We start from the raw sequence: 144,179 nt of genomic DNA on the forward strand, positions 1-144,179 counted from the left end.
ACAAGATGAAGTAAAAAGAACAATATAAATCGAATAAACAAGATGCAAAAACTCAAAAGTTAGGAAAGTATTTACACGAATAACATGGATAATAGCACAATGTGATACATTGCATGTTATGATAATAAAATTGCATGTTGTGCTAATGAATTTGCACACGTTTTAAGTCCTTTATAGAAGTTAAAGACGTTATATAATATTCCAGACAGCCATTCCAGCCCCAAGTGTTCTGATAATGGTCATAAGTCAGACACCACAGTGAGGTCAATTGGACTGGTGCTCAGTCTTCCACTCAGTAAAACTGCCCAACTTGCTTGTTGAGCAAAACCAAAATAACCAGTTAGGAACTTATGACACATTGAACAGTAATACCTCTGACAAAAGAGAGTGAGGCTGGGCTGGAGTAGAGGGGTGAGGAGGGGTCAGGTAATAAATAGAGGAATTTTAATAGAGCATATATCGCTCTTATGTACTCTAAAACAGCAGGAATCCACAACAAGCACCTTATCACACACACTTCACCAGGAGAGTCAATGTGTGTGCGCGAGAAAGAAGAAATAGTGGAGAGTATGATCATGTGAGCATATGAGAAGGCACAGAAAACCTGTGTGTGTGTGTGTGTATTGCTCCTCCACAGGCAGCCAGGCAACTCTCTTCGATGAATGTTGCCTGAGGTTTGCCGGGCCTCCCACTGCTCCCCGGCACTCCAGGCGTCAGTGAGCAGGGAGGTAATTCGCTGACACTGTGTCACTTGTGATAATTGGGGAACGTCAGTGCGCTCGCTCGCTCACCTGTCTCTGCGCAGGTGCTGGGATGTCATCGCCCACCGGAGAGGAACAGCTCCGCTTCCTCATCTTCCTCCTCCTCTTTTTCTTCCCACCACCCAAACAGCTGCTGCTGATGTGATTGAGAGAGGGACAGGCTAGGGGGGGAAAAAAGCTAATTTAAGGCATTGTTGAGTCATTTATTATCTTTACCATCCTCTACCTGTGACCGCTGGGAAGTGCAACAATGCAGTTTAAGGCTGATTTATAGCTGTGCTTGACACTCCCCAAAAAATGACCGCACACGCTGTTTGTACAAGCATCTCATTACAACATATTTGCACTTATTGTCAATCAGCGATCTCTAGTGGCCATAGTAATTATGACGGGAACAAAGAAGGAAGTCGGGTGGCATAGTTTAAAGAGTATGCCCCCAGGAAGGGTGCCAGGCTTTGACTACTCAAGCTGAAGAATGACAGAATCCCCGCCGGAACCATGCCCATTCCATCGCAACCACGCCCACTACAGGAAGAGAGCAATTGCAAAATTTCATAGTGGCCAAACTGTGTGATCACACTGTCACGTGATCCCCTGCGGCTCAAGACTTTTCCATTCAAAGTCAAAGGTTGGAATTTCTCGATTCTTCTCATTTCTTCTCCAACTTCCGAGCGTTCTAGGTGCACAACACCAAACATAAAGAAAAATCATGACAGACAGTGAGGATCTGGTGTTTCTGTGGCTAGTCCATGAACAACTGCACCATCAGCATGGCCGCCTCCTTATGTTTTAATAAAATTTTAATATTTAATACTAATAATATAAATAAATACTAATATTAGAATACTAAATTCAAATATTTTTACATGCAGAACAGGTTTTACCATATGATAATAAATGTATTGTTTTAATTAGATTCATGCAAATATACTTTACATTGCCTTTTAGTTGATTTCTCACCATTTACAGTGTGTGCCTCCATGACCTCCATGGATGCTGCCATTGTTGTGTGACGTCAGACCATTGTACTTTTTCTAGTAGGGGGTCAGAATAGCTCAACTTCTGACTTTCGAATGAAACGCAGCATTTGAACTACATGGCAAAGGAGACGTCTATAAATCAGTGGATACATTTTATGAGCGTCACAACTCCTCCAAGATAAGTTGTTGCATCCTTGTCATTTGATCCATTTGGTGCAATAACATTTTGAAAATCTCAAAGAATGATTGAATGATTTTATCCTTAAACAGGAAGTAGCCAGCTGAAATCTGTAGTGATGCAGAAGCAGTGTTGATCATTCGGGTAATTTTATAAATAGCAAAAACTTTTTGGCATCATGCAACACCTAGCAACTTTTATAGGAATGATCAAAAATGAAAATATGGGTACCCATGAGTCTCCTCTTTAAAGACATGCCCACTTTATGCTAGTCCCATGCAGTTTTTTCTGTCATTTGATTTCTTATCAAGACAATCTGGTATGATTTGCTTCACCTTGTACAATATGGACTTCAAAACAGTTTTCAATGCAAAATAATAGAATTAAAAACATGTGATTAAAAAAATGCAACTACTCATGATTAACTATTGACATTCTGTAATGAATTGCGATTTTTAAAAATAATTGTTTAAAAGCCCAAGTAAGGATGGATGGATTGGTTAAAAAAAACACAGGACTTTGACCCAAGAGACTGCTGCTCGTGCATGAAAAAAAAAGAACAAACAAGATAAACAAGACTTGGAAAATGTGCTCAGAAATTATAATAATTCTGTGACATAATTTTAAATATGTAATAATGATAATTATAAAAACAGATTTTTTTTCTTGCTTTTAAAAAAAGAATTTTCTAAATCTGTTAATTTGTTGTAATTTGTGGGACATTTCTTACCAAGTTTCTCACTGCCTTTTGCCCCCAAGTTTTTGAAAGAAACCATACCAATTTGCTCAGCGTTCAAAGGGTTAAATACTTGTGAAAGGCACCTGAGATCAGTGCAAGAAAAGCGATGTCGCTCAAGGTGTCAAAGGGTTAGTTAAAGGTCAGAAACTGATCTGCGCCTTCACAAGCTAAACAGATGTGTGCCATGTCATAACCAGTCCGGAGCTACAGGGGTTAATCTCATCTGTCAGGAAAAAGAAAAAAGTTTGGACAAAAAAAAAGTCAGATTCGGGGAAAAGTGAAACAGAAGGCAAGAGGGCCACCCACAGAACGAGGCAAGAAGGAGCAACAGCCAAACCACTTGGGAGTAATGGTCTGTGAGGCTAATATTTCCTCTGTCTCTGCTGAACCCTGAAGGAGAGGGGTTGGGGGCGGGGGTGGTGGGGGCGCTCACTTGTTGTCGGTGTGATGCTGGAGGGGAAGGAGGGGGGCAGGAGTGGGTCACCTGTAATGGCGGAGCGCTAGATTGTGGCCATTCCACACTCATTACACCATTTACAATTACTGCTACCTATCACCCCCCCACCCCCCTCCCCAACTCCCCAAGAGGCCAGTCTCAACCATTAGCACCACGACTCAAATGAAGTGGATAATTGTGTCTCTCTGTGGCATATCATGGGACAAGAGAGTCAGACAAGAGAGGAGGAGGGAGGAGAGAGAGGGACTAAATGAGTGAGAGGGGGAGAAACGTTGAGACAAAGAGATATAGAAAATTAAAAAAGGGATTTGTGTTGTAAACACAGCCTGTAGGCTTTTACACAGCACTGTACAGTGGAATGTAGGTGCCGTGCTTTGAGATAGGCCTTGTTGTTGCGACTGATTTTGTGTTAAATCATACTGCAAAGGTAACAGCTGTAACTCTTTGAAAATCAATGATAATCATCTCGCATCTTCAGTCAAGTGCAAAATGAAAAAAAAGCTGGCTTTATGATTAATGATATCCCCAAATAACAATTTTCCATTAATGTGTTAAGGAAGTAAGACAACTTGAACTTCTCTTTCTCACACACCTACACTTTTTTTGTATTGGCTACCACTAACTTTTAGGAAAGAATGTCAGAAAGAAGGCCCTGTTTTCCCATTTTAACCCTTTGAAACCTGGAGCACTTTTGTTGTGCTGCTTTCAGATGCCTTCCACTATTTAAACCTTTGGACACTGAGCAAATTGGTGCAATAACTTTCGAAAACATTAGAAAAAGACAACTTTGAAATGCCATCATTTTCATGTTTGTTTGCTTAGTAACTTTTTAAAATTTATTTATTAATTTTTTTTATTTAATTATATTTTTTTATGAATTTTCAGATAATTTCCTTGAGTTTTAATACATGTTTTGCATTTTTTTTGGGGTCATTTCTTCTTCTTCCCACATTTTTGAAAGAAATCAATCCAATTTGGAATTTAAAGGGTTAACAATTTGTTGCTCCTTTCTATGACAGCTCTGCCCTTTACAACAGGTATTAACCCTTTGAAACCTGTACAGACATCACCTTTCATTTTTGAACCCTGAACAGATTGGTTTGACTCCTCTCAAAAAAGGGATGAGCACCATGAAATAAATGAATAGATTTAGAAAATTATTTTTTAAAAAGCTATAGAAAAATAAATCTGCCTCTAATATATGATATATATATATATGAGTATCATGATTTTAATTTTACAATTATTTTTATATAATTATTTTAATTTGAATATAGTTTTTCAAATCATTTCCTTGTCTTTGTTTTTTTTTATTTCCATTTTTTTGTTTGTTGTGTTGTTGTTTTTTTTTTGGGGGGGGGGGGCATTTTCATGTTATTTTCTTTTACTTTTTAATAATTTCTTGCTCATTTCTGCATTATTTCTTTTTAGGTTGCACAGCCACCTTTCGGTTAGATGCAGAAAGTGGCTTTTGGCGTCACACTTGCACACTGAAAGCACTAACAGCGCGCCACAATTTGACGAGTTCACATTGAGATCTCGTTTATCGCTTTCACTTTTTGCTGGTGATCGTGTTTGCAAACAGTAACCCACAACTTCCTTTCAAGTATACCTTTTACACTTTTGTTTGCAGACTTGGTCTGACAACTCATCGAACAATCTAGTTCCTTTTGAGCATACTTAGACCTTAAAAGCAATAGTCAACTAATTAGGGGCAGAACTATGATCAGGTTATTTCAATACAGGTAACATGACTGGTAAGATTATTGGAGAGCAACCATCTTTGATGCAAAACCCATTTGCTTACAAGTACAAGTTGATTGTGACCTGCAAAGAAACAAATGCAGTCAAACAGAAGAAATTGAATCATCATTTGTCCTCACACATTGTTGCCTTATATTCAGATACAAAGATTAGGAAATGCTGCATACCAGATTTGCTAATAGTCGCCTGATATTCGTTGCAAAAGCACAATAGACACAGAAGGCCCAGACACGATGGGCTGGCAGAGCATCTCTTGAGTGCAACAGAGGAGCGGTGGGGTGCTTGCCATCGACCTGATGCACCTTGTCTCTGGAGATCCCCAAGTGGTTTCAGGGTCTAAGTGTTAAGGACTGATGTGGATCACAAGAGCAGCCTCTAGACCCTGATAGGCTAATGACAGCCACCATCTCCAAAGAGGAAGCCTACCACTGTGCGTCTTTATTCAAAATGGAACACTTCTTTATATTTTGCACATAGGGTGGGAAACTCATGAATAGGAAAGTGAACAAAAATAGAGATTCATCTCTTGGCATCTCTTGAATGCTAAATATAAGATGAAGGCCAATGAGCGAGCCCAGACAGACTTGTCAAACTTTGTGCCATTACTATCCTTTGTCTTAGCACAGTTGTCATGTACAGCCTGTACCCGTATGAAATATTAATTTTGCATAATAACTTTCAAAGGGGAATAAAGCACAGAGTTAATTATTAATAGCATGTGTATTCAAGGCATCTCTCTTTTTTTTCAGACGCACCAAAATATTGCGACAGTTGCCACTCGAAGGAAGAGAATCCCCATAATGCCGCGCCGGAGCAGAAATGACAATCATTAAACACTGATGCAAGTTCCACGAAACATCTAACCTACATTTCACAGGTGTCAGTGGGAAATTCACCACCAGCGCTCTGCACTTTGTTGTCCTCTCCTCGGCTGAGAAGTTTCTCCCACTCTTCAAATTTTCACCATGTGTTAAACTGATACACGTGTAACCACAGTTCTGGCAAAGGCCAGACTCCAGGACACTTATAAAATTAGCATGAAAATGGTCTGATGGATATCACTTTGACAGCCTGTAGCTTTGTATGAGTCAGTTCATATTATAGGGGGGATTTTCATACTCCGTTTGCATTTTGAACTTGTCACATGGTGCCGCTCTGTCAGGGCCTTCTGCGTCCACCTATGATTTTTTAGGTATCTTTGTGAGTCAGCTGTTCACGCTCCAGGATGCCGTTACTGTGATGTCAGCAAATGCACGTGGTGGGATGAAGCAGCATGGTCCCTTAGTCAACAGTGTTACGGTGGTTAGGATTTGGTAACAAGGTCACAGATGGTTCGTTTTAGGCAAAAGTGGCATATGGTAAGGTGTAGAAAACACACACACACACACACCCACACACACACACACATAGATCCACACAGGAAGTAAACTCTGAACTCCCACGCAAAAGTTGGTTGTTTGTGGGACCTATCTGCTGTATAAGCACACTCAGGCTACTTATATTATGTGGTTACCGGCAACGTTATTACCTGACACTGTCCCTCAGCATTTTAGGTGCATGTGACCAGTTTCATCCAGCCATCTTGTCGAGATAGCCGGACAGTTGCCGCTGTCTGGCTGTCCATGCACGTTGCATGTTGATGTGGCCGATGGCTTTTGGTGTCACACTTGTATACCGAAAGCACTGACAAGTGGTGCTATTTAAAAAGTTCGGAATGAGAACAGGTTGCTCCTGATTGGCTGATCCTGTTTCTTTGTTTAGGTGGAAACTCAATACCACAGAGATTACAACCCCAGAGACTCTGAGTGACATCACAAAAGCAAGACGTCAGCTGCTGAAATCAGGATATTTTGGCTGCATTTTTTCGCAGTGGGCGGAAGTGGAGCCACGTTGTCCAACTTTAAATAAAGTCATTCTGTGGAACTTTCTCCTGAAAGTTTCAAATTCAGATGGCAAAAACAACAACACTCGCTCACAGACATATTGATGCTAGCACCATCACAGCTGCACACTGTCTGGTTACATTTGTCTTTCGCTCAGTGATAAGTCATGTTTTTTTGCTCTGATTGGTTGTAGGTCCGTCCAAATGTGTCAAGAGGTACTCTGATCTACGCCCAATGATAACGCCCCTTGGAATTCGAAAATTAATTGAGAATTCTCCATGGGTTCCTCACTATTAGCGACCCTCTTTACATTACACATGGTCAATGATCCATTTACAAAATGAAAATATGAATTATTGCAATTTTAAGCACCTGTCACTCAGAACAGATTTTATGATCCATTGCTTTCTTGTCATACAGCTATACAATGAAACAAACACCTAGATTGTACAGATACAGTGTCTCTGTGTGTGTGTGTGCGTGTGTGTGTGTGTGTGTGTGTGTGTGTGTGTGTGTGTGTGAGTGTGTGTGCAGACAGCAAGGCCAAGGTCAGTTAATTTGAAGTGGCTACGTCATAAACCCATCAGGCGTCAGTAGGGGAGGAAATCAAGCAAGCCGCTCTGATGAGGGGAAATGCTATCTGCTAGACAATGGATATCTCATTTACTGCATTTCTGTCCCATTTCAACACACTTTGCCCAGAGCCCGTTAATATGCACGTTATCCGACTGCGCTGAGGGGGCGCATGGAGCCAGCGAGGGGGGGTGGGGTGGGAGGTTTAAAGGGAGGGCGGCTGAGGCGAGACGGACCATTTCAGTGTCAATTTACAGCAATTCCCGCCGTCAAAAATGAGAGGGAAAAAGTGAGAGTACTTCCCATTTTCTTCCCAGATCTTTTAGTTTAATTCAATTGGACCTTTCAATACCTTATTTATGACACACAGGAAGCATTCGCCCTATTGCATTATGGGGAGTGGGGGAGAGATAAAGACGTTGATTCTTTAAAGCTCTTCAGCACAAAAGGAGATAAAAGCAGATAAAAAGAGGAGTGTGTTTTTCATTGTATTCTGTTCTGTCAGGGAGGAGAGGATTAAGTCGCTTTATAATGCTGCCTGTCTGTGTTCAGGAGACAAAACACAAGCTAACACATTTAACTAAGCTCAGACAGGGGCTATTTTTGACTTTTCTGCGTACTGTCAAAGTGACGACACACCAAACTTACTCCTAGAAGTTGACCATCATAGTGTTTAACTCTTTATTAGCAGAGGATATACAAAAAAAATAAATAAAGGTCCATATGTGGCTGCTCCCACAAAGTAGGGGCTTGCCACATATAAGGAACTTGCCTTTCCATTATCGGTCACGTAACACGCATACGTCGCATTCGATTGGAAATGATGACGGCTAGTGCGGTGGCTGCTGATGTTTTTAACATCCATCGCCATGCTTCCTGGCATGTTATCACCAGAGGAGAAGTCGCATAACATCACTCAATGGAAACACAGTCATCGTTTTATTGACATTTTGAAAATAACACTCAAGTTTTGTGCAAGTCTGTAATGGGACCCCACCTATTTACATGCTAGGCTATTGTTATTGTTCAGAAAACGCTGTCAACATATATGTTATATGTCACACTAGAAACAGACGCTGTTGTGTTAAACGTCACACCAGTCAAACCTCTTTTGATTCTACAACGCTGGCATGCTGTCTAAACTCACAAGGAGCGGGCGCCCCTTGTACAAAGGCCCATGTTTTGTGCTGCAGTGGCTGTGGGTTCAATTGCAGTTCCTGCTTCCCTTTGCTTTATGTCATCCCCTCTCTCCCCATTTCACGTGAACAGCTGTCCTGTCAAATAAAGGCAAAAATCCCCAAAATTATATCCTTAAAAAATAAAAAGGGAAAACAAATTTGGTCCTGACTGCTTGTCTAAAGACTAAGCTTTCTGTATACGAGCTGTATGCATTGCTCTGTGGATTGAGCATTTTGATACTTTCAAAGTATTTATGTAGCACCTTTCCTGCTTTATAACGACTTTTTACGATATGGGACCTTTAATGCCTTCTCTTTAGCTCATTCTTTAGTATTAGTGTATGTAATGTACATGTTTTCATGATCAAGAAAGTGATCGTTTCAGTATGTTGATGAGGGTGAATCTGTTAAAACACAGAGGGGACTCATGCTAAGACAAAAGCAACACCGGCAGCCCGCCACACATGAATAATAGGTCAGATGTGATCGAACAGCTCCATCTCCAGCGATGGCGAGCCGGCATATCTCTTCTTTTCCAGGAATTGTAATCAATAAGCAGTCACTAATGTGTTTGACTGAGTGAGATGCCTGAATCCATATTTAAATCATTGTTGCACACATCATCTCCCTCAAGTTATATGTGATTAGGCACGACTGCATTCGCATTTGAACATAGTTGCTGTTAATTATTGACTTTTTCGTCACAGATTCGTAACGATTGCAAGCGTCTCGAACCCCCAAGTCCTCCAGGATCGTAACCCCTGAGCTCTCCCTGCCTGTGCAGGGCCTTCCACACAGCAAAGCACAGAGGGAGGTTGCCAGATAGCACATAATAAAATGACACATTCCCTCACTGAGTAGCACCACCATGATGGCTCCAGGCACTACCTTTGTCTCCATCATAGCGATGACGAAAATCAAGCATTGTAACGCAACACCCCTGATTTCATGCAATGTGGTGGATTATGGATATGAATTGAACGCTCAGCTCTTTTTTTTTGTGTTCCAATTTCCAAATTAGGATTTTCTGCCTTCATAATGACACAAAGCATTCTCTTAGTCAAATCAATGGCAGCTATTTATATGAGCGGTAATCCCTCACCCAGCACTGAACTGCCAGAAAAGAGGGATGGCTTTTAAAGTAATGCTGCAAAACAAAAGGAGACACTAAATGAATGCAAATTGGCTTCTCTGTCTTTCTGAATGTCCATCTCTGAGAACACGGTTCAGCCGGCCAGGAAGAGGAAACAAAACAGCTGTTTAAGACAGCTCATTTGGTAAATAACCCATAACGCCATGTTCACTACCAGTTAAGCTTAGAATAAAATGTTCAAATAAGCAGCCCTCCCCTCCAGTAGCAGCAGCAGCAGCGGCGGCGGCGGCGGCTCATTCCTCTCTGTCTTGCATTTCAACAGAACAGGGCATGAATGCCTGACAAGTAGGCTATCATCCAAGAGATCATTAAGCACAAGGGTTGAAGTGCCATCTTCAGTGCCATGGCAACAGGGTTGAGAGATGAGATAAAAACAATGCGAGGCAGGAGGCAGGAGGCGGGGCGGGCGCTCAACGATCGCCACTGATCGATGGATCTCTCTCTTTCTCTCCCTTCAGAGGCCACGCACAGGAAGGGGAGGCTGGAACAGGAGGACAGAGAGAGAGAGGAGGGGAGGGGGGGAAAGGCCAAGCAGCTTTGGGGCTTCATAGGTGCACTAACAGTGGGAACTGTCTCTCTTCAAAGCGCCAATCGTTTCCCTCACAAGGGTCTAATTGAACATGTCAAACAGTGCATTTGCATGGGGAATGATTATTTTTACTTTGTGAGCCAGAGGCTTCACATCTGTACCCAAGAACAGCAACTCAGCACATGCAGGGCAGAGATAGGGTAACTACGGCTACATGCACACCAATATTCCCTTAAATATGACAGTATTCTAACTATGATGCTGGTCATATTAACTACAAATTCTTCTAAATATTCTGAATAAGGCTATTTCCGAATTTGGCATTTTCTGATAAAGACACGTGGGATATGCAGGAGTTATGCAACATGTTCTCATCCCAATTCCTCACATGTTGCCGCTTTGTCAGTGGACTTTAACATCTACATATTACGCTTCAGGTGTTCTTCTGCATTTGCTATTGACGTTCTGGGATGCCGCTACCTTCATGTCAACAAAAGCACATGGTGGGATGGCGCTGCACATGGTTAGGTTTAGGCAACAACAGCACATGGCAACCAACGCGGGACGTCAACAAATGCATATACCAGCACAGATGGTTAGGATTAGGGGAAAGAGGCACATAGTAAGGTGTAGAAAGAAAACATCACATTCAGATGGAGAGTGAATACTGGACTCCTGCACCTCCTCTAGAGAAGCCTTCGTACTCCTTATATCACATTGTCACCGGCAGTGTTTCAACCTGATATTGTCCTGCTGTGTGTCATGCGCACACGACAGGTTCTGTCTGGCCATGTTAACTTTATATCTAATTATTAAGTTTCTTCAAAAGCCTGCTGTTAGCTGTATTTACTTAATTTTGTGAAGTTGTTGCAACTTAAAAATGTTACTTAGAATTACCTTGTTCTATCTACGTGTTTTCAACTTTAGTAAACCCAGTTAGTCTGACTTAACTTGATCATGATAGAGAGGATTTTGCCGATGATGAATTTAGGAGACCAGTTAGTTCTGTTTTGTTATCATGTTTAAGAAAATACAGATATGACTGACTAGTTTGCAACCAGCAGAATACAGATCTATAACACAGTAAACTCAGTTTATTGAAGTTGCTACAACTTGGAAAGAATGATTTAATTGCAACAACTTCACATAATTGAATAAATACAACAAAACTTTGAGTAAACTTAACAATTAGACATAAAGTAAACTTAAATTAAGACTAATAGCTATATATGCTGACATTATTCAAGGCAATCAGTTTCCGAGATTTTTAAAAGTAAAATCATCACATTTTACAGTGCAGCGGTATATGAGAATATGCACAGCTGCATGAAAAAAGGGATGTTAGTGGAATATTCATTTTCATTAGCTATGTAAACAGTGTGGTTGGAATATCATCTTTTCAGAATAAGGGCATAAACGGGGCTATTTTGTAAATGTACTCAGTGTGAACGCTCCTGAACTAAGTCACAAATTCCAAACCAATATGGCCGATTACTTTACAGCTGTTCCTAAAAACGCTCCGTGACCTCACAAATCTGGCTGCATCAGACAGTCTTTTGTGCTGCAATCCAAACAGATCAGCCCCACTGTACCGTTGCTTTGTGAAGCATAAGCACTTTTCTTCGTGAGTGTGTGCATGCATACAGTATCTATTTACCTCTTCTCTTCCTACATAACAGGCGTTTGGAGTATGATAGAGGTGAGCCGAGAGGAGAGGCTGTATTATCTTTTGCAGCTGTCAGCACTGTTTGCAGTTTTGTGCCGAAGCTCCACGGGGCTCCCACTAAATGCCATCAGGTTACGACTGTGGTTGTTTGCTTTTTTAATTATAGCAGGAATGCTTTTTGAAGCGTGCGATAAGCACTCCACGACTCCCCCCACCCTTACCCACCACCCTTTACTCCGAGGCTGCATGCACACAGTGCCACCGTGCACCCAAAGACACACACGTGCAGATGCGCAAAACAGTTTGGGTAGTTGTCTGTCTCACAACATGTGCTAATCAATCTGTTGAGAGCAATCTGTCAGGAAATCTTTAGCTTTAAACAACCCAGTGTGAATAGGGATGAGGCCCTTTCCATGGGGCAGGGCACTGCAGGGACTTAGCAATAGCTGTCTTTACGCATCCCGGAGTGTCAATAAGGATTAGGAGCGAGCTTTTATCTCTTCAAACACACAGACCAGTCACTCATTTAAATGGATGAACAATTCAGGTCTGCTCAATAAATAAAAAAAAAGAAAAAAGAATATACTTCCATAAATACATTCAAATCCCAACTCCATTCAAATTCCGCCACCATATGCTTAATTTAAGATCTAATCTCCCTTTTTCTATTTCCACCAATTCACGGAAGGCAAATCTTTGTACACATAGTTGTTTAAGACCTCAAAGGATAAACACAGACTACCTATTGTTGATGGCAATGCACCTTTATCCTCAACTTAAGACCCACAGTTCCTTTGAGAGTGCTCCTGGCAGATGCCGTATGCAAAGCAGGTGCACTGAGGGAAACATGCCCGACAAAAGAGACATTATTGCGTTTCGCAACCTCCCCAAAAAGACGAGCGGAATATTAAAGGTGACACAACTGTATTTACACATCATTTCAATAGACCTAAAATAACCTCATTTTCTATCTTGCTCTATCAAATAAAAGGAGGCAATAAAATCTGCCAAGAGAAGAACAAATAAAAGCAAATTTTGACATTTTGCTTTTTGACGCCTTCCATTTATAGGTCAGAGGAAACACCAGCCGACCTCTCATTGTTTTTAAATGCCATTTTGTAAGGCTGGGAAGCGGGAATTAATTAATGCGTGGGTAGCTGCCACTGTCAAGAGGCAGCACATTAAAATCAATGATTAATAAATTCAAAACACACAACAAACTCAGCTGGGAGATGAAAATAGTATTGTGCGCTCCATAGGAAGCGGCCCCAGTGCGGGTCCTCCCACTGAACGAGGCGTCCACTCAGATGGCTAATGGAAAGTAGCCGGTGCCAGCTGTGTGCCTGTGAATAAAATCACTTTAATTAAAGGAATTACAATGGAAAAGGAACTGGGGATGTGTGGAGTAGTATCGACAGGAAACGGCCTCTCATGTGTGACACACACACATATACACATTATGAAATCCCATAAAGACTTAAAAGAACAGAGTGCCTTTGTGCTCGCATTATTAAATAGGCCTAATCCACACATGCTCTATTGTAGCATCCAGCTCTAAGATTTACTCCAAATATGTCCCCCTCAGTCTAAATTGTAGGGGAAGATACAGATACTTTCGTCATGTCTGGGAGTGTGACACCCACTGAAGAACACAATTGTGTCTCCAGCAAATAACAAATCCCTAAATACGATTTAATAAGGTATTTGTTTGCTTAAGCAAGGACAACAAAATTAATGACAGGCAAATACTAGATCCTGCTGTCTCATCTGTGGGGAAATGGTAATAAGGATGGTTTTATTTAACCTTTTATCAAGCATGACATGAGAGTGGAGCACTTTGCCAGGGATTTTGAAGAAGTTCTGGGTCTGAGGGCAGCAGAGGGGGTTAATACTGTTTTAAAAGCAAACTGAACATCCCCCTTTCAAACTTTATATATATATCTATATCTATCTATCTATCTATATATATATATTATATATATATATATATATATATATTTCTTCTACTGTCTTATTTTTAATTTATTTTCTTTATTTATTTCTTTGTCTCTTCTTCCTTTATTTATTTCTTATTTTACTTATTTGTTTTTCTTTGCTTGTTTGTCTGTTTGTTGGGATTTTTTTTTATTTTAACAAATATGTGTAGGTGAACATGCTATTTCCACTTAAGATTATACGTGCATGTTTATTCAGGGGAAAAAAGTATGGATATTCAGGAAAAATCCCAATAAATAAAAAAAAAATAGCCAACTCAAGACCTAACTTTTAGTTGGGCTTTTAATTGAACTTTATCTATTTATATATTCACTAATTATTTATACATTTTAGTTTGTCTCACACTTTTACTACTATATATATATTATTTTATTATTTATTTATTATCTTAATTTGTGCTGTTAACTTGTCATTTACCCTTTGTGTCATCATCTGTTTGTATGAAAATTGCCATAAAAAAAGATGGATTGATCAATTGCTGCAGACCAATATCCTGATGCAATTCCAAAGTGGCTCCTGGGTAAACATTACTGGTAAAGCAAAATGTTTGGCACCACTCAGTATGCGTTTGCATGTCTTTCCTTGCAGCAGTAACTGACGAGTACGTATATCAAAGCATGAGTTAGTTCAGTACTTTTTACGTCCCACCACTTTGGTTTGTGAATGTCGGCACATTTTTTTTATATCATCTCACTTTTCCAACATCAGACGGTTTTGTTATATGGTGCAATACACAGTTCTTACAAAAGAATGTTCTAAGAGCTTTTCATAATGCCTGTGTAATATACAATGTAGTATTTAGGCTCAATGACAGACTCTGAGTTTTTTTCTGACTGACCTTTCCTTCTCACAGAAATAATACAACTTTTAATGGGTAAGAAACACAAGCTTAAATGCATAAGTTTTAATGTGACCTGAGGAGGTCCACAGTTACGGAATGAAATTGAAAGCACTACAAAAATATCCACATCTCTGTCGGTCTTTAAAAAGAGCTTAAGACAACAGCGGCTACAAAAATATGTTAATTCCTAACAATCAGTCAATCAGACTTTATTTGTTTAGCACTTTTCATTCAAAAATAATCTAGCACAAAGTGCTTTACATACAAACAGATAAATAAAAAAGAATACATGAGCCCACCCCTCACACCACCACCATCCCACCAATCCATGCTCAAAGGCCAGAAAATGTGTCATAAAGAAGGACTTAGTAAAAAACAGGTACTGAGGAACTGAGGAAACACTGGAGGTAAGGTTAAAATAAAATCAAATAGAATAAAATAAAACAATAAAAGATAATTGTGTAAAATATGATAATAAAACACTACAAGATAAAACAGTAAAATACGATAAAATCAGATAATAAAACACTAAAAGATAAATCAGTAAAGTATGAGTTAAAAAAATATGAAAATATGAATTCCTAGAACCCTGTATAGCTGAGGACTTTTTTTTTTTGAAAATGACTGCTCTATATAAAATACATACGCCAAGTAAATTATATTGCTATTCTCCATGTGCCATTTGTTGACATATATTATATTAGTGTTGCTACACTTTTAGGATCTTAGATTGATTTTGAATGCTTTGAGTATTAGATTAGATTAGATTAGATTAGATTAGATTAGATTAGGTTGCAGGATGAAATTTGTATTTGTAAAATTTTTTATGTCATTTAATGTCTGGGCTCCTATTTACAAGCTTTGAATAGTTCATCAGGGTGTCCTGTTTCACACGTCTCATTTTACCTGAAATCATGTTTGTATCTGTATTTTTATGAGGAAAATTTAAGTACGTTTTCTGCCCAACTTCTAACAGAGTAAAACTCATTTGTAGAATACAAAAATGTCAGTGTTTGATATTAAAAATATGAAAGATATGTGAAGAATAATATAAAATTCTACTTCAAGACTGTGTTTACAGACAAGATGTGGTGTATGTGGTGTATGCTAAATATACAGGTGTGGTTGAGGGTGGAAGAATCTGTGTAAAATATAAACTGAACAAGGTGGAAAATGAAATTCATTTTATTCTGTCCTTCATGTCATTACTTGAAACAAGCTTTGCTTTAAAAAAGTAATTTTCCAGATTTAGATTTGATTATAATTGAGGTTGGAACTTGAATTTAATACCGTATGATAGGAAGAGAAAAATAAATTGCAATTGGTAATACCCTCATATGGATCATAGATTTTTTCTTTATGATCTGAATCCCATACAGCGTTTTAACTGACATGAACTGATGCATTAATGTTGTTGTTGTTTTGCTTTTGTTATGTGTGCTTTAATTATTATCTTCATAGTTGTGCAACTGAATGTTCAAATGTTGGGGATCTCCTGGGACATTAAAAGTCGGCTTTTTATATTTGTATGAGGTCAGAATATGATTCCCTTAGATGCTGCTTGGTTTACATATATAAACATACATATGCATACTATAAATATTAATATGTGAGATGGGTCATTTCAATAGTCAGACTTGGAAATAAAACAATATATTCAATAACAATAATAACAATATCGACAATGACAATAATAATAACAATAATGACAATAATTATATTTTTTTCATTATTATTATTAGTAGTAGTAGTCGTAGTTCTATTGTCATTATTAGTATTATCATTATGAATGAAGACAAAAAAATATTATAGAATTAGCAAAAAATTAGTGGAAAGTACAAGAAAAATATGTGAAAATTAATTAAAAACAAACAAAAAGAAAGTAAAAAAACAACAAAAAAAATTAACTTGGAAGCGTGACTAATAATTACATACAAACATAATTTTAAATATGCAATTCTGATAATAATAAATACAGTCTTTCCCTAGCTTTTGTCTTTTTTTTCCCTTGACATTTTTTTTTCTAGATTTTTAAAAATAATTTTCCAAATCTACTAATTTCTTACAGTTTGTGGAACATTTCTTACCAATTTGCTCAGGGTTCAAAGGTTTAAATTAATAATAATAATAATAATAATAATAATAATAATAATAATATAAAATGCAAAAAGAAAACAAATACAAATTCAAAACAAACTTAAAAAAATACTGAAAGACGGTACATAAAACACTAGAACAGATACAAATAGAAAAAACAGAATACAAACACAAAATATGGAGGATATGACAGTTCAGATTCGGGGAGGCGGCGGGAGACTGGTATTGTAGGCTTTTTTGAAAAGGTTGGTTTTGAGTAGATTTTTTTTTCTTTTTTTGAGCTGAAATATTTGTGAAAGGCATCTGAGAGCAGCAGAAAAGTAATGTCACTCCAGGTTTCAAAAAACAATAATTTCTTCACACACAAATTCCTGTTCTTTCAGTGTGTGAGGAGACAGACTCTGGGGGAACGTGTGGTTCAGCAAGTGGTCCTGCACTTAATTAGAGCAGCCACGAGAGGGAGGCAGACGCACATTTACAGCAGCAGGACCGCGAGACGGCATGGACGTCAAGAGTCCCTGAGCATGTCTACACAGACATGTTTCTCACAGTCTGAGGGCACTTCAGGGTTCCTGGAGGCCCCTAAACAATCAGCGGCCCTTCACGAACTCAAAGTGATCAACTGGAGATCACACAGGATTTTCACACAGTGTGTGCCGCTGTCGTGTTTGTGTTTACCACACAGCACCAGATCGACTGATCCCTCTGAGTTTTTGAAAAACAGCAGTCACAGCCCTTGATATCATCGATATCCCACTCGGCTGTTGTGAATTAGCCCTAGTCGATGAAATATTTAAGAGTAAGAGAAGAGAAACTAAGTCAGCTGGAGACATCAAAGTGTCTGCTGATGTACACTGTAGCAACTTGTTTACACGGGACGGTGGAGAGGCCCTCGGGGAGCTCTGGCCTCTTTCTAACTCTGCTCAGCGAGAGCAAACAACACCAGTGGCAGCGTCAACACACACAGAAGAAACTAACCACTGGAGACAAACAAAGTGGAGATCCATGATGGTGGTTAACAAGAACCTCAGCGTGGCTGCTGGTCCACTTCCTGTGAGTCTGCTCACGGTCTGCAGAGCTCACCTGTGGAGCTGGTTCTGCCGCGGCAGCCAGAGATCACAGGGGTGTTTCATAAAGATGGATCAGAAAAGCAGGGGCTATTGTGAAAAGTCTACTCTAACCCTTCTAAACCAGGGCAAAGTGGTTTGATTTCTTTTGAAACACATGGGAAGAAGGCAACGAACAACTTCACAGGACATGGCACAAAAATGAGCAAGAAACTAGTAAAATAAATGGTTGAAAGGAATTCCCTGAAAACAAGAAAAAACAACAAAAAAACAACAACCCCACCCCACCAAAAAAAACAAGAAAATGTCCCAAAACTGCTCTAAAAAATCCATATATTTATTTTATATGTTTTATTATTTTTTATAATAACAAATTAATACAATTATAAATATGGTTCTCTGGACATTTCAGTGGATAACTTTTCCAATCCTCCCCTCTTCTGAACATAGCTAGACTTAAAAAAATATAAAAGTTGGCCTTATTTTAAGTGAGAATTACCTGAATTTACCTCAAAAATCCAAACAAACAAATACAAAAAAAGAGAGAAATTAAAGCAAAAAAATCACAGGAAAAAAAGTTTAATGTTCTTTTAATGAATCTAATAATTCTGTAAAATAATTTTAAATATATAATTATGAATATATAATAATCATAAGACCACTTAATTTTTCCCTAGCTTAAAAAAAAAATAACTCTCTCTTCTTTTTTTTACTATGCTGATAATACTGCCTTTTAAACATTTTAACATTTTTTAAACATTTTTTACAGCTCCAGTTGCTCCCTCGCAACGGACCTTTGGAACTCTCAGAAAGAACAACTCTTAACACTTTGACACTCTTTCCAATTTAGGAACACAAGCAAAATTATATCAGTATCATCATTTTAATGCACTTTAGAGCCAAATTTAGTTGAGTTTTTTTTTTATACAGACCCAGAGAGAGAGGTCACTTGGACTGAAATGACAGGGTGTCTACATGTAGCACACACTTAAATTTAAGGATTTTTCAGACTATAAAGATGATTTTTTTAAAAAACAAACTTAGGAGAAATGATCTTTTTGCTATTCAATCAGTTCAGTGCAGTTTAGTATATAGGTATGTAGTGTATATTTTATCCTGTGCAGAGGGATGTTTTATGCAGAACTACAGTTAGTAGAGTGAGTTAGGTTTTATCTGCAGGTGTATGCACGTTTAAAATTAAGAATTGTAACGTCAGAAATGTAGAATTTTACCCAGAAGAGCTGTTTTGATGTGAAATTAGAAGATGGATAACTGAAAGTAGATAAAATGTGGCAATTACAAAATTCAAAACACAAATTTAAGACTAATGACTAATAATTCTAAATCAAATTTCAGACATATTAAGAAAACTGTCGACACCCTAATTGAGACTTGATCCTTTTTGTTTTTCTGATATCTCATCTTATTAATGTATTATGGGTCTAGTGTTTGTGTATTTGTGTTTCTCTTGCTAAGTGAGCACAGAAGACATTCAAACTGACAGCATCATACTGACATCTGGTGGAAGAAAGCCAAAGTGCATCTGTGACTTCATTCACCAGGAAGAGTGACTGTGTGCCAACAGACTCGTCTCTTACAGGCTAAGAGACGAGAATAGCTGTAGGATGGAAAGATGTGAAAAAAAAAATACGTATAAAGCAATATATTAGGGATTTATCAACATGTGTTGCTTTGGAAAAACTAGCATATATTACAAAAGGAAAGATGGCAGTTTTTCTGTACTTTGTAACCACTGTAACATCTGTTTTCTTAATGCTTCTTTCTTTCTTTTTTTCAAATAGCTGTTTTTTGTTGTTTGTTTCATTTGGTTTTTGGTTGCCTTTATAATTTTATGACATACCATATTTGCAGCCAAGACTATTTTATTTACATGTAATACCTATTATAATTGAACACCCTGATAAATATATTAAGATTAAAAAAGAAAAAAAACATTTGTAAGAATGTTTTGTGTACTAAAATTTCTAAAAGGCTTGTCACTGAACATCCACAACACAACAAAAGATTGTTCATTAAAAGAGGAAATATGTAGCAGCATTTTATTTCCAAAAGTCAAAATAGAAATCTTACATTTTGGTGGTGGAGTAAACGAACCGCAGGTTGGGATAAAAAATACAAGTTAAATACAATCAATATTTTAGCTTCTGAAGCCCGGCTGGTTCACGAGTCCATTTAGGTAGCCAAGCTACTGGTCCCTAAGCAAAACATGGCCATGTTCTATCCAATAAAATGGCGAAAGTAGAACCAAAAAACAAGAGCAACACACTTTTTCACTCACACTCTCTCACACACAGACACACACTCCTCCCATTCCATCATGCAAAGCCCACTTTTATAGCAGCAGAGAGCCAAAAATGACCCTAGGAATAGTTTTTGGGCAAATGAGGCCACTTATAGATTAAAAACAGCATTCCCCCCCAAACACAATCACACACACTCAGACACACGTTAAATCAAGTAGAGACTCTATAAAATGTCCATTCAATTTGGCCTCTGCATAGAAAATAAAAATGGCAACCACAAAAATGTAGGTGTGGTTGGTAATTAATGCAAGCATTCGGGTGCAATGCTATTCCAAAAAACAAAACAAAAAGAAATCCTCCAGCCGTCACATCCAAACACCGTTTCTTTTTGTGTTTTCATCAAACTGGAGGGTTAAATAGGTTCCTGTGTGAATAGAGGCCATGTGTCAGCATTTCCCCGATTTCATCAAAGTCACTGTGTGAACACACAACAGAGACATAAAAAAAAAAAAGCACCTGGATCCACATAACCAGTATAACTTTAAAGGTGAAAACTATTTCCATCGACCTTTCCCACTCAAAATCCATCCATTAATCCACGCGTGTGTACTGGTACTGCAGTGGCATTGCTGTTCAGAGTCAACACATCAAAGATGCTTTTTTCCCCTCTTACAGCTTAAAAAAATGGAATTAAGATTCGCTGTTGTCTTGTCAGCTTCAGCGTTTGCGTCACTACTTTGGAAGTTGCCGTTGTGGGGATGGAGTCTGAATCCTGGGCCTGATTTTCAGCACTGCCGTATCCAAGCGGACCAACTCTTCAGTTTTCTCACTGCTCTGAGGTGGAGTGAGGACGCCCGGAGGTACGGGACAGGTGCTGTGACGCTCCAGCTCCACATCCTGGTAGGAGTAGGCCTTATCCTGTACACAGGAGAAACACAAACCCAGATCTGAAGAAAAGCACAAAGAAACAGCCTTGGTGCTTCCTCATGGCAGCATAGTTAACGTGTAAGGAATGCTCATCAGTGCATGATTTTCTACCGTCACGAGTGGAAGCCAGTCAGGGCGAAGCTGCAAACTCTCCTAGCATAGTGTGGAAATTTGAAAGCTCCTGTGTACAGAACAAGCGCCCGAAGGAACAGAGCTGGCCTGTGAAGCCAATCTGAAGACATGGCCAAAACGTGTGATGTCAACTTCTTGGTGGGTCATGTAATGCCAGGAGGCACGAAAAGGCTTTTCCCATAGACTCGCATTGTTGCAATTGCGTCGTTGTGTGAGGGAAAAGCCAGAATGTGACAAAATTTTAACGTTTCATGAAAGAACCATTGCTGTGTCCCTGGTGGCGGGCATACCAAAATGCAGAGGTGAGATCTACGTATAGTTCACCCAACTGTCCCAGAGCCAGCAAAAATCCACACACTGACACATGTAGCTGGAGAATGAGCAGGGAGATCTTAGCGATAGTAAGATGGAGGGAAGTTAAAGGCCGTGACACACCAAGCTGACGGTCCGCTGTCGGCTCATGTTGGGCCAGCGGCCCTCATTGCCTGGGTGTGTCCAGAACCGTCGACCCCAGCTAGTTGATTTGCCGGCTGAGGCCATGGAGCCCGACAGCGAACGAAATCACTCAGATTGGCCGTTCAGCTCAGCGCTCAAAAGAAGAAACTTAAGTGTAAAATGTAAACAAAGTGCTAAAGTTAAGAGGGAGTGGGGTCAAAACAAACTTGTTATGAGGTAACTTGTTTCTTGACAGAAACGTTTCCTGATGGGTTGTGTTGATGTTCACTGTTGCACAGTAAATATGCTTTGTTCTTTCAGTATTGGCTTGTGTTATTGATGTGCTAACTGGCTGATTAGTATCAGTTGGCAAACTGGTGGTCTTCCGGTTTTTTCGTTTTTAAAAGACTATAACAGACGACCGTCCTCATGTTTTCCGTTGGTTTGGTGTGTTCCTGTGCAATGTTTTGGCAGGGACACAGTGATGCGAGGCTACGCAGCAGGGGGTTTTCATGGCCGCTAGTTCTCGGGTGTCTGCTTGTTGCATGACAACTCTAACACTAGTGCGCTTGCTTACATGGATGCAGAAGATCTGGGTAATTTTACACCCTGAAGCCAAACTTTTAGCATCATGTGTCACTAAGCAACCTTTATAGGAGTGAACGGGGTCCTGCCTCCAACACTGTATCCAGTTCTCAGTCAGTATACAGTGCAGACGCACGTGAGTCAGACAGTTTCTGCCTTCAGTTAAACTTACTTTAGTTAAGATGAACATATTAACATAATGTGGATTTTTTAACACAGAAAGAGAATATCTGTGTTTGAGGCTTTTTCACTAGTCTATGTATAAATAGTAGCTTAGTTTATGTTTTTTTTTTTTTTTTTTTTTTTTTTTTTACAAATGTTGTATTGACCTGATTGGAAGAAAGTCAGATGTGTTTGGATATTATATGCTCTCAAGCATTTAAGCTCATTCCTAAGTTTGAAGGAAAAATGAAAACTTGCAGTGATTTGTTACAGTTGCAATGGTTGTCAAAGGCAGCAGATATGACCAGAACTGAGAAACGTCAGTCAACCCTTTTACTTACCAGCCATGTCATGTAGGAGGCGTGTGTCTGGATGTTGTGCATGTCATCTGCAGGGATTCCTGGGAATATTTTCAAAGACGACCCACCAACTTCCCGCAGTGCCATGGCGAAGGGCACCATCCACCTCACACACTCCTCCACCTCCACCCTCTTCAGAGCTGCACCACAAGAGGGATGAACAAAGTTATAATTCAGGGCAACGACAGCATGGAAACAAAACTGTTGTGCAAAGGGAGTTAATTTCCAACTGAGGAGCTTTTTTTTCTTTCATTCTTTTTTTTACCTGAGACGTTTTCCACAAGCTCCAGAGAGGAGAAGTGAAACAGGGCTGAGGCAGCAAGGACGCCATTGGAAAACTCAAGGCAATGCACATCGAGCATACAAAGGTCCAACAACTAGAAAAAAGTCAAAACAAAAAAACAGAAAAGACTTTGAAAATACAGAACAGAAAAGCATCTCATCAGGCATTGTTCAGATACTTTTAATAAGTCATGACAGAATCCTCTGTGGTATTTTCCTTACCACTGTGTGTTCCATATTTCTTTAAAAAGATTAACATTTCTGAATAAAGACTATTGTTTTAGTCATATCTACTTTACTAATGATTATTGATCAACTATATACTTGTGTTAACTTTAACAACAGTCATTCCTATAGTATTGGTACAAAGAGGGACTTTGGTTAAAAAAAAAGACAGAAAAAAAGGTAATGTTTGATTCTGTCTCCCAGTTCTAGCATTAATGAAGTGCTTTTGAGGAGATTTAAAAATGTCGAGATATATATAACCTGTATAGAAATATTGCCCTGAAAATATCAAAATATCATTTTCAGCCGATATTGCCCAGCCCTACTGCCAAACAGGGTTAGAAATGGCCTTGCCTATCATTATTCAAATTGAGTCATATCGTGCTGGACATGGAAAAAAGAGACCCATCTAAGGTGAGAAAAATAAATGAATAAATAAAAGATTTCTCAAAGAAAGCAGGTACCCATGTCTTTGCTTTCCCTGTTGAAAAGTGAAGACATGGGTGCCTGGAGACAAACTTGTAGTGTATACAGTAAATGCAAGACAAACACACACTCATGTCACTCCTGACAACAACTTGATCAGATCAGTGCAAAACTACTTAAAGCCTCCTAGTTTTGCCACTGTTCTGTACGACTGAAGTACCTCACACATACATCAATTCATTGGTGAGGCAAAACCGCAAAAACACACAACATACCTCTGCTATCTGTATGAAGGTGGTCTGTGGGTATCTGGGGATGAGCAGCTCGTCCGTCTCTTTCAGGTAAGCCACCTGCATGTAAACATTGAGCCAGGAGATGGGAGTCTGTGGGCTGAGACTCCACTTCAGCTCCTGTGTTAGAAAAGAGAGAAAGATCAGACAAGCTGCAGTGTTGAAGTAAAACAATCACCAACGGTACCATGACCACGTGCAACTTAAATCTAAACTAATTTAGAATTTCCTACGATTCCAGTGGTGTGATAACCAAACAGCTACCTATTGGACAGACATACATTTTTAAATTACACAAGAAAAAGTGGAAAACACACGCTGTCTATCATTAGTGTTTTAAGTGACTAAAGCTGGCTTTATACTTCTGTGTTAAATCAGCACCGTACCTACTTTTATTTCACAGATAAAAAAAACAAATTGTGAAGACAATGAAGCCCCCACAAAGGAGTATTTTAAGGCCAGTGTGTGATTTATTCTTGCTTCATATGAGAAAAGGAAAGTACGGAAGCCACTAGGCTAATTTATGCTATTTAAAATGTCATAAGCTTGTGCTAGTAATGTTAGCATGGTGTGCATGTGGGGAAAATGTGTCCAGCAAAGGACGAGTGTTTTGTCTGTGAACCTTGCAAATTACTATGGAGCCTTGAAGTTTTATGTCTGTTAGTCGAATCAATCAAACTTCAGTGTATGTCACAGAAACTCAACACAGTGGCATAAAAACCCCAGCGCAAACTAATGTTTTTGGAGGTATAACTGCAGAGCAATACACCATAACACAAGCATAAAAGTTGACAACAGCATGTAAACACTGGCGTGCAGACATCGCAAGCTCTCGTTGGTCTTGCACAAGTGCAGCTCCCACATTGGGAGCTACAGGCTACAACAAGGCTAAAAAAAATGACACCAGTGATGTTTTTCTAAACAACGTGGCACGTTGGGGCTTCAGGACACTTGGATTACTTCAGACAAGCAGCATAGAGACATTTTGTGGTTTTGTTCTGTATTTTTTTTTTTTAAATATTTTAATCCTGGTTGCCATTTGCTTCAATTGTTTGGGAGATGACTACAATGCCATTTCCCCATGAAATTCTGGCAGTGTTTTGTGACAATAAAACTTCACCTAACTTTCCATTTTACATATACATACATACATACATACATACATACATACATACATACATACATACATATGGGTGAGTAGGTTATGACTGAATTTTCATTTTTGCGTGAACCATACCTTCAAGGGCCAAAAATGTATATTTGTATACATGCTGACCAGTTCATACTAGAGTGTCATGTATCAGTGAGGTATATGTGAGTATCCTTTACCTTCATTATAATGATTTCCATACTGAGAATCTCATCTTCAGTGCAGGCTTCATCTGTAACATAGGCAAATTGGTGGACCTTGGGAGGGTACATCTCCTGGGGGACACAAAAACACATGAGATGAGCATTTATACAATCAATAATACCAACTGACATATTACAAAAAGGGAGACAAAGGGGGAAATGCAACCGATACTGCTTTTCCACCAAAATTAGTACATGTATGCAGCTTTTTTCTTTTTTTTTTAAAAAAACAAGGTAAACCCGCTAAACATTGGCTATAGAATGCTTGTACACGGTTCTGCAGCAGATGAGCATGCTTTTCTGTATATGAGGGTTTTGTTGGTTTGTCACGTTAGATCTTACAGTCGGGCTGGAAAAAAGTTAACAGTAGAAAGCTGCATTGATAGAGGGCTGTGAAAACTTTCCTGTGATTACTTCTTTTTCTGTATCTCTTAATTATTTAGTCTCTCTTTCAAACTCAGTGCAGACATATTTGGACTGATGTTTGAGCACTGCTTAGGCAGAGACAGACGGTATGTAGTGGCAGCGCATCATTGCACCTCACCTGTTACGGGGTTGAAATTGTTTACCTTGGTGTTGTTTCCATCAATGCCGGAGGCACGATAAAAACTAATGCAGAGTCATTTCACCCAGATGTGAATGCTGAGTGTTGCTTTCCCCATTATATTATAAAGCCAGATGTTAGCTTTTCTGTGCACAGGAAAAGGGGCTTAAGATGATGAACCTAAAACAGGCCCAGAAGGCTTTTTAACAACTGGGGATTTTATTCAGCCCACTTTACATTCTGTACAGTTCAAGCCTTCTTACCTCTACTTTGGCAGCAATGAAGAGACAGGTGATGCCGATGAGCTGCAGCGTTGATTTGAAGACGTTCCTCTGGGTGGCCATGAAGCGATCAAAGTAGTCCTGAGCGAGGTGGTAGGACTCCCTGTGCAGTTTGTACACCTCACTCACCTAAAAAAATACACACAGGCAGAAAGCAAAGCACTTCTTATTAATTGGAACAGAGACACATTTGTAACTTTTCTGATTCTTGTCATTCCTCTTTAATATTTATTTTAAAAAAGTGCAAATGAAGGATTTTTCCATTACATGACTTCCACAGAGCTTTTTTGCAAGTGACAAATAAGCACATATATGTGCAGTACCACTTTCAAGCAGAGCTGGATTTAAAAAAACCCAAACTGAAGTGCTATAGATGTTGGAACACACATGTAACGTTTAACAGTTTGTTGCATCAGTAACTTGTCCCCCTCTCTCTGCTGCACCGGTACACACAGAGTGCATCACAGAGATTATTCTCTTTTGAAACAGACCTCAGATCTGTCTAATGAGGTCCCACATTACTTCAATGCCGCCCTTATCACCATTATTCAAAGCCATTTATGCTTTGAGTTGAAGAGGGACCAAAATCAAAAGGCTAAAGCAGATAGGGTCTTTATTGAATGTGATTAGACCAATCAGAACAGTTGATCTCTTTCAGAGACAGGAGACCCCTTAAGTCTTTGCAGCTTATTATTTACCTTAATTTCAGTTATGGGTTAAACTCAGTGTTTTTTTCCACCGTCACACAAGATACTGTTGAGTATTGCTTAACCATTTGGGCCACAAAATGCTGACTGGTAATCACCCACAAAACACATTTGCCTTTTCTCAACAACCAGTTAATGATTAGGAGTTTAAGAGAGCCATGTTGCCAGTGTCCTTCACTGTAGTTCCCTGTAGCATCAGTACGAGAGTTAGTTTTAAAGCCATGAAACTGCATTTAACTGTGTCTACAGTTGCTGTTAACAGATTGCATTAGCAACAATTTCATCACGATGTGCAAGCCCATAGTGCAGCCTTCACTTTTCCCACACAAATAGAGCTGAAATTATCGATACATAGTCATTGAATGCTTTGTAGGCCTAGCAAAGGGGTGTTAAAGTGGTCTCTTAAACTGAGCCTACACTGGACAGTAGGCAGGTTTCCATTACAGATTTGTGCAAAACTTAAGCAATATTTTAAAATTTCGATAAAACAAAATTACAAAATGACCGTGTTTCCACTGAATGATGTTCTGTGACTTCTTCTCTGGTGATAACATTCCAAGAAGCATGGCGATGGATGTTTAAAACATTAGCAGCTTTATTTCTATTGAAGCCACCACACTAGCCGTCATTATTTACAATCGAAGGTGCTGAGGCGTGTTATGCGAGCGACAATGGAAAGGCGAACCCCTTATCCCCTTAACATCAGTGCATTTTTTCTAACTGTACTTGCGCAGAGTGGCAAACGGTGTCTGAAAGGGTCATGGTGACACGAAATGTGATGTGGACGCAAAATATGTAGACCAGCTGTTGCAATAGCATACATACGTCTTTGATGTTTCCTCCTCCTCCTAGCACGACCACGATGAACGAAAGAAACATGCACTGGAGTAATGTTACAGACCTCTGCTAACAAACAAACGTCTACCTGCCTCAGAGATTTCAGACAAATCATTGATAATTCAGAACAGTCCACATGGGCCAAATGGATGTTTTCACTTTCCATTTTATTAAATTACTATTTTGTGTGAGCTTTGGCTTCACATTGGAAGACAATTTACTCATAAAGGATGAGTTGGATTTTAACAAATACATTTCTAAAACAGGATCAAATGGTAAAGTGTATGTCTAGCTCTAAACTAACACAGACCTCCATGAGCCAGTCCAGGAGAATTGCCCTCATCTTGGGCTGCAGATGAGGATGTTTATCCATCACCTTGACGTCCCTGGTGTAGGTCTTATCCTTCTCCAACATGTTGTTCCATACCACATCCTTACTGGCCCAGCTGATTAACAAAAAGAGAGATGGACACAATGGTAAAAAAAATGATTGAGGATTCAACTCTTGACTGTCTTCCTTGTTGTCCAACATGTGTAAAGCTGTACACTTGTTTTTGAGGTATGATTCCTTGGACAGATACATTAATCACAAGATCAAGAGAGTGAACAGGTTCTTAATGTAGTTCCTACAGGGCTGTGTTTTAGACCTAGGTACACGGGTAGCGATTAAAGGTTAAGGAGAAAAACTATTAGCCATTACCACAAAAAAGGGAATGCTGTGAGAGAAGACACACAGGTTAAGCCTCAACCACATGCCCAGGCCTTAACACATACAGATGGGTGACAAATTTAGCTTAGATATGGAGATAAAGTTGATGGCAGCATGAAATGGAGTTTCCGAGATAATCAACTAAGCAACAACAGTACTCACCACAGTGCAGGAAGCGGAGCACATCGCACAGGGGTTACGAAAACGTTGTTGAAGTTGTAGTGGGGGAAACCTGCGTTTATCAAGGCAACTGGTGGGTCTTCCTCCTGATCGGGTGTGGGGATCCATCTCTGTGGACTCGTGTAACAAGCATCAGGACTCCAGCCCGGCTTTTCAGGAAAAGATAAGAGAGCAGAGAGATGACACAAGGAAAATGCGAGGGTATGGTTACAAGCAATATCAACACATGTTGTGGTAGGGTCAACTCAATAAGCAAAGTGCAGACATTAAAGCTTGAAATGGGACTAAAGACACCCCTCCTTATCCAAAAAAACGGAATGAGAAAAGCTATTTAAGTTGGAATTAACGCGATCGGCCAGTATACCAATTTTTACAAAGACCAGGGTGAGGAACATGTTTAGAATGTTTGAAAAAATGACCCTTAAAAAAGAAAAAAAAGGGCTCACACACTGCAGGGCTCCAGTTATCACATATTTTTAAGACAGCTCTTCATCAGCTCTTGCACGAAAACATTGCTTTGGTGCATTAAAAAAAATCATAACTGGAGCCCTGCCCTGTGCAAGCTGTTTTTTTCCCCCGTTTACTATTTACTAATTTTTGGTTCAGCACCTGCTACAAGTTTGAACTGGACATGTGTGCATAAATTTGCTTCTGAAGAGATGACATGGCCTACCTCACATTCCCGCTGCTTCTTCTTTGTCATCTCTGCTACCTCCTCATCCAGATCTTGTAAATACTGATGAAAGAAAGAAAAGGATATTAATATTAAATTCAGTTCACAAACACAACAGCACATGAGAGGTTATGAAAGGCAGCAACTGAATCATTTTCTGGTTTTGTTTTGCTTGGTAAGCACCTATAAAATGCATTATTAAATGCAATTGTGCACTACAATATTAGCTGTATCGATCAGTAATACTTCAATGAAGCATAAGACACGGTTTCTTGCTAGCAATAATGAATTAATGTGACACCAGTTTTATATACTGTTTATTGAGTTAGGCCTAGCAACCTAACCACGGCTAAAAATGGGGTTTGGGCCAGTTACAGCTCTGCAATCCTTTCACACTACTTACAATGGCAACATCTGCCTTCCTCTTTCTCGGTCGTACTGTAGTTTCTTGGGGCGCCTCGGGAGCAACAGACTTGGGTTCTGTTTCTTCCCTATAACAACACAGAAGAGAAACATACAAGCATAAAGTCTCAAGAGTTAGCATAAAACATTTAACATTAGCTTAACATGCTAATGTGGCCAAATAAGGTCCTGTAGCAACGAGCTAACTAGCCGGATAGCTAAAGCTCAATCAACTTTCTTTCTGTCGTCACACACTTTGATTGACGCGCTTAAAAACAGCCATAAATTAAATAAGCATGAAACTCACCGTTTTCCTCGCATTATACTCAGAGGGGTATGCGTCACTTTCGGAGTAAACCTGTGAATGCGAAACATATTAAGTTGTTTTTTGGGGTTTAAACAGAACACACTCACACACTCCCAACCCCCACTCTCAACTCCCTCCTTCTGACAAAGCCCAACTCAGCCTGGCGCGGGGAAATGGAAACGGTACGTGATGTTAAAAGTCGCCAAAAAGTACTACAAAATGCACGTATGTTCATAAAACTGGTCCGTAACCAACATCAGACACTACACTACCTGCTTGAGGTTGTTATTTTGAGCATTTTTGAGGGGAAGTTGGATATTTTCCCCGTACTAACTATAGGTAGCTGGCTTGCCACATAATGGCCGAACTACAGGCACAGCTGAGACGCCTATTTTCTCAATTCATCATTTATCAGTAACATTAACAACACCAAACACATAACTAAACAGGCGACAGGAAAGTATAAGCATTCATTCAAACCTCTAATTCATTATTAAAGTTACTGAAGTTTAGTTAGCTTAGCTAACATAACAGTTACAACAGCTGCAGCTGAAACTAGCTTAACTAATAACTCGATGAAATGCTAACGTTTCGCTTCATCCACTCACCTCAAGATTCAGCCCTTGAAGTTCACTCGTATCTACCTCCAAAAAATAAATACGAATAATGTGTAATTTCACCGCCTGTTTTTCAGACTCAGACTGCTCCGTGTGTGTGTATCCAGGCCGGGCTAGTTCCACTGAGCTGGCGCCTTGTAGGGAACAGATGACTTGAAGCATCAACGTCAGAGAGGAGTGGATTTGTCTTGGCGCTAAACCCTCAGCTTCACCGCCTGTCTATAGTCGAATATCTGCTAAATCCACCACAGTTTTACATTTGCATTGTTTACAGAACACGTGTTTTTTTGATCAAGTCGACCTATACTGCAGTAAAGAAAAAGAAAAATGTATTTAGATGTTAGCCGGTGGAACAGGAGGCGTGCCCGCGGAGGTGACAGCTGCAGGGGCGGCGCTTCCGATGAGGAAGTGCCCGGGCACCGCGTGGCTAGTCTGTCAGATGTAAACAAAGCCGAAGTCCTTTGGATTAAACAGAAAATACAACTGAACACGACCAAAGTATTGTCTGGTAATTGTGCCGTTTCGTTCTGGGAACTCTACATGTGGTTGTCAATCGCTGTCACCGTAGGCGCGTCTGTTATTTAACAAAAAAATCAACATGTTAGCACGCGGATGCTTCTGACGACTACCGGGGCAGTTCGGTAAAGTTGGAAAGATATTCACAGATTCGGACTTCCGGCATCAATAACTCATTAGTGATACGTTGTCAAAACATAAACGAGGCCTCTTTCCCATCGTTGTAAGGTAGACAATGTGCTACAAGCCCAGTTTTATCAAAAGTAGCTGTCTTTCAAGCTGCAGAAATAACATTGGTGTCATGAGCAGCCGGCTGTGAGACGAGTGGATAGGGACCGTCTGCAAATTGCAAAAACCGCTACAGCAGCGAAGAGAAACACTACACAGATATTCAATAACTTCAGTCTTATACACTGTAGTGTCACCAAAATCACTGCAGCCTTCAACTGGCTCCTGTTGATCATACTACAACACTTGTTTTATATATTATATATATATTTATATATATATATATAAATTAAATATATATATATATATATATAATATATAATATATATATATATTATAATTAAATAATATAAATATATAATATATATCATATATATATATATAATTATATATATATATATATATATATATATATATAATTTTAAGAAACTTTATAATAAAATGCAATAACTTCACCTTTATGCACTGCAGAAGAATTAAACTCTGTCCACAACCATCATCTGGTTCCTGCTGATCATACTACAACACTTGGTTTGATTTTTTTTTTTACTTTTCATAATTTTATGGATTTTTTATTAGAAATAAAAATGTAATAACTTCTCTTTTATGCACTGTAGTGTCACCAAAATCATTGCAGCCATCAACTGGATGCTGCTGATCATACTACAACACTTGGTTTGATACTAAAAACATTTTTTCATAATTTTATGGAATTTTTATTAATAATAACATTTAATAACTCCACTTTTATGTACTGTAGTGTCACCAAAATTTACTGCAGCCATCAACTGGATGCTGCTGATCATACTACAACTCTTGGTTTGATATTTTTTTTAAAAATCATAATTTTATGGAATTTTTATTAATAAATAAAATTTAATAACTCCACTTTTATGCACCGTAGTGTCACCAAATTTACTGCAGCCATCAACTGGATGCTGCTGATCATACTACAACTCTTGGTTTGATATTTTTTTTAAAAATCATAACTTTATGGAATTTTTATTAATAATAAAATTTAATAACTCCACTTTTATGCACTGTAGTGTCACCAAAATTACTGCAGCCATCAACTGGATGCTGCTGATCATACTACAACTCTTGGTTTGATATTTTTTTTAAAAAAATCATCATAATTTTAAGAATTTTTATTAATAATAACATTTAATAACTTCTCTTTTATGCACCGTAGTGTCACCAAATTTACTGCAGCCATCAACTGGATGCTGCTGATCATACTACAACTCTTGGTTTGATATTTTTTTAAAAAAAATCATAATTTTAAGAATTTTTATTAATAATAAAATTTAATAACTTCTCTTTTATGCACCGTAGTGTCACCAAAATTTACTGCAGCCATCAACTGGATGCTGCTGATCATACTACAACACTTGGTTTGATATTTTTTTAAAAAAAAAAAATCATAATTTTAAGAATTTTTATTAATAATAAAATTTAATAACTTCTCTTTTATGCACTGTAGTGTCACCAAAATCATTGCAGCCATCAACTGGATGCTGCTGATCATACTACAACACTTGGTTTGATATTTTTTTTTTTTAAAAAACTCATAATTTTATGGAATTTTTATTAGAAATAAAAATTTAATAACTCCTCTTTTATGCACTGTAGTGTCACCAAAATCATTGCAGCCATCAACTGGATGCTGCTTTGATCATACTACTACAACACTTGGTTTGATTTTTTTTTTTTTTTTAAATCATAATTTTATGGAATTTTAATTTGTAATAAAAATGTAATAACTCCACTCTTATGTACTGTAGGATTTTTTATTAATAATAAATTCATATAACTTCACTTTTACATACTGTAGAAGAATTAAACTCTGTCCAATTATGAGTTTTTTAAAAAAAAAAAATCAAACAAGTGTTGTAGTATGATCAGCAGCAGCCAGTTGATGGCTGTAGTGATTTTGGTGACACTGCAGTACATAAAAGTGGAGTTATTAAATTTTATTTCTTAATAAAATTCCATTAAAATTATGAGTTTTTTAAAACTAAATCAAACCAAGAGTTTGTAGTATGATCAGCAGCATCCAGTTGATGGCTGCAGTAAAATTTGGTGACACTACAGTGCATAAAAGTGGAGTTATTAAATTTTGTTATTAATAAAAATTCCATAAAATTATGAAAAAAAATGTTTTTAATATCAAACCAAGAGTTGTAGTATGATCAGCAGCATCCAGTTGATGGCTGCAATGATTTTGGTGACACTACAGTGCATAAAAGTGGAGTTATTAAATTTTATTATTAATAAAAAATTCCATAAAATTATGATTTTTTAAAAAAAATATATCAAACCAAGAGTTGTAGTATGATCAGTAGCATCCAGTTGATGGCTGCAGTAAATTTGGTGACACTACGTGCATAAAAGTGGAGTTATTAAATTTTATTATTAATAAAAAATTCCATAAAATTATGATTTTTTAAAAAAATATGATCAAACCAAGAGTTGTAGTATGATCAGCAGCATCCAGTTGATGGCTGGCTTGCAGTAAATTTGGTGACACTACAGTGCATAAAAGTGGAGTTATTAAATTTTGTTATTAATAAAAATTCCATAAAATTATGAAAAAATGTTTTTAATATCAAACCAAGAGTTGTAGTATGATCAGCAGCATCCAGTTTTGATGGCTGCAATGATTTTGGTGACACTACAGTGCATAAAAGTGGAGTTATTAAATTTTAAATTATTAAATAAAAATTCCATAAAAATTATGATTTAAAAAAAAATATCAAACCAAGAGTTGTAGTATGATCAGCAGCATCCAGTTGATGGCTGCAGTAAATTTGGTGACACTACGGTGCATAAAAGTGGAGTTATTAAATCTTATTATTAATAAAAATTCCATAAAAAATTATGATTTTTTTAAAAAAAATATCAAACCAAGAGTTGTAGTATGATCAACAGCATCCAGTTGATGGCTGCAATGATTTTGGTGACACTACAGTGCATAAAAGAGAAGTTATTACATTTTATTTCTAATAAAAAATCCATAAAATTATGAAAAGAAAAAAAAAATCAAACCAAGTGTTGTAGTATGATCAGCAGGAACCAGATGATGGTTGGACAGAGTTTAATTCTTCTGCAGTGCATAAAGGTGAAGTTATTGCATTTTATTATAAAGTTTCTTAAAATTATATATTATATATATATATATATATATATATATATATATATATATATATATATATATATATATATAATTTATTTATTTATTGATATTATTATTTATTTTATTTATTATTTATATTTTATATATATATTATATTTATATATATATATATATATATATTATATATATATATATATATATATATATATATATAATTTTTTTATATATTTATTGATATATATATATATATTATATACACATATATATACACATATATTATATATATATATATATATAATAAAACAAGTGTTGTAGTATGATCAACAGGAGCCAGTTGAAGGCTGCAGTGATTTTGGTGACACTACAGTGTATAAGACTGAAGTTATTGAATATCTGTGTAGTGTTACTCTTCGCTGCTGTAGCGGTTTTGCAATTTGCAGACGGTCCCTATCCACTCGTCTCACAGCCGGCTGCTCATGGACACCAATGTTATTTCTGCAGCTTGAAAGACAGCTACTTTTGATAAAACTGGGCTTGTAGCACATTGTCTACCTTACAACGAGGGGAAAGAGGCCTCGTTTATGTTGACAACGTATCACTAATGAGTTATTGATGCCGGAAGTCCGAATCTGTGAATATCTTTCCAACTTTACCGAACTTACCGGGGCGCCCATTTCAGCACATTGCAACCACGCAGCTTTTTTCCATGAACAAACTTGTTGCACTTCTAAATGCGCTTTTTAATCCAAGTGTTCGGATAATAGTAGACAAATAGCTTTTTTAATGCACTTCCGGTTTGGTATAGATTTTTATGACAGTTTATTATTTCAAAATTAGTTTGATTTAACCAGATTGACCATTGGCCAGTCACGTGATCCCAGTGCTTGGACAGACAAAAAACAAGATTTTTTTCTCAGCTCCCTGGTTGCTCCACAAAAAAAACGGGAACATGAAGTTTTTGGATCTTTTTGGGCGTCTAAAATCAGTGGTTATTGGAATGATCCATGTTAAAGCCTTACCAGGTAAGTTAAGACTGCACCAACCAGCAGAGGGGGAATTTAACCATGATAACTTTTAAGTACATATACTCAAGTGCTGTACTTTACGTGAGTATGTTCCTTTAATGCCACTTAATACTTACTTACTCCACTACATTTCAGAGGGAAATATTGTACTTTTTACTTGACAGCATTTCTCTGCCAGCTTTGGTAACAAGTTACTGAAAAATTAAGATTTCTTTTTTGCATAAAAACATAATAGTTTGTAAAATATAGCTTTACATAGATAGATGGATAGATATATAAACTTTATTGTCCCAAATGGTGACAGAAATTCTCCTTTGATAGGCTCGATGCCATACACACAGTATGATATGGTATGATTAGCCAAATGACTGAAAAATTAATTGCCAACTTTTTTCGATAAACATATATGTCATTTATAATTTAGGGGGTATTTTTAGGGGTATTTTTTTCATAATTTTGAGGATTTTTTTGTTGGGTGATTCTTTCTTTCTGTGTCCTTCAAAGTTCAAATCTACATTTTGCTGTGGTAAATCAAGTATTTAGTCTCCTTGCTCAGGTAAAAGTAGCAATATTACAAAGTAAAAATACTCTATTACAGCTGTCCTGTAATTTTTTATAGAAAAATGTGTACATAGTACAGTACTTGAATTAATGCACATAATTACATTGCATCACTGCAAATTTGGAAGCTATAACTTTTTATATCTAGTACTGTTTTAACCAAATTCTCTGGTATATCTAAGGCACCCCCCTGGGCTGTATGAAAATCTCCCAAATCACTGAAGAAGCATGCAGGGAGGCAGAAATCTACCTTGATGCAGGGATTGTAAGTTATTGCACATTGTTTGAGTTACTGACACATTTGAAGTCTTCCAGGGCGAGCCAGTAACAAGTGCACGTAAACCTCTCTTTCAGGACGGTTTGATCATTGAGAACATGCATGATATCCCGTACTCGTTCTCCGCGGGCCCTGAGGTGTCTGCCTGCATGACTACAGTCTGCAGCGCTGTGAGACGCATCTGTCCATGCCTGCCGCTGGGGGTGCAGATACTGTCCTCTGCTAACCAGCAGGCCTTGGCTGTAGCTCTGGCTTCAGGTTCAGTCTTTAAGAAGTTTTTGTTGTGATGTGAACGAGGCTCTGATCAACTGCAGCAAAAGTTGTTAGAACAGAGACTTCAGGTGCTGTGCGTCAGACTACCATCATTCTAATGTTGTTGTTTGGTGACAGGTTTGGATTTCATCAGGGCTGAGGGTTTTGTCTTTTCTCACGTGGCTGATGAGGGTCTCCTGAATGCCTGCGCCGCGGACCTGCTGAGATTTCGCAAGCAGATTGGAGCTGAACATGTGCAGATCTTCACTGACATCAAAAAGAAGCACAGGTAAGATCAGTCACCAACTGCACAGTTTGATCACTAAGGAGAACCACGCAGGTAGTCACATTTACAGACAATGAAAAACATAAAGCTAAACATATTGTTAAACACATGATTAATTGGGTTAAATACTTGAAAAAGCAGTACGAAGAAACACAGACTTATTTAATCCCACCCTTTCTCCATAAGTCATTCAATTTTGATTCACAGCGTCCTTATTAATTGAAACCCATACTGTAATTAACTAAACGTATACATACACCCACATACCCAAAATCAGATAAACAATTTTACATTATTATTAACAGAAAAAAAGAGGAGAATAAACTAAGAAAAAATAAATTTTAAAGCATGATAAACGAAAAACCTAAAAAAGAAAAGAAAACAACAACAATAAAAAGAAATTTTACGCTTTGATAAATGGTTTGTAATGATTGTACAATATTTATGTTATCTGATGGGATATGGGTAATTCAGAGTTGAATAGAATTAGTAATTTTGGGGGTTCTAAGTATAAGAATGAAGCTGGCATTCATTTTTCAGTCACTTTTTTTTGGATCTTCAGTGTGTGCACTTGTCAGTTTGGCTTTACATTCCCTTTTTAAAGTATATTTCCTCTGAAGTGCAGCTGAATTTCCTTCTTGCGTCAGTTTGATTTTGTTTTCATTTCAGCCAGTGTCTTATTATTTATGCATTATAAATGTATGATTTTATGTTTTCATTGCCAATGGCAATATGAAGGATTCCAAGCAAATAAAATTAATGCTGTAAAAATTAATGCTGTAAAAATTACGATACGATATACTTTATTGTCCCCATAGGGGAAATTTGTCTTGGACTCAGTGCTGCACAGATAGTGCCGCCACACTTAAAATAAAAACAATCATTACACCACTGCATTAAAAACACATCGGTCTAAACAAAAACAACATCAGATGTACTATTGCACATAATCACACATGATTGAAATCATATAGGCTTGTGCAGGATAACAAAACACTCATTATAATGTAAGGACTTTTTTTGTAAAAGAATGCAGCAGAGAAGGTCAAATCCATGTTCCTGATGGGATATTCCCTTTCTGAGTATACATATGATTACTTTTGAGCTGTTACATTGGTTACTGCTTCACTTTGCTGTGAGTAAGAAAAAGATTCATGATAGAACTTCACTTTTTTGAAAATAAAAAAGAATATTTTTTATCAGTCAGACAGGCTCAGACCAGCATTCTGCCAGTGCTGATGGTTTAGTAACCTCTGTCTAAAAGCCCAATTCATTAGTAGGTTCTCCCATAGAACTAACTCTCACAAACAACTATTTTGAAATAGAATACACAGTGGGTTTGGAAGTTCTGATGGAATATCAAAATTGACACCCTGCTGTTGCTCTTGGTTGAAGTATGAAGCCCACTGTCCAGAATCAGTCTCAGTTTTATCCTCAATTAGTTTTACTCAGTCTGTGTGTGCTTGTGTATGTATACTGCATTTGTGTTTTTGTTCTTTTTTTTTTTTTAGCTCCCATGCCCTGACATCAGATGTGAGCATCGAAGAGACGGCTCGAGCAGCTGAGTTCTTTCTCTCAGATGGACTCATCATCACAGGAACGGCCACCGGAGTGCAGGCTGACCCGCAGGAGCTCAGAGGTGCTGCCACAAAAACTCATCAACACACCGATGTCTTTAAAGAATCCTTATGGTGTTAAAAATCTACAAGTATTCAATTAACTCTTTAATATTACACACACTTGTATCACTCTGCGCTCAAAATGAGCTTTTCAAAATCAAGCTTTAAAAAAATATTACACATTAATATTATGTTCTACTTTCATCAAGTTCACTTTTTAACCAACATCAGTCCTAATCATAAATATCAAATATTCATTAATTTTCAGAATTTTGACCCTTTAAATGCCAGATTTCTGTCATGATGACACTATGTTTTTAGATTTAAAAAAACAAACAAACACAAAAAAGGAAATATTTTCAAAATACTACATGCATAGTAGATTCTTATTATTTTGATTATCACAAATCGCCTGGGATGTGTTAAAGATTGGCAGCAACACTGATTTTTATCAATGTTATTTTTTTGTGCAGTGTCACACTCATACTGCTCTGCACACAGAATGCACGTTTTAAAATCAGACTATAAAAAATATACATAAATATGATTTTCTACTTTTCATTGAGTTATTTTTTACAGTCCTAATCTTAAATATAGAATATTATATATATACATTTTCAGAATTTTAACCTTTCAAATGCCAGGTTTTTGTCATGATGCTGCTGTTTTCACATGAAAAAACACAAGTAATTAATTATTTTCAATGTACTTCATGCAGAGTAGATTTTTTAAAATTATCCCAGTCTGGAATAAGTCAGTGATTTGCAGCAACATTGATTGTGACAGTTCACCTAGAGGAAATAGCATGCATTTTCTCCATATGCCAAATATGGTAAAAAATGATATTATCAGGTGGAAAATAGTAAAAATGACAAATTCTTAGGCAAAATCTCAGAATGACACCCACAAATAATACAATGCATGTTTTTATGCTTTGATGACTGTGGGATCAAATGTCAATTTGAATGGGTTTCAGGGGTGCATTTTTTTGCACTTTACACTATGAATGTAAAAAAATTGTTTCCACAGTGTATTTTAGACTTATTGTAGGAGCTGAGCTGGAAATTCCAAGATTAAAAAATACACAATCAATTTATGCCATATGCATGAACACAACCCAAATGATCAAAAAATGAAGAATGAAAAGCACATAAAATGCACCAAACAGTCCCTAGGGGTTAACAGTGACAAAATGAGAGAAAAGCAAGTGAGTCCCCAAGTCTGTCATTTGAAGTCACTGCACCATCCGTCCAGCAGATGGTGCAGTCACTCAGCTGTAATGATAGCCTGTAAAGACACTCATCTAAGCAGTTCATGTGTCCTGGAGTGAGGCTCATGTCAGACCTGGTGTTCATTACATTTGTATCAGTTTTCAGCAAGCAGCTGCCTTCAGAAAGCAGTGATTATTGTACACCACCTGCCCAACAGCAGACACACACTGCCAGCAGGTGAACGCAGTGGAACATTTAGGTGCTACACAGCCAAAGGTTATTTCTCAGAAGTTGATGGAGACCAAAACTGAGCTACAACAGAGTGATTATTGGACTCGTTTTCACAGGACAGACAAAAAACACATGACTCCAAAGGAATGCTGAAGTTATTCTGTACTTTTTATGCCATTTTGTCAGAGCGACATTCAGAGTAGCAAAACAGCTATTCTGTGTTAGAGAAATATTTATGTAAAGATGAAAAATATTCTTATTTTGACACATTATTCAACTTATGTGAATCAATAAGTAAGAAACCTCATTTTTCTAACTAAAATCCAATTCTTTATAAAACGTTTTTGTTGACGGATAGGATAAAATTTGGTGTTTGTGATGATGTTGGCAAAGTATAAAGAAGTAGAATCAAAAGTAATAATTTTGGGGGGTTGACCTGTGATTCTCATAATGTGTCGTTTAACATGTTATCTAATTTATGTAGCTATAAACGTGCCTCACACGATTTCTTTGGGTATAAGCTGCTGTTACACTGAATGACATTTTAGTGAGGTGGTTTTCTGTGACTCGTGTTCAAAAAACATCTGACAGCTATAATTTTAGTTAAAAAATAACAACATTTCACATGATACATTCCAATGTACTGTCAAAAGGTGAATTTTTATTTTGTTTTAATTTTTTTTTTTTAATTTTTTTTTTTTTTAGTATTTAGTATTTAGTATTAGTATTTAGTATTTAGTATTTTTTAGTATTTAAACCTTTGAAACATGAGCAAACTGGTTTGATTTCTTTCTAAACCAGAACAAAAATATGGTAAAACCTGACATGAGAATGACCTGTTGAAAAATACTAAGAAAACTTTTTATAATTATTATAATTATATATAAAATTATATTATTCATATTTTTGATTTTTAAAATATATTTGAGAACTTTTTTAAAAATTAATTTCTTGTTTTTGTCCTGCTACTTTTCTTTCTTTTTTTTGAATTTTTATTTTTCGCTAACTTTGGGTAATTTTATTGCAACTTTTTACCGATTTCTTGCTAATTTTCTGGTAATCTCTTGTTAAGTTGCTTATTGCCTTCTTTTCATGTTTTTTGTAAAAATCAAGCCAGTTTGCTCAGGTTGCAAAGGGTTAATCAGTGCGGCCAGCCAGGAGCGGCGAAAGGCCCCCTCCATGTATATGCTGAGAGTCAGTGAGTCTGAAATCTGGATCATGCCCTTCTCGTAGCAACACCTGGGCTGCTATTTTAAGCCGAGTCTCCAAAAGGACACACAAGACTGTAAACACTTGGAGCTAAACAAGCACTCAGCCTCCGGTTCATACACGCGAGTGCACCAACACACATAAGACACACACCGTACCCTATCTGTTCCCCTCACACACACATGTGCATGCTCTCTCTGGCTTACACAAACATGCAGACGCTGATCAGACAGAATGATAGTGACGCTCACATGCCGGTGTGGAGGTTAGCCAGCTCTGTCCAAAGTTCAGCGGGTGTATCAGCCTGCCATGGTTTACTCTCCTCTCACCATCACGACACACACTGCAGCTCACATGCATCAACATTAGCATTCATGGAAAGGCCCAGATTTTATTTGGGGCAAGCTGCATTGACATAACCATAAATCTCAACTGCAGTTTAGCACGTGTGTTTGTAACTCTGTGTTGTGTTGATTTTCTTTGAACAGATTAAAGGAATACTTCACGCCCAAAATGACAATTTGTATATCACTGACTCACCTGCGTTACATTGAATTTGTGAAGACAGCTTTGTTTTGCTCAGCATGCCTCCATGGTGAACGAAGAATCCAAAAACAACTAAATTCTTCGTGAATTGAAGTCGTAGGGTCCAACTGTAAACAACAGTAAAACTATATCAATAATATAACTAACTGTAACTAAATCTATAATCCAGGTTTCATTTATCTAGTTGTATCTAGTCGTAAAATCTCAGAAACTTATCTGTGCTCTCTTCAAAGCTGGACTCCATTTGACAAAAACACTCATTTGTAGAGCTGTCCTGTATACCATTTTCTGGGCTCCAAAGGGGGGGATTAGGAGGCCGAGACCGTGCCGACACGTGAGTGAGGGAGAGACCGTGTGCTTCACGGATAAGGGAGATGGGACCAAAGTTTCAGGTGCGAGAGAGACACGGTGCACCACGGAGCTGCAGTGTTACATGAGAGCGAGCTTGGTGCTCTGACTGTTTGTCAGCGGCTGTGACACTCTGTAATAGTAGTACTAGTTTATAAAGTTAAATAACTCTGACATTTATGTAATACAATAATCTGTTTCCAGTGTTCTAAATTAGTCTGTTGAATTTTGTTGTGCATCTGAAATGGTCCTGAAATTGTAAGATATTGAAATTCACGTATTTGCATTCCAGCTGCTCACACTGGCACAGAAACAGCTCGACTCAGTCAATAAATCCGTTAATAAGCGTTGGGTAAAATGATCATTCCTGTCACTGTGTGTGTGACAGGTACAGCAGCAGCATCACAAACACTGATATCTATATAGTGTCCTCTTCAAAAAAGAAATAAATATCTAAACTGAAAACCGAATACCTACCCAATTAACGAATACCCGAATGTTTGAGTCCAGCCCTGGTAATTTTACCTTGCTTAACAGAACAGAACAGAAGCTGCTGATCTATTGCTGCATTGATCAGTTACTTTGTGGTATTGTGTGACTTTTGTATTTAAAAGCATTAGTTTGGATCCACAAGTCACACAATAATCCAAACAAACGAAGCAGCTCCTGTGTTCAACAAGGTAAAATCACAGTTTTTGTCAGTGGAGTTTGAGCAGAAACTACCTTTAACTTTCTAAATTCTGTTCAGTTCCCAAGCTGCCTGTGTGGGAAGTACTGAGCATACGACTGGATGAATTAGACTTGGACTTTACTGCATGAGTTGTGCGAGAGTTTGTGGAAAGATCTTATGATATAGTTTAGCTGCTGTTAAGCGTGATTTCTTTCATCTGTGAAGAATTTTCTCAGTTTTTGGATTCTTCTCTCACCGTGGTAACATGTGAGAAAAAAATAAGTCTTCTCCAGAGATTCGATGTAACACAGGGTGAGTGAGTGATACATAATAATAATAGTAATATATGGGACGAATATAGCACTTTTCTAGGTACTAAAAGACACTTTGAGTACCTAGAAAAGAGTTTTAAACATTTTGTGGATAAAGTATTCCTTTAAAATGCGTCCATGTTCATGTACAGGTGAGACGTGGGTAGGAAATAAAGTATTTGTATGCCTGGAAATACTTTTTTTTCCCAATGAACATTTTTTAATAGATATTGTTTTTAAAAACTTGAAATTGTCACATGGATTTGTGTAACTATGAACATTTTAGTTTTGTAAAAATACACTATTTTAAAGGTTTCATTGCTTTTGCAGAAGTTTCCCAGTCTGTGAGAATCCCAGTGCTGATTGGTTCTGGAGTGACCTGTGACAACATTGAATTCTACCTGGACACAAATGGAATGATCATCGGTTCTCATTTTAAGGAGGGCGGCCACTGGGCCAACGCAGTCGACCCTGAGCGAGTGAAGAGGTTCATGGGAAAGATTCGTGACCTCCGAAAATGAGAGAGAAAAGTTTCTGTCATCACCTCGGTGCATTAAACATGTTACTGTCTGAACTGTGATATTAAACACACATAGCCACCACCCAAAACCAGATTTTTTTTTTTTTTTGTACATTTTATAAATACACACACAAATAGAAAAAACATATTTAACTGTATTTACACTCGTTTAAATGAACAATTTGTGTTACATGGAAAAAGTGAGCACTCGCTCAAAAGAAGTACAGAATTGTAAACTCAATACAAAACATGAACAGTGGTTTTTTGTAATTAATCCCAAAAGCAGGAAATTCACATATGTATTCACAGGACATGAATACTGTACAGGTCACCGCCGTATGAAATTACCTTTAATACACTTGTCACAAGAACGTCTAAAGGTTCCGATGCACATTATTAACTGGATAAAACCAGTCAAAATGTGCTATAATCCAACTGCGTTATTGTCTATTAATTGAGCGCAACATATTCTAAAGGTTTTCATATTTGGATCAGTGTAACACAGTAACAACACCTTCAGAATAACTTTCACACACTTTCACACACTTCCTATAAGCCCTACCCCTGCTCTCTATGTCTAATCTAAACACTCAGCTGTTCTCACGTGATAATGTACAAAGGCTTTTATTTGACAGTAACTGTGTGTCACTATCTGAGGCCCCCAGCTGAGGGGGCGACGTCGTCATTCAGGATGTCAGGAGATTGGTTGTTCTCAGTGGTTTCAGATGTGAGGGGTGCACTGCAGGTGGCCTGAATTAAAATCTGAATAAAAACGTGCTGTGGTTCATTTGCTGGATCATTTTGCTGCACAGGAAGTGGTGAATGTCATGCTCTGCCTCGGAGGATGTGCAGAATTAACCGTGCTGAGGTGAAACAATGGTGAAAAACCTGAGTGGTTCAGAGTCAAGGCACTGTGCTGCACAGCTGGGCTGCAGTGGAGGCAACTTGAAACACACCCTCTCACAGGCAGGTCCACGGCGCCCGTTCAGTAGTTGTAGAGGCGCTGGCAGGGCTGCTTGAAGTGGCCATAGCGTTTCTCTGCTGGGGAGAATCGCATCTTGGCGAGGTTCTGCCTGTGGAGGGCGCTGCGGCTCATCTTCTTGCGCTCCGCCTGGGCCCTGGCCCTCTGGACAGCCAGCAGCTGGACGTTGCAGGGCAGAGGGATCCCCCAGGCGGCCAGACGCCACGATATGTGCCGCCTCACTGCCGCTGGCCTGGACAGACACAGGGGAAGTGTGAAAGTATGTGTCACTGAAACATTAGCTTAAAAACAAAAAAACTATCTCTCACAATAATCACCCTGGCTCTTATATTGAAAACCAATTTAATATTGAAAGGCTAAATGTCAGGACACTCTTAACCCTTTGAAACCTGAGCAAATTGGCTTATTTTCTTTCAAAACTACAGGAAGAAGTTACAAGAAATAGAATAGAATGAAGAGAAGAGAATACCTTTTTTGTCTTTTTAACAGCTGTACAATGACATTTAACTGAAACTCCTCTCTGTGGTACAACAGGAATACAGAAAAATGATTTTATTATTATATATATATATATATATATAATATATATATATATATAGTCAGAATAGAAAAATTACCTGAAAAGAATAGAAGGTTAAAAAAGTAACAAAACAAAAAACAAAGAATCTCTCTCTCTTTCTCATTATATGCATTTAAACTTCTGAAATGTGAAAAACTGGTTTGATTTCATTTGAAAAAGATTTTTTGACAGGAAATATCCTGCAAAATGCAAGAAATTTGTAAAAACTTGAAAAATAAGTGAGGGAAAATATCAAATTATATTAATCATTATTGTACATTTAAACTTATGTTCCAGAAAGCTGTTATCGCCAACCTATTTTTTAAGGTAATTTTCATGTAACCTTTTTTATTAATTTCTTGCTCATTTTTTGGGTTGCTCATTGCAATTTTTTTCAGGTTTCAAAGGGTTAGAAGTGTATTTTATTAATAATCATTTAATGTTTTTAGTTGAGATTCTGGATGCAGAGCTTTTACTCATAATTGGCAATTTTTACATTGTAGTATTGCTATTTTTCGCTTAGATATGGGAGCAAATGCTTCTTCTGTCACTGCATGTATACAACATTTTGTGTAATTTACTTTATCTACTAGTGCAAATATCCTCTGTGTTTTGGCATCACAGATTAATAGATCTCTGTATGTTCTTCTAAGCTTCTAAAATAGTCTTGGGTCCCATTTTTAAATGTTTTAAACATGCAACTCTCATGAGTTTCACAAAAGGATGGTACTGAGCTGTGGCAACTAATAGACATCTTTTGGTCAGTGGTTATTCATTTTGGGTTCAAGCTCTGAGACTAATGTCTGTGAGCTGGAGTGTGTGCAGATAGAAACTAACCTGGAGGTTTCCTCTTCATCTTCATCAGAGCTCAGCTCCTCCTCCTCTGTGCCGCTCACCCTGCGTCTAATCTGGTAGACGGACATGCTGGGGTGCTCAATCAGCAGGTTCTCCAGGGGATCCACCTCAGGAGCTGAGAGAGGCCCGTTCTCTGTACACACAACATTTCACTTCAAACTGTTCTGTTTTCAACCCGGTATAAGCTGCACCCTCACTGAGCCATTTTTAATGATAAAGATGTGAATAACGTATCTGGTGTAACTGGCAGGTGCTGTTTCTCACCTGGGAGATTAACAATGACCCATCCTCCCTCCTCAAACTCCAGCAGCTCCTCAAACGTGTCACCTGCTGCCTCAAAGTCCTCCTCAGCGCTCCCCAGCAGATGAGAGAGAATCTTTCCGATCATCTTTACGACTCGACTTCAATCTGTAAATGAACAACAGCAAGCCGGTGAAACGAAAAGAAAGCCCCAGATGACAACTTAAATTATATTTCAAATGCAAATGTGACTTAACTCTTTGAGGCCTAAACAAATTGACTTAATGTCTTTCAAAAACATAGGTAAAAAGTAATGAGCAACTTAAGAAATTACCCCAAAAAATTGCAAAAAAAGAAGCTAAAAGAAGGGGGGGGTAAAGTAAAAAAAAAACAAAACATGCAAATAACAAACATGGAAATGAAATGAAAAAAGTGCTTACTAATAATTATTGTACCGTAAAATAATTTTAAATGTAATGTTGTTTATGTATGTTCAAAGGGTTAATCTCAGTAACCTTTTCCATCTGAATCTCCTCCCTGCTTGTGTCTGCTAACAAATGGCTCCCCCTTGAGGCTGTCCCACTGAACATCCCCAGGACCTGTCCTCCATGGACACCTCTGCTCTACATAACAACTAGCTTCCATTGCGCCAGAAACCTGAACAGCCTGTCGGGTTACGTCACTGTGACGTGGAGTCACGGGGTCAGTTCAAACAGCTGAGAGAGGCTGAAATTACACTGATTGCAGCAATATTATATAATCTGTGATGGTTGTTTGATGTCCTTACAGAGGGTGAGGAACTTTAAATCGTGTCCTCAGGCTGCAGCTATTTGAACTTTTGTCCCAAACAGGTGACCCTGTCACCTTTATTCCACTTTCAGGCTTTGTGAAATCTACATCAACACTGCAGGTTTGTTTGTTAGTCCCTGACACAGGTTCCAGTGCCATTCTTGTACAAACATATTTTAGACTCTTAAAATTACTCTTATTTCTATCACAATGCTGTATTTCAGTGTCTAACACTAAGAAATCTTGCTGTTACAATAAGTTTTCCCTTTTAAGTCTGTAATAACATGTTTTTGTGCTGCATTCAGAGTATTCACATGTATTTAAAGCTTTGGAACTTGATTTATTTTGGAAAGCATGGCTAAAAGGCAATGAGGAATTTAGCAAGAATTTAAGAAAGAAAATGACACTAAAAATTAGTTTTTAAAAAAAATAAAATTAATTGGACAATAAGAAGAAGAAGAAAAAAAGGGAAAATGTCTAAACAACTATAATAATAATTAACAGTCAAAATAATAATAACTTTTATTCATATATTTTTATTTTTTGTGTTATTACTTAAAAAAAAACATTTAATTTTTTTCTAAATGTCAGATAATTTTACTTGTAACTTCTTCCCATATTTTTGAAAGAAATTAAGCCAACTTGTTCATGTTTCAAAGGGTTAAAGTAGTCAAAGTAGTGATCATCAAATAATGACCTCATTCTATTTATCCTATTCAGTGTGTAAAGGTTAAATGCAGGTACTTATCAAATGCTTATGCCAGCTGATCATAAATAATTTTTCATACCAAAACAACAAGCCTTTGTTTTCTTATCTGTTCACAGTATCAGGTATATGCCAAAATACACGTAGCCATATTAAACCATAATTTAGTACACAAATATTACAAGTATTGCTGCCTAAGACAAACATAGATGCATAAATCGAGCCGTGCCCCCCACCCCCCCGCAGTGTCTGGATGCCTTCCTGCCTGGCTGTCAGTGTCTGTCCAGAATCTAATGTCAGCAGAGCCTCCCTGTAAACACAGACATAATCCCTGCAGGCCTTTCCAACCTGATATCCCGCCGCGGAGCACAACAGCTGACTGCCTGCTCACAGATCAGCGCTACTTTATTATAATCACAGCACAGATTTGGGGAGAGAAGAACGTAGCCCTGCTATAACATACATTAAGACATAGGACACAGCCATTAAGAGGATTGTACTTAGAGAACAAAAGACAGATGAAATCCAAGGCTCGTATCAGGCTAGTATCGATCATAGCTGAATAACAAATATATTCAGACGTACCTGCAAAATCAGAGAAAGGTTATCTTTGTCTTCGGGTGTGGTCGTCGAGCAGAAACGATCCCGTTATGTTGCTGTTCTTCAGAGATGTTTTGATCTCAAAGTTGTTTATCGGCGAGAGTCCTCCCCGTGTTCTCACACGTCACCAAAACCACGCCCAACGAGGCGGTGCGAGCGTGCGTCACTCCCCGCATCACACTTCCTCTATTTTAATGTTGACGAAAACATTTTTGGTTTTCATATATTTCAAATTTGTGTGAACCTGGCTCAGTGTTATTAAGCTGTAACTTGAATTGGAGCCGTAAACGAATTTAAAAATAACGCAATGTACGCAAGTTATTTATTGGGCGGACAGTGTCAAAAATGGACAGCGCTAATGTTATACAGTATGTTACAACCCCATAAACACTCGAGGCAGCAGCGCGAGGAAAGCTGGAGAAAACACAAGAGAACTTCTTCTGTTAAAACTGAAAATTAAAAAAGTTATTTTATACATTTAACGTTACAACAAGTAACGTCAATCTAGCTAACTCAGTGTAAAACTTAATTTCTAAAGAGTTTGATTTTTTTTTCAAAGACCAAAACAGTTGTAGATAATTCTCCTCCCACACCTATTACCGGTCGTTTATATTATGCGCGTGCCGGTAGAGTATCCCCTTTCCCTCTTCCAGTCATCCTGTGCAGTAAAGTCAAAACAAACATTGTCTCCATGACCGAAAGACGAGCATGAGGGATGTGGGTTCACCTATTTTTTTATTTAGAGATATATAAGCTTCAAAGTTTTGACAAAGTTAAATAAGGTTTTATTTTTAGTGTTTTTGCCTTCGATGACTCATTGGCTAACTCATAAAAATGTTCATCTTAAATTAACATTTTGCGCATAAAGAAATAATAGCATGTTTCATTGGTTTATTTGATTTTTTGGGCGTTACAAAAGTTTGATATAAATATAGGCTTGGTTGGAAATAACCATCTTGTCTCGATTGTCTTGTTTAAAACCTCTGACATATTTTTGGAAAGCAGGAAGTGGGATAACAGCCAACCAATCCCGCCATACAGTGTAAAGAGTACGGTCTGAGAGAAGCCGACTGCACGCGAACGGAAACATCGAGGACAGGACTGAAGGTAATTTTAACTATTAAATAAGTCTTAAAGGAACGTCTTGTGGGTATTGTCTTCTATTTCTTGTCTCTGCTGCTTAAATAGAGACGAAGAAATGAGTCTCTAGGCGCTAAAGTCATATTCTGTTCAGTATTGAAATAGAAACGAGACGTGAGTGTGTGTTGGATCGTCATCGAGTCGCTGTTAATCTACCGTCTAAATAGTTAAAACATATTTTTAAAAGTAAGAAACAGGCATATAACATGTCATTCCGCTCAGTTAGTGAACAGTTCAGCTTAGTTTAGAGCAGGGACGTTACACGGCTGAGTAACAGCGACCCTACACCAAAGTGCACTCAGAAAGCCGGTATTTTAAAACAGATAAGTAATGGTGGATGTTAGCAAGCATTAACGATGCGCACAGTTTGACTTTTACGAATCGACGACAGTCATGTGGGCGTTCGGCTCACTCGAAGTGTAAAAGAATTAGCCTACATCATTTTAACACAAATCAAGATTTCTCCAAACATATTTGATTTTGGTGAAATGCATTTACTAGAGAAAGACATTTGCAAATGCTAGTACATTTATGTATTTACTTATTTATTCATGTCTGTAATAATTTATTCATTAATTTATTTATGTCTGTAGTGATTTATTTATTTGTCAGTGTCAATTTTATTTATATAGCTAGCACATTTAAAACAACCGTTGTTGACCAAAGTGCTGAATAATCCTAAAAGAAAAGGACAAAACAACTAGAAACTATTAAAATATGATAAGAAGAGTACAAAATAAAATAAAAGAGATAGAGCACAGGACTTAAAGTTGAAGTGCCTCAGCTCAACTAGAAGTGAACGCCAGTGAGAGTGAATTAATTCATTTATTTACGTTTTTATTTATTTATCTAATTGTGGATGTTGTTTTCAGGTGACATTGAATTTACCTTTAAGTAAAAGTGAAAGCAAATGAATCCTGAGCGATGTGTGCTAAGTGATGCATCTCTCGTTTGTTCTCTGTAGTTCTCTCACAGCAGGTGGGTCTTCCAGGTGAAACAATAGCATACTTTTATTTGTCTACTTCAATATGTGGAACTTTCTGTGTAGACTTTGACAGTAAAAAATGACAGCGCCCTGCAGATGCTATTGATCAAAGTGCATGATGTATAAGTGTAACTGACAGATAAGGGTTTGCCCATCATTTATCTAAAAGCAGATACATTATTGAAAACATTTTTTTACTTTCTCTTTCAGTATGATGACTACTCCATAAACATCAACATGCAGCATGCATGCATTGGCCATTGTTGGCAAAATTGACTTCTTTGACCTCTAACTTACAGGATTGTTTGTTTGCAAAAATGATAACCATTTAGGCTGGATTATAGACTGGCAACAGCCTAAAAGCAGCAGGGTCTCTGGATGTCAATGCATTTTTGGTAATTTATTTAATGGCGAATTTCATATTGGAATTTGCACCATTAAAGAAAAAAAAACAACTTAAGGTGGTTCTTGCATTACCACATAATTATGTGGCCCTGTCTTTTAGAGGGCCACTTGTCAAAATGTATTTTAAGACATGAGAATAACACCAAAAAGTCTTCGATTCAAAGAGGTCTGTTGTAGGTTATTTTGAAAGTGCCATTTGTACGTGGTCCTGGGGCAAAATTTCATTATAATAAGTAATTAGAATTTCCGGATATGTCAGTTTAAACCTTTGAAACCTGGATTGACATCACTTTTCTTGTGCTGCGTTCAGACACCTGTCACAGCTATTTAAACCTTTGAACTGTGAGCAAATTAGTTTGATTTTCTTTCAAAAACAAAACATTTTTTTAAGCTTGAACCCTTTTTAAAGTCATTTTGTTGTTTTTGGTTTTTATTTTAATACTTTCCCATCGTTTTTTCTTTTTTTTCTGCAAATGTTTAGATATTTTCTCGTATTTGTATTTTTATTTATTTATTTATTTATTTTTTCTACAATTTTTTGGGTGATTTCTGCTTCTCATTGCCTTCTTCCGGTGTTTTTGAAAGAAATCAAACCAGTTTGCCCAGGTTTTTAATGGGTCAATCTGATTTTGTTTTTATATTCATCACAATCAGGCTTTCACTTTATTTCCATTGCTGCCTGCTACTAGATGCAGTTAAGTATCTGTATGAAGTTAAAAGTCAGGCTGTACAAAACTAGTTTTATATCAGACAAATGTGATTTGACTTTTTATTGCTGTATCCTAATTTGGCAAGGACAAAATCTGGCTTAAAGATGGGTGTTTCTAAGTTTCTAATGTACAGTAGATTTGACCGTCCTCTTTGCTGTCATGCCAGTGTCTAAACGCAGGGATGGCTCCACGAGTGGACGATGTCATGCGTCTGTGCTGCGAAATATCGGCTCACGATCAGATCAAGGTGGCAGTGAAAAACTCTGCCAAAGGAGCAGCGATGGCAGGAGGAACCGCCTTTGTATGCGGGCTGATCGCTGGACCTATGGGGATCGCTGTGGGTAAGACTGAATACTTGTGATTCTGACCTGCATTTTGGAAGTAACTGTCTGATCTATAAAATTTATACCTGCCATCTCTTCAGTCTTATTCACTGCTACGATATTGATAGGCAGAAAATTAATCAACATGGATTTGTTGCTTTTTTCTTGGTTTTATATCATCGTTAATTCAAAGTCTTTGGGTTTTTTGACTTTAGGTTGGACAAAAAAAAAAATCTGTTTAGAGATGTCATCATTGCTTCTGTAAAATTGTGATGGCCATTTTTCACCATTTTTTTATTACGTTATAACTGACAGTACCAGCCATAGTGTCACCTCTTAAAATCCAACCTACATTTCTCTGCAACATTTAAACATGCAATATTTATTGATTTTTGGCTGTGTGGAAGCACAGCTAAATTTAAGAATAGCCTTGGCCCATCCCAAAGCATTGATTTTTTTTTTATTTCGTACCTTTTCAAGGATTTCAGGAAATTTTCAAGGATTTGATGACATTTCAAGGATTTTTCGACATTTTGAGGATTTTAGGATGTTTGCAGAATTTTAGGATTTTTTACAGGATTTTAGGACATTTGTTGTATTTTAGGATGTTTCTAGGATTCAGGACATTCTGGGCTTAGTTGGACCTCTGTCAGGGGGTGCAGGGAATTCTCCACTGGCACTTTTTTTGATAAACAAGCTCTATTTTGATGCTATTTTATTCACTCTGGCACCTTATGTATACTAAAAGTACAAATAATGTGAATCACTTTATTTTTATTGTGAATTACAAAATGGTTGAGGGAACACCTGGCACCCTATCAGGGGCCATGCAGGTTTGGCCCTCAGGCCATTAGTTGAGTATCACTGAGTAGTACATGCCTTTATTTACACTGAACCTGTGACGGCCCCTCTGTGTCTCCCAGGAGGAACAGTGGGCGGTATCTTGGGCACCTGGCTGACCAGCGGTCAGTTCAGGGCTCTGCCTGAGATCCTCATGGAGTTGCCACCTACCCAGCAAAAGAAGCTCTACGATGACGTTGTTGCCGTTTTGGGCAACCTGGACTGGATGGACGCGGCCCAGCTCATTGCCTTTGTGATGGGCAACGCCACTCTCCAGCAGCAGGTCACTGCCGCGCTGCTCAACTATGTGACAAAGGAGCTCAGAGCAGAGGTTCGTTATCAGGACTGAGTTCCGGCCACACACAAACTTTTTAGGACGATCAGGCCCGCCAAGCACAACCAGAGGCCTTACCACTTATTTTTGTACTTAACTGGAAAAACTGTGAATCATGGATGTTCACTTTAATGACTGTGCCAAATGATCTTCAGAGTGGCTATCCTGACAGCAGAGGTGGAATGTAACTAAATACATTTACTCAAGTACTGTACTTGAGATGCTCTTTCTATTTATGCTGCTTTATGCTCTGCTCCACTGCAATTAGGAGACAAACACTGATCCTTTTACTCGGCTGCGTTTATTTGGCAGGATCAGATTATTAACCCACAATAGAGTGCTGCAGGGATGACATAGGCCAATCACAAAGTTAGTGTCACCCGGTTTCCCATTGGATGTTTGATTTTTTGCATAAAATAAACTCTGTTGCAAATAAATGCTTATGATAATTACGAGTTTTATTCAGCAAAATAATCTTCATACCTGAACACCACTTTAACGATCTATAAAGCATACATGTAATCAGTAGTAGTACAAAGCTAATGCTTGGTTATGAAAAAACTGCACTACAGATGCATGACTTCGTCATCACCATCGTGACAAGGCTGTAAAGTCGTGCTCGGCGTGATGATGTTCTGGTGTCTCATTTGGACACTTGTTACCAACTGCCTTTTTTTAAGTCATAAAAGCTTCAAAATTCTCAATGGGATATTTACTGATTGATTTCATGTTGTGAAACCAAAAGTGAGTCACTCTTAAGCTAGTGTTATTGCCGGCATCTTTAAGAAACACACCACTTTGAGACTGGAAGTGCAGAAATGCTAACTCATTTCCAGGTTTTAGGATTCATTCCTGCAGCATTCTATTTAATTCAGCTAATAAATGTTGGGTTATTATTATAGATTATGGTACCCAGCAGTATATAAAGGAATTTAAGTTAGCCCAACAACCTTTACCAGCTGAAACATGAGTGATGCTTATACATTAACTCTTTAAAACTTTAACAAATTAGTTCATTTACTTTGAAAAACATGTGGAGAGGGCAATGAGCAACTTACCAACACAGGGCCCAGAAAATAACAGGAAATTAGTAAAATGTTACAAGAAAATTATCTGGAAAAAAAAGAAAATTAAAAAAACAAACAAGAAAATTATTTGGAAAAAAAATCACATAAATAATTAATATCTGTTTTTCCTGTAACATAATTTGAAATGCAGTTTTGCAGTTTTATTATTTATTTTTCTGGATATTTTTCTTTCTTTTTGACATTTTTTTAGAATTCACCCTTAAACTAAATTCCAGGTCATTTTCAGGTCAGGTTGTTTTTAAATGAGCTAAAGAAATATTTGTCAAGGTCAATATAATTTGACCTTGACCTTAACATTGACCTTGAGTATCAAGTATTGGAGATGAGGCGTCTAAATACCTCATAGGGAAACTAATGTCGAACCAGGTTTTAAAGGGTTAATGAACTACACATTATAATCCAGGGATATGATGCATATTATTATAAGAATCATTCTGCATTATTAGTACTTTTACTTTCGATTTTTTAAAAGGCATACTATGCAGGATTGTTACTTTGTTAATTTGCTCACCAGTGAAAGTGAAAGTAAAAGCCAGCCCCAGATTCACTCTTTTTGGCTATATTTGTATTTTTCGGCACTGTGCCTCTCAGATGACTGCTGCTTACTGTCTGGCACCTGCTCGCTTACTTTTTAACAGCTCTGACCTCTGTGTGGGAGTACACAGAACACAGAGAATAAGAAAAACATAATCCAGTCCAGGCAGAGGGCAGAGTCTCTGCAGATGAACACACCACCACACACTGAGTGGCTCTTAAGTGATGATTGAGAGGGATTACTTCTGTACATGGCCATACATTCTTTTGTTTTTTGCTTTGAAAATCCAGCATAATGTATCTTTTAATGATATTTTAATTTCAACGCTTGTGTACTTTTACTTGAGTGAAAGATCTGAGTCGTTCATCCACCAGTGCCTAACAAGAAAAACCTCTGTGAAGTCACTATAGAAACCTGTGTCACTCCATAATGAATGGACAATCATGGCTAGACATGAGCACAAATAATGTTTTGGATGACTGACTGATCAACAGCAATTGTCCTCTCTGCTTTTTTTTTTTTTTTTTAAATTTTTAAAAAATATTTCTGGAGAGAGTGTCATGTCTGTATTCCCACACTCTGTATCAGGGTGTTTTGGTATACCTCTGTGTAGGAATTACAAATAAAATATATATATTTGAAGCTATTGTGTTTTTTGACTGATTATTTATCTAAAATTCTCAGGAATTTGTAAAATACACACATGCAAAAACAAGACTTGTTGCAAAAAGGTACAATACGTTAAATTCAATTGTTTTAAGACAAAAATATAATGTGAAAAGTCTACTAGATTTTTTAGCCTTGTCTATTATATGGAAGCCCATCACTGCCAGGAAAATGAAAACAGATAAATTAATATTATGTCACATTATAAAAATACTCATGGTGAGTTAATGTTATGTGAGAGTTTGTCAGTTATGACACACCAGTTTAAAATTATGATACGGTAAATATAATGGCTTCTTGTTTCCACATATTGACACCCAACAGATTCCAACTAGCCTTTCACATGAAACTAACAGATGAGTTGCGTTATTTACCGTGTTTAAATGTTGACTGTAGCAGGTTGATTTTCACCATCCAGTCCGAAGATACTTGTGATGATGATCCAAAAATAACAAGTAAGAATGAAAAACTTGAAACAAACAAAGGAGGTATAAGACCTGTGTGCTGCTGACTACCTGAGCTGATTCACTAACTGATGACACCACCCTCATTATCATCAGTCAGCTGGTGAGTCAGGACTTCAAAATATGAAAGATAAAAGGAAAAATAAATCTATTTGTCACCTAACAAATACACCAAGGCATCAATCAAAAACATATTGAACTCAGTTATCAAATATTAATATAAATGAAAATGGCAATAACAGCAAATATAGATGATAACATCATTGTGAGTTGTATATTGTTATATTTTGAGTAAACTGAATTATAGAGAAGTGGTAGGGCAGTATAGCACTTTGAAATTTTTAACAGTTTGTTCTTTAAGAGAATTTTTAAATTTTTATATTGAGTTGCTTTAGGATTACCTTTTTTAAATCCTTTTTTTTATCCTTGTCTTTTGTTTGTTTTTATACATGCAAAAAAAAAACCTAAATAAAAAAATCAATAAATAAAAATACAAAGTTAAAAATGATAATGGTTCAAATTATCACACAGTTATTTAAAACTTTAAACCTGAAGTTTCGACTGATTAATAATAATAATTTAAAAAAGATAGCAAGTGTCTGTTACAGTTGGGTGCTCACCCTCCAAAATCCAAATCAGTTCAGAAGTGGAAAAGGTGCCATGCCATCAAAAGAATAAATGACTAGAGCTTTTCATGCGTCAAGCATAGCCTCCTTCAGAGCATTAAAAGTGTTCATGGATTTCTTTTTCACTTCTAATTGGAAAAAAGTGTCCATTTTGCTCCAAGTTAGTTCTCACCACATTTTTTATTACTGCCTGAACATGGAGGCATATTTATTAAAAAATGTACATTATATAGCAGGTGTAAGATACTCTTTTGTTTTTGTGGTGAAAGTGTTGACCCTGAAGCACTGATCAGGTATTTTAATTAGTTTGTGTATTTCTACCTTCCACGCTTTGTATTACATAAACGGAAATCAATGAGGGATCGTATTGGTCTTGAATCACCTATGACCGCAGTAGGTCCAGCAGTGCAAAGACTGCAGTTGTGAGCCAAAGCAAACTGGTCGTGTAAAACTGATATACTACTGATATACTGCAAATCCAAACTAAGAGACAGAAGTGAGAATTAATTAACACATAACTCAAAATTCTTTCCCAATCAAGTCAAAATGTATAAGCATCTCAATTTGTTGATCTGATTTAAACATTAAAATTGACTGTGGAATATAAAGCTGTGACAAAAATGTTGGCTGTCATCACTTCACTTTCCTTGTGGTATTGTAGTTTCTCAGAAACACAGGTGACACATGACAGAAATGGAAACGAGTTCAGCTATCTTTGAATCTTCCAAAGTAAAACACTCATCTGTCTTTACCCTCTAAACTGAGTGCTGGAGGCGAGCCAGCCAGAAGTAGAGATTCTATGAGAGATGTCAATATTCAAGTATAATGTGAACATACTGTGCATTATTAATCATGTTTTTCTTCTCATTAAACATCAGGCACTGTGTTTTAACTTGTTTACAAAGGCCGATTATTTATTTGAAAAATGGATGTTGAAATGACATTACAATTAAATAGCAATACAATATCCAGTCTTTTCTTCTTTTTCAAATGTCTGGCAGAGACTGACCATTTGTTAGAAAGCACAAAACACACAACAGCATTGGGACAGTTTGTGAAGTTCAAATGGTACACTGAAAGTAAGCACTGAGTGTACTGGATGTAGTACCAATGACCCAAATCTGACCCAAACCCAGGTTAAAATTTAGCATAACCCTGTACTCTACCTGGACAGCACTTGACATTTGCATCCGGTGAGTAGTTATTTGAATAATAGTACAGTTTGTAATTCTAAAAGAGTGAAATACCAGCGCTATGGGCTGCGGTTCAGTCCGCATTAACATTTTTGTTTTTTGGGTTTTTTTAGCCACTTGACATATCACCTCATAAAGACCCCAACAAAGAAAACAAATTTGTTTAGCTTCATTACACATCTGGATGTTTTTGAGCAACATTAGCACTTAAATGGAGCAACCTGTCTAAAAAAGTCCAACATTTTATTTGGTTTGTTCCTCTGAGCAACACCTCCAACATTTAATATGTGGTCATTTGACCTTTCCATGCTACTGTATCCAAACAGACTAGAAAACAACATCAGTGCTTATTGTCAAGTGGTCATTCACAGCTCTTCTTTGTTCAATTGTTTAAAAGTACATGAAATGTCACCCCTTGACATTTGCTTTCTTGAATATAAGCTGCTGAAAAACAGAAGGCACAGTGTGACACTGGGATGGTTAGTAAACAGATCCTCTTAAGCCTTCCAAAAGGACCAAGTCCACTGGCCTTAATATGATGTGAAACCCTGTATCTCAAGAGACATAAACGGTCATTATTTTTATGGTTTAAACATCACAGTAATGCTTCCCTGTTACAGATTAAGGTACCTTTACATGAATCCGTCAAACCCTTTAACACAATCTACAAATGTATTCTTACTCTCTTTACATTTCTCCTAAAATTCTTCGTACTAATTTAATCTATTATTATTATATTTTGGGACAAAAGCTCTTTAAAGCGGAGTTTAACATTTTGGTACATACGCTCTTATTGGCTTTCTTGTTGAGAGTTAGATATAAGGATCAATATCACTCTCGTGTCTGTTAAATATAAAGCTAAGCAGGAGATGGTGAGCTTAGCATTAGGCTAAGCATTAAGCTAGCCTAGCTCAGTCCAATGAGAAGAAAGTCTAACCACCAACAAGTGTTGTCTTGTTTGTTTAAAGAGCAACTCGACCCCCAAACAACTTTTTCAGTTGAAAAGCAATATATATGGGTATTTAGAGCATCATAGATTGATTCAGGTTCAACATATTGTGTATAAATATCATACACTATATATAAAGATCGACAACGTCACAGCTCCCCCAAAGTGTAACTTTTTAACCTTGATCGCCCCCTAGTGTCTAACTGCAGTATCGGTCATAAAGCTCACCCTTCTATGTTATTGAACGGAACATATGCCAAATTAAAAACTGAAAGTGCATGCCAAAAACATTTTTCGCCGCAATAGTTTCTGTCACTGAAGGTAGTTCTCATCACCCTGATGTTTGTTCATGTGATCGTTTTTATGACAAGTTTAGTTTACATTAGTTATTCAATTCCAGAAAAGGGGATTTTCCATGATTGATAGCTGTGGCAGCCAATCCATGCGCTCTCTTTCAATAGGGCTGCTCATGATTGGTTGGACGGGTGTTTTGGTGGGAACTGAATACTTTGTATGTGCTCAGGGGGCAGGGAGGTGCCGTGGATCGAGAGGCAGCATGATTGAGTGACTGGGCAAATCTTCGCCACCCTCTCAGCCCTGCACATTTTTGTGACTTTCTTCCACATTCTAGGGAGGAGGCACTAAAGCCAAAAGTAGAGGGGTTTAGTTTCTCTATAATACAAAAACAGCAAAACAGCAGCGTTTATGACAAGTTGCTGTTTTCGGTGGATTATGAGTATTTCTATTTGTCAACCACGACGACTCCCTGGAATCATGCTGTTGCACATAGCCCCTCTGTAAAACCAAAGCTTGTTGGTAAAACATTGCTTTAGAGGTGATGGTAGGAAGATTTTTCACACTTTTGGACAGAGCCAGTCTTTATGTCAAGCATCCAATAAGGATTATAATAAACATACACTTAATAAAACAGAAAATACACCATATGTTACTAAAATACAGAAATATTTGAAGTTTGGCAGTGCTCTGAGAATAAAAGCATTTAGGTGAAAGTAGTGTGACAGTGTGGCAGTGCTTTAGACCTATTTAACATTACTTTTGTCTAATTGAAGGCTCATCTGTTGTTGACAGAGAAACAAGCTCATAGGCACAACTGTGGAAACTATATCAGACAAAACATTTTGTAACTATCAAAAACTGAGATCCTTTTGCTACCTAGTGTTTTATATATAGATTTTTTTTTGCTATTTTACTGAAGTGCCTGAATTCTATGTGTAAACTTTATACACAATATAGCTCAAAATTTCCCACCACAGAACAAAACTTGTAGCATCCAAAGTCTATTATTTGGTAAAAATACCAAAATGCAAAGCTTTTCTTTTCCTCCTGAGATGACAGATGTGTAAAAATGGTGAATAAATTCTAATCTAAATCTATCTCATCTACTTATGTGATCTAATTTTTTACTCAACAAGTGCAATATGGGCGAGAAGTTGAGCAAAAAAAACTTCCCATTTTTGTGCATAATTTTTTGAAACACTACAAGAAAACATATCTCACAGAAACACTAGCAGAACAACTGGATTCATTGTTGAGATCATTGGTAAGTTTACAATCCTGCTGAGATTTTTAACTACCTCAGTCTCATTAATGCTTCTTTACCAACTCTTCAAAATGTTTGAGTAAGAAAGGCAGTACTTGAGCAGCAAAAACACACAATTTGAAAACTGTTCAGAGCTCTAGAGCTGCAGAACACCACAGAGAAGCATTCAGAGCCGCCTGCACCCTCCACAACATGTCGGCTAAGGTGCTCAGTGTGAGTGCACGAGGCAGGTTTAAAGCAGTGTCATATTAGTAAAGCTTTGTGCGAAAAATACATTTCACTTCATTTACATGTGGAGTAAGTCAAATAAAAAAAAAAAAATTTACACTGTACAAAACATCATTTCTATCTAAAGTGAGACTAGGAGAGTGAAGGAGTAGAAATGCTGGTGCTGTGTGAAGTCTAAAACTGTTCAGAGAGGAGATCGCACAGTCTCTTAGACACTGAGTCCCTGCTGGTCCGGACGGTGAGACGGTACATCTGAACGAACACACACACACACACACACACACACACACACACACACACACACAGAGTTACTGTATGATCTTTTCGTAAGTATGTATTTGTATAAGTATGAATCTGTAGGTGGGTTTCCATTAACCCTCAAATTGCCAATATAAAATACCCCTAATGGAAACATGTTAATTTTGAAAAAACTCCCATTTATCGCAAAATAAGTTTTTACTCTCACTTGAGGTGGTATTTCAGGTGATTTGGAAAAATAAACAAAACTGCAACGAAAACACTTTTTGGGCAGTTCTAGGTCACATGATGCTATGGCTATGTGCTTCTCAGTAAGAACTGGACTGACTCCCTCATGATGCAGCAGGAGCTACAAGAGCTGTTATTGCATCACATAACTCTTCAAATGTTGGGCGGATCATCAGAAGTTTTGAATCAGCAGTTCCTCTGTGAAATTCTGGACTATCAGCTCCCGGAAATCCCTCATATGTGGCCACTCCCACGTATAAGGGGCTCACCTTTGCATTATGGCTCTGTAACTCACCTACGTGGCCTTGGATTATAAATAATGACGGCTAGTGTGGTGGCTGCAATAGAAATAAAGCTGCTAATGTTTTGAACATCTATCAGCATGCTTCTTGGGATGTTATCACCGGAGGAGAAGTCACAGTACATCATTCAGTGGAAACACAGTCATCTCGAAATTGTGTTTTTATCTACATTTAAAAAAATTTCACTAAAGTTTTGCACAAATCTGTAATGGAAACCCACCTTCTGTTTGAGAGAGAGAGAGAGAGTGTGTGTGTGTGTGTGTGTGTGTGTGTGTGTGTGTGTGTGTGTGTGTGTGTGTGTGTGTGTGTGTGTGTGTGTGTGTGTGTGTGGTCTTTACCTGTGCTTGTGTGTTGGGCTCCAGTCTGAGGAGGCAGCCCACCTGAGAGTTCTTGGTGTGAATGACTCCAGCTCCAACAAAGTTTGCAGGATTGGGATCTACCCCGTCCAGCAGAGCTACACCAAAACCTAAAATCTACAAAACAAATGACAAGAAAAGCAATGGTTATATGAACACTAACCTCAAGATTAATGTGGGAAAAATGAGGTTTAAGGAAGTCATAGACTAACTGTCTTGTGGGGATTCAGACAGAAAACAGCACTGCCTTCAAACAGCATATTAGGGGCTGAATTGGTTGCTAAAAGTCTCCATCTAACAATGGTTGCTTATGTTGCGTATTGGTGGTGTATGATTGGCATTCACACCGGGGTCAAATGACTCTACTGTAGGCATGGATTCCAATCAGCTTTGATGGGAACACAACACCTGGATGAACGCAGTAATTTCAGCTCCTTAACCAGCAAGATGCAATGATGCACCGCCACTAATTACTGTCCGTCTCCTCCTAAGCAGCTAAAACACTGATCCAAATACATCTGCAGTGAGTTTGAAAGAGAGACTGAATAAGTAAGAGGTATATAAAGAGAAGAAACCACTGAAAACTTTCCACAGGCCTCTGTTATTGTTTAGACAATCTGTTACACTGACACACCCACAACCCCCTACTTTTTTCATGGTCTTGTTTGATTTTAACACAACTTTTTGGAGCTTTTTTACAGGTAATTTTCTGGTAACCTTTGATTCATTTCATGCTTATTTTTGGGCCATGTCTTATTAAGTTGCTCACTGCCTTCTCCCCATGTTTTTGCAAGAAATCAAAACCAATTTACTCAGGGCTCAAGGGGGTTAAGAGGGCTGTGGTTTTTCATGCAGAGCTAAAATCTGAACACAGACTTTGTGGACCCTAACCCTTGAGTCTACATTGTTTTTATCAAACTTTATATTTTAGCAGACAAATACTATCACCTACCAACTATTAAAAGATGACATTCATGTCTTCATGAAAATGTTATCTCTATCTATCTCACACTAATGAATGCATAAATGAGTCCTCATTCTTTACACAAATAATCAACTACGCAGTTTCCCTTCAAAGAAGTGATTTTTTTTTACCTTGGATTTTTTTTTACCTTGGCATTGGTAACGTCTCTGTCCATCGGGTGCTTGGCTTTGAAGATTGTCTGAACCTCTTGCTGAGGACTGAAGACACAGAAAGAGGGGAGGACAAGAACAGGACATGTTACTGTAGAATGCTATCTACTAGAAAAACTGTAAAAACTCACAAGATGACCTAAATGCCAAAAACAAACCAAAGCACTTCACAATGCTTCATGTTGTCATGTGAGTCACCATGAGGGATTTGACGGCATTTTATAAGTCTGCATATGGAAACAGTTTTTTCAGCTAGATTATTTCACTAGTGAGGATGTGCCACACTATTGGCTCTGTTGAACTCCAAAAACACACCGTACGCTCACATCAGGTGTTAATTTTACTTTTCCATTTGATCTTTGGCCGAGTACAAACAGCAACTTGCAGGGAGTCTTTGGGGAAGTCATATATGGAAGGCTCAGTGTGTTGCACAGTCTTAATAAAGAGCCTATCACAGATATTGATTATTATTTTTGTCCCTTTGGAGAAACCAACTCATGATCTCATAAATCAGACAAATTCTGGAAACTTTGGCAGCCCTTGCATTCCTTCTTACAGAGACAGCGACGGGCTTCAGGGAATGGCTGACTGTTTGACTTGGACGTGCTATTTCCTATCATCTTTTTTTTCTCTCTTTCTTTTACGTTAATTTGTATATATTGCAGTGTCTGTTGTTGAATAAGGGTTGGAATTTTCCGTTTTGTGTATGTTTTTGTCTATGTTCTCTGTTGCTGAAATTCGAAAATCAATTAAAAAAAAAAAATATTATAAAAAATTCCAAAAAATAAAAAGTGTGACGAGACAAAAGATTCACTAAGAGATAATACAGATATTTGCCAACTTGGAACCAGGTTTATTATTTTTAACTAAAACTGTAACTAAAATAAAAAAAAGAGGATGATAAATATCAAAAGCTAAATTATTTAAACCAAGACAATTTTGCCTGATAAAAAAAGATTAATTCATTTCATTTTTAGTTTTTCACCTATATTCCGAAAAAAAGGAGATTTCAGTCAACTGTTGCAACAGTGAACCACAATAACTGAAACGACTTGACATTCCAGGAGGTGGCGCTATGGTGCTAATGCTTTACACTGGATGCTTAAGTAGCTCAAAGATTAAACATTACAGCCAATCCTAAACAGTTCTCCAATCATATAATATGTATGTATAGAAAACTACATACTTCTAAGACTCTCTACCACAACAAAAACAACGTTGTACTTCTGTAAAACAAAACCTCACTTGCGTATTTAAAAACATAAACTAAGCCTTTCTGAAAAACTGAAACTAAGATTAAAAACACACTGAAAACTTCAATGAAATTAAAAACTATGACGACTGTGTGACAATAGTAACTCAATATTGTGTTTTTAGGAGACCTTATGGCCATAACACAGACAAAAAATATAATCCAATAAAACTGATTGACTTTTCAAACACTTAAAAAGAAAAAAAGACGTGTGCTGACAGGAACCATGAGGCAGTGGTTTATGTACAGTCAGCCTTACAGTCCAAGCTGTTTCCAGCGCTGGAAGAATTCTTGGGATGTCATCTCTGTGGGCTGAAAAAACTTGTTGAGCATCACAGGAAGTTTCACTGCGATGTTCTGAAGAGTTCCACCGTACCTGTTCACACACAAACAGTCAGAATGAAGCATGCACACAAAATGATAGACATTAAAGATAAAGTAGCTAAAGTATGCACTCAACACCAACCTGAACTGGATGTCGAGCACTGGAGCATCGGTGAAATCTGACACACACTCAATGTTGAGGATCTGCTGCAGCTGAGCCCCACCTTCTACTGTGGGGTCCACTGACTTCGAGTGGACGTTCAGCTGTGGAGACAATAGTCAAGGATTCGACAAATGGAATGTTTTTTCTTGACAGTCTGAGTGGTATGCAGATTCGGCAGTCTCGCAGACATCCTCAGCTGGGAGGCAGTAGTTCTTGTTGATTTAGTTGTGTGTGTTAAGTGATCTGTGGTGCTTTTTACGGGCTGGAATGGGACAGTCAAGTCTGTAAGAAGCAGCTACCAAGCAGCGGAAAGGATATGAGTCTTGAGTGTGTCGTTACAGGTCACTGATGCAGAGAAGCTGAGGAACTGGGTCGATGTCTTATTGCCGTAAAACACATACATGCGACCTGTGGGACGACAGCGGGTAAACTGTTTTTGGCTTCATTGTTTTTCAAGTATTATACCTGTCCAGTACCTGCTATATTTAAAATAGGGGTCGACCGATGTTAGTTCTCTTTTTGCAAAAAAAAGAAAAGTAAAAAAACATCAATATAAAAAGGAAGGAAAAAATGTTGGAAAATAATATATAAATATAGTTCTGTAACAAAATTCGAAATATATAATATATGCAGTTCTCATTACAATTTTCCCTAGTTTTTTTTTTTTTTATTTATTTTTTTTACATTTTTATAAAATTCATCTTTCTCTTTTTTCCACACATTTTTCTTGTAGCTTCTACTTATTTCTTGTTAAATGTTTTGGGTCATTTCTTGCCAAGATTCACACCACATTTTTTTCCATGTTTTTCTCATGTTTCAAGGATTTGAATGCTTGTGAACTTCTGAATCCTGCACTAGAAAACTGATGTAGATCAAGGTTTCAATGGGTTAAATTTAAAAAAATTCAGCAAAATGCCAAATATCGGCCCCAGTAATCGTCTAGGCTAATAATCTGTCGACCCCTAATTTAAAATGATATGTAATTACTGATCCCATTACATATCTTATTCTTGGCATCTCTCATGCTGGCCTTTGAGAAGCATATTTCAAAAATATCCTAACATCTCTAATAGACAAATTCTTATAATCATAAAGCTGCTCACCCAGGTTCTGTCTGTACTCAGACTTCAGTCCAATCTGCAACAGCTGGTTCTCATAGATCACACCGTTGTTCTTACAAACAAACCTGGAATTCACAAGAAAATAATAATACATTTACAACAAGGACCCTACATCTTTGTTAGATATAAAACAGTTGCTTATACACCGCCACGCAGTCACTCGCTGCCTTCAATCATTTGAATGAGGAGAAGGCGGTAGAGGAGAAGCAGAAGTAAAACTGGGCCTGAGATAACATTTCAGATAACTTCAGATTGATAAATTGCCCAGACATGATATGTTAGAAATATTTGGTAATTTCAGTGATTTCCTTTGTTGCTACAGTATGTAGCTACAAACTAGCTGGCACTTCTGCCTGAGTTCACAGAATCACCTGCCCGTTATCACAGCTGTGGACCGTAGCAGCAACAGCTGCTTTAAGGAAAACTTTGCTTTTTGGCAGAACAGTCCCGAAGGTAGGCGGTTGTCACAGAGGTTACTGTACGGAGGTGTGAAAGCAGCTTTAGTTTAGTTTTAATTTATTAGCACACAATTAGCCAGAGGCTTTGTAAACAAAACAAAAACAAACAAAAAATGAAGAAAAAACAAACAAAACCCCTAAATTAACATTTTACAGAAAAACACAACAAAAGATAAATGACAACAAAGAGCACAGTAAGCAGAAAAAGAAACCAATCAGTAAACATTAATCCAAAATCAAGAAATACAGACAACACAATAAAAAGTGTAAAGGAAAAAAGGAAAAATATATATAATTATCATGAATTAAATCTGATGATAACTGAATAACAAATTGATTTATAATAATTATTTAATTGAATAATAAATTAATTTATTAATGTAATGATAATTGAATGATGAATGAAAGAAAGTCTTCATTTCCATCATGGGAAATGCAAGATCCAGTTTTCAGGGTGTGAACCACACTTGAGAATAATGTCAGCATACCTCGGCCTCTGCAGCTTGGATTTGAACCACTTTTTTTTGATAATTTCCCTGAGTATCATCATGTTTTCTGAAAGTGCAACACTAAATCAGCTCTTAAATATTTAATAATGTAGGATTATACTACAGTATGTGTAAGCACACTTTCTGCTTACATCCTCAACCAAGCTCACAGTATGGTCTCACCTGGAGAAATTTTCCTCAGACACCTCTATGGATGCAGGGGTGGAGCTTTCAGACAAGACATCCACAAGCAGACTGGCTCCTGTTGCAGGGGGGGAGTTTAGATTCAGCAGGTCCGTGAAGGGGTGGCTGGGAGCCTGGGAAAGAAACATTAGCAAACAGCCACTGTAACACACACTATCTACATAAAAAAACACCAAAATCTAAACAGAAGAGTATTTATTTTATATATATACACAAACGCTTTTTTTTACTTTATATGGCCATATATTTTACTTTATATGGCTTTATATTTTTTTAAATATATGGCCACAGTACAGGGCTAAATACAATCCCAAAAATAATCTGAGCTTGAATTTTGAACTAATGCATGAATTCACATTTTGTGTAAGGAAATATATACTATATATACACTAATATATATTCAACATAGCTACTTGTCCTTTTATCCAGTGATCCATGATACATGCGCCCAACCAACACACGTGTTTAATTTTGTGCCTTGCACATAGATAAGGCACTTTGCACCATGCAATTTACACCATGCACTTCATGCCATACAGGTTACATTGCTACTGTTAATGCATTTTTGGCCTCTGTATGAATTGTTGTAATTTTTTCTTTCTTTTTTCTTAGGAACTACAGATTTAACCTAGCAGTCCTCTCGCAACTTTGTTTTATCGACATTTTGAAAATATTGCTTAAGTTTTGCCCAAATCTGCAATGAACATCCGCCTAGTGTTTTATACTGTTATATTATTTTCTTAAATGACCCCCTTACAAACAAGATAGTACATTTCAAGGGGTTATTCCTAAAGTCTTGAACACAGAATCAGAATCAAAACCCGAAACTCTTCTGTGCTAGTTTATGAAAAAAACAAACAAAAAAAAACAGTGTAGAGCAAGTGGAGAAAGCACTGACCATATTGAAGACAGAAGTAAATACCCCGCCAATGGAAATAAATAATTTTGTAAATCACTACACTATGTGTTGTTTGTAGCTATCAATATACCATGGTCCCAGCAGAGTGTATGGTGGGACTAGAGGAAGCAGGGCGAGGTCTGTTGGTGGGAAGAAGGTCTGCCATCAGTGAAGGAGAAGACTGATGGAGAAGGAAGAGAAAAGGGACAGAAAGAGGGAAAGGGCAGAGGGGGAGGGACAGAAGACAAGTAAAGGTAAAGATCAAGAAAATGCTTAAGGCCAGAGGAAAATAAAGGCAAGGCAGTAATGCGCAGTAAACTGTGGCATGCAGAATAGGACTGTTATAATGCCATTTGTGTGATTTTTGATTTTATGAATGCTGCAGTAAAATAGAACATTGCAGAAGATTATCTGTATGAGAACATTTGGTGACATTTCTTAACTTGTTGAGAATGAAGGTTTTTTCCTGGGTGTGGTTGGGATGAAAAATCTTTGGTAAAAAACAAATACTCAAGCTGCACTGGCTGGATTTCACTGCTACCTAAAGTCCTGTGCAGTTACCTTGTTTGCGGCCTCATTGTTCTCGCTGTGCTCTGTGTTGCCGTTGACATTCCAGCGGGCGTCGTCGATGTCGGGCAGGTTGCCTGGGCCCTTCTTCTTCTTCAGCTTCGCCAGGATTGAAGACTCTCTCTCTGGGAATGGAGGCATCTCCTCTAAAACTGTGGCCTGTTGACGGACAGAGAAAGAGAGAGACAATAATATGAAGCTTTAGGCCTAAAGCAACGCAGACAGCTACTGAACCACTGTTCAAAAAGCAACGGGAACTTTCAGTTATTTTACAGATCCAGACAGATAAGCTGTGACACAACAACAACCACCACTGTAATACAAAATGTTTTTTCTCAACTCAAACATTTCACTCAGACTTTTTTTTTAAAGTACAGTACAGTATGAGATGGAAGAATATGTCACGATATATACTTTCATGAACAAGGAAAAATGGCTCAAACAGTGACATAGTCATTCTGAACGTAAAAGGGAGAGGTCGCACATTCTTTGGGTGGCAACAGAAAATGACAAGATCATCAGAGTTGTTCCTGCACTTCCTGGGATGTTTCTACTTTTCTTCTACTGGGGATCAGTAAATTACTACATGTATTCATTACTGAACACAGACTGTGGTGCTGACTAGTCTCTCTTAATGTAAAAAATGACTTCAAGAAAGGCAGCACATAGCCAGACACAGATGATTTAAACAAAGGAACGTCAGCCTTTTGCAGTTAAGGGCAGTCCACACCAAGCTCTATAACTCTAACTATAACTATAACAACATTTATGTGAGCATCCACACTGAGCGATAACATTCTATAAACAGCAGCGCAGAGCAAGCACTACACACCCCACAAAAATGGATGTTGATGAGCTGCTACTGCTGTACACTGCCAGGAGGCTGAAGAGAAACAAACAGAAAACTAGAAGGATATGGGTTCACCAAATTCTTCAAAGACTACAGGAACGGGGAGAATCAAACACTATATTGCGAGAGCAGTCGTCTTTTGAAGACAAGTTTCATTCATACTTTGAGTCGACATCAGTTTGCTGACATTCTGTCAATGGTAAACGAGGACATCAGTAAAGACAAAACCAACTTCAGAGACCCAACAGTGAAGGAGACCATTTAACTGCATGTCTCAGAGAAAAATTACTTTTTTGTGTCATCTGCAGCCCAATAACAGGTCATACAGCTGTTGACAGCTGTGATTATACCATGTTAAAGGTTGTTCCTAAACCCTAAAAGAAGGAGATAAGCTGCAATTGTAAGAACTCCTGAAACTTTATCCTGTAGAAAACTCTGTGAAATATACTGATGACACCCAGATTGAACACTTCAAATTCAGAGGATTTGGATCTAAATTCAAAATTCTTTATGTAGCCTATAAATCATAATATTGAGGTGATGTTTTTTAATCAACACCAGACTTTTTTCTTTCATCTTCTTCTCCTGAAGAACAGCACCATCTGCTGGCCAGAATCTGCTTCAGTCAGGGAGATGAATCAATTATTAATGACTAAATTCACAGGAATAAAAACATAAAGAAAACCACACTGTAATATAGTCCACAGCTTCATATATCTTTTTCCACATAAAAAAAGGCATTGTGTGGCCCAAATTAAATGTTAGGATCGATTTTTGATGTGACATCTAAATAAGACAGATTCTGATTGGCTGTTGGTATTTTTATTGCTCTTGAAATTGCTCCAGCAGTGATCCAAACGATATTGTTTGCCACTTTCTTGTCGTTTTAGATGTACTGTGGACTCTGCCACCAACTTAAGTTGGAGCAATTTTTCAAACCATCTTTTTATAGTTATATCGTTCTCAGTGTGGACAACCCTTTACACTTTACATCCATGTTTGTGAGAACGTGGATGCTTCACACACCTTCCCCCCGGCAGCACAGCAGATCTATACAACCAGCACAGTTTTAAGGTGAACACCTGAGACAAGTTTCACCAGTGACACCTAAGTATTTTTGCAGAACATGATGATGTCACAGTGAAGCGGACCTTTGACTTTTTGATTATAAAATGTCACCTCTTCACCATTATATCCTATTAGACATTTGTGTCAAAATTTTGTCAAAATTAGAGTACGAATTCCTGAATTTTGGTCAAAAACATGTTATATTATGAGCTAACAGTGAACTTTTAAATTCTAATCAGTTAATTCTTGAATCAAAGTGAAGGCTTGTGCTAAATTTTAAGAAATACTTTGAACTATGAATGTTTTTAGTCGCTATTGCCAGTTTTTTTTGTTTTTTTTTTGTTTATGGAGTTGACCTGTGGGGACGAGGTGTGGGGACTGTTTGTTTATTAACGACTTAACTATGTATCACTGTGGAAGTAACTGTAGAAGTAGAAAAAAAAAGAAATTCTCTCAAGGTGCCCTTGAGATATGTTCAGCAGAATGGATGGAAGATTACGTGACCTTGACTTTTGACAGTTAACCACTTAAGTCTAATCAGTTCACCTCAAGTCCAAGTGGAAATTTGTGCCAAATTTGAAGAAATTCCTTCTTCCATTCTTGGATATAGCACTGCTGGTGACTGTTAAACTTTAAGCTTTGTGTTTGACCTTTTTACCCCACTTTTGACTTCAGTGTTACTGATCCACTTGTGTTTATTTCTCAACTTCACTGAAAATGAATTAATCAGCCTGGAATGCTGCTCTGATTAATTACTGTGAAGCAGTTGTAATATGAAATTGTCCAATCAATCATTGTCATCTGCTAAGGGTTTATTAAACAGAGTGTGATGTATCTTATCTGACTCTAAATATGTGGCCTTTGCTGTGTGACATACTGCAGCACCTCTGCTGTTTTGCTCTGGATTTTTTGTTCCTAACAAATTACTACGAACATAAACAAATAATATAAATACCAAGTAAATCCATTCAAGATGTGAACAATACTTTCAAACAGATATTCAAAGATTTGAGAGCTTGAGTGTGACTGAGACTGGTAGACTGTTTGGTGTTATCAATATTTAGTCCACATCATGAATAATTCACTAACCAGTATGTCAGTGCTGGCGATGCAGCTGAGCCTCAGGTACTCCACAGCTCTCTGCTGGAGCTCCACGTCAGCATTGCGGAGCTGACTGTCTGAGCGCAGGACGTCTTGGATGGTGCCCTTCACTTCTGGAAACAAGTTAATGAACTTGATGTAGGCGGACAGCAACAGCGCCCGAGTTGGCACAGAGCACAGGTGGAACTTGGAGTGGAGCAGGTTGAACTGGACCAGAGGGCTGAAAGAGAGGACAACACAAAATGTGGAGAACTCTTCACTTTCAGGTCAGTTATACACTTTCACAGAATTACGTCAATATCTTCCCAGTACATTAAGCTTCTTCTGCTCGTTCCCTATGCTAAACACAGCGCCGTGTTAAGTTTTAAGATATTGGTGTAAGCAGCATTTATTTAAAGCTTTGGTTCACCCAAATTACCAAAAGATGTATTTTCTTACAAGATCTATCTAGTGATGCAGATAATGTTAACTTCATTAAAGCTACTTTCTACAGAAGAAACAAGCCTGCTGAAAATGTTGGCAGTAAGGTTTGAGAGGAAGAGGACAGAGACATTGGTGTCAACACCAAAAAAAAAAAAAAAAAAAAAAAAAAAAAAAAATTTTCAGATGTCTAAAACCTGGAAAAATAAAACCAAAACCATCTGCATGGGTGAATGCTGTCTGGAGCTGGTGAGAAAATTGGTAGAAATGACATGACTTTAAAGACAGCGGACAGGACTATGTGGATAATGTTTACCTGGAGCGCGAGTCTCCTGCAATAAGATTGCCAAACTCTCCTAGGATGTAACCCCCGACTTTCACCAGGTTCTCATGGCAGGCGGGAGCCTGTAGTGCCTACAAGTGTTCACATAGCACGACAGCAGTGGGTTAGGAATAAACAGTGCTATGTAAGACTATATCATTCAGGTGTTCAGTGCATACTGGTGTGCAAATTCGCAGCCTCTGACAGCACCTTGAATTTCATGTTATATGCAACCTCTACCTGCCTCTATCATGCCCACTATATGTGACTACCTGCGACCAGAAATCCGCTCTTTTTCATTGTGTATTGGAAGCGACTGATTCCCTGTATAGAGCGTGCTGGAATACCTGTGATGCGGACAAAGCTGGCAGTGCGAAGAGAGGGAGTGACAATTTGAAAAATTTAAACGAAGCTCACATCAACACAGCCACTCAAGCACAGCTCCAGTGACTTTCTGTACAGATCGGCATAAATCCAGAAAATAATAAAGGTAAACTCTCTGCCAGAGAAGGGGGCGGGGGATTGTGGATGGATACAAGAAACCAGTGGGGCGGACGCAAATTGAGGCAAACTGGTTGCATATAATGGGCATGCACTGACATAACAGCATAAACATGTTTATAAACCTTTTTTGTTGTCTGATTGCAATTATCAATGTGTCCAAGTATAAATGGTGCCTTTGCTCCAAGAACACAATTGGCAGAACAAGGTCAGAGATTAAAAGAAAACTTAAATTTTCAGACCCTGAGCTACGGGACCTGACTGACGAGGTGCAGAGGCATTCCTCAATACTTCAGACACTTTAAATGTAACAGAGAGAGTCTGTATTTGGGATTTAATATCTGTCTGTCAATGTGCTGCACTTACCACCAACACTCTAAATATGCCAATTATTAAAGTGTAACTGCATGTAGCTGTTTATGCTGATCTTTGTGAATTTGACTAGTTTTTAATGAGGCTTATTCACATAGAAAGGGGCTAATTTTGCAGATGTATGCATATTAAAAATAAATATGTGCAAATACCACAGGAGCACCTGGACGCCTTTCGCTTGGCAGTGCATTTCACCCTTTGCAGGTGCTCTGACAGTTAGTTTCTGTTCTGTTTACACACACACACACACACACACACACACACACACACACACACACACACACTTCAAACAGAGCACTGTGCTTCAAAACACTATTTTGAAGTACAGTGAATATCTGGCACAGAACTTTCATTTTGAAGTGCCGTTTCTGTTTAATCTCACAATATGTTTTATTTCTTTGTGTTCCAAGCCATTATGTTGTTTACACTTTTTGAAATAAAACTAAATATGCGGTCATTAATAATGTGCAGACCTTGAACTAATAACTGAGGAGAAATCTGGACCCTTGACTTGACGAGTTGGGAACCACTGGTCTTGGTGAACTGTGGAGGGATTAGAAAAATACTTTTCTGTTTTATGCACATCATGTGAGGCCTGGGGATTGGCTTGCCATGACTGAAAACATGTGGACTGCCCAGATTGTACCCTCTTTTCACCACATGAACAAGTTAGCTAATAAATGAGCCCTGATAACACAGAAAAGGCAGATTCTGAGAGGTCACATTGGCAGTTAGTCTGATGTATAGTGACAAAAGTCTTTATGCCCACCTCAAAGACAGTCTTGGCCGCGTAGCCTTGGACGTCATCTCGGTTTATGACAATCTGGATGACACGATACCACACCTCCTCACTGACGTAGTCACCGGCGATGCGGATGAGGTTGAGAATGGTATCCACGTACCAGGTGTAGTCCACGGCATATTTTTCAGCCAGGATAGCCACCTTCAGCACCTGAAGAAGAAAAGCAACTGGCTGAGGACGAGAGCCGCACACAGAGGAGGTAAATGCTGCACAGGCCTGTACTGATGACCCACTATCTCCTCTCTGATTGAGTAGTCGGCGTTCTCCAGGTAGCTGAGCATCTCTGCCACGATCTGCTTGGCGTTACTGCGGTCACACATGGCATAGAGCAGGTCCACGGCCCGCTGGCGAACACTCACATCTCGCTCTGTCTGTATAGAAAACAAACACAATACATGACCTCTAATCTCTGGCAGGTTTTATAAGGTGTAGCTATCTGAATTTCATTTAATTTCATTTGAATTTGATTTTCAATTTTGGTGTAGTAATGCATGCTCTTCCTAATTTCTTATTAAAACATCATAACATTTTAAGATGTGCTTTTTTGTGATTACAGTGAGTATGATAACAATCTCCAGGATTATTTATAGACACTGGAAAGTAAGTAAAGATCCAGATTTAAAGATTGGGCAAATGCAATGGCAGAGACAGAATTCTATAAATCTATGCTCACTAGATTAGCAGGTGGTTTGGAACACAGAGCTTTCTCCTGGGGCCTTTTTGGACTTGTATCAAAATCGACAAAGTGAATATTTCAATCATAGTTAAATAGCTCCTGTGTCAGTTAATCAGTTATTATCAATTTTATTATTAACCTGCCTCTTAGGGACTAAGAGTCCTCTGGACTGCCTCTAACTGCCTCTAAAAGGCTTTGTGCATTAGACCAAAAGCTCCACTCAACATAACTTGTTTCAAGAGGCATCTATTAATAAATGATCATAAATAACCATTGAAAAAGTGCCTAACAATTCCAGAGGCAACTTTAGGACTCCATAGCTCCCCACTGGTCAGATAGATACATGAAACCAGCAACCACCAGACTGTCACAATAACAAAAGGCACACACAACCTCACCTTCAGAGCGTTGATCACAGTATCTATATGCGTCTTCACTGCCTCGTGAGAAAACTCAGAGCTGGCCAGTGTGCACATGCTCTCCAAAGCCAAATAACGCAGGTTGGTTTCCCTGTGCTGCAAAAACTGGCCCAGCTGGTTGCAGGCTCGTACCAACAGAGTGGGCTCACTGAGAGACAAGATACAACAAGGAGCTGTTGTCAAAAAGGTGGCACACATGTCAACATCCAAAAACCCAAAAATGCTACACAACACAGAAATGTGAAGAGCTGGCAGATGGGTTTGCCCTGTGACCTTGATGTGGAGTTTAAAGGGGAAGCTTGTTCTTGGTGATTTTAATGCAGCGTTAACAGTCCCATGCCTGCTATAATTCGGTAAAGTATAACATCCAGTACAACATGTTGGAACTAAACACTATCTGTTAAAAGTCTACATAGCAGTGCATACATATGTAACTAAAGGTCAAAGTCCCCTGAAAATGAATCAGAATGTCCCGATTGTTCTTGTCTCGATCGCACCTCAGCAATTCCGTGATATTCCAGGGATTCAATGACCAGCAGGAGGTTTGTTTCAGTGAATATGACTGACCTGTCGTGGTGGATGATGAGAGAGATGGCTTCAAACAGAACAGCATTCTTTGCGTTGGAGTGCTGGACCTTCTTGGACTTGGGTGGCTCCTGGGCTTTGTTGAGGATTGTCTCCAAACACTCTGTCAGACGACTTCGCAGCGCTGCATCCTCTGCAAACAAAGATTATGTTCCTAAGGACGTCATTGTACACATGTTAGATTAACAATAAATAATCAAATCACCCTACGTAATGCCACATGACAAGGCAAGACTTTAGAGACTTCAGTTCCTATGTTGTGATTTAAAAAAAAAATTTTTTTTTAATTTTACTTTTTGTACTCTGGTGCCATCTAGTGTCAAAATCTCTCCACGCAGCTGTGCTCTAAGCATGGGGGAAAAGGCAATTGGAGCAAAATGATAATAAATGTTTCATAAACTGCCAAAAAATAATAGATTTAAAAAATCATTTTTAAAAAGCGAGGGAAAAACTATATTCATAATTGTAGTAATCACATATTTGACATTATCTTCCCATGTCCTTGAAAGAAATCAAGCCAGTTTGTTCAAGTTTACAAGGGTTAAAAATGGCAACAATAACCATTTAAAGCATTCTGGATTTCTGGGAATAAGCATCTCAGGAACAATGCTTGCACCCATTACTGAATACTGGGCAACAGATACAGCTGCTTAACTCTTGGTAAATGTGCTTTTTTAACTTCTGTCTGGGAGTAAGATTATTATCAGCCTCATGTTTGTGTGTTAAATACAAAGGTGAAGTCAAGATGTGTTAAGTTGGGCTTAGCATAAACACAGCTGATATTGGTACATACAGTGACTCTGTCCAAAGTTAAAAGGTACTACGCAAACCTCTGATGCAGGTTACTTACAGACGGTATGTTGTTTATTCAACCTCTACATGAGCAGGAATGTAAAAAGGATAGTTTGTGATTGGGGTGAATATATGTTATTCACTGAAATAGTATGTCTGGTCTACTTTATAGGTTGGGGAGCACAAGTTTAAAAAGTTCAGAAGGATGTATGGTTAATAATTCAGTTACCACCATGAAGCTTATTAAAAAAGGGGAAATTAAGTTAAAGAGTGGCTCCAGTGTTATGTCTAACAGACTTCCATCCACACCAACTGAAACTATGGCTTCATGTCAACACCTTTCAGTGAAGCACACAATGGTACAGCTCACACAGCTGATGCTGGTAACACAGAGAACTGACGATTCATGGTAGGGATGAGGATGAGCAGATCCAGAAAGCAAATCATCCTCTCAAGGATATTGTGATCTAAAATAACTGACTCAAATTCAGCTAATTATTCCCATGAATTCTGCTTGACCTTGCAATATTGACTAATCACTGCAACGTTATCACAAATTTGACTATTGTAAATTAGTAAAATCTTATTTGATTGTAGAGTTGTGTGCAGCGGATTGATTCACTAAGCCCCCCATTGCCCCACTCTGTATACGTGAATGTGCACTGCTGTTGCTCTGATGTGTGCAGCCTGGAAAAGGATAATGACATGTGTAACTATCAATCCTGTCCATAAGAGCTGGCTGCACACTACAGACAGCAGTATTCTCCCTTAACCAGTCCACACTGATGAAGTTACATTAACGAATTGTCAGGTTACAGGTCTGTATGTTTCTACAGTGGATCATAATTTCTCCTGCAGAAAACATGACTGTACTGTACCATACCAGGTGGAGGGTAGCACTGGAGCAGGCGCAGCAATTTGACAGACAACCATGGTGCAGCAACAAAGTAGTATGTATAGTCCTGAAGGTCGATGGATGCCGAAGTCACAATCTGGACAAGTGAGGACAAGATAAAACATGTTAGAAAAGTCAAATTATTGTGTTAGTCCGACTAAAGCTGGACATTTAAGATGCATGTTAACATGTTGGTCCTATTAAAATCACGCTAAATCTAATCTCTTGACATTGGACTAACAAACCCAGATAATGTGATTGGAAGTCGAGCTATTCCATCATGTAAACACCTCAGTTGGACTGTAACTAGACTCTGCATTCTGCGCATGCTCCTAGTCGCCGCTCTGGACTCCCTCATGGGTCAGGCATTTAATAAAATGTAAGCACTGAGGAGGGACTTGTGTTTTTAATTTGGGCTGAGGTAAGGGACATACAAAAACTGCTGTGGACGGGGCTGCAGCAAAGCCACCTAAAAAAATCATTTTAAGTATAGACTATATTTGAATATCTGCTCCTCTTCACCTTCCATAACAGTTGATAAAGGCAGCGGTAGACCAGCAACTCCAACATTTGGTGTAGTGAAATTTTGCTCAATGGAATCTGGTGTTTTTCGTATAAAGGCCTTAAACGCCCACCAGTAATGACTGTTTTACAGCAAGGTAAAGCAGTGAAAATATTCTAAATATAGCATAGGCTACACTTACATAGATACAGATTTTTTTTAGGTGGCTTACAACTAATCAAAGGAGGCAGAGTTTGCTCAGCGCTGTTTGATTCCATGTGAGTAACGCGGCGGTTTTCAAACCCAAAGTTATTGTAAATCTACAGCTGTGATAGTGATGTGATCTATATCATAGACTGTATAAGTAATATAGGTCTACAGCAACTAGCTGAAAGAGGGCATATCTTCAGCTGCTGCAGCGGAGTTGGGCATACTTCTGTCAATAAATTATCCCCCCCGATGCAGCGTGCACTGGGACAAAGACAGCAGTCCAATTAAATGGCCTAACCGAGCTACGACCATTGCTCAACTAAACTGTGCATGTAAATGTAGTGACGGTGATGGAGGTATCATGTAAAGTTATAAAAAGAAACCCACCCTACTGAGCCTGGCCACAGCCAGTGAGATGGATGTTTTGAAGTCCTCAGGACTCTTCTGGGCTAGTGTGGTAATAAGGCTGGTGGCTGCTGTGACCACTCCCTGATAACAGACAGACACACCTTTATAACGAAATTACCATTAACAACTCACACAGTAGCTCATCGTCCCAGGTAACTGCATGTCAGGCTCACAGAGATCAGACAGAGAGAGCTGGCCAAACACAACAGACACTGCATTCCAAATCCACACTACATAAAATTCTGTACTGTGTGTACTACATAGTAATCATCTTAGTGTACTGTTTAAGCAGTTAGCCTACTAAAAAATCCATATACTTTACCACTGTATAAAAAAAAGATATAGTACGTGCACTGTTGTTCCAGCTGTGAACATTTCATTTTTTTACTACACTGTTCTTAGTGTGAATACTGTCTGCTTTGATTATACTGTATTTTCTAATATGTTTTATTGAATTTCAATTGTATTACAAAAATGTCAAATAAAATATACAGGCAAAAATAATATTAACTTCAATAATAATAACAAATTATAAATGAACCAACATAGGTACATAATTAATTAGATTAAATTAATTAATTAAAATTTTAAAAAGTAATGTAACAAATATCAACGTGATTAAATGAAATGAGATACAATAAAATAAATAAAATAAAAGGCAGGATCAATAATTTCATGTTATTCATATAACTTTTCCTTTTCAGTCAGTGATACATGTTTTGTCGGCTAAGAGAGACTTGAATAAGTCTTTTTGTTTAATTTCAACAATATTTGTCAGCCTCTCTAGCCCAAGATGCTTTGAGTAGTGTGGAACTGGGAAACACGTCCAGTCTTACCAGGTGCTGGTCATTAAGCAGGTGGACCACTCGTGCTGTCCATTCACCCATAGGCACCAGGTCAGGAGAGGTCCTGTTGAGTCTTAAGAGACATAGCGCTGCACTCTGCTTCACGCTGTCCATCGTGTCCCTGATAGATAGAGGCAAGCACAAGACAACTTCATTCATCATAATCAAAAACATATACCCACGATACAATTTAAAATGGTTACTTTCATTATTTCACACTAAACAGTTTGAATTGTTATGATTTTAGTCTTTTAATCTTAAATATTTTTAACCACCGTTCAAATATACAGCTACAAAAAAGTGAGGAAAGAAACAGACTGAGTCTATACAACTGATTTTAGTTTTAAATATGTAATATTAAATCAAGGGGTTGACCGATATTGTTTTTTTACGGCTGATACCGACACTGATTAGTAGTAGTTCATAAGACCGATAACCGATATTTGGAACTGATATGCATTTACAATAAAAATTAAAGTCTTTCTGTCAATAATTAGAATTTAGATTATAACAAACTCAAACACTTTTTGTAAACTCAAGTGAAAATTTAAACAAAAAATGAATAAATAATAAGCTGATAGATAATTAAATCCTGTGGGTCCATGTTATTTCTCTTCAGTCAGTATCATCTAAAATCACCTTAAAATACATTTTATGGCCATGAATTTTTAAAATAGAATTTAAGGCCTTTCAAAACTTTTTAAGGATCCACAAATAGCTGATATGCGTCAGTGTATTTTTAAAGTTTCAAGCCCTATGAATAAAAAATCCTCTTGTGCTTTTCACACCATCCTGATTTCCCGAACCTGGATCTTTAATACCACTGTGTTTTGGTTAAAAGCGGCACATTAAAGGACATGCATGCTTTGTTTCCTGTAAATCACTCATGTAATGTATAGGCAATTTCAATACCACACCGGATCACACCACTTAAAATGAAATCCAATATATAAGAGGCAATTACAGAATCTAAATACAGTAAATAGCTCTTGCGGAGACAATCATGACAATAAACAGAAATTAGGTCTGAAATAATGGAAAATCTTAAGGATTGTAACTTCAGGTCAAACACTGATTTGAATGCCACTTCGTGCATTTTCTTTCGCAACAAAAATATATTTCTTATTATTATTTCTTAAAGGCAATTTCTTATTTTATCAAATTCCTTTTAAATGTAACCAACAACTAGTGTCCAATTCTGACATTAAAGAGGAACTTCTCCAATTTTCAACCAGCTTTGTAAAATGTTGGCAGTATGTGTAGACGAGCTGTGATAAACTTCCCTCCATCTTACCAGTGCATAGATCAGTAAACAGTAAAACTAAGCAGTGCTGACTGCTGATCAAACAAAAACTATTATTCCTTTGCATTGCCTATTTTTCGACTCAAATGCTTTCAGAAACATGTTTTAGCTTAGTTTAACTGTAATACAAGGTTGTTTGTTACCAGCCAAATGCCTTTTTCTTTCAAACCAAGATGTTCACATTAAGGTTTTCAACCTCTAAAGCAAAAGTGAATGTCACAGTCCCTTTTCTCTGGTCATGCAGCACCAATTTCAAAAGTATTTGTGCCTTTCTACTGCATAGACAGCCTAATTTTATTAAAAGAACATCTTTGCAGCAGTGAAATACCTCTTTAAACCATCGACTAACATTTAACATTTTACATCAGTTCAAAGTTGTTGTTTTTTCTGACAAACAGTAACAACTTTATTTGTTTGAGACTTTGAGCCGGTTCAATGCAACAGTGTTAATATACATACCCTGCCACTAAGATGCTGGGAATTTGAGAGGCAAAAGCCTCAGCCATTTCTCTGCTGCCCACATTGGCAATGCAGTGCAGGGCCAGGTTCATGAAGGTCGGGTTGCGGCTGGCCAGGTCATTCTTGATGCCATTATTGATAAGACGGATCAGGTCGCTGTTAGAGTTCACTAGCACTGAGATGAACAGGTAACCCTGAAATATATAAAGAAGACACAATATGTCAGTGCATTAAACACACCCTTCACCACAAACATATCTGCATGACAACTTTTGACAAAGGATAAACATGAGGACAAACTTACAATTTGCTTCTCTGTGTACTTGTTGGAGCTGAGGAGGTTGACGGCCTCCATGTGTCCAAAGTCGATATCATGGCCCAGAAGAAAGATAAAAAGCAGCTTGCAGACATACTTTTTTTTACTGTAGCCATCAAGAGCTTTGTCTCCTATCCACACAAGTGCAAACACACACATACAAAGAGAGAGAGAGAGAGAGAGAGAGATGGACTTGAATGTGACATGAAGTTTATGCAGGGGTTTCAATGGTCTGACACTGCCCTCTGAGGACTGGCAGTGTCAGAGTCGATTCACAGTCCAGGCAATTCAGGCTGATGTTGGTATTTTAATTTGGTCACGCTTTTCTTCAATACACCTTACCTAAAATTATGAAAAAGTGAATATTTCATGGCCTGCTGCACTATACTCAGCTCCTTTTGCAGTCCACATAAGTAACGTTGTTTATGTCTTTGTTCACGCTCTGTAATGAGACAATATCCAATTTCCAAGTAGTCAAAGCAATACAAAAGTGTGCTAACTGGTCGTAGTTTAGTTAGAAAATCCTCACCCATCACAGAGCTTCTCTCCTGCAGCTGACAGCGCTATCACTCAAATGCTCAATCACACTCGACAGCAGTAGAGGGGGTTGTACATACCACTATTTAAAGGGGTTTACCCTTGTCTGTAGTTGTTAACCTGTACAGTTAGTTAGCTAGAAGTTGAACAGGTTTCTTTTCTTTCACTTGTATTGTATCTGTAAAGTGCTTCTTAGTGTTTCAAGGAGCCTCAAGCCATTTATTTAAATTATTATTATTATTTAAATTATTATTTTAAATATTAATTGATCTGAACTGCATTATTTCTTATGAGGAAAAAGACTGGTGATTGGCAAAATCAGGTCTGACATTTTCTTCTGATGACAAATACAGCTGAAAAATATTGCTGTCATTGTTGGAATTTGTGTTAATTCTTGTGATCACAAGTTTATTTATTTATTTTTAAAGGGATCATGTACAGTAAAAAAGATAAATGTTACCATTTGTTGCACCGTACCAAATTATAGCTTAGCGCTAATTCACATCTGCAGTCCCTCAGCAGGTCAGAACAAATACACAGCACAATGACATGATAATACAAAGTTGTACAAGAGGAAAAGAAGACGAAAAAGACACACGCAAGACATACAATACACACAACAGCACATGATACAAAGTGATACAAAGAAGAAGACACAAGACAGGCAATACAACATGAAACTACACAAAAAAGCTCATCACTTACAAACCATAAGATAAAAGGCTACACACTATACACAAGTCAATGCTTGTCAGATTAAAAACAAGTTATAAAGTCCAGAGTTCAAGGTCAGTGAGTGCAGAGCTGAGCAGCCTTTAACCGTCTTTTCAAATAAGTTTCGAGAGTCCTGATAGAGCTGCAGCTCCTCACATCGTCAGGCAAAGTGTTTCACTGATTTGTCGCTTTTACAGTATAAGCTGATTGCCCAAATGCAGTGCGATGAAATGGTATGTGACAGTCTGGTACAGAGTGAGTAAACACACAGTCACATAGTTGTAGAATTTCTGGAACTGCTTGATTATGATGTTTTTATTGCAAGCTTTGTATTTCCTCACCTTTCTGTTTTTAAATTTGGATGCTTATCATGAGAGGGTACAGTAGCTATAAGGGTAGTCACTCTTTATTATGATGTCAGACCCTTTACCACACTTATTGTTTAGCCCAAAATATAACAGAGCTTCAACTGAACTCTTTGGCTATCCCACAAGGCGCTAAAACACAACAGTAAAGGCGTCAATAGGCTCAAAACTAAGTGTTTGCTGGATTGTTGAACACTGTCTGAAATCTCCTTCACCCATACCGTTCCAGCTTTGGATTTAATGTGGCTGAGGCCGACTATTTTTATAAACGTCATAATTTTATAAATAGAAAGGACAAGCACAAAGGAAAGAGAACTACCGCCAAAAATATTGATATAATAAAGATATTGCATTATGTGTGGAGAGGAGGACAGCAAACAGAGAATATGCTAGAACGGCCATAGGTCAAAATGCTGGGTACTATGGGCAGAGGACGCAACTTCATTCTGGAGCAAACTAATTATAGGCAGCATGGAACAGGTGGCAGGAGAAACAACACCAAGAGAACATAAAGATGGACACATTGACAGTGACGTGTGCAAACTTTTCAACCCCTCAAGTACCACCAGCAGCGTGTCAAAGGCATAACATCTACGATGCTGTTTTGCTCCGTCCTCCACACGGCTCTATATCCCACCGAGAGCGTCCATGAGCATTTCAAAAGCAGAGCTTCCTGTCAGCTGATACTGTCGACTTGCTGAGATTGTGCTTATTGCGTCTTTTTCCCTTGATTTTGTGGTCATTTTTTGTGATTTAACTATGGCTGAGTAAGGCTACATTAATAAATGCTTTCCTTCTCTGTCTGTTTAAATTCTGTTTATTGACGTTTTTACCCACTTTATTGCGCTGCAGCGTACAGTCCAGGCATGATGAAGTACATCAAAGAATTTTGGCTGTGTTTCAGTCAAAAAACATGCTCATCTTGATAATTATATGGATCGGTATAACAATAAATCCAGCTATATATGGAAAAGATTGAAGATTTGTGGCTGTGTTTTAGTTAAAAACATATCAATCTTCATAATTATACAGATGAATAAATAACCATTCCAATACAAACAAAACAGATATGTAGAAGATTTTGACTGCGTTTTTGTTAAAAAATAGTGTCTATTATGTCTATAATATCTGTCTATTTCATGCACAGTGGCTGTTAGTGGCTTTTCTCCTGCTAGACAGAATACAGAGGGCTGGTGGAGGGCGAAGAAGTAGATACTGTTGATGTAACGTTTTAGTTACGTGAAACACGATCCCAAGTCCATGGAAGACGTTTTATTTTGAAAATTGACTGGATGCACCGCTGCTTGACTTTCTGCCTGGTACAATCTGTTCGGTGGAATCACCAGCATTGTCTAGAAAATATGCGATCGGCTCCAGAGGCCGTGCTGTGGCTGTAACACACCACTGGCGGACCTGGTGGATTTTAGGGGGAACAGTTCAGACACAGCGACAGCCATTAAATTACAATTACCACAACACTATTGTAGGCCTTTGCCTAACAGTCAAGTTAAAGTTCACATCCACGTCTGTCCAGACTCATATGTAGTAGCGACAGTACACAATGCTTCAAATAAGGATGTTACTGCAAAGAAGCAATATCCAAGTCTCCCCTTTTGTTCCTGGCATTAATAAATGGCCAGAAATGTGTTTTTGCAGAACATTATGTCGCAGAAGCTGACATTTGACCGTTTGAATATGGGCAAAGACGTCAAAGCATCATCATTTTATCCTATGAGACATTTGTGTGAAATTTTGTCAGAATTTGTGTATGAATTCTTGCGGATAAAAAACATATTTTGGGACATCACACTGATCTTGCCCTCTATGACCACCAAAATCTAATCAGTTCATCGTTGAGTAAAAGTGGGTGTTTTTGCCAAATTTTAAGAAATAATGCATTCATGAAAATGGGATGGACAGACAGACAGCCAGCCAACCCAAAAACATAATGCCTCTGACCACACCTGTCACTCGTGCGGAGGCATTAAAACTAAAAAGAAACTGTCAATTGACAAAGCTGAGACACAGTCATGAGATGAGTTAGCGAAGCAGGTAAATCAGTAACAGGAAAACATGTGCAGTGGAAGTCAAATGTTCGTTTTACAAACAAAAATGCCATTTATGCCATAGATTCAGATTTTGTCAGAGTTGTTCACCTACCTTTAAATTTCGAACGGATATTGGCCAGTTCTTTGTTTATCCTTTTAATCTCTGCCTCTTTGCTTTTACCTGCAAACAGATCAAGATATTTTGCATGTTAGTGGTGGTGTGTTCACTCATGATGAATCTGAATAAATTATACATCTTCCTTGTTTATGCTGCTGTTCACCTTTCTGATTAAGTGAGAGGAAAATCTGTGTTCATCATAATTAAAGACTGTGACACTTAAGACAAGGTTATTGCTTTAATGTGTTTTTATTAAGTATAGTAGAGCTTAGTGATAAGCTATATTACATTAGCTTTTCAACAGTTTTAATCTTTTATCAGTGACCTTACATGCACCAACCACTTGAGCACAAATCCTGCATCCACGTTAAATGATTGCAAACATCTCTGGTGACTGTACTGCAGCCTCTGCACTGGAACTGCACTGCAAATACCAGTTTGAACCCTAAGCATATTTACTGACTATATACACTAAAATGGCAGAAATTCTGCTCCAAAACTTTGGAATGAGCTATGGGAGCTGGTGACTGACAAGACAACAAGTAGATCAGAGAAATCTTTGTATTTTGACTGGACATACCCAACAAATTACAACACCTGAGCTATGTTGACATATTAGTCAGTGACACAAATATCTTGTGAAAAACTCAAACCAAGGAAGAAATGAAAACAAATTTAACTTGATTATTTTCTCTATTTTCTTAAGTGGTGATGCCCTTTAATTTTATTTTTTTCACAATTAGGTCTATTATTAAATGAAGTCATTTAAGGGTCCACTGATTATCGGCTGACCGATTATTGGGGCTGATATTTGACATTTTGCCGATTATATGTATCATTTGAATTATGCATATGGGTTCCAAAAATTGGTTATTGCTCTCATTAACTTCTGATAATCGGTACTGGCCCTGAAAAAAAACAATATCGGTCGACCCCGAATGTCACTGCTACAAGAGGTCTTTATCTACACTACAGGATGTGACAATCAAGTCATAATATCTGCATTTTTTCGCGGCCCTGGTGAGGGATATGTGTTGTTCATTTCCTTCTCTGAGAACCACAGCGCAAGTGTGTTGGGTAATTCTAAAATGCTTGATAAACACTTTAACAGAGTGGAAATGTTAAGCAACATATTTGGCAACAGCAGCGCCCAGATGAAAATGCACTTGAATGCACTATGCATGTGTGTGTGTTAGTTTGTCTCTGAGTGTGTAAGTTAACTGACAGCCAGTTCCTCTGAAGGTCCAGCTGAACGTCTGAAATCATTGGGAAGGTTTTGAAGCCTTGGTTAGGAAAGGAAACCTGGCAACGTGTGTAAAACACACCACAGCATTTCATACATTTAGATGAGCGCGTCCTTTTCACGTTAACGTTACATTGCCTGACCTCACAAAGTCTAAACTGGCAGATGCAACGTGTTACAAACGTGTGTGAATGATGTTAGAGAGAAATAGTTTAATTTCTGACAGAAAACTGAAAGCCCACAAACTTAAAACGCCTCAGACGAATACAAATGGCAGTTTGGCATTATATCTCCTGTTAGCCGTGCGGTCCACGCCCTTCGACATGACGTTAGCAACTGAAGCTAGCAGCTAACATTAATTAGCTAGGCTAGCCAGCTGAGTGGTCGTTTGTCTGACCCCACTTTAACATTTTAAAGTTACAAAAAACGGTAAGTAAAGTGCAAGGGACACGCTTTTTGACATGTTGTGGAAACCACCCGTCAGACGGCTAGTCAACGTTACCCGCACTAGCTTGTTATTAGCCTGGCCATGAAGTGTGAATGTGATAAACAAACTTACAGTTCCTGATGTCAGAGATGAACACGGCCAGGCCACGCATCCCATCTCCTTTAGAGACCGCAGGCATTTTGTTCAGCCCCTGTTACCGTGACGCGTTTTCGTCTGTGTTTAAAAATGCCAAACTATCTAGAGTAACTTTGTTTCAAAGTTTGCTAACCAGCTAGCAAGTGCTGCATCGGACAGGGAGCCCCGAAATATGACGGAGACAGGAACCAAACAAGCTGCGGCTGCGTTCACTTACGTGACATCCTACAACCTACAACAGGGCGGTGTTCCATTCATGTTTAGTTTAACAACATCATGAATGGTTAAAAAGAGAGCACATAGTTGAGCTGCAATGACAACAGAAGATGAGAAGACATTTTAACACTTTTTAACGTGCGCAAATTGACTTGATTTTTTATTAAAACATGGGAAGAGGGCAAAGTGCCACTGAAGAAATGAATCAAAAAGAGAAAAAGGGCTAGAAATCAGTAAAAGAAATGCAAAAAACCCCAAACAAACACAGAAAATTATGTAAAAAAAAGAAAGAAAAAAACAATCAAATGAATATAATAGTAATAATAATAATAATAATAATAATAATAATAATAATAACAACAACAATAATTCATATAATTTGTAGGAGCCTTTCAAAACACTTAGTCAGCCTACAAGGCAGAGTTAAAACACAACATTGTTGCAATTAACATTTGGAGCAATTCTCAAAGTGCTACAAGGTTAAAGCATTAACATATAAAACAGATAAAAACAACTAGCATAAAAGCTTATTTAAAAGTTATAAAAATATGAGCATTTCCCAGGGAAATGAGACCAACTCATGTTTTTGAAGCTATGTCAGTGTCTGATGAAAATTACGCAATAGGAGCAGCAACTGTTTGACAAGTATCCACACACACCCACACACACACACACACACACACACACACACACAGAGCTGTAACAGTACAGTATAGTGTAACCACAGTTTTTATGTACTGCTGCTGACACACTGAATGCATATGAACCAATTCTAATCACAGCAAATCCAATACGGTATGTTATTTAATGATTATTTTATTATTCTCAGCGATCTCTCTGCTCTTCCTTTAAGTTCTACAATAGCAGGGACCTTCTTATCAGCATCATTTAGAGAGGTCATTTACTGCTGTCTATCCCCCACGGGTATTCTTTCAAAATGTTTCAGTGCAGCATAATGAAATAAAACAACAAAAATGCACGTGTTTGCAGGACGACCCTGCGCAGAGACCACGAGGCACATGAACACACTCTAATTGTGTAAACAGAGAGCAGATGCATCACACTCTGAGATTGGTTTTCATTAAGCTTCTCAAAGGAGCAGAGATGCACTGAGGTCAGATTTAACTCACAGAAAATCCTGTCTGCAGAGAACTTGTTACTTATGGATAAATTTGCATCAATGATTTTCTTCTCAGAGGGCTGCTGAAGGTCAGATCCGGCTGTAAATGTGTTTAAATATGCCAGGGCTCATATGGAGCCTTCTAGAGACAGGCTACTGTTTCAGACAAAATTAAAGAACCAGATGGAGACTTCCTGTCTCTTGCTCTAATTACAGTTACTCCTCATAGATGGATAACTGCACGGGCAAAGTGGGCACGTGGCCAGGGTCCCACAGTTAAGGGGAACCTTTGGCCTTAAGGTTTATGTTCATCGGTTAGAAATAAAGACTTAGTTTATAGAGGAGGCCTACATGTAAGTAAAAATGAAACATACATTTGCGCAGTCAATTAACCCTTTGAAAAGTGGAGAAACACCACTTTTCTTGAGCTGCTTGAGATGCCTGTCTCAAGACTGAAAACCATTGAGATTTAAGAAAACTGGTGCGAGTTTCTCCCCCAAAAAAACATGGGGGTAGAGGCTATAAGCAAAGATTGCAAGGAATTAGAAGATTTGAAAAAACGAGGGAAAAATATATTTTTTCTAATGATCATATTTACATATTTGAATTCAGTAGCAAAATTATCATACTTTTAAACACCTTTTCCAGGTCATTTCCTTGTTTATTTTTTTAACCTTTAATTTTTTTTTAATTCTTCTTCCTCTTCTTCTTCTTAATGTTATTATTATATTACTTTGTATAATAATAATAATGATAATAATAATAAGAATAATTCATTTTTCATTTTAATTAATTGATAATTAATTTATTATTATTATTATTTTATTTTTTATTTTTTGTACATTTCAGTTAATTTTCATATACTGTCTACTTATCTCCTGCTCAGTTTTTTGCGTTATTTCTTCTTTTGTTGTTCATCCCCTTTTCCCAATGTTTTTGAGCGAAATCAAGCCAGTTTGCCCAGTTTAAAAGGGTTAAATAATTTGTGGGGTGAAAATGTAATGCATATGTGTCAACTGTGCTATAAACACGGAGAAACACACTTCTAGTGAGTCAGCCAAATAAAAAGAAAAGAAAAAAGAACTAGACTTACAAGCAGGTAAATCTGTGTGGCCTACCCCCTCTGCCAGTGATACAAATCATACGTCATTCCTGTGCTTTCTCACCACCAGCGTCAGACACCCACATTCACCGTGTGAGGCCAATCACCAAGCCACATCCTCAGTAACTATGGACCAAGGTGCACATAAATAAAACGATGTAGGTTATATGCACGTCTGATGTGAAGAACGTAGAACCTAAGAGACTATCTGATTCACTCATTAATCAGTTTTTCCAAACCTCATTAATTTCACCCCTAATGTGGATACTGATGGCAAAAACTTATAAACATGTTGGGGGATCGTTAGAGCAACACCATTAACACACCATGCAGTCATTTGAGTTTCACCCACTAAAGCTGTTATATTTATGTATAACAGCTACCTTGGTAACAGTAAGTATAAAGACAACTAATTAAGTGACAGTCACACAGTTAACATTTCCATCAGAATGAATAGCTCAGCATAAAATAAAACAAAATATACAGTTTGCAAAAATTGAGTGATAGAGTTCTCAGAAATGAGTTAGCATTCCAGTATTCAGTCAGCAAGATTTTTGGGTTTTTGGTTAGCCCTCTGGTATCACTTTAATTTACAACCACTAAGGCCATTAAGGACAAAAATGTCCACTTCCAAAACTTTTCATAAAAATACTATATATAAATCTGTTTTTCCCTTTTTTTGGCTTAAATCTTTTAATCAACTTCAGTCCTAATCAAAACTATCAAATTGTTAAACATTGTTGGGATTTTAATCCTTTAATGGCAGTTTGAATACATGATGTCACTGTTGTTTTTTGATGAAAAAACAAAACAAAAAATGAATTATTTTCAATATGATAAATGAGGAGAGATTGGGGGATTTCTTTTTAACCCCATTCTGCATATGGTGAAGATTAGCAGCAACATTGATTTTAATGCATTTATAATTTTTTGTCCAGAGTCAGATTTATAATTTCGGACCCGTTAAAGCCACTAAGGACAAACATGTCCACTTCCAAAAACTGCTATGAAAATATTACAGATTGATTTTTTTTTTTTTTTCCACTTTTTGGGGTTAAGTCTTTTCATCCACTTCAGTCCTGATCAAAACTACCAAACATTTATTTATTTTCAGGACTTTAACCCTTATGCAAGTTTGATTACATGATGTCACTGCTTTTCATGAACAAAAAAACAACAAAAAAACACACACACACACACACACACAAAAAAAAAAAGTTATTTTCTATATAATAAATGAGGGGAGGTTGGCGGATTTTTTAAAATCACAGTCTTGGAAATGTCAAAGACTTGCAACATTATTGATTTAGATGCATTTATAGTTTTTTGTGCGGAGTCAGATTTATAATGTAGGACCCCTTAAAGCAGGGTCGGCAAGTAAGCTAAGTTTGGCCTCGGGCCAATTTTTTTCTAAACAATTAGATGGCAAGCCACAACATAATTAAAGGTTAATTTAAGAAATTGATTGATTCATTTATACTTTTAGATACATACACAGCAGAGTCAGCATTTCGGAGAATATGTGCTCTCTGCTGGGTGTTGGAGTTTTGGAGTGTGTGCTCTCCGCTGGTGTCAGAGTTTCGGAGAATGCGCGCCATCCACCACTGTGTTATTCTGATTAATTAACAGCTTTCACATTTAAACAGACTTTTCAAATTGCTGCACAATACAGGACACAGTAGAAAGATCATGAACAGGGAAATCATGGCCTAAATGTAAGCTAAATAACAATTCTGATAATTACATTAATCACACATAGGCTCAGTGCTTATTTAGGTCAGCCCAAGTAACTTTATGATGGCATTTCCAAGTAATATTTTACACAAGACAGTGAGGTCGCAGTATGGTCTTAAAATGTAGGCTAGGGATTGGCAAGTAAGTCTGGCCTGGGGCCAGTTTTTTTCTAAACATTTCATAAACATTTTTCTATAGATTTAATTAATAACATAACATTAATTGATTAAAAAAATGCAACTGAAATTCATGATTCATGAATTTCATATTTTGAGTCATGGAATGCTCTAAATGGGCTTGGTTTTATTTCCGCTTTTCATATTGTGAATAATAAATATGTAGTAGCCTATCACTTTAAATTTGAATATAACTGCTTCTTTTTTACACGCAAAAACTTCACCACTTGGACTGACCATGTAGCGGAGCCCAACTTATTCTAATAATTATTTGATACAGGTTTACTCTCAGAATTATTGGTATCGGTGGACCCATTCCTCAGTTTGTGTTCATTTGTAAATATTATCTTGCTAAACAAAATGTGTTATACACATTTGTTTGCCACAGAGTTTATTTTCTGCTGTAAGCCCAAATTCAATAGAAAAATCCCATAGCTTTTTTTTGACAAGGGAACCAGGGCGACGCTTACTTCCACACTGGCCTGCAGAAAAACATCATCCCTGTAGTAATCCCTCTGTAGTAAAATCAAAGATCTCTAAGCCTTTCAGCATGCTTCATAGAGACTGGAATTAATTTAAAAAGCAACATGAATTCATACCACACATAAAAATAAAAAAAAGGCTGATCAAATTTTTGGAACAGTAAAGTTATCCTTTTAAAGAGCTCATGAGCTGTAACTAATGGTTTCATTAATAATAGGTTGCCAGTTTGTTAAAAATATAAACAATTTTAGAAACAACAAGGCAAAGGCATACCAGGACCACTGACCACTGATTATTTTGTCGCACAATAGTTGCATTTCAGCTCTCAAGATGAACTTGCCAAGTTTAACCTCCTAAAACTAGGTGTTAGAAAACCTTCTAGTTAAAGGAACAGGGACAGTTGAAAATTCAAAAACAAATTTTTCCTCTTACCTGTAGTACTATTGATCAGTATGGACTGTTTTTGTGTGAGTTGCTGAGTGTTGGAGATGTCACCCATTTTGATTGATATACTGTCCCAGTGGCCTCTTCTCTGTACCTCCCGCACCATTATTGCTTGGACGATACCCTTCGTCAAACTCAGCCTTCACTGTGATCTCCGCTACACGGCTGTAACATTTTGTGACTGCATCTTGCACTGTTGCTACATTATTATGTGGTGCGTGTTTGTCGGGCCATATGAATCATCAGCCCCCCCCTCCCCAATACAGCTTCATAAACCCTGCAGCACTGCTCTGTGAGACAGTGCACCTAGAAAACTCGCACTGGAGCTGATCTCAAAGTCTTGAGCTGCTGAGAGAGGCTGCTATTTCAGAGAACTGTCATCCAGTTGCAGGCTAAGCTGTAACTTCTGCAGAACAAACAACTTTACTGCGAAATAATTACACTTCTGCTTCTGATCCAGAGACAGGCATGTATGCCAAGAAGTCTGAAGAACAGGGGCCACGCAGAGGAAGGTCCTTTGACTCAGTGAAATCTGCTTATGAGGAGAAGCTCAACAGAGAAGTAAGTGACAAATGATGTTTGTGTTGTATGTAAAAAAATACACATTTTTCCTGTAGTGCTATTTATCAATCTAGATTATTTTGGTGTGACTTGTCGAGTGTTGGAGATATTAACCTAAAAGATGTCTGCCTTCTTAACCCCTTTAGTAGAATAAAAGAACTTAACACTAAAGAAATTTTACAAAAAAGTGCTAGAAATGAGTAAAAAGTACAAGACAAATACCAGAAAATTATATATAAAAAGATTTAAAAAATGAATATAATAATAATAATAACAATAACAATAACAATAACAACAATGATAATAATAATAATAATAATAATAATAATAATAATGATAATTTTTATTTGCATAGCACCATTCATACACGAAATGCAGCCAAAAGTGCTTTACAAGAAGGAAACTACATGCAACAAGTGCTTCAAAAGACACAGAAGACGTAAAGACATAATAAAACCTGCATGTAAAAATAAGATAAGATCAGAATAGAATAACAACAACAATGGATAAAACCCACTTGATAATACTAGTAAAAGCATGATAAAATAAGAATAAAAATTGAATGCACAGAATGCATAAGATGGAAAATGAAATAAATGAGATAAAACCCGCAGACATTGTTATCAAAAATGAGGCTAAAAATAGAGTGTGTAAAATGCATAAGATAAAGGAAAATACAACATTTAAAGAGGTGCAGCAGTGTGTAAATGCAAAGCAAAATGCAAAGCAGTTAAGTCAATGCTTATTAAAGGCTAAGGTGAAGAAATTCGTTTTTAGTTTTCTTTTAAAAAATATTTAGTGAGGCAACTTCTCTGATATCTACAGGCAGTGTGTTCCAGATCTTTGGGGCATAACTGACAAAAGCTGCATCACCAATTTTCTTTTGGCTGTTTTCGGGAACCTCCAATTAACTAGCTATAGATGATTGCAGTGTTCATGAAGGCAAGAAAAAGTGACAAAAAATACATTTGAAAAAGATAATTCACTCAAGATAATCCACAGATCTTGCTGTGAGCAGTTTGATGGAGGATATATTTTCTACAGAACAATAGCCATCAAAACAATATAAATACTGCTGGGATCTGTAGGTCAGTAAGCATTGAAGAATATGTTTATTTCAGGCTAAATCACTGATGCATACAGTATGTATACTTTTTTAAAGGTGACGCTGACGAAATTTGATGAGAAGCAGGATAATAGGAGCATCTCCACTGGAAGATCCACTGGCTCTGAGAAAGGCGCTGTAACCATCGTCTTCTCACTGAAAAATGAAGTAGGTGATCTTGTCAAGGCGCTGAAGCTTTTCCAGGTGAGTATTCAAGGATTATTGTCAAAGCATGCTCTCTCATCTTGAATTTAGAATTACTGGAACTTTTTTGTTAAATTGATCTTCTCTGGAGAACTTTGTTTGAAAGTTTTTTGCACGTTCCTTTTTTTCTCATCTGTTGTTGTCCGTTTGTTATGTATGTGCAGGAAAAACATGTCAACCTTGTTCATATCGAGTCCCGCAAGTCCAAACGAAGGAATTCCGACTTTGAGATCTTTGTGAATTGTGACAGTGAGCATGAACAGCTCAAGGAGCTGACTCAGCTGCTGAGGAGGCATGCTGATATTGTTGAGATTATTCCATTTGAGAACTTCACTCTGCCTGTTGACGGTAGGCCACAGTTCACTTTTGACGTACTGATTTACAATAAGAAAATGTATCAATCAATCAATCAATCAATCAATCAGACTTTATTTGTATAGTTCTTTTCATACAAACAAACTGTTACACAAAGTGCTTCATATAATAACCCCCCTCCACTCTCTCTCTCTCTCTATCTCAATGTGAATGAAAACACAAAAAACAAAAAGAAAAACAGTTCTTATTAAAACAGGGACTGAGGAAATGCTACCATAAGTGAGAAAACACCAGGGGCAGGATAAAACCTACAAATAAAAATAAATCAACCACCGAACAAATAAAAATGATAATAGTAATAATAAAAGATAAGTACCTGTAAATAAGAGGTAAAAGAAAGGATAACAGCGCAAAGTAAAATAATAAATTGATATGTGAAAGAAAAATAATTTTTTATAGGAAGTAGTAAAACTGTGAAGCAGACTAATAGTAAAATTAAAAGCCAAACTAAAAACATGATGAGGGGAGGTTGGCAGATTGCAACATTATTGAGTAATATTAAGCAGTAATTGCTTTAAACATATAAAGCAATTAATAGTGTACGTGGTTCAAGTCTAATTCACATAATTATACACAGAAGCAAAAACCTATGAGGTACAAGCAGATTTCTTACTGAATTGCACCTGAATTGTATTTCAGATCTGGCTGGTGTGCCCTGGTTCCCTAAGAAGATCTCTGATTTGGATCTGTGTGGTAACAGGGTTTTGATGTATGGCTCTGAGTTAGATGCTGATCATCCGGTATGTAGGACAGACCCAGCGGTAACAGAGTAGCTATGACAGTTTGTGTACTTTTATTATAAGGAATTCATGAAAGTGTAAACTTTGATTGTGTTTCTGTTTTTGCAGGGATTTAAAGACAACATGTACCGTAAAAGAAGGAAATATTTTGCCGATTTGGCTATGAGCTACAAACTGTAAGTTCAATTGTTTCTTTGCCTGTAATGCAAATGGTTTTATATTGCCTTAATTTATACAATTGACTCAGGTGACGTATTTCAAAATTGAACAAGTGAAATTTTTTCAATTAAATTTTGTTTTTTAAACAAAATTAGAAACAAATGAAATGCGCCATTTGATCTTGAGGAGAGGACCATGTTACTTAACTGTAACAGTCAGTAAAGACCAAAAAATTTTTAAAAAAATCAAAAAACACATTTAGGGAAACAGACAACCTCCAACCATGTCTACTACATTCCAGTTATGTATATGCATCATCTGCACAAAACTGTCATTCCATAAAATAAATTAACAACTACCAAACCACACTAAAGGATTTCAATAGTATTGAGAAATGTAAAGAAAGGGCAAGAGAATGAAAAAAAACACGATAATAGAATCAAGGATTTTAAAAAAAGAAAAGATTTATAATAATAATCAAATAAGTATTTATAATCATGTGCCCTTTAAATAGCAGGAAAATATTGCGCCATTCTGACTAAAGACCAGGTTATTGTTGGTCAACGGTGCAATCACTTTCTCTCTCCCATGTTTTTATTTGATCTCTTAAAGTCATATTTTATATTGATGTTAGCAAGCTTACCAACTCTCCCTGTTTTTTTTTTCAGTGGCGAGCCAATTGCTCGTATAGACTTCACAGCAGAGGAGGTGCGTACATGGGGTGTGGTATTCAGGGAGCTCAACAAGCTGTACCCTAGCCATGCCTGCAAGGAGCACCTGAAGAATCTTCCTTTGCTGAGCAAATACTGTAACTACAGCGAGGACAACATCCCCCAGCTGGAGGACGTCTCACACTTCCTAAAGGGTAACTGTTTAAATCTTTTCTAATTCTGAGTGTCTCAGCAAACATGATACAAACAGCAACTACCAAAGTTGAGAGCTTAAGCCTGAAATACCCTGAGCAGCAGTTTATATTACACACACTCGTATCACTCTGTGGACAAAAACCCTAAGGGTTAATGCCAATAGCATGTCATCCCCATAAAATATTCTTACTCAGAAATCAAATTCTTACATGAGGCCCATTTTTTCTGCATATAGTAATTCAAAAACTTTGCTGTCAAAAGTATTCACCTTATCTCTACCAAAGAAACAGACAGGCTGTGTGTGTGTGTGTGTGTGTGTGTGTGTGTGTGTGTGTGTGTGTGTGTGTAGAGCGCTCTGGCTTCATCATTCGGCCTGTAGCGGGCTACCTCTCCCCCAGAGATTTTCTTGCGGGCCTGGCCTTCAGAGTGTTCCACTGCACTCAGTATGTCCGCCACAGCTCTGAGCCTTTGTATACACCTGAACCGTGAGTACGCACATGCTCGCACACAAGACATTCATGTCAGTTCATTTCACAGTTTTTTTTCCTATGATTTTTTCAGAAAAGCAGTGGCTATGTTTGCCTTCTCAAATGTGTGTTTGTTGCAGAGACACGTGCCATGAGCTGCTGGGTCATGTTCCTCTGCTGGCTGAGCCCAGCTTTGCCCAGTTCTCTCAAGAGATTGGTCTGGCATCGCTGGGAGCTTGTGATGATGCTGTACAGAAACTGGCCACAGTGAGGAAATAAACACACACACACCCACACACACACACACACTAATATCTTTTATAGTATTTGTTACAGAAAAAGTTATTTGGCAAAAAACAAACAGGAGATCAAAACATTGTCCACACATACTGAAGAACCATTGGCTGCTTATGTCTCTATTTATTATAGCACAACATCCCTTCAGATGCAACACTGTTGAGCAGCTGATTATTATATTGTGAAACACCTTTCTATTGATCAGCAGCACAGCTTGTGTGTCAAAGTTCACCAAAGTTGAACTCGAAGTTAGGTTGAATTTGCATGGATTTACTTTAGTGCAGCACAAGAACAAAATGTTGGCATTGCAAACAAGGATACTTAACCAAAAATACGTATCATATCAACATTTCAATAACAATGATGATCTTAATTTTTTTTAAAGTGTTATCTATTACTCACATTCTCAGACTGTGTATAAAAAGGAGATACCAAAGATACAACCTATTTTGTTGCAGTGTTATTTCTTCACAGTGGAGTTTGGTCTATGTAAGCAGGACGGCAGGCTACGGGCCTATGGAGCTGGACTCCTCTCCTCCATCAGTGAACTCAAGGTAACACATTTTTATACAGAACACATTAATCTTCTGCACTCATTGTCTGTTTGTATTGTTTGTATGCACATACTTAGGTTGTCTTACATATACGTAAAAAAATAAAGATTTCAACAAAGTTTGGTGAAAATCTGGCCATTTATGAATGACTTAAAAGACAGCAAGAGATGTTAAGAGGACATTTGAAGTTTGCCTTTTCTACCTTTTACCATTTAGTGGAATATTTTTTGGAAAGGCAAAACAATTGGCTTTTCCTAAGGGCAGAGGGATGTTGTATGCTGTAAAGCCCTCTGAGGTAAACTGGGTTTTGTGATAATGGGCTTTATAAATAAAACTGACTTGACTTGACTATTCTGTGCTAATCCAGATTGCTGTTACAGCATCCCAACCCATTCTCATCCCCAGGGTGTCAACTATGGCACCTTGATCAGTGGCCCCAGGCATCTCATACCAGCACACAAGGCATCCTTTAGAACCTGTATGAGATGCAACAGGCCTTTGACCAACTCCAGAGAAACCCATCCAATGCAATATTAGATGCTCAGAGCAATTGACATAAAGAGGAAAAAAGTTGTGTTGGGGTGGTGGATGGGTCAAACAAACACAGGACTTTTACCCAGGAGACCACTGTTCGTGTTCTTTTTGTAAGCAAAATTCAGTTTTGATTTTCTTGAAAACAACATCACTTAGTTGATGTCACAAGACATAAGTGGTCAAGTCACTTATTTCACATAAAATATTGATTCATTTACATGTAACTTTATTAACAGTCATGCTTATTTTTATTTTAACCATTAGCATTTTTTCTAATCCTAGCATCGTAGTTTTGTCCACTTTACATAAAGTCACTTTGGTGGCAAAACCAGTGTTTTCTGAGAACATGACAGCTTACTCTGAAAAGACTCATGTATCCATCCATCCATTTTCTTCCACTTATCCAGGGCTGGGTCGCGGCTCATGTAATGAGTAGCCATTGATACAGAAACTGACATGTCCAAAACTAACTGTAGAGGTCTAGCTAGAGCATCATTTATAGTGTAGGGCTGCTGAACAAGCTGCCGTATATAATAAGCTGGGAGTAAGAACATGTTGAGCATTCACATGCAGTCAGACAAAGTCACATGCAGTTTCTTAAACCAACCAGGAAAAGAAGGACTGTTCCTCAATATTAATGTGTCTACAATATATCTCTGTCTTCTATCAGCATGCTTTGTCTGGCAAAGCCCATATCCTTCCATTTGACCCCGTGGTGACCTGTAATCAGGAGTGCTTAATAACAACGTTCCAAGACGTTTACTTCATTTCTGAGAGTTTTGAGGAAGCCAAGAACAAAATGAGGTCAGTAGAATTATGTTTTTTCGATGCATTTTCCCCCTTTTTTAAAAATAACTTTATTTAAAGAACTTTTCGCTTATGCAAACACACATACAAATGAACAAACAGTTGTGATATACAGATATGTAAACATTATACACAAACAGGCTTACAGTATACGCATTCCTTATCCCTCCCTACCTCACTTGAGATCAACAGCACATAAAAAAAAAGAGACGGGTGTCCAATATATACGTAATAATTAAATTTGCAATGTCTACACAAAAAGAAATCCCCTGTGAGACTGCATGGAATATAAAAGAGTCAGTCCCTTTACATGATTAATTGATCAATGTATGGAGACCATATTTAAAAAAAAAAAAGTATCCGTTCAAAGTATGTCTAATTTTCTCAAGCTGAAGCAAGAACAGCAGCTCATGCAACCACCTCTTGGAAGGGGTGTGTTTGTTAGATTTCTTATTATTAAGAATTAGTCAAATGCATCCTTCCCTTGATAATGTAGGTAAAATCCATTCTCTAACCAGTAGACATTACCCAACACTGTTTGACATGGCCAAAGTTTCAACATTTGCTTTTCTTTGTAGAGTTAAATGAAATGTATATGCATACTGTATATGGCTCAAAGCAGAAGGTAACCACCTTATCTTAGAGCAAAAGAGAGAAAGCAAAGAGAAGCAGCTTTGTCTGCTCTTTTCAAACTTACTGCCACTAGCTGTTGGTTGAAAAGGAACTGTTGCACCACCTTTTTTAATTATTTTTTTTACAAGACTGTTTGTGAACTGATAAATAGATGTGCTAAATTTTTTAGGTGTAATTTTTAAGTCTGAACAGAGCCAGGCTAGCTGTTTCCCCATTATTTCATTCCTGATGCTAAGCTAGGCTAATGACCTCCTGGCTGTAGCTCCATTGTGTTTTGGTGTCCACACTATATTTGCATAATGTTGTTGTTTGGGTTGATATATTTTAGGAAATTAACCCTTTAACTCCTGAGCACTTTGGCTCCATTTCTTTCAAAAATGTGGGAGGAAGGCAATAAGCAATGAGAGAAGAAATGACTCAAATATTAGCATGAAATTAGTAAAAAAAAAGTACAGGAAATAACCTGAAAATTAAATATGTATTTGAAAAAATGACATAACAAATGAAAAGGGATTTTTTAAAAAGTGCTTTAGAAATGTATAGAATTTTAAATATGTAAAAATGACATTTTTTTCTCCTTGACATCCCCTGTTTCTCCAAGCTTAAAAAAAAAAAGGTATAACATTTAACTATTCCAAGTTGCTCACTGACTTTTCCCCCATGTTTTTAAAAGAAATCACATCAATTTTCTCATGTGTTCAAGGGTAAATGCTTGATTTGATACTTGATTATACTTGATTTTACAATTTCACTTTTCTCTTTTAGATGAGGTTTTTTAATTGTTGACTGATTACACACAAAACTTCAGTTGAGTGATTGTGCAGCTACAGTGTTAAGAGATGATTGAAAAGTTTAACTGGGCCACTGATATAAATGACTTTGCTGTGTTTACAGAGAGTTTGCCAAGACTATTTGGCGTCCATTTACAGTCCGCTACGACCCCTACACCCAGAGTGTGGACGTCCTAAAGGACACCAGCAGCATCAATAGCATGGTGAAAGACATTCGGCATGAGCTGGACATCGTAGAGGATGCCCTGAGCCGACTCAACAAACACCTGAAAGTATGAGGGGGCTGTTATGAGAGTCTGAAGAGATTAAATGGAGTATAAATGGGTGGGAATGTGTGAGGTTCGACTGGGATTGGGGGGTAGTTTTGTGAGAATCTACTGCTGTCGTGATTAGATAAACTTGATCAGAGTTGTCTTTTCCATATACAGGTACTGGCTTGGCTTGACTCTGTTTGACTTAGCATGTCTGCCCAGTGCAGAACTGATTTGCATTTACATACAACAGGGCTACCTGCTCATAGGTGTCTTTAACAGATGACACGCGTCATTATGGTGTAATTCTGGTCAACAATTTTCTTGTACTGTTCGCACTGGGTTTTTTTTTTTTTTTTTTTTTTTTAAATAATGACTTCAAAATTCAAAGCCCCTGGAAATGTGACTTGAAATAGTAACAATGCTCATATTATATCAATGTTGAGTGTCTCGTTAAGTATCTACAAAAATCGAAGTGAAAAAAAAGTGTTCCCAGCTATTAGAAAACCAAGTTGAAAACAGCTCATTTTGAAGAAAATAGCTTTGCTCCAGACTGTGTGGGCATGGCAGGTCATGTTTTGATTGACACCTCCTTGGATCCCGCCTTTGTCAACTGTTCTTTGTCTCCACGACAGCCATGGAGCAAAGCAGAGTGGGTGTGGCACACTCTATCTGTTCCAGCCCTCTGACTCTGGCTGCTTTCCTAAATCCAATCTGACGCTCTACACTAACATGAGAGAGCTGCTTTTCAAAGCCACGGAGCGTTCTGTTTCTACATGAGTTAACGGTTAAGTTCATACACATTCACTCCATTCGGCTCTTTGCTGCTACTTCTCCCCAGATAGACTGCCCAGAGTGCACTCTGACACTCCCAGAGTGCACTGCTCTGGATAACTGAGTGGTAAATTCCAACAGCACTCTGAATTTACCAACAATCCACTTTGTGCCTCTGGCACAGAGTGAGTGTTTCCAAACACAGCCTATTAAAAGGAGCATTGAGAGATTTCAGTTTGGCATGTTAAATTAGTACCAACTGACAGCTGACTGAACTTTTGATTGGCTTTATCCATATTACATGATATGGATCGGGGATAACCATGCCCGAATCAACATCGCTTCAAGAAACTGTGAAAAAACTAAAACACAGTACAATATTTCACATTTGGACTGAGGCTAATTTCTGATCATTTTATTGTGCACACAAGATAAATTACATATTAAGAAAGTTTTTCCTGAATTGGGTTCCAACAGGTTTTTAAAACAAAACAGGGTGGAGCTATATTCACTTTTTGTGTACATGTGTTAGATTGTATATTTGTATTGTCTTACTGTCCTTTATATGCATTTTCTTACTCTTACTCCTATTACATAAAGCACTTTGAGTTGCACATGCTGTATGAACTGTGCAATACAAATAAAGTTACTATTATGCTACACAAAGCTGGAATAATTTCCCAGAAGATCTTAGATGTGCCCCATCTCTGGCTACTTTTAAAAAATCTTGAGTCGTTTAGGTGTACCTTTTAATTGTGACTGATAATTGTGCTCTGACTTAAACACATAGTGACTTTGTGTAATTTATCATTTTTATTCATTTCATGCTTCTTACTTTCTATAGTCCATTCCTTTTTATGTAAAGAACTCCAAATTGCCTCCTTGTACAAAATATGCTGTGTAAATGAACTTGTCTTGCAAAGCTAAAAGCAGCTTTGAAGGTGTGGTCCTGACTGTTTTTAATATATTTGTATATATATATATATAAACATAAATCTATAGATACTGACTTGAACTCATATGTCTTGACCTCAAAGTGAGTGCCAGTAAAATTACGCAGTGACACATAGACATACAATTGTTTCTAAATTGATTACATTTGCTTATCACAGTGGGCTCCATCCTTGAAACACAAAGGCTCCTCCTTAGACTGCAAATTCCTCATGGACACCAAGATGCATACAGATGTGGCTGGTCTCTCCTGTTCCATTTGCCTTCAACAAAACATAAATATTCAACTTGCAAATTGTACAGTAAGCTTGCCAGACATACATTATATACGCTACTGTTCAGTTACCTGCTGCAGAAGCTTGATTGAGTACTGTCAGATGGCTAAGTGGACTAATTATTATTTTTATGAATGTTTTTTTCCAGTGGTGCCTTTGACATTTTGGCCATAAATGTCAGCATTTCATCATTTTATCGTATAAGACATTTGTGTGAAATTTTGTCATATCATATGAATTCATGAGTCATTGCCAAAAGCACGTTTTTTGAGGTCACGTGACCTTGTCCTTTGACTGTCCATCACCAAAATCTAATCAGTTCATTCTTGAGTCCATGTAGACACAATATGAGGAAACTTCCTCAAGGTCATCTTAAAAGATTACGTTCAAAAGAGTCAGATGGATATAAGGTCACTGTGACCTTGACCCTTGACCACCAAAATCTAATTAATTTATCCTTGAGTCCAAGTGGACGTTTGTGCCAAATTTGAAGAAATTCCCTTGAGGAGTTCTTGAGATATTGTATTCAGGAGAATGGGGCAGAGGATCAGACATAATGCCTGATAAAAAGATATCAGTGCTACATTATGGACTGCTACACAACAAACATACAGCAGGGAAAAGTACAAAATCATCATTAAATTCTTACAGCTGCTGATCAGAATGGCGTTGTCCCTTGAACCGAATAGCCTTCCAGTGGTCACTCTTCGTGAACACACAGCTGGGTCCAGGTGGGTCTGCTCTCTCTTGTCTCACTGGGCTTTAACACAACACAAACAAGTTAATTTGACAGTTCTGAGATGGTGAACTGTCATAAAGAGTTAGAAAAGTCCATCTTACCTCATATCTCTGGAGTGGCTGTCATGTTGCTGAAATGCAGTGACCTCAGAATCAGAGACGCCGTCCTCTGTCTCCTCTGACACATTCATGCTGGAGCTACCGCTTTACAGAAACAAGCTGGACTGATTTCTCACAGTATTACACCATAAACCTCAAGGGATCACCCCTGTCAGCAGAATATCACATTAATTACAATAAATTTGTCAGTAAACGATTCTTACTGTCCTAACTCCCATCCAGGTTATACTTAAAAAACACTGAGCATTAAATCAGAAAACTCTTCTGTTTGAGTATTTGTGTGCGTCAGATTTATTCTTGCCACATCCTCCCAGCTTTATTTTTACTTTTTCAAACCAGTTCAACCTGCTTGCAGTGACTATGTCTGTGCCAGAAAAATCACAAATCACATGACGTAGTTCAGCTGCGTCTCCAGTAGATGGTGGTAATAATCCATTTGCAATGTAAGCCAAATCTATTCAGGAATAATACAGATAGATAACCTTTATTGTCCCAGAGGATACATACAAATACACACATACTACATGTTCACAGATTGAAAATGTATGTGTCTTGCACAAAAAAGATACAGAAACATGCAAAGTACTCTATATACACATGAGCATAGACACAGATACACATAGGTATATACTATATGCTGCTACGTACATACAGTTTCATATATCCAAACACAGACTATATTCTGCCTAATGCAGTCTGTGATCCTACACTCTCCTGGGCTGAAATGGTGGAGAGTTTGGATTCCCAAGGAAAACAACAAAACACAATACTGATGTGCATATATCCATTGAAGAAAAAGATAATGATTTTCACTAGAAAGACGCAAATATAAAAAATGAGTTCAGTGGCAAAGAAAATGTATTTTTCAATGGAGTCTGAAGTGAACAACAGAATAATTGTCTTCCGTATATATATTCACTATTATGTATATTTAATATTATATTAAGTCTATCTATCTATCTATCAATCTACTATCTATCTATCTATCTATCTATATATATAGAGAGAGAGATGTGTGTGCGTGTGTGTGTGTGCATGTGTGTAAAAACACATCCATTATTACAAGCCTATACGCCTACTTGCCTTATGTCAGCACATATCAAAACCAACCTTCACACATGCATCATATCTGAATCAAATCTAAATCAAAACCAAAACATGCCAGTCTGACTACAAGGAATCAAGTCCACATTTAATTAATAAAATAACCTCTGAAATACTTTAACAGGCATCAACAAACCAATCAATGACCCCACATATGCATGACCATCATAATTTGAAAAAAATGGCCAGGCTGTCTACAAGTGATCCAATCCTCAGCAACATCATATACAACACAGTGAGAACAATTAAAAATACAGTTTATACAGATTAGCCCTTACTTTAAGACAGAAGCGACCACACAGGCCTGAGCTGCTTACATCTCCATTAATCCACTCTTCTGATAAGTGCGTGTCAATTACCTTCTCAGAAAGCACAAGAGTTTTTGTGTCTCTGCAAATTGTGCATCCCAGGTTTCCATCTTTATCAAACAGCCAGGTGTTGCGGGACTTCCATTCTCGCCACTGCTGGCTGGTCCAGTTAGCCAGGAGAGAGAGGCAGGTGGAGTCACCTTCATCAGCGACCTCTGAGCTATCATTAACCCCATCTCCAGCCTCTGTACTAGGCTGGTCCTGTATGGTCACCCCAGGCCCCGCTGTTGGTGGGCTTTCATTGGCAGCAGTCCCCGCAGGTGCAGCAGTGGTGTTGGTTGTCCTCAAGCTGGCATCTGCCGCAGAAATTGCCTGTCGCCGCTCCTTAGTGTCACTCGTCTTATTTTTCTTTGTAAATCCAAAATTTGAGAGTAGGTTTCCCTGTTTTCCTTTAGACACAATGATTGCAAAACTTGGCAGTAAATGTGATTCAGCGTCGAAATTGAGCAGGTCCAGCAGCTCCAGCGCAAATGGTCCAGAGCGGTACCCGCTTCAGTGGTGAGGACAAGAATTGCATGCAGGTCGGCATCTTTATTAAAGTGAAATAGTGATGAGTCACATACAAATCATACATTAAAAATAGCTTAATTTTACACAATCCATAATTGTGACAATGCAAAAAAAACCAAACCAAAACAAAGCAAACAAAAAAACAACCAAAAAGGAAATGCATGAGAAAAACAGCATTTTGCCAATATTTTAGAACCCCCCCCCCAAAATTTCACAAATCATGTTTTCAGGGTGGCTCATGTCTCATGAAGGGGGGTCGAGGGTTTGGGTATGGGTAAGTCCGGGTAAGTAACAGTTATGGTAATGGTCAGGGTAAGGCTTCAGGAAATGGGTGTAAGAAAGCCAATAGAATGTCCTACTTTGTCTGGCAGTTTGAAAGTTTCATGTGTTTATAAGTTTACAGCTTTGGATGTGCTAATTACCACCATCTACTGGAGACACAGTAGAACAATGCCATGTGATCTGTGATCCGTCTCACACAAAAGCTGAGCCAACAGGTTGGATCTGTTCAAGAATGTGAAAATAAGGCAGGGAGGATGTAACAGAAATATGCTCAAGGAAAACAAACCCTTATCAACCGACGGAGAATAAGGAGTGTTTTCTGTTTGGATGCTGTGTTTTTTTGTGATTAACAATTTTAATTGAATTGTAAAAGAGTAGGGAATCAATCAAACACAAAACAAGGATTAAATGGAGCCCTTAGCATGATGAATCAGTCCAGCTTGTTTCTGTAAAGGTGTAACTCCAGCATGAATGTGTCAGAGGAGACAGACGACGGCGTCTCTGATTCTGAAGTCACTGCTTCTCAGCAATATGACAGCCACTCCAGAGATATGAGGTAAGATGGACTTTTTTTCTGACTGCTTATGACTGTTGACCATCTCAGAACCCAGCTGTGTGTCCACGAAGAGTGACCGCTGGAAGGCTATTGGGTTCAAGGGATCACGCCATTCTGATCAGCAGCTGTAAGAATTTAATGATGATTTTGTAGTTTTTTCCTGCTGTATGTTTATTGTGTAGCAGTCCAGAAATGTAGTACTGATATCTTTTTGTTCCTCTGCCTGGACAGGCATTGTGTCTGTTTGTCCCATTCTCGTGAACACAATATCTCACGAAGGCCATGAGGGAATTCCTTTAAAAATTTGTAACTCACATCCACTTAGACGCAAGAATGAAATGATTAGATTTTGAGTGGTCCAAGGTCAAGGTCATGGCCATAACACTGGGACATACAGGCTCTGACTTATGAACAAACAAACCTCCAATGATAAAGTGTAGATTATTACAGATGTGTGGAATGAAAATGTAGTAGAAGTATGAAGTTGAATTAAATGAAGTTGAATGACATTTAAAGTCACAGAAAATGCAAATACTCTAGTACCTCTGAATTCTACTCAAGTACTGTACTTGAATAAATGGACTTTGTTACACTCCATCACTAGATGTTGCATATTCATAGCTGCATGCATACTGTCATCGGGTATTGTATTCTTAGATTTTTGTTTTATTCTAACTGTCTGATTTTATATGCTTCAGTGCAGTCTTTTGAATACTGACCCTCCAATTCTGCTTATCTGCTTCATAGATGTCTTTTATATTATTGTTGCTGTTTCTTTGTTTTTCTTGAAATTGCCTGATTTATTTTGCTTAAATCCTGCCTTATTTTAACCCCCTGAAACCTGAGCAAATTGGCTTGGTTTCTTTCAAAAACATGGGTAGGCAGCAATAAGCAACAAAAGAAGAAATGACCCAAGAATTAGCAATAAACTGGAAAAAACACAAGAAAATTAAATGTAAAAAAAGGAAAAAATTTAAAATTTAAAATTATAATAATTTGTAACATAATTTTGAATTATAATTATTCTGGATATAGTTTTTCCCTACATTTCCCCCCAGCTTTTTAAAAGTAATTTTCTAATTTTACTAATTTCTTGCAATTTGTAACATTTCTTCCTAAGTTGCTCATTGTTTTTTTGCTCCCTGAAAGAAATCAAATCTATTTACACAGCATTCAAATCTATAAATACTTAGTGAAAGGCACCAAAGAGCAGCACAAGAAAGTGCTTCATAAATCAAGTTTATTAAATGAAGTAAAAATAAGCAAAACACTTTTTTTTCAATGGAGGAGAAACTTTAGGTTGAGTTCTTAACCTGGAATTTAAATTTAATGTTTATGTTGTGTTAAAGCACAGTGAGGCAGGACAGACCAGACTCAACTGGACCCAGCTGTGTGTCCTTGAAGAGTGACGGGTCTATGTGTGAGCCAGTAAACTTCAAGGATGGAGGCCAGTCTAATCAGCAAATGTAAGAATGCAAAGCACTTGAGTTTGTTATTGTGTCTCAACTGATTTGATTTAGAGACAGAAATTCACTAAAGCTCAATTCATAACTGGGGCTTTGAATGTTTATTTTGTGTTGAAGCCAAGTGAAACAGGAGAGAGCAGACCCACCTGTACCAGACTGTGTGTCTGTGAGGACTGACCGGTCCATAAGTGAACCTATTGAGTTCAAGGATGTAGCACCAATTACTGAGCCAAGGTAAGCTTCATTGCATTTGACCTGTATTATATCTTATATAAGGGGACATGTTTGGCTAATTCTCATGTTCATACTTGCATTTGGGGTTTCAACTTTGTCATGTTTGCATAATTAACGCTTAGTGCCTGATAATATCGTTCTGTGCACAAAAAGCGTCCTTTAAAAATCAAGCTTTAAAATGTAATACATTAATATGATTTTACACATTGAGTTTGTTCCTTAACCAACATAATATCAAATATTTAATTCTTTAAATGGCAGGTTTTTGTCATGATGTCATTATATTTTTAGACACACAATCATATTAATGTATTACAACACACAAAAATTATTATTATTTAATATAATATTATTTATATACTAGATACTACATACTAAGTAGAGTTTTTGATTATCACAGCATGGGATATGTCAAGAATGAGCAATAATATTGATTTGTATACATTATTATTTTTTGTGCAGTGTCATATTTACAAACTAGGTTCTAAAAAATATTATACATTAATGTGATGTCCTACTTTCATTGAGTTTATTTTTTAAACAACAATCAGTCCTGATCAAACCTATCAAATATGCATTTTTTTTTTAAATTTTTTTTTTACAATGTTTTTGGAAATGCCATGTATTTTTTCCATATGCCAAATATGGCAAAAAAGGATATATATAAAATCAGGTGGAAAACAGTAAAAATTGCAAATTCCAAGGTGTGCCATATGCATGAACACAGCCAAAATTACCCCCCCCCCCCAAAAAAAGAAAACTTTTCAATTTTGAATCAAAACACAAAACTAAACAGAAAGTGTATAGTAGTAGTGGCTCTGGACAAAGCTTTCCAGAGAGTTTGAAAAAAAGATAAATTGGTAAATTGATAAATTCACTAAAGCTCACTTCATGAGTTTGAATTTTCATGTTGTGTTGAAGCCAAGTGAACCAGGAGAGAGCAGACCCACCTGAACCCAGCCATGTGTCCGTGAGGAGTGACCGATCTGAGGACAAGTTCACTGATTTCAGGTAAGGAAGTCACTTTCTATAAAAGCAGTTTGTTAGGGTGTGAATGTACAACAACCATGATGGGGTCAAGAGATCTGAGCTCAAGTCAAAACTGTGAGTCATTTTAAGTGCAACTGATAACATAATGTTTAAATTAACAAAACCCTGACTTTTGAACTCAGGTGATTTTAAGGAAGACAGTTCAGGAAAAAAAATGTTATAGTTTTCTTGTCATCAGTGACTGGAATCTACCTGGCAAACAGTCAACGCGCCTCAGGAAACCTGCCTTGAGTGCATTCTCTTCCTAACTCAGTTTAAAGACACACAGTTTAGTTTGACAAAGGCTGAGATAGTAAACATTACAGCAATGAAAAACTGGTTTTGGTTAATGCAGGTAGACTGATGGTTGAGTTATTTTGAAATCAGTGACTTTGAAAATGTCCATCAGACTCTTTTCACTTAAGACATTTCATATACAAATTCTTGGCTGTGTATGTTTTCTAGTCAAGTCAAGTCAATTTTATTTATAAAGCCAATTATCACAAATCACAGTTTACCTCAGAGAAAAACTCAATCAAAAAAATCTTTGCATTGAACCGTGTCCTCATGTTTTCTGGATCTACAGAGGTCACCGCAAGAGGTCAGAGGTTCTCAGTAATAAGCCTGCCAAGAAGCACCAACAAAACCTGGACTCCATTTTTTTGGTATGTAAATGTCCAACTTTTCTCTATATAGGGTGTAAACACTGAATCTTTGTGTTCTCAAACTGAATTGTATGCCCTAAGTTTACAGTGCATAGGTAAAAATGAATGCTACAAATTTTATTTGACTAGTTTTCGACACAAAAGCGACACTGTGCACATCCAAAGACACCTGAAGTTTCTGTATTTGTGTTGTCTTGGCATTCATTCAAAGCCATCATAAGTTTTATTGTCTGGAAAGTTCCACAGTCAAACCTGTTTGGTTACACTTTCATACCAGTCAGGAAGTATTAATGCACTGACTGAGCTCCGAGTGGCTTACTGCATGGGCCAGTGTCGCATGTTCTATAGCAGCAGGAACCTGCAGTGAGAATCACATGATCAGGCAGATGTACCTGCAATTACCAGTTTTAGCTAGCTGTCAAAACCGTAGACTGTATATGAAACTGGATGACAATGCCACACTTACCCCCTCTATGCTGAGGTGAGATTAAGTTCCTGCCAAAACACCCATCCAATTAATCGCGAGTAGCTCGATTGATTGTAAGCGCACAGATTGTCTGTCACAGCTGTCAATCATGGCAGAAACGCCCCCGTTTTGTATAATTTAATAACTCATTAAAACCAAACTTATCATAAAAACAAACACTTGAACAAACATCAGGGTGATGAGAACTATCGTCAGTGTCAGAAACCTTCGTAGGGAAAAGTGTATTTGACGTATACTTTGAGTTTTTATTTTTGCTTATTCACTAACATGGAGGGGTGGACTTTATGATCTATACTGCAGTCAGTCACCAGGGGGCGATCCACATTGAAATGTTTCACTTTAGGGGAACTGTCATGTTGACCATCTTCATATACAGTCTATGGTCAAAACAAAATCAAATTTATGTCCTAAACAGTGGAATCACTCCATGCTGCACAATTTTATTCAAGACTTATTCAAGACAAAGTTTCAACCTGCCTTGCACCTAAATGATGCATATAACTACCCTCTTTCAACTGCACAGTAAAATTAAGATTTGCTTTAATTCAGACAAAAAACTAAAACTAGTCAAGACAAGGTTTGACATAATCAGCTACAGATTTAGGTCAAAACAGTCTCCATGTTTCAGCTTTCAGATGGGTTTTCAGCAGAGGCAGATGAATATGTTGTTCTTTGTTTCCATCAATGAACAATTTTTTTTAATTACACACTTTACTCTTCCAGCTTCTTGAAGAGAACATTGTGAGTTTTGTGAGAAATGAGCTGAAGAGGTTCAAGAAAGTTCTGGATCCAGAAGCTCCAGAATACTTAGAGAGCCTGAGAGAAGATGAAGTTGTGGTTGGTGAAGAAGAAGAGCAGAGAAAAAGCAACAGAGACGCTTTTCTGAAGCTCACACTGAACTTCCTGAGGAACATGAAGCAAGAACAGCTGGCTGATGCTTTGCGGAGCAGTAAGACGCTGTTAAGAATTACATACTGCCTCTGGAAATATGGATGTTTTATTAGATTTCTTAACCCAACATTTGAACCAACATTAGACTGATGTTTGAATATTATTTTTCAAAATGTGAAGTTGTTAACCCCTGGAAACCTGATCAAAGTGGCTTAATAAAACATGAATAAGGCAACTAGTAACTAAACAAGAAGTTACCCAAAATTGGCAAGAAATTATTAAATAACTATATTATTAAATAAGCAATAAGCAACAAAAAAGAAAAAAAATGCTAAAAAAGACAAACCGAAAACCAAACTAAACAAAAACTAAACAAATAAAGAAATGACCTTGAAATCACACTAAAAATGTAAATATAATATAATACATATAAACTTTAGATATACAATTACAATTATTTTGTTTTATCTTTTACTAATTTTATTCCTCTCTCATTTCTATCTTCCCCTTTCAGTTCATTTTCTTCTAAGAATTTCCTAATTTCTAATAATTTGTGTGACATTTCTTGCCAAGATGCAAAATGTGTTTTTAGCCGTGTTTTCAAAAGAAATCAAATTGTGAAAAGCATCTGGATGTAGCACAAGAAAACTGATATCGATCCAGGTTTCAAAGGTTTAATCTGTCATTGAATTCCTGGACAAGGTATTGGACAAGGTAATCATCATTATCAAATCATTATTTTATACTAGGATTTATCAATGATTAGCAAAACCAGTGTGTGTTGAGGAATGGATGCATTCATCAGAAGGTGTCTCAATTTGCAAATTTACCATAATATCCATTGACCGAGGTTATATGTTGTTTCCACAGGAACTCTCGCTGCAATTTGCCAACGTAAACTGAAATCTACACTGAAAGACAAGTTTCAGTGTTTGTTTGAAGGGATTGCCAAAGCTGGGAACCCAACTCTTCTTCATCGGATCTTCACAGAACTCCACATCACAGAGGGAGACTGTCAAGAGGTCAATGAACAACATGAGATCAGACAGATAGAAGCAGCATCCCGAAAACCAGCTAGTTCGGAAACTACAATTGGATGCAAGGATATGTTCAAATGTGGAAGACATGAACCAATCAGAACTCTTGTCACAAAGGGAGTGGCTGGCATTGGGAAAACAGTCTTAACGCAGAAGTTCATCCTGGATTGGGCCGAAGGCAAAGCCAACCACAATATACAGTTTATCTTTCCATTCACTTTCCGAGAGATCAATTTGCTAAAAGAGAAAAAGTACAGCTTGGTGCAACTTGTTCATGAGTTCTTCACTGAAACCAAAGAAGCAGGAATCTGCAGGTTTGAAGACTTCCAGGTTGTGTTCATCTTTGACGGTCTGGATGAGTGCCGACTTCCTCTGGACTTCTGCAACAATGAGATCCAGACTGACGTTACAGAGTCCACCTCAGTGGATGTACTGCTGACAAACCTCATCAGGGGGAAACTGCTTCCCTCCGCTCGCCTCTGGATCACCACACGACCTGCAGCAGCCAATCAGATTCCTCCTGACTGTGTTGACATGGTGACAGAGGTCAGAGGGTTTACTGACCCACAGAAGGAGGAGTACTTCAGGAAGAGGTTCAGAGACAATGAGCAGGCTCGCAGAATTATCTCCCACATCGAGGCATCACGAAGCCTCCACATCATGTGCCACATCCCAGTCTTCTGCTGGATCACCGCTACAGTTCTGGAGCATGTGCTGAAAATCAGACAGAGAGCAGAGCTGCCCAAGACCCTGACTGAGATGTACATCCACTTGCTGGTGGTTCAGACCAAACAGGGGAATGTAAAATATCACAGCAGTGCAGCGACAGATCCAGTCTGGAACACAGAGACCAAAAAGACCATTCTCACTCTGGGAAAACTGGCTTTTGAGCAACTGGAGAAAGGAAATCTGATCTTCTATGAAGCAGACCTCAAAGAATGTGGCATTGACATAAAAGCTGCTTCTATTTACTCAGGTCTATTCACACAGATCTCCAAAGACGAGCATGGGCTGAATCAGGACAAAGTGTTCTGCTTTGTCCATCTGAGTGTTCAGGAGTTTCTGGCGGCACTCTATGTCTTCCTTACGTTCACCAACACTGGCATCGATCTACTAAGAAGAAGAGGGTGGTTCACTTCAGTTCAGGCTTTGCCATTACAACGAGAATTCAAACACCTCTACCAGAATGCAGTGGACAAGGCTTTAAAAAGTCCAAATGGACACCTGGACTTGTTTGTTCGTTTCCTCCTTGGCCTTTCACTTGAGACCAATCAGACTCTGCTACGGGGCCTGCTGAAAAAGACAGGAAGTAAACAAGAGGTCAAAGAGATGCTAGTGCAGTACATCAAAAAGAAGATAAGGGAAAATCCTTCACCAGAGAGAAGCATCAATCTGTTTCACTGCCTGAATGAGCTCAATGACCATTCTCTAGTGGAGGAGATCCAACAGCACCTGAGATCAGGGAGTTTATATGGTAACAAACTCTCTCCTTCTCAGTGGTCAGCGCTCGTCTTCATCTTACTGTCATCAGGGAAAGCTCTAGATGTGCTTGACTTGAGAAAATTCTCTGCTTCGGAGGAGGCATTTTTCAGGCTGCTGCCAGTGGTCAAAGCATCCAAAACAGCCCTGTAGGTGTATAGATATATGGAAGCATAAAATATTTTAAATATGATCATATCTATGGCAGAAAGCAAGAAAACACTTTATTCTCTCTTCGTCTTCAGGCTGAATGGCTGTAATCTCTCATCAAAAAGCTGTGAAGATCTGGCTGCCGTTTTAAGCTCCAAGAACTGTTGTCTGAGAGAGCTGGACCTGAGTAACAATGACCTACAGGATACAGGAGTAAGGCTACTCTCAAATGGACTTCAGAGTCCACACTGTAGACTGGAGATTCTTGGGTTAGTATTCAGTAAAATAGGTTACCATTTCAATATAATTATACCCATTTATAATCACTTGCATTCACATTAGTCATCATTAAAGTTATCTGACCTCTTTAGGATTCTGTTTTCTATTTGTCTTTGTTCCCATCAAAACCCAGGATATCAATTTGTAGCATTTGGAGATGGTATTTCATTGTTTTCTCATGGTGATAAAACCAAAAATATCATAAAAGATTGATGATGGATTGAGATTGATGAAATCAGGGTAAGGGGGAGCACGGAATTGACAGGCATTTAGTATCAGGGTCTGCGGTCATGCAATTGTTGTACTTGACTGTCATAATAAAAAATGAGCTGAAGGTGAACTCTTTGAAATTCAAAAGCTTGTAGAGCAAAATGATTGATTAATGACGGTGTATAATCAAATATGAAGCGTGTGTGCTTGCAGGCTGTCAGAGTGTCTGATCACAGAGGAGGGCTGCGCTTTTCTGGCTTCAGCTCTGAATTCTAACCCCTCCCACCTCAGAGAGCTAGACCTGAGCTTCAACCACCCAGGGGACTCTGGAATCAAGCTGCTGTCTGCTGGACGGGATGACCCACGCTGGAAACTGGAAACTCTCAAGTAGATTAGGTTTTATAGTTGTTAAATAGGGTATAGATGTCATATATATGTGCACATGTTCATTTTTCTTTCTCTGTCACTCACAATTGTGCACCTTTTTCACAGGTTTGATCATTGTGGAAAGTGTCGACTGAACCCACCACCTCTCAGGTGTAAGTTAAACTTTTCTGGTGTCACCAATCTGATTATTTACTAAATCCTCATCTTAAAAAGGTTATGCATTAAGTACTCTTATTTGATAATCTATGCCGTCATTCTGCCAGTGTTAAATGAAAAGATCCACCCCACATATTTGCGTACAGATAATATGTACCACTGTTAGGAGACAGTTAGTTTAGCTCAGCATTAAGATTGGAAACAGGGGGAAACGGCTATCTTGGCCCTGTCTGAATGTAAGCCTAACATATCTCTGATGCTCACTAATAAACATATCTATCTCACTTGTATGATCCGTACAAAAACTAAGGTGTAAACAGTTTCATTTTAACAGCACACTATAGAGCTGCTGGATTATTTCTTGGCCAGGCTTCTTGGAGTCTTCTTTTTTTCCTGTGAGGTTGTCATAAATCCAGAGATAACTAACAGGCTATAGACTTGATGTTTCTTCCATGTGGTGCGATCCAGTGACTGCATCAGTCATGCCACATCGTTGGGTTTTCCAACTAATCCTCTGATAAATTCTGCCCCTCAAACACAGATTGGCCAATCATAGTGTAGTGTTATATAAGTCTTGCAGTAAAAGTGGCACATTATTATACCTGCTTTAGCCTAATAATTAGACCAAAATGGCGTTTAATTTCACTTCATTCTTTTAATTTGTTTTGTCCTTATTCTCTAGCAAGTTATGTATCTATACAACCAACATCAGTTGCGTAGTTGTATTTACAAGGGACAGTCAACTTTTTGTGTCTCATTTCCTCCATCAGATTTCTGCGAGCTTTCACTGGACTCAAACACAGCAGACAGAAACCTCTCACTGTCTGACAACAACAGACGAGTGATGGTGGTGAAGGAGAAGCAGCCGTATCCTGATCATCCAGAGAGGTTTGATAGCTGGAAACAGCTGCTGTGTCAGGAAGGTCTGAGTGGGCGCTGTTACTGGGAGGTCCAGTGGACAGGAAGGGTTCATATCGGAGTGACGTACAGAGGAATCAAAAGAAAAGGAGACAGCGATGACTGCTGTATTGGATGGAATGATCAGTCCTGGAGTCTGTTCTGCAGTTCTCAGAGTTACACTCCCTGGCACAATAACAAACCAATAGACATAGACACACACCTGCCTTCTAAGTCTAACAGAGTAGCTGTGTATCTGGACTGGCCTGCTGGCACTGTGTCCTTCTACTGTCTCCCCTCCATTGTCTCTTCAGTCAGACGGATCCACCTCCACACCTTCCACTCCACATTCACTGAACCCCTCTACCCTGTGTTTGGGTTTGGACGAATGCGAGAGGTAGGGACTGACTCAAAATTTTTACCATCCTCAGTTTATCTGTCACGTGTTGAGGAATGAATGTTTCCTCCTGTAAAACAGTGGGACCCAAATCAGGGTACCTTAGGACAGTGTCCTAAGATGAAAGTGTAAAGATAGTGACTGTGCAAGCCAAGGAGTCAACAGTGAAGGTGAAACTCCTGGCAAATCTGTAGGGGGGGTGGGGGGGTTGTGGTTGTCCATCCATCCATCCGTCCTTCCCATATTTATGAATGCAATATCTCAAGAACACCTTGAGGCAATTTCTTCTACTTTGACACAAATGTCCACTCAATGTGCTTGATGAACTGAGTAGAATTTCGTGGCAAAAAGGTCAAGGTATAATTGCTTTCTTGGTAAGACCATGCAATGGATAGTTTTTCTGCTGTAAATAGAGCTCAAAGAAAGGTTGATTCATCCATCTCAACACGGACTGAGTCTAATAGACCTGAGCTGGTTAAAAGAGCTAAAAATCAGATTGTAAAATGAAGAAGCTTTTTGTGGGTAGGGGGAGCTCATTGTCCCACACTAAAATGCCAGTTAAAACTAAAGCCCGGTAGACACTGTGCGATTTTGGGCAGTCATGAAAGAAATGTGGTGATATCTTTGGTCGTTTCTCTAAAACCGCTGTCCTATATCGCATAGTGAGAGGTGGCCGTTGTCATAGTCATGTGATCAAAGACAGCCTGGGATAAAATTCTGACAGTGGCAGAAATTTGGGATGTTAAGACCTAAATCTACTAACCAACCAGCCAACCAACCAACCAACCAACAGAGACACAGCATGAAATGATGCACTGATCAGTGCCACATTGCTAAATGCTAGTAGATGCTAATAAATACTCCGAGCTTTTGTTGCAAAATTGGGATGCCAAGTTGGCCCCTTCTCCCCAGCCATGACCGCGTCCACATTCTCCTCCCTCTCCTCTTCTTCTGACTTTTTTGACACACATAAATGCTACTACAGCAAAGACTTGAGTTGTTTGTTTAAATTTGCTGAGACCACTAGATGAATGATGCACGCCGCCAATGCTTTGCGCACGAGTGTTGACGTTGATGGACGTAGGTCGTTTCCTACGATTCAGTAGGTGATGTCATCACATAGTCTGCATATATTAAACTTGATGTCATACCAAGTTTAATAAGATCCATGTCACAGAGTATAGCTGCACTAAAATTATTTTATTTTATTATTTAATTTTTATTTAATGTTTATTTAAAAGGGACATAGCATATTAATGAACATCAGTATAAAATGCAAATATACACAACCACAACAACACGAAAACAAAACAAAAACACAATTATACTCATTTTAAGTGTTTAAAGCTGATCAATGTGTGTAGGGTTACACTGACATACTCATGAAATTACCTGAACTGTTGTTTTTGTAAATGTATAAGTTGTAAAAATTGCGTGTAACTAAAATTATATAGATTCATTGTTTAGAAAAAATTTTCATGTAGCCCTATTTTCTGAAATTGAATAAAAATCTCCATTTTCTCTTGTGATGTTATTTTTGTGATGACAGGAAAGTGTATAGAATATTTGTGATTATTTAAAGTTGTATTTTATGTTGTTTGTGTTTTATTAAAAATCTGCTTGTGTGCTTAAGCATGATTTTAATGCCACCGACATTTCATTTGAAAATAATATGAAATAATGTTTCACCTAAACAGAATTATTTTATTAGCCAAGTCTATTTTATAGGCTACACAAAAGCCCCTCATGTCAGAGGACTTTACCAAGATTAGTTTAGTCAAATGTTATTTTGTAGTCTCAGTGTTCTGCTCTCTGCCATTATTGTTTGTTTTTTTTTGTAACAGGTGTTGGGGTGTGTATAGATATTCACTCCTAATGTGTAAAAATAATTGTAATAGTCCAATATAAATTATTACTTTTATTATAATATTAGATTTGATTGTTAACTATTGCAAAATGCTATACCCTGTTAAGGCCAGTAGAGAGCGGTATAATATAAGGGAACCCATGTTAAAATGTCTTTTCTCGGGACAGGAAAAGCACTATGACAGTAATTCTCTAATTGATGACTGTGAATTAATTGTCAGAAGATCAAATTAATCACACACATATTAAATAATAACTTAAAAGGAAGAAATAAATGTCATGGCTGGTGTGTGTGTGTGGCAACAGGGGAAGGACTCACATGCAGATAGTCCAGGAATCTTTTTTTTGTGATCAAATTTTTAGTTAGTTTTGTGCAGAGTATAATAATAAGTCATATATATATAGCTGCATCTCATCCATATTTGCCCATACTGTTTGTCTCCAAATTTTGTGAGTATTTGTACTCCAGAAGAAAATTTAACCGTTTGTCTCACCCTGCCCTCGACTGCCCTGCTCAGACTGGCTTAAAATGACGTGATGTCTATTTGTATAATTAAATTAGTAATAATAATAATAAAAAATAAATGAACTGATAAATAAAAAAAACAGACAAACAGAAATAAGTACGCTAAAAAGATGTATAATTATGAAAATGAATAAATGAATAAATTTAAAAAGTCCTACTAGGACTATCACTAATACATACAGTGTGTGTACACATATACTATATATTTGTATACACATGCCTTCAGATATCTATATAAAGCAGAAACAGATACATCAGTATATGTATGTACATATTACTCCCCCATGTAAAGCAAAACAAAACAAAACAAAACAAAACAAAACAAAACAAACAAAAAAAAAACAACAAAACAAAACAGAGACAACTGAGTGTGGTAAATAAAGTCCAAATAAATTGAATGATAGATTATTGATTGATTGTCCTCACACCCAAGGTGAATATTTAAAAAACATTTTTTGTAAAGATTTGTATGATTGTTGAATCACAGAATTAACCTAGAAACAGGCTCCTGTATCTGAAAGTCTAAAAAACATGCACAGGATCATGTGCAGTTGTAACATGCTGTAGTTATATGTAAGTACAACATAAACATGCATCACATAGCGGCTCTAGACGATGATGAGTGTGTGGACAGAAAGCAGAAGACGACGCTCTGACAAGTTGATGCTGATTGACTGGTTGAATTTAGACATTTTTTCCAGTGAGAGCAGCTCTGTTGACACACCCTTTACTCCAGTGACATATCTGAGAAGCACTCACTGCTGTTACCTGTACGGTCATAACATTCACATGTGTGTATGAGGGCAGTCTGGCATTTACCAAAAGCAAATAAACAATTTTTAGACTGGAAGCCTCAAACAAAGAACTGGATTCGTGCAACAGATTCCAAAATTCTTTGCAGCAGTGTAACTGGTTCATTCATATAACTGCAGGCAGAAACACAAACACTTTTGACTTGCAACAAAGACTTTCTCTGGCCAACCAAATCCTTAAAGAAAAGCCTACTTACCTAAAATAACAAGAGTATTACCTGCAAAAGAACCAGAAAGACAAGTGCAAATAAATAGCCTCAATGACTGACAATGCATGAGGCGAATGATGATGTGGGCTCATGGGAGTTTACATGTGTTTTGTGGATTTTGATATGGCCTACAACAGTGTCCTCCAAGGAGTCCTGCTGCGAGTACTGTGGGAATATGGGGTACCAGGTTTATTGTCACAGGGCTTTTAGTCCTTGTATAATCAAACTGAAAACTGTTTCGATTTTCTCAGCACAAATGCTGCATCCATGTGATGTCAGAAGGTCATAGTTTCAGTTGTTCTGATTTTGTTGTGTTCGTATGCTTTGAGGTGGTAAAGTGGGAACAACATGGAAGCTACAAAGATCGATTGCATTTTAATGGTAAGAGTAATTAAAAAAGAGGTTGATAACTGTTTCCAGTTAATTAATATTTTTTGTATATTATTGTATTTTTCGATATATATTACATTTTTTATATTTAATCTAAGTCACTCTACATGGACAACAGTTAACATTAATACCATTATTTTCTTTACATGTGATCAAAATTGATATTTAACACCTGAATTAATAAAAAAGTTTCTTTCCGTTGACCAAACATTGACTTTTGCCCACCAGAGTTTATGCATTTATGATGTCACGTCAGCAACTCATGTTATAAAATAACATTGTTATCAGTGTTAGTATACTTGCCTGGCATACTTTATAGTTTAGTTTGGTTTGTTTACCTACTACAGCTAATAGTTGCATGTACTAAAATGTGAAACTACTAAAAGTAAATGATAATTTCACGAGTAATTCCTTTGAAAGGCCGTTCATGTGCTCGTATCTTGTAAATCCGATATTTCCAAGGAGCACATCAAGGCAGCAAAAGTCAAACATATTTTCAGTGGGTGTTGACCTCTGTCAGGACTGTCCCACAGTAATGATTCTGCATGTGATGTTGATGGACAGGATCTCAAGGCACTCACAAGAGAAGTGTTTCCAGTTCTGGGGCCGGAGAGGTTTGTCTCTGCTCTTTGCAGACGATGTGGTTCTGTTAGCTTCATCACACTGTGACCTCCAGCATGCACTGGGGTATTTTACAGCTGAGTTTGCAGCAGTTGGGATGAAAGTCAGTTTGAGCTCATGGTTTTCTGCTAGAAGCTGGACCAACTCCCTCTGGGTTTGGAGAGAGTTTTCCCAAATAAAGGACTTCAAATATTTCAGTGTCTTGTTTACAAGTGAGGGTATTGAGAGTGTTTTAAACGTGAAGTTTTGCTTCAGTCAGATCCCATAACAGCCGCTAACAACACTTTCTGACCCAAACAGCTGACCGGCAGCGGATCTGAAATGTAGTGCCAAAAGAAAAGGCTGTGTGACGACAAGATAAAGAGGTGAAAACACTTTAAATATAGCGTGTACTCAGACTGATTTTGATTAGGTAGCCGTTTTTTTAAAGTGGCTGAGTTTGGTTTAGAAGTTTTTAGTGTCCCCGATGGGCAATTTGTCCCAAATCCCACACTATCATTTTAATTTCTCATGTCTCCATAACATCCAAAAATTATATAACAGTTTCATTATATAAAAAAATTCATTTCATACCACATGCCAGCGTTTAACCGCTCTCGCACACCTAAACATAATTACACACTTGTGTCCTCATGTCAAACACGCAACAAGTTTTCAGACTGGTATTCATAATTACAAACGATTTGGATGTACAGTACTGTGAAGTGTGAGGATAAGGTTACACAAAGTGTTTTTAATGTAACCTGCTGAGCAAGATACGCCACTGATGAGAAATTCAAGATACCTTTCAAGAACTTTTGTTTTTTAAGTCAAAGCACAAGACATTTAGCAGGTTGATGGACAGTTGATGGGTGTTTTTTTATTTATTTATTTTTTTAAAGATTTTTTGGGGTATTTTCATTGCCTTTATTTGGTAGGATGGATATAGCGAGACAGGGGGAGAGAGAGAGGGGATGACATGCAGCAAAGGGCCGAAGCTGCACTCGAACCTGGAGCCGCTACGGCGAGGACACAGCCTCTGAACATGCGGCACCTGCTTTACCAACTAAGCCACCGGATACCCAGTTGATGTTTCAAGTTTGCCCCTTTAATTCAAAGCTTGGATAAACAAGTTTTAGATGCATAAAAAATCTAAATACACACTGCATGAGCTTCTTACTGTGTACGTCTCTTTTCTTTTGCAACATGTCAATGCCCACGTGCGCAAAGCCAGCTACATAAAGAAATGGTTTTCCCAGATTGGTGAGTGGGAACTTTACTGCTCTACACAGAGCCCTGACCGCAGCCCCATCCATCACCTTTCAGATGAACTGGAATAAGCTAGACCTCACCCAGGTCCATCAGTGTTGGACCTCGCTAATAAAGTTTAATTCTGAGTTTTATTTTTCAAAAAAAGAAAAAATCATAATATTTTCCACATTTGAACATTTATTCTTGCTGCTGCTTTTTTTGTTTAAGTCCAACCTTCTCTCTATTAAATACTGACCCCGTTTCTCACAGACACTAAAGCCAAAAGAGCAGTAAATCAATCTCCTTTCCACTAAAAACCTGTTTGGTTCCTTCTCACTGACACCAGCGGATGGAAAGCTGACTTGTAGGTCTGAAGTAAATGAAGAAATGTTGATTCTCACATTGTGGTATGGAAATTGATGCTTTGAAGATAAACTGTGCAGACTGCTTACCTGTTTTCTGAACTTCAAACATATACTTCACACAGTTTCCATTTGGCTGTTGCCACAGCAAATTATGATTTTTTCATGTGATAGCTCCATGACATCTATTTCCCTCTCAGTCATTTAGCAGGGTGTGATTCATTATGTCGATACAGTAACTACGTGGGACACTGTTTACAGTGTTTACAGTTTACAGCTGGTATTAACATGCATTTAAGGTGATCCGATCACAAGTGGACAGCATTAAATACAGGTGTAAACGACCACCCAGACACATTATGATCTGATTACTCAAACCCTTTGCCAAGACAGAATTGGTCCCGGTGTTATGATACACCACTGGATGGCCAGATGGCACCTGCTGCAGCAGCATGATATGCCGCTGGATGGTGATAGGTTAAAAGGCTGATGGTTATGACATAACATAAGGAGCACGAAGGCCACTACAGGGCGGTTGGGAGGGACAATGGATGATCCAACAATCGTTCACTTTCACCTACCACTGTTTGCTTCTGGTATGAATGTTTTTTTTTTTTTTTTTAATGCCCAACCATGTGCTCTTTTTGCCTAAACTTTACCATCTATGCCATTGTTGCATCATCCTAAGCATGTGCTTTTGTTGACGGTGTTAGTTGCCATGTGCTTTTGTTGCCTGAACATAACAACACGTTCTTATCCCCTCTTGTCACATGGTGGGATGAAGCAGCACGGCCCTTATGTTTACACAACAGCATGGACTGTCATGATGCTTAGGATTAGGCAACAAAGTCACAGATGTTTAGGTTGAAAGGTGAAAGAGGCACATGTAGAGGTGTAGAAAAAAACACTCTGGACTCACACACTAAAGACAGATGTTTGTGTGACCCATATTATGTGGTTACTGGCAGCATTATTATCTGATTATTATCTGTTATGTCCGGCCACATTCTCAAGTGCCTGTGCGTGTTGCATGTGGGCATCATCTGGCTGTCTGCCAGCATATGATAACAACGCCACCAGTTCTGTCCAAGCGTGTTCTCATCTAACGCCATCTAGCCGCGTTTCAGTTGAGTTTGGGTGAGAACAGGCTTAACATAACCGCATGCTTTTGTAGTGTTATCCAATCATTTTCTTTTGTTGACATCTTAGCATCTGTAGCAGCAACCCGGAACTTCAACAAGCAGATGCAGAAGGAGTCCTAGAGTATAATATGTAGACGCAGAAGTCCACTGCAAAAGTGGCAACATGTGACGACCTGCAATGAGAGTGTGTTGGATAGACACAGGTGTGAATGGAGATGTGTCTCGGCTATCCACTTGTGTAAAGAACATTTTTATACCAGGTCTAAACAGGCTCTGTGTTCACCTTCGTTTGACCAGGTAGGCTCTGTGGCCTTGACAGTGCTCTACAGGACTCGTCTCACAAAGTTAACACTCCCATATGACCTCCATCTATGTGCAAATTATTTTCTTAATTCCAACATCAAATTATTTTGGGTATGCAGGTATCGTAGCTCATTTCTTTTTTTTCCCATTTTTTCAATAATTTGTACCATATATAACATAGTGGTCTTTTAAAAGAACATGCACATGCTAAGAGATCTAAAAATAAAACTGATCTATTCCACTCTGATTTCCTGTAGGTGTGTAATTCACGCTCAGTTGTAAACAACAGGAATCTCTATGTCACATATGTGCACGCACTATGAACATGCAGCCGCACTACATTCCTGAGTGTTTTGGAGAACAGTTTGTTCTTCAGGTCTCAAATTAAACTGACAGCTTAAGGCTGTTGTGTTCTGGTTTCCTGGTGAACAAGTTTGAAGGAGTTTTAAGTGTTTGAGTTGAGTGTTGCTGACTTTTAACCCTTGTGTCTAATTGACATTCTACTTGCTCATTGTCTGGAGTGAAACAAGATCAAACTGCTATATGTGTAACAATAATAATCACTGTTTTTTTGTACTTAGTACTGTACTTTTTTCTCACATTAAAACCTAAAATGTAGAAAAGTATTTCATTGCTTTCCTTTAATGGAAATATTTTCCTTTATTTGCATCAAGCTCTGCTGCGTTGGCTCCATCAGTTAATTATTGAGGGTAACTGAGCATGACATAACAACACGTTATTATCCAAAGCTGTCACATATTGCTGCTTTGTAGTGGACTTTGGTGTCTGCACTCTAGGTATTCTTCTGTGCCTGCTGTTGACTTTTTGGGATGCTGCTAATGTGATGTCAACAAAACCACATGATGGGATGACACTGGTTATGTTCAGTCAACAAAAGCACATGGTAACCAACGCCAGGACACCAACAAACACACCTGCTTGCACGGATGGTTAGGATTCAGCAAAACAGGCACATAGTACGGTGTAGAAAAAAAACATCACATTCAGATGGGTCGCAAAAACCAAACTTCCGTATGAAAATCCTGATGTTGTTGGATCCACCCAATGCATCCTTCACCCACCCTATATGGACCTTTGTGCTCCTTGTATTTCATTATTTCTAGCAGCGTTTCAACCTGACGCCATCCAGCGGCGAATCATGTGGACACAACAGGTTCCATCTGGTTGTATTCTCAACTGACGCTGACTGTCCGTGTATCATACAGACGTGGTTAGATGCTGTCTAGTTATCTGGCAGCATATAATGCAACACATTATTCTGTCTAGCTGTGTTTCCAGCAGACAATTTCCAGCAGTGAATCATATAGACATGAAAGGTAACTTTTAGCATTGGGATCTAACACTGAAAGCACTGCAGAAGTGACACTATTTGACAACTTCGGAATGAAAACGGTCTGGAGATAACCGACGGAGGTCAGAGTCCTGTCTGATTTTCAAGACCCACTTTCAGACCGCAACGTGCTCCGTCACCTGCACATATGACCAATTAGCTCAGCAACCTGACCTGACATGGTGGCATAAGATCCACAGCCCAACCCCAAACCGCAAATAATAGCCATGCAGTGTTCAAATGGTTAGGCAACATGTTAAACTGATCACTCTGGGCTATTTCATGCATGTAAAACTAGGAAATTATATCTTAAAAGGTAGGAATTCAAAAATACAATCAACATGGATATTGTTTTACTTATTCTTATAATATTGAGCAGCAAATCTCCACTGTTAGTGTGCCTTTTAATACGCTGATTGAAGCTCTCATAGGCTATTTCAGCTGGCACAGAACACAGAGCTGACACACAAAGCCAGCAGTACCAAATGTGAATCACAGTTTTTGTGGGTCACCCAACGGATACCCACCTGACCCGATGAAGGACACCAACGGGGACAGCTGAAGGTATTAGTTAGTGGGCATCTTTTCAGAATCAGAATCTGAATCAGATTTGGGTTTTACTGCTAAGTACATTTACATATACAAGGAACTTGACTTGGTGTTTGGTGCAAAAACAGTTAACATAAACTAAAGTAAAAATAGTTAATTAAGATAGAATAAGACTTAAGATCAAAATATATAAGCAATATGAAAGAAAATCCAAAATCAAAAAAATAAAATGTAAAGAACACAACATGTATTAACAAAAAGTGCAGTGGAGCAATGGAGGAATTGTACAGTTTTTGACTTCCTATTGTTACCCTGTTTCCTTGAAGAACACAAACACAAACTACTTTGGATGATATTTAAAATGCTTGTGAAGAAAAGGGCAACAATTCTGTAGTTAGTTAATTCCTTCACCTCTTTTAAAGTTTTGACAATTTTGATTTATAAAATGCAGGAAAAAAATCAAATGTAAGAAAAGATTATCAGCCCTGATCTCTAAATTGAGATGACTCTATATCTATCTGAAGATGAGGTATTGATTTGTTAATGTGATTTCATGCCATTTTAAGGAAAGCTTTAGAAAATGTTGAGTGTTTCCTGGTTTGTCCCCCAGCACCTTTTGTCTCAAAGTAAACAAAAAGTCATTTGTTGTTCACTTGAAAATTACTCATACATTCCACTCACCAAGTGTTGGCTGATGACGTTTGTCCTGCTCTGACCTGGTGAAAAATGTTTTGAATCACACCTTAAGTTTGGGTTCACTAGCAAGGACCACACCTCAATTGGAATTAATTTTAACAATTTATTGACGTGAATGTAGATTTGGTATAAACATTGATGTTGAATTATTGGAATGGATGGTTGAGTGCGGTGTGGGGAAGCTTTGGTGGGAATCCACTGTGGCTCCCGGGCACGACAGACCCCCAAAAGTGTGCATTATATGAGAGAGGAAAAAGCCGATTTGAGATCTCTTAGGTCGGAACGGACGTAACGGTGATAAGCTTGGGAGGACCATTTGCCCATGATCTGAATAAAGTGTTCTGGTATACCGCTGCGGGATGCCGAGGTGGCAGCTCCGATTCTGAAAGAATGAGTAATGCATGGGAGAGATGCCTGACAATGACAGGACGTGACGGAAGTGTTGGTGGAACCAGAAGCGGGTAACCACCTGGCCGGATTCAGATGCAAACAGAGGGTCATCTTGGGATTTGCTTTGTGACGTCCGGAAATGTAAGTAGTTGGAGAGAATAAGGAAGGGGTTTAGAACTGATTGAATGTTAAAGTAGAAGACGGGAGTGGGTTGGCTAGATTGGTTGGTTTTGGTTCTTTTTAAATAATAAACTATGGTGTCGTAAGAGAAAAAAGGTCAGAGAGGCAGGCGTGCCGACGTGGATCGTATCGAAGGGTCGAAGCAGTGAATTCTGAGCATCTGAGGAAACCGAAGAAGGCGAGAATGAACATTGTCTCTAGAGTTTGGTTGACGTGAGGTATGCTATATCTGGAGCGGATGGTGTGGATACAGCGTGACAGCAGATCCGTGGTTAATGGGAGTCTACGAGGATTTTGGGCTGGTTCTTAGCGTGAGAGGCCTCTGAGCGGTGAGGTGATCTGGGGATGACCATGAGCTGGGCCAGGACTACCCGTTAGGAGTTTAGAGATGAACGAAATGCCGCTGAGGTAGACTTTGATTGTCTGGGTTTTAAATTCCCAAGACAGGATGGGCGTGGGTGATGAAGCAGGTTAAGGTGATGAGATCAAATGAAGGAAAAGTTATGTTATGCATGTGGTGAAAGTTATGGAAACAATTCCAAGCAGATCAATATGGAGAGAGAGTTGCAGGGGACAGGCTATTGATGATGGTGTTCTGAGATTCCAGATCAGGGGCATGAAAGCTGGGTTTAGATGTTGAAAGGCAAGGTCGAATATGGAGGAACCGGAGTCGGGTGTGTGTCTACATGAGGAGCCAAGCTTCTGAACTTCTTTATTTATGATGTCAAACTACTGCGAGATTGTCTGAGTAGATGAGGACAGATAGGCGACTCCATTCATGGCCCCATAACATGGTGGCGATGATGATGGGGTAGAGCTCAAAAAGAGCAGATAAAGTGACCTGGCAGTCTCCTTCTAACTCTTGGGGCCATTTGCCTACGAACCATCTTCCATCGTAAAAAAACCCCAAAACCGGCAGACGGCGCCGCGTCATCGAAAAGGTTGATGTCCTGAGGATGAGACAGGTGATCGTCATAAAAGAAGGAGATTCGTTCCAATCGCCAAGCAGATAGAGCCAGAACCAGAGCTCGGCGCGGCTCGGCGCAACGAGCGAGATGGAGGTCATGATCGACAGGACAGAAGAAGTGACAGGCAACAGGTGAGAAAGGAAAGCCCTCCCCTGGGGACCAATGCGGATGCAGGCTTCGAGGGTAAGCAGTAGAGGGCACTGGCAGCCCGGTGCCAGACGCCCCAAGAAGAGAGAACCGGTGCAGTAGCCGAGGTCGTACAGCCGGGGGCATGGCATCTCGGTGCCAGAAGCTCCAACGAGAGCGAACTGTCGAAGTCACTGTGGATGTACAACTGGGGGCAGCGGCACCCCGGTGCCAGATGCCCCAGCGAGAGCGAAGTGGTTTGGTTGCCGAGCGTGCACAGCCGGGGGCAATGGCATACCTATGCCAGACTCCCCAGCAAAAGCGAACTGCTGCAGGCGTTGATGGTAAGCAGTAGAGGGCACTGGCAGCCCGGTGCCAGATGCCTCAAGAAGAGAGAAACGGCACAGTAGGCGAGGTCGTACAGCCGGGGGCACGGCATCTCGGTGCCAGAAGCTCCAACGAGAGCGAACTGTCGAAGTCACTGTGAACGTACAACTGGGGGCAGCGGCACCCCGGCGGCAGATGCCCCAGCGAGAGGGGTGAAATGGTGCAGTTGCAGAGAGCGGATGGCCAGGGGGCAATGGCATCTCAATGCCAGACTCCCCAGCAAAAGCGATCCACTGCAGGCATGGAGGTCAAGCAATAGAGGGCACTGGTGACCTTGCGTCAGATACCCCAAGGAGAGTGATCTGGTGCAGTAGCCGATGCTGTTCAGCGGGGGCCCTGACATCTCGGTGCCAGATGCCCCAGCGAGAGCGAAGCGGTGCGGCTGCTGAGCGTGTACAGCCGGGGGCAATGGCATCCCAATGCCGGACTCCCCAGCAAAGCGATCCGCTGCAGGCGTCGATGTTAAGCAGTAGAGGGCACTGGCAGCCTGGTGCCAGATGCCTCAAGAAGAGAGAGCCAAGGTCGGCTACCGCACCGGTTCTGCGGTTGCTGCGGGTGTACAACTGGGGGCAACGGCACCCCGGTGCCAGATGAAGATGAAGTGGTGCGGTTGCTGAGTGGATGGCCAGGGGGATTGGCATCCCACTGCCAGACGCCCCACCAAAATCTAACCGCCGCAGGCGGCGAGGTTGAGCAGTGGAGGGCACCGGCGGCCTTGTGCTGGACTCCCCAAAGAGAGTGAGCTGCAGCAGATGCAATGGTTGGACAGTAAGTGGGGCCAGCATCTCGGTGCCAGATGAGCCAACACGAGCGGGCCACTCAAATGGAGGTGGGAGAACGGTCAAGGGCACAGGCATCCTGGTGCCGAGGTTGCAGGGTGAGGCAAGCTGGTGGGAGTGGGAGGGCGCCGCCAACATCGCTGGCACCCCGGGCAAACATAGGAGAAATGGCCACTGGAGACGTGGTGCAGTCAAGAATCTGGGTACGAAGATTGAAGGGAACCGGATATGGACAAGAGACGAAAGCGCCAGGAGGGTGGACGGGAGGATTGGCCATGGCCAGGGTGAAAGTAGGCAAAGGCCGCCGCGACAGAAAATGATCGGAAAGGAGACCAGAACCGTGGGACGGAACGACATGGTGCACTGGTGCAGTGGCTGGGATTGCACGGCCGGGGGCGCCAACAACCCAACTGACTAGGAAGCTGTGGGTGTACGACTGGGGACAACGGAATCCCGGTGCAGGGTGCCCCAGCAAGAGCGAAGTGGTGCAATTGTAGAGCATACGCGGCCGGGGGCACCGATACCCTGGCACCAGAATTCCCATCATGAAACAAATGCTGCAGTCGCTGAGATTGAGCAGTAGAGGGCACTGGCAGCCCAGTGCCAGGTGCCCCAAGGGGACAGAGCTGCTGCGGACGGCCAGGAAGAGCAGGAAGTGGCGCTGGCATCCCGGTGCCAGGCGGTCCAACATGAGCGGGCTGCTCAAATTGAAGAGGGAGAACAGTCGAGGCTGCAGGCAACGCGGCGTCGAGAATCCCAGGTGAGGTGAGCTGATGGGAGTGGGATGGCGCCACTGACACATCTGATGCCTCAGGCAAACCTGACCTCCGCGGCCGGCGGGTCCGAGGTGAAGCGACTGCCGCAGCCCCAGCGCCCCGCTCTTGCTGAGGTTTCTTCCATTTTTTTTTTTTTTTTTTGGGAGTTTTCCCTTGGGTGATGTGAGGGTCTAAGGGCAGAGGGATGACGTAAACTGTACAGGCAACTGAGGCAAACCATGTTTTGTGATAATGGGCTCTACAAATAAAACCGACTTGACTAGACTTGACTTGACACGCCAGAGGCAGCATGTCCCCGCTTCCTATTCAGCACGGTCCACCGGAAGTGGTTGAAGACGAACCGGCCCTTTAACAGAGGTGCTGATGTCATGGCGCACGACGGGAGCCACCGCGATGACCCGTCACTCAGATGTCAGGATGTCAAAAAGCTTTGTTGTCAGTTCTGTGAAACTGTATTTCCCGGTCTTCAAAGGCGGCCGGCAATCGGGAGACCTCACTGGAGCGTGGTGACGCCGTGCTCCAGCGCACATTGCTCGACGGCGAGCCGCCGAGCCGGCAGAGTCGAGACAATGGCGGGAGGCCGCCACCATCCTCCGCGGCGATGGAGTAGGAGAACCGCGGCGGCGCAGGGCTTCACGGGGGCGACCGCGTCCTCTTCTTTCTGCTGAGGGTGGCGGACCAGGAGATGCAGAGGAACCATCGGCCGAGCTGTACACCTGGATGGTGAGCAGAGAGGAGCCAGGTGGAACACGGACCAAGAAGGGAACCGAGGGGCCGGCGGCCGGTTGCAGTGCTGAGGTCGGCGTCTCCGGCACGGACGCAACAGAGAAGTTGTCGGCGTCGGACCCTGAGGACGCCTGCACGGCCAGATGGAGACGGTGAGGGCCATCATCACGGCTTCGACCGAACAGGTCGTCATCTGACAGGGACAGAGAGAGACAGAATCCATAATAGGGGTGAGTAAGCGAACCACAGTCGACCGAGAGCAAAACGCTACGTGGTGTGTTGGTACGCGCTCGTGCATAATAACGAAAATGAAAGGGGGAGATCGGGTTAGGAGGATATTTAAGCCGGAAGAGGCGTGGTTGAGGTGTGGTCCTGCTCCTGAAACTCTGCTATATAGCTTCACTAAAATTAGCTTCGCCCTGGAGAGGTGCACACGCTTGACCCTCTACAAACAAGTTTGGTGAATTTAACAGAACCATGAGTCTAAACTCAGACAATTTACATTGTTTCTAAATTCATTTCGAAGTTACCCAATGTCACAAACACTGCTCAGATGATTATTTTATTTTATTTTATTTTGCTTTCCAGCAGGCATCACTGTTTAGGTTTTATTTTCATTGCCTTTACTCTTATTTTACTTCCTTTCTTTATGGTTACATATCTGCATCTGCACTGGTAGAATGCAACTAAACATTTTCTTTAGTATTACTGAGTGCTACTTTATAATAAAGTTGTTTTACATCTCTAAAAGTTTCAAATTAAAGTAGTATTTAATAGTGGATGTGATTAAATACTGCCATCAAATGATTGAATCAGTAATAATAATCCAAAACTACAATACAGAATATATCACCCATAGGGGCCATATTTGTGCATAAAGAACACTTTTTATTTTTGCGTGATACTGCTATTTTTACCAAAATGTCTCAATATTTGTATGATTTACATCCTGAAAAATCCCCAACAGTGATGAGTTTTGACAGCTGAGCTCGACAGGTATTGGTGAATCCTCAGACACACCCAGTGTGAGCTGCCTACAAAGAGCGAGGAGCCGAGCACCTGCTGCAGCCAGCATCAGAGTGCAGGTACAGCAGGTAACCTCTCATTCTTTTTGCTCTCACCTTATTATATTTAACAACTATGTTCACCAAATTTACTCCTCAGATTGTGACTTTATTTTCAGGTTTAATTGGAGAGGACCACTATCATGACTCCAGTTTTCCTTTTCCTCCTCCTCTTCCTCTCCTTAACGGCCATTCCTCCGGTAAGTCTGACTCTTTTAACATTGAGATTAAAAATAATTTTCAAAATCCCAACTTTAAAGGAAATACAGGAAAAACCTTTCTATCAGCTTGATGCAATTTTGGGAGAATTCAGATGGTTTTTTAAAGGATCGTACGAGCCTTTAAGATAGAGAATTGTCAAAATCCATAAAGGAGCACAATCTTTTAATTCAAATGACTGGTAATAAAAATCAAATCAAACCAAAACAAAAGCAATTTTAAAATTGTATTTATTTATTTTTAGTCTGGTTCTCACCTGACAGAAACAAAATAATCAGAAATCTTAACAAAACATAATCAAAAAATGTGCCTTTATGTTGCAGGGTGCATCTGATGATGGACCTCAGAAAGGTGAGTGGATTATTAGAAAATTCCTAAACTATTGGAGTCATTTTTCTGTTTTTTCTGATTCCTATCTGATGAAAATAATTCTAAGTTAATCTGCTGGTAACTGTTATTTTCTCTGTTAACTTTCAGAGGAGCGCTTGGATGTCTCTGAAATCCTCGCAAGAGCAAATGCTGACATTAGTAAGTTTGAAATAATCTAACTCTAAATACGTGATGGCAAAAACACAATGAGACACAGTGTAGAGCTGTAACAACTGATCTGTTAGTTGAGTCAACGGTTAGATCACTAATAATCATTTAAGTCACTTACCAATCCATACATTTGCTGCTTTCAGCTTGTTAAAAGTGAGGATTTGCCACCTTTTTTCCTTTAGATATTAGTGTTAATGAAATATCTTTGGATTTGGACTACTGGTCAGACAAAACTTGTAAGGCTCCTAACCTCTACAAAAGTGTTTATTTTTCAGTATTTTCTTTCATTTTATAGGACAATGGACGGATTATTCAGTTATGACAAGTCAAAAATGCTGTAGCCTGTTTGAGTAAAACTATAGATTTCTGGTTTGAATATTAATCAGAATGTGTGTTTATTTGTTGTTCTGCAGCAACGCCCCTTACGCATGGCGACATTGTGCCAAATTTACAGAGGAATGCAGATCCCTGCACGGCCAGAGGCTGCAAGTGGCCCAAACGTGGAGACTACGTCTTCGTGCCTATCCACATCTCCTCCAGATACAGTACGCTGCAGTAACTGTCTTATGAAAAACCGGTCTTTAGCTTTGTTTGGTTCAAAAAAGTCAAAAAGTTGGTCAAAAAGTTTCATTGTTAGAGGTATGATTTTGACATCGGAAAAACTAAAAAATGACAGTTAGGATGCATGAAGGAAGGCAGATTGTCCTGTTTGTCAGCAGCCTGTTGTTTGTCTATGCAGCCAGAGACGAGCGCAGAATCATCATAAGAGGCCTCCTTACATTCCACAGCTCCACCTGCATTCGCTTTGTCTGGAGGCGCTACTGGCATCGCAGATACCTCTACATCTACTCTGGATCTGGGTAGGAACACACACACACACACACACACACACACACACACACACACACACACAAAGTCCTCCCCAGACATTAAGAAGGTTTTCATTACAGATTTATGCAAAATTTAAGTGATATTTTCAAAATGTCGATTAAACACAATTGCGAGATGACTGTGTTTCCACTGAGTGATGTTCTGCGACTTCTCCTTCGGTGATAACATTCCAAGAAGCATGGTGATGGATGTTCAAAACATTAGCAGGCTTATTTCTATTGCAGCCACCACCGTTGTTATTTTCAATCAGAGGTGATGTAGGCATGTTATGTGAGCGATAATGTAAAGGTGAGCCCCTTATACCTGGGAGCTGCAAATCCAGTCAATTCAGTGTCCTCTAAAATGTCTAAATTTAATAAATATTAATCAAAATCAACTGCAACGTCAGTGAAAATATTCTGATTTCTGATTTAAAACACACATTTAGAATTTTGAAACTATCAGAAATGGATTCAGTATCTTAAATAATCCCCAAAACCTACCAATTAATATCAAAAATTGGCCAAACAGTTGCTGAAATACTATGCAATTTAGGCAAATAATACATATTGCCCAACATACTGTATGCAAGTAAGCATGCAGCAATTCCTTAATGTTTGGGACCCATACTATAAATTTATAACATAAAATTTGGGGTACTCAACATGGGGCTCTATAGGCTTGCAGATAGACTAAAAGACAAACATAGCACAATAATAGACCTATATACCTCCAGGCTGATTACTGCAGCTGAGGAGAACATCACAGTTGCACCCAGTAGCTCCTGATTAGCAAGAAAACTTGGGACCTGGATTTTAGATCTCTGTGGATCTCTTGCTGCATTCCACTCAAAGTCAGAGGTCTGAATTTCCCAGTTGAAATTTCCGACTTCCAAGCATTCCAGATACACAACACCAATCAAAAAGAAAAAGCATCTGACCACAGCAACACTAATTCATTTGACTTGTTGACTTTGAAATACAACAAGAAGACAGGAGCCCATCAATAATACATTTTTTTTTGCTAAATTACATTGTGTATGTGTGTGTGTGTGCGCATCAGGTGTTGGTCCTACGTGGGCCGTCAAAGACGAGGACAGCCGGTCTCCCTGAAAAAAAATGGCTGTTTGTACCAGAACATAGTGCAGCACGAGGTTCTCCACGCTCTGGGCTTCCATCACGAGCACATCCGCTCCGACAGAGACCGATACATCTCCATCCTCACCCAGAACATCCAGTCAGGTCAGCTCACACACAAAAACCAACGCACAGTGCTGGTCTTCTGCTCTGATTTTACATCAGAAGACCAAAGGAGGGAGGACTTTACAGCTTAAACCAAATGTAGCTCTAAATTTGCAAGTGCTTACAGTCTAAAGGAATGTTTGAATCATTGGAATGTACCTAATTTTTGCAGAATCTTTTCAGGCAGTAGGACTTTTTGCCCCCAAAACTGGAACCAGATTATTGTGACAAGAGTTCCTGAGTTCCTTACAAGTTCCTTGCTCTCTCTGCATTTAAAGAAAGCCTCTTAGAGGCAAGGCTGCTTCTTCTATTCAGATGAGAAACATGAGCAAATTGGCCTGATTAATTTTAAAAACATGGCAAGAGGGCAATGAGCAATGAAAGAAGAAATTACCCCAAAATTATCAATAAATTAGTAAAAATACAAGAAAATGACACAAAAACTAATTTATAAAAAATAACAAAAACAAACAAACAAAAAATAAAAAAGAAAAAAGAAAAAGAAAATGACCTGACAAAAGTGCTTAAAATTCTAATAATATTGTAACATGACCTTAAATATAAATTGGGATATTTATAAATATAGTTTTTCCGTAGCTGTTTCCCTAGAAACTGGTCTGTATAGCTTTTTAAAACTCATTTTCTAAATCTACTAATGTCTTGAAATTCATGGAACATTTCTGACCAAGTTGCACATTTTTTTTAAGAAATCACATTTTTTCTTTTGTTTTAATATTAGGGTTTAAAAATCTAAATGTGTGAACCCTTGCCGGGTTCATCTGTATTCAGCCTTGTGTGCAATATCTTATTGTTGTTGTTGGGGTGTGGGCGTGTATGTGTGTGTGTGTGTGTGTGTGTGTGTGTGTGTGTGTGTGTGTGTGTGTGTGTGTGTGTACTTGGGCGTGTTCGTAGGGAGCGGGGTGGGGTATGAATGTGATTTTTGTGCGGGGAGTGGGGAAGGATGGGAATGATTTTAATCTGTAAAGCACTTTGTGTTACTTTTTTGTATGAAAAGCGCTTTATAAATAAAGTTTGATTTGATTTGATTTGATTGAACAGCGTCTGAACACAGCACAAGAAAAGTGACGTCGCTCCGGGTTTCAAAGGGTTTTTAATAAACTGTCAAGGTCTATATAAATGAATTGTTTTGCACCAGTAATCACAAAATTTAGATTTCACTCCCATTTAATAAATGCCAGTAATGTGAGTCTACAACCAGACAGAGCCCAGGGGCCAGATTTAAAAAACTTGCACTGCTACAGAGGACAGAAATAGGGGAAAACTAAATGTTTTGGTCTGTTTTCTCCTCCTGTGCAGGAATGGAACACAACTTTGATCAGCAGCAGACTAACAACCTGGGTACTCCCTATGACTTCAACTCTGTCATGCATTACAGCAGGTGAGTGTTTGCATGAGTGTATTTGTGTATGTTTTGAATGTATAGTCAGTAGTGGAAGAAAGACTGCATCTTTCACTGAAGGAGTCAGTGATAGTTAATATTTGAATTTAACACCCAAACAGAGTCAGATTTACTGCCCTTTTCACTGTCACTGCCTTTCTCTTTATACACCCTTTCCCATGTGCTGTGCACAAGGTCAGATACACCCATGTTGCTGATTGGCTGGGATAGTGCTGTTTGTAAAGCCAGGGCTATGTGTAAACTCTGGAGTGCTTGAACAACACACAACACACATCAACAAAGGAAAACTATCGAGAAACAATAAAACTATTATAAGTATAAATATTATTTAGGTGACAGGAAAAAAATGTATGATTTTTTAAAGAACTTTTTCAGGTCATTTCCAATTTGTTTTTTTGTGTTTTCTTTTGCTAATTACAGGTAATTTTTGATAATCTCCTATTAAGTTGCTTATTGCCTTCCTTACATTACATGTTTTTGCAAGAATTCAATCAGAATCTGGCCACGTATATTTACATATAAAAGGAATTTGACTTGGTGTTTTGTTGCAAAACAATTAACATAAAGAAAGAATAAAAACAGTGAATTTAAATAGAATAAGACACATGATGAAAATACAGAAGCAATTTAAAAATATAAAATGAAAAAAAATACAAAGAACACAAAATTTACGTACGAAAGGTGCAATGGAGGGATTGTATTCAAGTCAATTTTCTTAGGCTTTATAGAGTTAATCTATGAAAAATCATCAAAATTGATTGATTTACTTTTTGTTTTTATCTAAATCTGGAAAAAAGTACAATACTTGTCTCCAAAATTGTAGTGAAGTAAGTAAGTAAGAAGTATAGCATAAAATGGAATTACTCAAGTAAAGTATCTCAAAATTCTACTTAAATACAGTACTTGTGTACTTCATTACATCCCACCACTGTGTATAGTGCATTTGTCATCATGTATTAGGCTGCCCAGAAGAGCCAACACACAAAAAATGCGGTAAATTTGGAGCCAGTGTGTGTACTTGTATTTGTGTGTGTGTGTTAACCAACAATACTGTGTTCCTGCCCTCAAGATACGCCTTCTCCAAAAACGGCGAGCCAACCATCATCGCAAAGAGCAACCCTAACCTCAACTTTGGATGGGCCAGAGAGATGAGCCCCTATGACACCGCCCGCATCAACAAGCTTTATAAATGCTGTGAGTTGCAGACAATGGAAAAGGAGAAAAAAAATGTGTTGAAATGTTAAAAGTGTGACAGTGTTTGATTAATCATAATCTCATTTTTTTTCCGAACCAGCAAGTAAATGACAGAGGAAACAGTAGACCTCCAGAAACTTCAGCTCTCAGCTTGTCAAGATTCAGCCAAAGGCCTACATCTGTTGTTCTGCAGGGATGTTACTTCAAATATTGTTTTCATTTTATGAAGTAATGTTTACTTGTGTGGAAGAGTAGTTGCCACACTGGTGATGGCTAATGGGGATCCAACTAAATAAAATTAAAATTACAATAAAGCAACAGAAACTCATTATTATTAGTGATTATTAGCGCAGCCACAGGAAGTCTATGTCAAAGAAATGAAAACCTTGCACGCGCACAACAATGAAAAATGCTTTATTAGTAAAAGTTAACAGTAACAGTAAAAGTTTTGTATTTATACTAAGTGAAGTCTTATTGACCGAATAAACTTAAAATTAAATTAAAATAAATCTATGCAATAAAGTGACTGTCCCATAAATCTGTAACAAGGCGTCAAATTTTAGACTAAATTTACTTGTATGCTTTTGATAAAAAATAGACCATACAAAGCAAATACTCAAAGAATAGCTACCTCAGAATTGTACAAAATGAATTGCTGATATATAATAGCAGTAGTAGTAATACTACTACTACTACTGATAATAATAATAACAATTAATAATTTTACCAGGACTTCTTGGGAATGTTTTTTTTTTGTGGTTTTTGAATCATGGGGTTTTTGTCTGTGGATATTTTTCCATTTGTGATTCATAAGATGGGTTCCCACTAACCCACAAACTGCCCAGAATTACACTGCAAATATAGCATGCGAAAAAGGAAACACTATAATAAAAAAACAAACAAACAAAAACAAAACACCTCCCATTTATTACAAAAAAGTTTTATGCTTGCATGAGGCTATGGTTCTGGCAATTGGAAAAAGCCATTTTTCGCAAAACTGCAATTCAAACCCTTTTTTGGCTTTTATAGGTCACATGATGCTATGGCTATGTGCTTGTTGGTAGGAGCTGGCTCCCTCTGACATGATCAAGCAGGAGCTATAACAGGTGTTACTGCATCACATAACTCTGCAAAAGTTGGGCAGATCATCTTAAAGTTTTGAATCCATAATTCCTCTGTGAAATTGTGGACTATTACCTCCCAGAAATCCTTCACATGTGGCCGCTCCCACGTATAAGGGGCGTGCCTTTCCATTATAGCTCACATAACACACCTATGTGACCTTCAATTGGAAATAATAACAGCTAGTGCCGTGGCTGCAATAGACATAACCCTGCTGATGGGGTGCCTGGTGGCTCAGTGGATAGAGCGGCAGCCCATGTACAGAGGTGCCGTGGGATTGCATAAGATAATTCATTCTAATATATATTTGTACCAGACAGACTGACCTACTCCACATTTTATTGCATTTATACAGGTAGTAGTCTATTGTGATAGATACTTAGACCCATCAGAATGACCTACTCTGCATTTACAGGTAGTAGTCTGCAGTGATAGATATTTATACCCATTAGAATGACCTACTCAGCATTTAAACAGGTAGCAGTACATTGCAATAGATATTTATACACATCAGAATGACCTACTCTGCATTTATATAGGTAGTAGTCCATTGTGATAGATAATTATACCCATCAGAAAGACCTACTCAGCATTTATACAGGTAGCAGTCCATTGTGACACATATTTATTTGCATCAGTTTGACCTACTCTGCATTTATATAGGTAGTAGTCCATTGTGATAGATATTTATGCCCATCAGAATGACCTACTCTACAATTATAAAGGCAATAGTCCATTGTGATAGGTATTTATACCCATCAGAATGACCTACTTTGCATTAATGCAGGTAGTAGTCCGTTGTGATAGATATTATACCCATCAAAATGACCTACACTGCATTTATACAGGTAGTGGTCCACTGTTATAGATATTTATAACCCATCTGAATGACCTACTCCACATTTATAGCCTACAGGTAGTAGTCCACTATGATAGATACTTAGACCCCTGAAAAAATGACCTTCTCTCCAGTTTGAAAGGAGGAAACCATTCTGATATATGTTCTACCTGACAGAAGGACCTACTCCACATTTAACTATGTTTATACAAGTAGTAGTGTCAGGTGTGGTTGCAGGATGGGGACCCAAAATGCAGAACAGACAAAAAGGGAGCCAGAAGTACAAACTAAAAGCGAGCTTAAGTGCTAAGGAATATCCAAAAAAAACAACAGGTGAACAAAAATACAAAGTACAAAAAAAAACATGAACAAAAAGTAGACTGAAACAAACCAGGTTGATGAAAAGAACTCGGCTGAAGAACAGGGCAGGAACAGGACAGGGAGAACAGGAACGAAGCTGCATGGACAACAGGAACACGGCGAGGAAAACAGACAAACTGACAATGGGAAAACAGGTATATATACAGAAAGGAAGAGAAGGTGTGACTGGAAACAGTAGGCTGGAGCAAATGAGACTTGAACAGAAAGAGGTGTGCAGGGGAGACTGACAGGGAAGGACAGACAAGACTGATAAATCATGGAAACAAATCATTTACGTTACTTTTATTAGGTAAACCACATACCAATGTATGCTAATAGGAGTACAATTATACAGGAGACATGAGCGAATGTATTCTTTATTTTCTTAGTATTATTTCTTTGACTTGTCATGCCTTTATTATAGTGCAGTTAGAGAATGACAGAAACAGTGGAGAGAAAACGGGAATGACACACAGCAAAGGACTGCAAGCTGGAATCAAACCCTCTGCTGAAAAACAATTTCAGGGACCATGATGTTGATTTTGTGTAACAATGAGAATGTTTCTGTGTAGTATAAAGATGAATGCTTTAGGTATTTCCGGTGACTGTATAAAAAAATAATAACTGCATAATAAAACGGAAAAATTAATTACACTTTATTCATATTGAGCAATTTGTGAGTCTGACCCTCAATTCACATTAAAAATAAATGAATAAATATTTGGCTGAACTAAACTTCCAAAAATATGTATTTTATTAGTATTATATTTCTATGGCTTTTCACCTGTTTGTGTGTTTGCTGTCTGTTGACCACAAGAGGGCAGCAGGAACACGCCGAAATAAATACTCTGAGTGTTTCAGTATATGTATGCAGCAGCAAAAGAAAAGATCTGGGTCACTCTTATGGCATTTAGCAAGGAACAGAGACAGCTTCTTATTTACCTTTAACCAACCAGATACTCAAACATCTGCAGGGACTATGGTGCGCTGACTCAAGTCAAAGTAACAATCAGACTTCCTCTGAAAGTAAATAACACCTTGTAACATCTTTACTATCAGCATCACACATATTCAGCTTTTTGTCATTATATCATAGAATGTAACTACATTTAAAATGAAATTATCAGAAATAATTAGGAAAAAAATAATTTTCTGAATTTATTTTTATTTTCACTCCTTCATCTTCAGCTTCAAGTCTGTAAGAGACACTTCATTTTCTTCCAAGTAAAAAAATAAATAGAAAAGAGTCAAATTGACAAAAACTACTTGAAATCATTTAAACTGAGGGGATTTTTGCGGTTCCCCCCTTTTTTGTTGCTTTCTTTATCTGTTTTTTTTATTTATGTTGTCTTTATTGCTCTTGTTTGTGTGCATTGCTTACAATGCAATCATGTCAACCGGTATCATAAATCCTGCCTTGTCTATTTTCACCTGTCAGTCTCCAGAGGATTTTTAGACACAGTAGCTGGAACAGGCTGAAAATATTGACATTGTCCAAAACTCACAACTTGAAGTCACGTCTTTGGAAGACTTATATATTACATAATATTACAGCATTCAAGTGTTTGTGGTGAATGCACAACTGCTGACAGAAATAAGACCTTGTAGGCCTGGGAAAATTAAGTATAAAACTAAGGGAAAAGCAATAACAATCTGACCTTAAAACTCTCAAAACTGATTGGATGAAGGTTCCTCACTACAGAACATGTGCGATGTAAAATCTGTCAAGCTTTTTTTAACATTTTAATAGTAGATTTAGCACTCAAATCATAAGGCTCAAACCTCAGATTGTAAATGATCATGCTGGTTTATTACAGCATAGTTTTTATTTTGTAATTTTGTCGGTCAGTCTGATAGATTCAACAAACATGAGCAGTCAGATGAACAGACAGGAAGGGAGTATATATTTTATCCTGGATTCAATATGTGTGTGACATCAAAATCTGTGTCCCTCTAAAATATCTTTTAGGCTCAAGATCAGTCAGTTTTGTTCTATAGGTTCCCTTATGTTTAGCAAACCCTTCCACAGAGAGCAGTAAGCCCTGTTTTGATGTAAATGACTTGAAACGCCTGTAAAAAAAACAATCAAAATGTTAAAGGTAATCATTTTACTGTTCAACTTCTTTTACTCCTCCATAAAAAAATGCAACAAACTCCAAATAATAATAACTTTATTTATATAGCACCTTTAAAACAGTTTTTGCTTTGACAGACAAAGCAAAGGCAGCAACTCAGGAAATGATAAAAATAAACATCAACAAACATGCCAAACAGAGAAAGGTCTAGAACAGTCAAAGCAAAAGGCCAGAAAAAATCCGTAAAAGGTCAAAAAGAATAAAGCAAATAAAAGGAATACAAGTCAATGTAAAACAATAAAAGACAATAAAAAACAATATAAGAAGTAATATAACAAGATGGCATTATATCAGTGGGGATAAAACAAAGATAAGATGGTAAAAACAAGCGAATAAGAGATAGATGAACAAATTAAAATGTGAAAAGATGGTAGGAACAGGCCATAGGGAGGATGGGGTACAGATAAATAAGTAAAAATGAGTAAGAGCAGCAACATGAATAGAGAAGGAGATAAAAATGAAAAAAATAAGTCAGTAAACAAATAAAGGTGACATCGCAAAAAAACAAATCTTCGAAAGTCAGTTTTAAGAAGTGATTTAAGAAAAAAATAAACAAACAAAAACAATTTCACCTAGCCTCTCAGAGCTTCCGTACGACTGTCCCACAGGAGATAAATGATGTTCTGTCAGGAGAGATTTAAGAGATTTGGGTATAAAGTATATTGGAGATTAAACTCAAGTCAAGAGTCAGAGTCAAGACTGATGATGAGGACGTACCGGGCGTCAAAATGTTTTTCCTATAATGAAGTTTGTTTCTTCAAGTATGTGTGCTCCAGTACACTTTGGACCAACTCTTGGAAATCTCCAGATACAAGACTGCCCTGCTCTGAGAGCACCGGACATGCCTGCATTCCTCTTCCTTCATCCATAGGTTATATTTTGCAAATTAAAAAAGTTACAGAGTGATGAAATAAAGAAATCTAATTTTCATAATAAATTTGGATTTTCTCCTGGGGATGACACTGTTTGTTGGATCAAAGTCAGTATTTGATGTGAAAATATTGGTTATTAATTACTCCCCAACAGACCCGCGTAGACACATATTTGTGATATGTGTTTGTGTTTGTGCAATCTCACAGTAATTCATATTTGATAATTAAATCCAGTGGAAGTCAGATAAAAAGATTCCTCCGCTGCTCCTTCAGGTTGTTTTTCCTTTAATGGTTCGTATGTTTTACATTGTTTGTTTGCTGCTAATTTTTTAATTAAAGATGCTAATTTTACCTCCAGCTACAGTCACTGATTTGCATTTCTGCTGCAGAAAAAAAGAAAAACAGCTTTCATAGATTCTGCTGTTGAGACTCAGAGAGAGTGGAGGCGAGACAAATTGTGACTTTGTCAGCTCAGACTGAAAAAAGAGAGGATAGAAATAAAGCAGAAAATTAAGGTATTACAAAAAAAAAACGTAAAGTTCTAATCAAAATTTTGTATAAGACACAGTAACTAACATCTCACCAACAAATCAGGGATCAGACAAAGACTGAACTAAAAAGCAGGACCTAAATACAAAACTAGACTGACGAGGGGATGAAGTGCACGTGCAGAAAAAGGCTGAAGAAGCTCAGGTGAGGGGAATCAGGTGGTGAGGCAGAATAACAAGCAGGGAGCTGATTGGCTGAGAGTAACTGACGAGCAGGAAGGACTGACGAGGCGTAAGTAAGGTGTGTAGCTGGGCAAACCAGTGACACAGGAACAGAGTGGAGAAAAAAAACACTGAAACCCACAACCAAGAAAGCATTATCATCTTAAACCCCGGGGCCCGCTTTAATATTACGCACACTCATATCGCTCTGCACACAAAATGTGCGTTTCAAAATCAAGCTTTAAAAAATATTATGCATTAATACTATTTTCTTTCTTCATTGAGTTTATTTATTTCAGATTTTTTTGCCAATATGTTTTACATGAAAAAACAAACAAACAAAACAAACAACTACAAGCAAAGTTTTTTTTTTCTTATCACAGACTAGAATATGTCAGTGATTGCAGCAACATTGACAGTGACATTGTACCTAGTGACAACATGCATTGAAAAAATAATAATGAAATAAAGTTATTTGGTCCAAAAATTGTAGTGTGAATGTGTTCAATGGCACATTTTTTGCACTTAACAGAAGGAATGTTACAATTTTGTTTCCACGGTGTATTTTAGACTTATTGTAGGAGCTGAACTGGAAATTCCAAGATTAAACAAAAATACACAATCTGCCAAATGTACGCCGTATGCATAAACACAGCCAGGAGAGATCAGGATTGTAGGATGTGAGTGAGGATAGATTGACATACAATACATACTATAGAATAAGTATATATACACCTACACAGATTATCTGTTTAATGTACTCCTGTCTGTATATTGTGACTTTCCCCAAATATTACATTTTTTTATAGAAGTTACAAACTACAGCTTTAAGTTTGTTCTGCACAGATCCAGAGTCTGTTGCTCTGTTGTGAAGCTGCAAAACACACATCAGCAGTAACAAATACATCCCTGTCTTCCAGAGGAAACTCCCTTCTGAGTGTAACACTCTCTTCAAATTTATTATCATTTAGTAGTAATATTGATGAGAACATTAGCCTGTTATGCAGCTTTTATGTTTATCACCAATAAAATATTAAATATGGTGCAAAGAGAGAAAAGACTGAGAGAGATTTATGACTCGACAGATTCATCTGATGATCATAAAGAACAGACACTGCAGTATTCCTCTGTCTCCCCTTGCAGTGCAAAGCATGCTGGGATGGCACTGGTGATTCACATGGCGACCACTGATGAGTCAGATTAGTCCGAACTCTCAAAGTGCTTTTTACACTACATGTCACAATCACCCATTCACAAATCAACACATCGGTGATTGAGGCTACTGTACAAAGTGCTACCTGCTACTCCACTTACACACACTCACACAATAGGCGGGTTTCCATTAACCCTCAAATTGTGCAGATTAAAATTGCAAATGTAAAAAATTCCTTATGGAAACATGTTAATTTCTGCAATGTAGACACTTCACTTTTATAGGTCGCATGATAAAGGAACTGGCTCCCTCGCTCATGATGCAGCAGGCACTACAAGTGGTATTATTGCATTGCATAACTCTTTACAAGTTTAGTGGATCATTTGGAAGTTTTGAATCCACAATTCCTCTGTGAAATCGTCTATCACCTCCAAGAAATCCCTCATGTGTAATTGCTACCACGTATAAGGGCCTTTCCATTATTGCTCGCACAACATGCCTA

General features: G+C 38.2%; 8 protein-coding genes across 11 annotated transcripts; 5 read left to right on the forward strand and 3 right to left on the reverse strand.

The window, feature by feature from the left end:
- Window positions 1-19,907: 19,907 nt before the first annotated feature.
- On the reverse strand, window positions 19,908-30,814 carry ccne1 (cyclin E1). The gene is made up of 12 exons (XM_042486483.1): window positions 30,550-30,814; window positions 29,942-29,992; window positions 29,636-29,723; window positions 29,233-29,295; window positions 28,542-28,708; window positions 27,981-28,116; window positions 26,109-26,255; window positions 25,278-25,373; window positions 23,934-24,068; window positions 22,991-23,102; window positions 22,708-22,865; window positions 19,908-21,043 (listed from the first exon to the last, which is right to left on the reverse strand). Exons 2-12 carry the CDS (start codon window positions 29,953-29,955, stop codon window positions 20,858-20,860), a joined length of 1,302 nt encoding a protein of 433 aa, XP_042342417.1. The 5' UTR covers window positions 29,956-29,992; window positions 30,550-30,814; the 3' UTR covers window positions 19,908-20,857.
- A 4,555-nt stretch (window positions 30,815-35,369) lies between these two features.
- Window positions 35,370-43,580, forward strand: zgc:162297 (uncharacterized protein LOC555865 homolog). The gene is made up of 6 exons (XM_042484604.1): window positions 35,370-35,460; window positions 36,207-36,289; window positions 36,379-36,559; window positions 36,692-36,842; window positions 38,351-38,478; window positions 43,315-43,580. The coding sequence occupies exons 1-6, from the start codon at window positions 35,388-35,390 to the stop codon at window positions 43,503-43,505; spliced, it is 807 nt and encodes a 268-aa protein (XP_042340538.1). The 5' UTR covers window positions 35,370-35,387; the 3' UTR covers window positions 43,506-43,580.
- A 27-nt stretch (window positions 43,581-43,607) lies between these two features.
- Window positions 43,608-48,340, reverse strand: si:ch211-260e23.9. Its single transcript, XM_042484614.1, has 4 exons — window positions 48,221-48,340; window positions 46,165-46,308; window positions 45,883-46,033; window positions 43,608-44,718 (listed from the first exon to the last, which is right to left on the reverse strand). Exons 2-4 carry the CDS (start codon window positions 46,286-46,288, stop codon window positions 44,490-44,492), a joined length of 504 nt encoding a protein of 167 aa, XP_042340548.1. The 5' UTR covers window positions 46,289-46,308; window positions 48,221-48,340; the 3' UTR covers window positions 43,608-44,489.
- LOC121941756 (protein C19orf12 homolog) lies at window positions 47,036-54,116 on the forward strand. Of its 2 annotated transcripts, none has more exons than XM_042484635.1 (4): window positions 47,036-47,050; window positions 49,241-49,342; window positions 51,642-51,816; window positions 52,722-54,116. In XM_042484635.1, exons 3-4 carry the CDS (start codon window positions 51,657-51,659, stop codon window positions 52,985-52,987), a joined length of 426 nt encoding a protein of 141 aa, XP_042340569.1. In that variant the 5' UTR covers window positions 47,036-47,050; window positions 49,241-49,342; window positions 51,642-51,656; the 3' UTR covers window positions 52,988-54,116. The 2 variants fall into 2 exon arrangements, with proteins under 2 accessions (XP_042340569.1, XP_042340561.1); XM_042484627.1 differs by lacking the exon at window positions 47,036-47,050 and adding an exon at window positions 48,886-48,952.
- A 3,121-nt stretch (window positions 54,117-57,237) lies between these two features.
- Window positions 57,238-86,681, reverse strand: LOC121941772 (AP-2 complex subunit alpha-2). 2 transcript variants are annotated; one of them, XM_042484645.1, is made up of 23 exons: window positions 86,466-86,681; window positions 84,658-84,726; window positions 80,870-81,012; window positions 80,566-80,759; window positions 78,795-78,924; window positions 77,938-78,039; window positions 76,827-76,935; window positions 75,134-75,284; window positions 74,546-74,714; window positions 73,705-73,842; window positions 73,439-73,621; window positions 71,791-71,888; window positions 71,043-71,274; window positions 68,030-68,194; window positions 67,560-67,649; window positions 66,550-66,683; window positions 65,403-65,485; window positions 64,618-64,707; window positions 64,279-64,402; window positions 64,072-64,188; window positions 62,539-62,608; window positions 61,409-61,543; window positions 57,238-60,534 (listed from the first exon to the last, which is right to left on the reverse strand). In XM_042484645.1, exons 1-23 carry the CDS (start codon window positions 86,530-86,532, stop codon window positions 60,457-60,459), a joined length of 2,871 nt encoding a protein of 956 aa, XP_042340579.1. In that variant the 5' UTR covers window positions 86,533-86,681; the 3' UTR covers window positions 57,238-60,456. The 2 variants fall into 2 exon arrangements, with proteins under 2 accessions (XP_042340579.1, XP_042340587.1); XM_042484653.1 differs by lacking the exon at window positions 67,560-67,649.
- Window positions 86,682-92,232: 5,551 nt separating this feature from the next.
- LOC121943098 (tryptophan 5-hydroxylase 1-like) lies at window positions 92,233-101,031 on the forward strand. The gene is made up of 11 exons (XM_042486497.1): window positions 92,233-92,325; window positions 93,488-93,634; window positions 93,799-93,982; window positions 94,649-94,749; window positions 94,858-94,925; window positions 95,577-95,773; window positions 96,124-96,259; window positions 96,382-96,508; window positions 96,997-97,092; window positions 98,297-98,430; window positions 99,961-101,031. The coding sequence occupies exons 1-11, from the start codon at window positions 92,233-92,235 to the stop codon at window positions 100,133-100,135; spliced, it is 1,458 nt and encodes a 485-aa protein (XP_042342431.1). The 3' UTR covers window positions 100,136-101,031.
- Window positions 101,032-105,485: 4,454 nt separating this feature from the next.
- LOC121941790 (protein NLRC3-like) lies at window positions 105,486-115,737 on the forward strand. 2 transcript variants are annotated; one of them, XM_042484665.1, is made up of 11 exons: window positions 105,486-105,786; window positions 107,136-107,252; window positions 107,370-107,486; window positions 108,408-108,497; window positions 109,102-109,180; window positions 110,391-110,616; window positions 111,429-113,223; window positions 113,320-113,493; window positions 113,912-114,100; window positions 114,206-114,252; window positions 115,027-115,737. In XM_042484665.1, the coding sequence occupies exons 1-11, from the start codon at window positions 105,698-105,700 to the stop codon at window positions 115,608-115,610; spliced, it is 3,507 nt and encodes a 1,168-aa protein (XP_042340599.1). In that variant the 5' UTR covers window positions 105,486-105,697; the 3' UTR covers window positions 115,611-115,737. The 2 variants fall into 2 exon arrangements, with proteins under 2 accessions (XP_042340599.1, XP_042340607.1); XM_042484673.1 differs by having other exon boundaries at window positions 113,927-114,100.
- Window positions 115,738-131,145: 15,408 nt separating this feature from the next.
- On the forward strand, window positions 131,146-136,660 carry LOC121944850 (low choriolytic enzyme-like). Its single transcript, XM_042488783.1, has 9 exons — window positions 131,146-131,203; window positions 131,546-131,573; window positions 131,700-131,750; window positions 132,176-132,307; window positions 132,502-132,622; window positions 133,695-133,873; window positions 135,191-135,272; window positions 136,363-136,487; window positions 136,588-136,660. The coding sequence occupies exons 1-9, from the start codon at window positions 131,147-131,149 to the stop codon at window positions 136,596-136,598; spliced, it is 786 nt and encodes a 261-aa protein (XP_042344717.1). The 5' UTR covers window position 131,146; the 3' UTR covers window positions 136,599-136,660.
- The last annotated feature ends 7,519 nt before the right edge of the window (window positions 136,661-144,179 follow it).

Source organism: Plectropomus leopardus, chromosome 1 (genome assembly GCF_008729295.1).
Source record: "Plectropomus leopardus isolate mb chromosome 1, YSFRI_Pleo_2.0, whole genome shotgun sequence".
Lineage (NCBI taxonomy): Eukaryota > Metazoa > Chordata > Actinopteri > Perciformes > Serranidae > Plectropomus > Plectropomus leopardus.

Excerpts from the sequence above, each read along its gene's own strand:
- si:ch211-260e23.9 (XM_042484614.1), bottom strand. The coding sequence starts at position 46,288 with ATGATCGGAAAGATTCTCTCTCATCTGCTGGGGAGCGCTGAGGAGGAC. Across the intron at positions 46,034-46,164 it reads GGTCATTGTTAATCTCCCAG|AGAACGGGCCTCTCTCAGCT; the intron begins GTGAGAAACAGC and ends TTGTGTGTACAG. Across the intron at positions 44,719-45,882 it reads GATGAAGAGGAAACCTCCAG|GCCAGCGGCAGTGAGGCGGC; the intron begins GTTAGTTTCTAT and ends GTGTCTGTCCAG.
- LOC121944850 (XM_042488783.1), top strand. The coding sequence starts at position 131,147 with ATGACTCCAGTTTTCCTTTTCCTCCTCCTCTTCCTCTCCTTAACGGCC. Across the intron at positions 131,204-131,545 it reads CCTTAACGGCCATTCCTCCG|GGTGCATCTGATGATGGACC; the intron begins GTAAGTCTGACT and ends TTTATGTTGCAG. Across the intron at positions 135,273-136,362 it reads TCTGTCATGCATTACAGCAG|ATACGCCTTCTCCAAAAACG; the intron begins GTGAGTGTTTGC and ends CCTGCCCTCAAG.
- LOC121941756 (XM_042484635.1), top strand. The coding sequence starts at position 51,657 with ATGGCTCCACGAGTGGACGATGTCATGCGTCTGTGCTGCGAAATATCG. Across the intron at positions 51,817-52,721 it reads ACCTATGGGGATCGCTGTGG|GAGGAACAGTGGGCGGTATC; the intron begins GTAAGACTGAAT and ends TGTGTCTCCCAG.
- LOC121943098 (XM_042486497.1), top strand. The coding sequence starts at position 92,233 with ATGTATGCCAAGAAGTCTGAAGAACAGGGGCCACGCAGAGGAAGGTCC. Across the intron at positions 94,926-95,576 it reads TTGGCTATGAGCTACAAACT|TGGCGAGCCAATTGCTCGTA; the intron begins GTAAGTTCAATT and ends TTTTTTTTTCAG. Across the intron at positions 96,260-96,381 it reads CCTTTGTATACACCTGAACC|AGACACGTGCCATGAGCTGC; the intron begins GTGAGTACGCAC and ends TGTTTGTTGCAG.
- ccne1 (XM_042486483.1), bottom strand. Across the intron at positions 25,374-26,108 it reads TCATTGCTGCCAAAGTAGAG|GAGATGTACCCTCCCAAGGT; the intron begins GTAAGAAGGCTT and ends TGTGTCCCCCAG. Across the intron at positions 24,069-25,277 it reads TGGAAATCATTATAATGAAG|GAGCTGAAGTGGAGTCTCAG; the intron begins GTAAAGGATACT and ends TTTCTAACACAG.
- LOC121941790 (XM_042484665.1), top strand. The coding sequence starts at position 105,698 with ATGAATGTGTCAGAGGAGACAGACGACGGCGTCTCTGATTCTGAAGTC. Across the intron at positions 107,253-107,369 it reads GGCCAGTCTAATCAGCAAAT|CCAAGTGAAACAGGAGAGAG; the intron begins GTAAGAATGCAA and ends TTTGTGTTGAAG. Across the intron at positions 113,224-113,319 it reads AAAGCATCCAAAACAGCCCT|GCTGAATGGCTGTAATCTCT; the intron begins GTAGGTGTATAG and ends CTTCGTCTTCAG.
- LOC121941772 (XM_042484645.1), bottom strand. The coding sequence starts at position 86,532 with ATGCCTGCGGTCTCTAAAGGAGATGGGATGCGTGGCCTGGCCGTGTTC. Across the intron at positions 78,925-80,565 it reads CCCAGCATCTTAGTGGCAGG|GGACACGATGGACAGCGTGA; the intron begins GTATGTATATTA and ends TCTATCTATCAG. Across the intron at positions 64,403-64,617 it reads TAACGACACACTCAAGACTC|AGCTGAACGTCCACTCGAAG; the intron begins ATATCCTTTCCG and ends TATTGTCTCCAC.
- zgc:162297 (XM_042484604.1), top strand. The coding sequence starts at position 35,388 with ATGAAGTTTTTGGATCTTTTTGGGCGTCTAAAATCAGTGGTTATTGGA. Across the intron at positions 36,290-36,378 it reads TCTACCTTGATGCAGGGATT|GACGGTTTGATCATTGAGAA; the intron begins GTAAGTTATTGC and ends CCTCTCTTTCAG. Across the intron at positions 38,479-43,314 it reads TGACCCGCAGGAGCTCAGAG|AAGTTTCCCAGTCTGTGAGA; the intron begins GTGCTGCCACAA and ends TTGCTTTTGCAG.